General features: G+C 37.9%; 6 protein-coding genes across 7 annotated transcripts in view; 2 read left to right on the forward strand and 4 right to left on the reverse strand.

The window, feature by feature from the left end:
• Positions 1–1,156, reverse strand: part of abhd15a (abhydrolase domain containing 15a) — an 8,333-nt gene extending 7,177 nt beyond the window's left edge. The window contains exon 1 of the mRNA XM_020940383.2: positions 278–1,156. Coding sequence (XP_020796042.1) covers positions 278–775 — 498 coding nt within the window. The 5' untranslated portion in view covers positions 776–1,156. The remainder of the gene's footprint in view (positions 1–277) is intronic.
• Positions 1,157–23,578: 22,422 nt separating this feature from the next.
• Positions 23,579–57,186, forward strand: LOC110174433 (cGMP-inhibited 3',5'-cyclic phosphodiesterase 3A-like). The gene is made up of 15 exons (XM_055148002.1): positions 23,579–24,487; positions 47,172–47,420; positions 48,266–48,411; positions 48,884–48,996; positions 49,066–49,303; positions 49,400–49,473; positions 49,727–49,920; positions 50,026–50,163; positions 50,284–50,395; positions 50,562–50,669; positions 50,977–51,170; positions 51,335–51,538; positions 51,761–51,922; positions 53,383–53,655; positions 54,384–57,186. The coding sequence occupies exons 1-15, from the start codon at positions 23,579–23,581 to the stop codon at positions 54,675–54,677; spliced, it is 3,408 nt and encodes a 1,135-aa protein (XP_055003977.1). The 3' UTR covers positions 54,678–57,186.
• Positions 57,187–66,300: 9,114 nt separating this feature from the next.
• LOC110174233 (solute carrier organic anion transporter family member 1C1-like) lies at positions 66,301–86,609 on the forward strand. The gene is made up of 14 exons (XM_020940297.2): positions 66,301–66,315; positions 70,300–70,441; positions 75,917–76,049; positions 76,974–77,092; positions 77,172–77,318; positions 77,425–77,523; positions 78,538–78,765; positions 79,134–79,298; positions 80,142–80,337; positions 83,270–83,435; positions 83,800–83,972; positions 85,347–85,411; positions 85,528–85,645; positions 86,194–86,609. Exons 2-14 carry the CDS (start codon positions 70,300–70,302, stop codon positions 86,429–86,431), a joined length of 1,989 nt encoding a protein of 662 aa, XP_020795956.2. The 5' UTR covers positions 66,301–66,315; the 3' UTR covers positions 86,432–86,609.
• A 1,305-nt stretch (positions 86,610–87,914) lies between these two features.
• On the reverse strand, positions 87,915–92,856 carry dus4l (dihydrouridine synthase 4-like (S. cerevisiae)). The gene is made up of 14 exons (XM_055166696.1): positions 92,535–92,856; positions 92,345–92,466; positions 92,127–92,244; positions 91,913–92,035; positions 91,471–91,697; positions 91,104–91,368; positions 90,210–90,230; positions 89,997–90,101; positions 89,820–89,920; positions 89,571–89,718; positions 89,314–89,449; positions 89,113–89,215; positions 88,645–88,745; positions 87,915–88,568 (listed from the first exon to the last, which is right to left on the reverse strand). The coding sequence occupies exons 1-14, from the start codon at positions 92,624–92,626 to the stop codon at positions 88,533–88,535; spliced, it is 1,698 nt and encodes a 565-aa protein (XP_055022671.1). The 5' UTR covers positions 92,627–92,856; the 3' UTR covers positions 87,915–88,532.
• A 743-nt stretch (positions 92,857–93,599) lies between these two features.
• On the reverse strand, positions 93,600–95,528 carry rflnb (refilin B). Its single transcript, XM_020940437.2, has 3 exons — positions 94,937–95,528; positions 94,614–94,708; positions 93,600–94,531 (listed from the first exon to the last, which is right to left on the reverse strand). The coding sequence occupies exons 1-3, from the start codon at positions 95,105–95,107 to the stop codon at positions 94,201–94,203; spliced, it is 597 nt and encodes a 198-aa protein (XP_020796096.1). The 5' UTR covers positions 95,108–95,528; the 3' UTR covers positions 93,600–94,200.
• Positions 95,529–95,655: 127 nt separating this feature from the next.
• vps53 (VPS53 subunit of GARP complex) lies at positions 95,656–108,379 on the reverse strand. 2 transcript variants are annotated; one of them, XM_020940375.2, is made up of 22 exons: positions 108,245–108,379; positions 107,876–107,956; positions 106,540–106,589; positions 106,365–106,431; positions 104,715–104,801; positions 104,423–104,538; positions 104,020–104,139; positions 103,688–103,766; positions 103,451–103,594; positions 103,235–103,377; positions 103,018–103,162; positions 101,898–101,996; positions 101,717–101,811; positions 100,809–101,051; positions 100,163–100,310; positions 99,921–100,003; positions 99,771–99,849; positions 99,557–99,705; positions 99,417–99,486; positions 99,186–99,323; positions 96,585–96,689; positions 95,656–96,464 (listed from the first exon to the last, which is right to left on the reverse strand). In XM_020940375.2, the coding sequence occupies exons 1-22, from the start codon at positions 108,329–108,331 to the stop codon at positions 96,297–96,299; spliced, it is 2,496 nt and encodes an 831-aa protein (XP_020796034.1). In that variant the 5' UTR covers positions 108,332–108,379; the 3' UTR covers positions 95,656–96,296. The 2 variants fall into 2 exon arrangements, with proteins under 2 accessions (XP_020796034.1, XP_020796035.1); XM_020940376.2 differs by having other exon boundaries at positions 101,898–101,993; positions 108,245–108,365.
• Positions 108,380–144,179: the final 35,800 nt, after the last annotated feature.

The raw sequence follows: 144,179 nt of genomic DNA on the forward strand, positions 1-144,179 counted from the left end.
TTTCTAAGTTGGTTCATGTGAGGTTATATGTAGTACAATAGATTAAGTTGCAAGTTTTGTAACACTTGCACCATAAAAAAACACTATTATTTTTGTAATAGTTTTGCTTTGTATGTATATTTTCTCTTTATGTACCACAAACTTCACACATTGCTTTTACAGCCCAAACTCACTGTAAAAATAGTAGGACTGGTGGTATTTGTAGCAAAAACAAACTTCCCAGTGTCATATTGTTGCTGTTGCCCTGTGGATATTGACAGTCAGACCGTTCACTCACCTTTTGCACATTTCTCGTAATCCTCCCGAACGAATTGGGCACAATGAGCAGCACTGGGCTGGATGAGTGGCTGGATGTTCTGCGTCTCCTCTGGTATGAGGGCACTGCCCAGTCCAATGCCACCAGCCCCTCGTCACTCAGCTGCAGGTTATCCCGCACGAACTGGACTGCACCGTGGTATGGCCAGCACGCCTCGTACACGCTCTGAAGCACGGCGCTCGCCCTCCAGGTCCAGCCCACACATGGAGAATAGTCACTAAAACTTCTGCAGTGTTTCAGCAGGTAGTTGGCCAGAGCTGATGGTTTGCATATGAACGTCACGGAGTCCTTTTTAACGTCAGGTTTGTTGTGCGTAAAGCTGTCGTTTTTGGTATTCGAGTTCTCCTCCAGCCCCTCTAACAGCGCATCCGTCTGTCCCTCTGTGTAAAAATACGCGGAACCTGGCCAGATGAAGACCACCAGGATCACAATGAACACAACTACAAGACATTCCAGCATTTGCGCTAAATGACAAAGAACTCGGGCAACTTAAGGTGCTCAACAGCCTCGCCAGTTAACCATACATCCCAATCACTTAAAAAAAAACCAAAACGCTTAATGAATATGAGCTTCAGAGCGCACGTGCCTTTCCAAACTCCTGCATTCCCGCTTCTTCCGCATCACAAATATTCAGTTTCCACCTTTGAAAGATGCTGTGCCTTTCCTCTCAATGATCAAAACAGACTGCGCTCCAACGAACGCACCTCTTCGCTCCCAGCTTTGTGATTACCAGAAGAGACTCGCGCGCTCACACCGCTGCTTCTGCTGGCAACGCCTCCCGTATCCAGCCCCAGTCAAAAACAGGTAGTGGGGCGCGCGCGGATCCGTGTGTCTGATATCAGAATGTACGCTGTAGGTCCTTTCAATGAATTATCAGTAAAAGAGTTCCTGTCATTTCTGCCACTTGCGAGAAGAATTTGTGCGCATGGCAGGGGCCGTCGTGAACTATGAATGAACCAAATATTGACATTGTTTTTGGATCTGCTTTGGGGGACATGAGGAGAAAGTTGGCAAATGGCTCATACAAACAGTTCGCACGAAAGCTGAAGTTTGCATGTTGCTATTTGAAAAGGTATATAATTGTAAGGGAGAACGCATTTAATATTAAAATTTATTTAATTTAAAGGGCAAAAGGAGATAATAGAAAATGTAATGTATGGTAAAATCAGGGTTACAGTTAAAAATAGCAGATTCTTCTGATAAATTGATGACTTTTGTGTATTGCAAATATTGATCTATCTTCATCAAATGATTGATAGCTCTCTGTTTACTTTATACAGATCTGAAGAAGTGTGTATTCTGGATCCCAGGCAACACAAATAATGCAAATGGTTTGAAAGTAGATTCTTTGGAAAGGTAGTTCACAGAAAGCTGGCCTATTACTTTTGCAGGCAACGAAACTAAAAACATACAGTGAAATGATGAAGACAGTAAAGCATTATTTGTTGCTATCACACCATTCCTGAAAGTTATAGAGTGGAAAAAGAAACCAAATACAAACTTTTGAAAATTTTGCTTTTGTTATCTCAGGGAATAGACCATTCAGTTTTACAACTTAGTCATTAATGCTGAAGTTAAAACATTAACTCAACTGAGATTCTAATAGATGATTTTAAATGTAATGGGGATCATTGGTAGTACTGCAGTATAGATAAAAAAGGCTGCATGTTATCTTGTGAAAAGGCCAAAGAAAATTCTCAAGTCAAAAATACTATTCTCTGATGCAAATAGGAAAGGTCAATGCTTATAGCGATGACGAAGACTGCAGATAAGAGCTGGACTGGAGATAAGCTGAAGGTTGCGGCGATTTGGGATATCACTGGACACATCGTTCATTGACCCAAGATGGCTCCCGAAACATACCACAGGGTTTGAGTACACAAGCAGATTGGCCATCATTTGCATTTGAAATCATTATTTTTTTTGCTGGATTTAACTAGCTATTTTGGGTTTAAATCAAAACTGGTCCTGCAGACATATTTGTGGCACAGTTAACATAAAATAAATACACACAGCAGTCCTAAAATATACACAGATTACGGTAATAACCTACTTATATCATATCCAGTTCTACTAGTTTTGATCATGAATGATGTTTGTAATTTTTGACTTGCCAGTTCATGTCAGTTGAGTATAGTTGGAGACATTACACAGACATTAGTTGTTATCTTATGAGCTCACACTGTTGGCTTTTATGAGTATCTATTGTATGGCAGTCCCCAGAGCAATCACAATGCTATCAGGTATCTAAAAAGCTCTACAGAGTGGCCATCTGATGCTGCATGTAACATTTTCCACAGCGTGAATAGGAGCATACACCCATAAAACACAGTGCATTAGAGTGTATACCTATAGTGCACATTTCCTCTAATTGTAGCACATCAACCTATACCTTGGAGCATGGAAAGTAATGTCTATCATTTTGACCAGTCAAGAAAGAAACTGGCTTTACTGGCTCCACTCCCAGGGCTACATACTGTACATACACCAGCTGGGAATTGACCACTTGTCTATTATGTTGCTTAGGCAACCAATTATGAGTATGTTTCTGTGAGAAGCAGCATTGAGTGGTATTGAGTACATAGTTGCTGTTATGGTTTACTATGCGTTTCTTGAAAGTTCCATTAACACGACCTCAAAACCAAGCAGTACCAGGCAAATCTCTGTAGAATACATTAAAAAAGTTGTGTAGCAATCCCAGTCTTGTATTTTTTATGAATATTAATTTCCCCATGACATGCAGAAGTAAGAAAGAAGCAGATCTAGATGGGCGTACTGCTGTGTTGGTCTGAAAAAGGACCGTGCTGCTGATATTGCCTTATGTGGCACTGTGGTTTACATGTGTTTGAGGTTTTTCATTTTTATATGTCACCTGACAGGAAGCGGAAATAGAGCAGAATAAATGAGGATGTGGTCATACATTGGTTTTTGCAGTGCAAGAATAGTGGTGATGCAACGGCCTATAGCTGATCTTACCTCTATGGATCGAAGGAGGGCAAAATGTTTCAAACACATAAGTACATAGATAATTTTTGTACAAAATTAGGTAGCGCTAAAGCTGATCCAATCACCTACTGGTTTTGGTTGATCCTATTTTACCCATTTCTGTTTTTATTAGTAATAGTAGTGCAGTATTGGTAGTACTCTCTAACACTGCTACCTTTGAATAATACTACTTGGACTTTATGATTATGTAAAAAAGTGCAAAAGCAGGCACATTGTAAACAACACCAGGAGCAAACACCCCCCCCCCAAAAAAAAAACCAACCCTGAAATATGCACTGAGAAATACAAAAATGACATGCATTTCATGACATGTTTGTACGAGTCTAAACTACATAATTGCACCAACTTGCATACAGCCCTACTACTACTTCCTCGATTGTATTGTTGAGACTATAGTTAATAGGCTACTATGATGTCAAACTATTTATTTTGTACCTTTGTCACAGGAACCCCTTCTGAAGCACACACATCTGTGCAGCCTCACATGTCATCCGTGAGACCTACGTCACTGGGTTGAGATGCAGTGCACTGAGGTCCAGCCTGTCAGTGCCAGCGTATACACAGACTCCATATGTTTGTAATTACAGCTGACTAAATAACACATGTTCTGGTGAAGAGTGAGAGGGTGTGGTGGAAGTGATGTTAAATATTGTCACTGAAATACATAACAGGGAGGAGAGCTTGTACAGAGACAGTACAGGGAGTAGCTAGCATTACTGTATTGAACCTATTGACTGTTGAGCTAAATAACCACAGCTGGTTTGCATCTCAGTGGAGGAGCTTGAACAAATATGATTTAAGATGTTCAGATGGTAGTTTAATTGGTCACAGATCTGATAGGAAATGTATGACTGTCATTAGCCAGATTGATGAGCAATGCTGTATTGTTTTTTTAAGTTTTTTGAGTAACTATCATATTGAGGAACATCATTTTAGTTACTTATTTACTACACATTTTAGTGTCAGTTCATGCTGACTGATGTTGGGCAAGCACAGGTAGTATGTGCCATTGTGAATTTATCTGGTGTTTTTTACAAGCTTCTCTCTGAGTCATGGTTTCTTAAAGCTCAAAAACACTACATCACTATCTAGTGCACCATAAACACACACAATGTTTAAGATATATGCAAGTGTCAGTTGCAAGAAGACTTCAGTGCCTGTTATATACGCTGTCACTTTAACAAAGCCTTTTTCACACTTGGTTAAATGTAATGTGTTGTACAAATTCCAACAGTTAATCACTGGGATTGTTTTTGTTGAACAGCTTGTTTACATTAGCAACCAGATTCAAAATAGTCACGTGATGTTTTTACTGGCAAAGACCAAATATTTCTGAGTGTAAATCGACTTTATGACTCTTTCTTTGAATACATTTTGGAAATCTGTAAATCAAGTTATATTTTTGCCAGTACCTTTAAATAAGTAATATTTTTTGTCGACTAAAAAAAAGTTTATATTAGGTAATATAATGTACATTTTTTAGTCTGTTTTATTTTTTGTACAATGAAAATGCCCTGTTAGTATTTGTTGTGGGCTGCAGTCATCAAAGAGTGTTGTCTGTAGGCGTCTGTATTTTGGCTCAATGTGAGTCTTCTTCTGTCAGCACTCTGACATTCTGCACTTCACAGCACTGTACAGCTCAGCTCAGCAGGGAGGGTCAGACTGGGCCAGCCAGAAACTACAACTATGGTCCTGAAGCACAACTGGATACATTTTAAGATCAGCCTAATAACTAAAGGTGTTGTTTATAGTTTATTGAATGAATAAACTGCTTAAATTGCTGTTTATAGACAAGAAGAGACATAAGACACTGGTGGTCACTTAGGGAAGAAGATGTAAAAACTGAAGGGGCAATAGTTCTACTGCTGCAATAAAGAACGATGAGCTGGAATAGAGAGTAAATTTATATGAATGTCATTGATTTAATTCACAGGATAGACTGAGGTAGGAATTGCAGTGTTCTCAATGAATTTACACTTAAGCTTAATAATAATTCTACTTTTCTGCACATATTTTAGGCACCTTTTGTAGATAGTAATGTGTTCTTTTCTGTTCTCTTGTGCTTACAAAATAGCTGAATAATAACAGAATGAGATCTCAATTTCATCGGCTATTATTAAATTCTTCAGTGTAGGGCTATTAATTATTAAAACACCAATAGCTTTGGTCAAGGTCAAGAACAAAGCTGGCCTCTCCTGATCTGGGTGACAGCTGAAAAACAAACATTCCCAGGACAAACTGTGCTAGCTGTCCCATAGCTTTAGCCTTTCAATGTGTAATCAACAAGATGAAAGGCGTAATAAATGCAACCACTAAAATCCAATTACTAAGCTGCTTTGTTGGGTTTCTTTATGGTTGGACAGACTGGGAGAGTGCTTGTGTGTGCTTAAAGAAATACTGGAAAGTACTGCAACTTCTTTGAAACATTGAAATAAAACAAAATATCAAATTTAAATGTGTTTTTTTTACAGCATTCGGTAGCCTATCCAGTATCTTTTCTTGCAAACATGTCACAGTGTAATGCTACTATGAAGAGGTGGATCCTATCACCTCTACAGCTGTCAAAAAGAAGTTAAAGGGCCCAAAGCTGTTTTAGAGCAATATTGTGGTTTACGTAAAGCATAATATATTTTTAATTTCTCCCTTGTCCTGTGAAAACTATCAAAGACAACACATATACATATATACATATATGTATAGGCTCTAGGGCAACATTGGCTCAGTTAAAACCATGTGAATATCTCGTGCCCAGGGACCTTGAAGGACGTGTTAGTGGACGCGTCATTAACTTCTGTGTTAAGTGAAAAAGCACCTTATGAAGTGAACCTGTATCTTCTGTTACCTCAGGTCAGACCGTTCACAGATGGCACTCTGGAACATTTGCTCCTCATTTTACGTAGTTACTAGAATACTGAGAATGAACTAAAGTTGGACTAATGTGCAAATTGAGTGTATTTTCTTGTTTTCTGCATGTTTTGGGAAAAGTCACATTCAGATTGACAGTGAATATCTTTTCCTTGTTTCTATACTTTCCCCTTTACTGCACTAACAGCTTCAAGTTTCATTTGAGTATCACATTTTCTTTTGTTTCATTATTCAGAGTTTGAACAATGATGATAGTTCGTGTGAGCCTTGAAATAGAAGCGATTGCATTGCAATGGTGAATGTCAGGAAGGAAGTCATACCATGGAGGAATCGTACACAAAAAGTGGCCTTTAAAAGCTACAGACAATAATAGAACACATGGACCAAACCCATCACTGCACTGATAGGATCAAGAACAACAATGCAATAATTAGTGAGTCCAAGAACAGGAGGCTGAAGAATATAAACAATAAGACTGTCCGGTTTGAAGCTTTGAAGAGGACAGAATGTTTGGACCTCCAAATTTAGAACTACTGGACATTACATTTTGTCCTCTATGACAAGCTACATAATTATACAGTTGTACTAGTTATAAGTTGTAACTAGCTCAAAATTGTGCAACTGTTAAAATATCTTTATCAAATTGTCAAAGTTTGAATGACAGTAAATCAAGAAAAAAAGAAGAAAACCAATCACTTGTCGAATCAATATAATGTCATGGAAAAACCACGGAAACCCAAAAAATGTGAACTGAAACCTCAAAAAGATGCAGGCTCCTGTTTCAATTGTGATATTTTTTCTCTTCAGACTAAACTATAAGTGATAAAATAACTGAGCTGGGCGGTCCTACATAGTTTCCATTAAAATATAACTTAATTTGTTCCAAGTTCGTTTGTGAAATGTGTCAGAGAGTATCGACTACATTTTACTGCCCCTTTCAATGATAGTCCAAATGTTTATACACTGACCCTTTCTCCTTTTTATTGTTCCCATTTGTGCAATCATTTATGACTATAAAACCTTCAGCCATGTCATAAACAGTAGGAAAGTAGTAGCAATGAAACTTAGTCCTTTTTTCTGTAAAATAGAACAGCTTATTTGAATTAAGATGTAAATATGTGTGTTCTGGTAAAGCATAGATATGTGGACATAAACTACAAACCTCCCATGTAAACAGAAAAGACACATATGCCCAAATGTGATGGGATTTGGTTGTTTGTATCTGATATGAGTGCAGGGATATTTATGAAAGGGAGTTTTTTCCTATCTCAGTCAGTTGGAAATCTTAGTAACTGGAAATAATTGATTTTAAACAAAAAATGGGTCATGAAATTGTGCATAATGCATGGATCAGAGATATCGCAGAGAGTTTTTGTGTTATTTTAAAGAGCCCTGATTGCTGTAGAAAATATAATCTCATATTTTCTATTAGGAATTCATGACTTGCATTCAATTGTCAGTTTAAAGGAGCATGACTGATTTGTCTCCGGAAGCAAAGGAATGAACAGTGTAACCTCATTGAGACTGCCAGCGTATTGCAGCAAATACAGTGAGTCTGATCGTGTTAACAGAATCTATTTATGAATGTTACAGATGCACAAACACAATGAATCCATGTTAAATTTCATTAAAATGATCCAATTGCCTTTAATCCATCTGAAAGTCTGCAGGAGAAATATTATACTGCATTAAATATGCATCTAGTTTGATTTGTGTATAGTTAAAACAACAGTTATTGCTTTTGTAAATATACATTCTCTTCAACGTTACTGTTATTTGTTGAACTGGATGCTCAAATCATTCCTGTAGTCATGTCATGAGATTGCTATCCTTTGCATCTTTTCAGTGCTCAAAGTGGTGCGGAGAACTATATTCTGCATAATTCATGAGAGAGAAGTATTAAATCTGGATTGCTGGAAAAGTACAATTTGATCTTTTACTTTCAGAGAAGCTTTTTGAATATTCAAGATGAGACTGTCATTTGAGAAGTATTGTTTTTGCTGTCACCTGATACAAATGCATGATGTAACATTAAACTGTTGCCGGAATATGCAGTATTTACAGCAGACTCAACCTCGTTTCATTTTGTGAAATTCAGTTGCAGAGGAGCAGCAGAGTTTCCTGAAAAAGTGCAGACACATAATTAAAAAAGTAAAGCCTTAACATGAAAACAAGGCCTTGGTGTTAGCCTTCATATGTTGTCCTTTTTCATCATCTTCTAATTTAGGAGTGGCAGTTTAACCTATATGCCATATCTCACAAAATAAGATTGCACAATGTACTCCAATTCTGTCTAAAGATGTAGTTTTTATTTACCTGGAAATAGCAGAATTTCTTTGCCATCATCATTGACTAAATCCTAGTATAGTTCAAATCTGTTTTTACAGTACATCAATAAAAATTTTAAAATGTTCTTTTTGCTTTATGCACTCACACCAAATGAAGCCTGAGCCTTGGCAGTGACTGTGTGTGTGTAGTAGTTATAATGCACTGTAAGAGGCAGTCGAACAGACACTAAGAGCTGTATTGGCTGGAGGCAATGTCCCAGACTTCCTCTGCCCCGCTGTGCCCTGCTGTGAGCACTGTGATAAGGGACTCATAGTTAGGCAGGCAGGCATGTGTGAGATGGAGCAGGCCAAGCATGGTAACATGACTTGAAGCTTCTGGAGCTCTTCAGACAGTTGATATCCTCCTTTGTGTTGACAACAATTAAAACTGTATACCTGCATGCACAACTCAATTTATGTAAAATGTAAAAATAAAAAAGCCTATAAAATTATGCCTATACAAACAAAAAATTGTATTGAAGCTTTAAACGACAAAGAGATCCAATCAAGCTAAAGGTAATGGGAATTAACAGCCAACTTGATGCACACAGATGTTTGGTGTTGTTTACTTAGGCAGAACATGGGGAAGCAATAGGGAGCACTTTGTCCTGCCATCAGCGCCTGCCGGAGCTTTTAAGAGCCTGTCTGTGGGGCTGTGTAACTTCATTAGTGTCCCCTGGTGCAGGTGCTTAGACACTCCAGGGAGGGGGCACATCACTACAGCCCAGCGCACAATTACACAGACACGCACACACGCACACGCACAGACACATATTCACACCTCACACCTGTCACTGCAGCCTGGCAAACCTGTGGTGCTCACAGTCTCCCACTGTGTAATCAGCTGCCTATTCAAGCCATTAGACTGTGGTGAATATATACTGTATATATGTATATATATATATATATATATATATATGCATCTGCTCTCTCTAAAAGCTTATATTTTTACATAAATGCAAAAATTATCATAAAAAGTGAGTACTATTACTAGAAACAGTCAACCTAAATCCTTCAATATAATTTTCATTTATCATTTTCATGTTAATTTAGTATCAAATTTGACCTTATTGTAGCTAGACCTATTGTAGTTTCAGTTTCAGAGTCAGTTTTTAGTATTCATATGAATTTTTGATTTTCATTTAGACTTTAATTTGAAATGTTTTGGTCTTATTGTGGGTGTCAGTAAAAGTCTAATGTTTGAGAAAACAAGTGCAGTCAGTGCCACCTTGTCTCCTAAAGATAAGAATGAACACATAGCAAAGTTTCTGAATGGAAATGGAAGTCAGTCCTCTAGCAACATCTAGTGGTCACAACATGATGTTGCATTAGTGTAAGATCTACACAGTATGCAATCTCTCATCCTTATTTATTGTACTCTACATGAAATAACAGCCTAAAATAATTATGAGGTCCCAAGTGTCACAGTATGCTTAGTGTTGCCATTATACTAACATTTAAAACTTGATTTTGATATGAAGGATACCAAGGAAAAGCTGAATCTGATATCACTGTATGGTGATTAAAACAATCCTTATCCTCCAATACAATTTCAAGTAATTTTCAACAATAGAAGGCTTACACTAATTCTGCTACAGACCATTCTAACCAAAACCATTCCAATTATGTTTTAAAAATGCACTATGCAAATTTTCTAGTGTAGGGTGTGTCACCTGCTTTTACAAACATTTGTATTACTGAAAACAACTTAAAACCATATATTTTAATTATTGTCTCAAATATTTTGTTTTAAATTGTTAATCGCTATGACAATTATCCTAATCATTTTGAAACCATAGATAAACAGATAGTGAAGTAGCCTACCTATACATTTGACCAAAAAAAAAAAAATAATAATGTGATGACATCACCACAAAGCCTCCCGATATTTTTGCCATGAAATCTCAGCATGGCAATGAAAACACTTGTGTTCCATTTGCATAAAAAGCATTTGGATGTCTGTCTGGGACTTGCATGTTGTTGTCTTGGGAGTGTTCACTCTCACATGCATCAGTGCAAATGCAAGACTACACTCATGTAAGATGTGGGCACGCCAATGCACCCATCCCAGCACAAGCACACAGCACAAACACAGATGCACTGAAGCACGGCAGGGGAAGTAGGACACTAAATTAGACCAAGTGAGCTCTGACTTTACAGTTAGTTGTTCTGGTATTAACATGGGACTACATCATCTTGCATGAATAGACTGTATGTATTTTGTGATGTGAAGATGTTCAGCAGTCAAGCGTATGAGTACATTTTTATCAGCCAACTAAAGAAAAACATGGTCAATATGTTTGGGGCTGTACAGGCTTGTTGTGTGCTGCTGATGATGAGTGATAACAATTAAAGGTATACATTTATATAGATTGTTGTGACATTAAGGTCATAAACAATTTGTATTTGGTTTGTTTAAGGAAAATACACTGTAATTCATGTCACATGCTTGTCTCCATAGGGGTGTTATTACGTCACTGTAAATGTCCCACTTTCTGGCATTAGACGTATCTGTCTTGCATTTATACAATTACAGGTGTTTTTAAAAAACACATTCTAGACAAACCGGGAGCCTCTCCACAAATGTGACCTGTAACTTTGCCTGGTGATATTACCTTGTCTCCATTGAGATAGATTGGTTTTAATGATATACTGCAAAACAAAAACATCTCCATGTATACACACTATACACATTAATATACAGTGCCCTTTTAATGATAAAATAAGCAACATACTTTACACATCTGTGAGAGAAGAGAATATTTGTCTCATTTTGATTGATATTTTTAATGTTTTCATCACAAGATCTCACAACAAAGGTAGTGCAGCATACATTATTTTATATGTTCATCTTAGCAAGAAGCACTTGAACTGTTCATCTGTATAGACCTGCACACATCCACCTGCAGCTCCCATCTCTGTGCACCATGACTTCATCTGGACCAATCAAAAAACAGCTCACTGCGATGTTTCCTTTTATTGCAGTGAGAAGGACATAATCAGCCTCATAGTCACTGTATGGGAGGGAGCAGAACAGAACACTTGGAGTGCGAATTTGCTAATTGTAACGTCAAACAAGGGAGCAGAGTCACGGCCAAACCCACCAATCAGAGGCGGAGAAATGAGGCCACTTATGACATCACAGAGCTGGCCTGGGATGAGAGAGTGGCCTGCATGAGAGAGCTTTCCAGTGAGTAGCCAGATGGAGTGCTTAAGATACTCCAGTCACAGGCAATACAAAGGACCAGCCCACACATACTATTAACATATTGTGAGAAGCGTAGCTCATACGGATCATGTACGTCACTATGGGCCATATTTAGAGCAGTCACACGCACAGATCAAAATACACTGACTATGGTGAGATTAACTTGATAGTGCATTGAGTTATTAAACAGGTTGGATCTAGCAGTGTGCAAATATTACCAGGATGTTTCAGCACAATAATATGTCTGGATGTCTCAAATCTGCACAGCTTTGTAAATTTTAACTAAACTAGAACTCATCAAAATGTATACCATATTTTAAAGAGTCTTTTTTCTTTATTTCTGTAAATGCAACAAAAAGACACTCAATAGATTTTGTTTTGTTATGTTTTTTTCTAACAGTCACTCAGCTTTGATAGGAGTTAAAGTATAAGGTATAGATTTGTTGTAATGTTGTTGTGTATTCTTGATCCCAGGTAGTTGTGTTGTGTTTACAAGGAAAGAATCAGTGGATTTCTATTCAGGATATGCACACATTTTCTCACTGCTTTCCAAAATGTCTAAAGGTTTACAAATGCCTTTAAAAGACACATTTGTGACAATTACAGTGACAGTTGTTTTATAGTTCTGTTTTTATTGTTCTGTTCAATATCATCCTAGCAAAGTATTTATCAATTTCAGTTTATTTGCATGCAGTCAATCAACTCTTTTACTTTGAACAGGAGTATATTGAAAGCCTCCAATAGGTGCCGCCAAATCTCACTTTATTCACTCCTTTTCTTACTACTTGTAAGTGGTTCTCAAACTTTTCACATCAAGCACCACCTAACAAAATATTTTGCCCTACGAGCGCCCCTAGATCTTAACCAGATCTATAACAGAACTATACTAGGTCTTAACTAGGGCTAAACCAGGTCTAAAACAGGACTACACTTGACTCTAACATGACAAGTCCACGTACCACAGTTTGAGAACCACTACTTTATACCACATATAGCCTCTTTTTCAATCTTATAAACTATAATGACTTTATTATTTTGTGTTATTCTTGCTTGCAATTTTTTCCTACACTTTGTACACATTTTTCTGCCTTTTACATATAAGCACAGCAGCGTTATATCTCCAGAGACCTTGATCCTTTTAATAACCCTGTATGCATGTATGTTATGGTCTGTTTACGCTGTACCTCAAGAACATGTGTGCATACATCATTCATGAATATTGATGGATTTGGGTACACAGTGTTTGTATTTAGGGACATAGGTGCAAAGTAACAATCCTGGTGGAAATGACTGATTGGAGAAATGCTATGTATAGATGAGTGCTGATCAATCCAGGGCCTGTGGGGGAGACTAGACACATCGACAATGGTTATGGCCTTAAATCCAACCCAATACACAGGAGGCTGTCACAGGCTAATCCCTGGAGGCAACATTGACCATTCACCTGTCGTTTGCCTTCTATGTGAGGAGCTACATTTATTTAAACTATTCAAATACACTGCAATGAACCAATGTCAAACATATCAAATAGTTTAAAAAATGCTACTCCAGTGTGCAAAATCATATACAAATGCCTATATCTCTTCAACTATACAATATTCAAATATATTATATTTTTTCCCCTAGATTTAATTTGACAAAACAGATGTTAGCATTGAAGATGGTGAAGAATGAAGAGAGACATCAGCCTTAAAGGTGTACTGTGGTTTCTCTGTTTCATTTCTCACCAGCGACTAGGTCAGGAATCGGAATACACTAGATGGTTTGCAAGAATCCCGGGAGTGCGAGTTCAGGCTCCAGCCAATCAGCGAAGAGCCATACATTCTGTGTTGGCAACGATTCCTGAGATTGAGGATTTAAAGCTGAAACAAAGAGAATGTTTGGTGAATTTTACCAAGTGGAAAGACATTATTGCCCTTGTTCCTACGGGATCTGGGAAAAGCTTAATATACCAGTTACCCCCGTTAGTGGTGCATTACATACGTCATAACCAAATAGCAGCAATTGGTTAAATAAAAAAAAAGTACCTACCTACCACTGAGCAAAGTGAAACGGGTTGATGAATCAGGTTAGCATTAAATCGTTCTACCTTACATTTTTCAATTACAGATGGTTTTATGGTTCAAAAATACCTAGAAAAACAGGCATTCTGATTGTAAGCAGGGTTGTCCTAAATTGGTTTCCATGAAGATAGAAAAGTTTAATATCATACTGTGAAACATTCCAGACGAAGCATCATGGAGATGTTGAAGAAAAGCATTTGACAGACCCTCCACCGGAAAGGTTACACAATGTACCTTTAAAGCACTAGAAAGCTTTACATGATTTTTTTCACGTAATCAAGTAAAGTTTGCATCACTTCAGATGTATTGTAAAAGCAGCTGTCAGGGTCAAAATGAGGCCACTAGGAAGCATGCATCGTGGTTAACACTGTGACAGCTGACTAGTTCTGTTTTTCATGTTTTCAAGACACACAGTGATAAAACATTCAATAATTGGCCAATCCTCCAACTGACAGTAAGGATGGGTCACATATAGCTCTGTGCTGAGGCCAGAGAAGAGCAGCACAGTAGAAACATACAAAACTTGTATCAGTGATGAAGGTTTAAAAACAAAACAAAACAAAACAAAAACATTTGGGACCACTGAAGCTGTTTTTTGACAAACTGTTGCAATTTTTCTAAAGGTACCTCTGGGAATTGTGGGAAATGGATGCCGTCATCGCAGACTAACTTGCTTTTGTTGAGATGTTGCAGAGTTGGAGTGCTGCAGGATGTAGCTAATCACGTTGCTTTATGGGAAAAATCCTTATTTGCCAACAGTTTTATGACATCTCAGTTAACTTGCTTTCTTAAATGTCTCCCAATTCAGACATGTTACTTTTTTAGTTTCCATCTCTCTGCACTTTCACTACTAAACCATTGTGGAGGGTTGTGCTATATAGAAAATGATGTGGACTTTCCATTGTTTCTTATTTTTACAAACTCCTTCAAAAATGCCAGAGCACAGTGGAGACTCTAGGGACCTCGTGTACATTTATCCAGTCCACTTGCTCTGGTTCCCGTGCTGCTGCTGTAGTCCACAGCTCCGTTGGGAAGGTGTGATAAGAAACAGTCTGGAGAGCTGGGAGCGGCAGGAAAGGACAGCTCTGTGGCCTCATTCATTTTATTACAGTGTTTATTTCTAATAATATGCCTTTTAAATGGGATTCAGTTCAAATAGTAAGAAGCAAAACTATAGTGTGAAAAGTAGCAGTGAGGACAAAATTTAACTCACTGTTCCTCAGAGCCATTGTGACTTTCATTGCAGTAAGAGGAGCCATTCATTTATTTTCTAAAAGTGCTACTTTTTGCAATTTCACTCACTCACTGTATTTTTTACAACAAATATGGTGAAATATTAATATAGACAAATGCAGTGGGCATAATGCAGTATCCTCTAATCTCGGATCTTTCAAAACAATAACAACATGTTATGCTAATAGCATTATAGCATTATAGTATACATTTGGGACTAGTATTACTAGGATTACACTTGCTGGCTGCAAATGTATGTCGATCTTAGAATAACAAAGGAATGTTGCTATGTTCTATGGCAAAATAGATAATTTTTTCCATAGCATATAGCTATACAATTATTTAATTATTTCTCTGTGACTTTTACCTGCAGAATTGTTGATGATCCCAACATCTTTCTCCTATTTCAAAAGCTTCTATTTTATAAGCAGAAATACAATTGTTTCGTCGGTAATTAATATATAAAATATAAAATAGCACATTATATTATTACATTGTAAAATACTTTTTGAAAGTTGTTAACATGCAATCCTTTCATTATAATTCAAGGACTGGTTGGTTCTCTTTTTAGATACTTGTGAGTACCCCCTGCGACCCATGCATTGGGAATCACTATGTTAAGTGCATCTTTCTCCTCTCTGTACTTCCTCTGGTTCATTTAAGCACACGAGGAACTAAAAAAGTTCCCAGTGGCTTAGGACTGTTTGGCTCTCGTATGTGTGAATGGCCTTTCTCTGAAAATAAGGCCAATTACATGTGTTTGAGATAGTGCTGTACATTGTGAATCAGCGTGACACCAGTACAATGGTCCAGTAATGGCTTCCCTGCTGCGCACTGAGGCCGTAAGGATAATGACTAAATGGACTGGGACTCCTCTGCTCTGTTCTCCACGCACTCACAGCGAACGGTCCGCACATCTGTGTTGACGCAATATGACTGCTTTATATCCTGCATGCATTTCCCATTCATTTCTCTTAGACTTTTCAGAAAAAACCCCAAAAAGAGTTCAGGATGGAGGCATCTTTGGTGTCCATGAATTGTTCTATTGAAGTCCAATATTTATTTTATAGAAATTAAAACTTTTATTAGAACTGCAAGATTAATCATAAACAAACCAAACATTTTATAGATGCAAATAGCAATGTGCAAAGGCTGCAGTTATTGAAGTATCATAATTTCCTTTACAAACAACAAAATGTCCTGTCTTATTCAGTGCAAAAACTGTAAACCCTGTAGTTGAGGTTGTGATTCTTTAGTATTAGTTTGTCAAACCTCCTGGACACATTTAAAATGTGAAGTTTGAACAGAATCCTCTTACTAAAACAAAAATCACAAATTCAGTTGCAATTGTTTGGCTTGTCAGAAAAAAAAAAGATATTTTCCCCAAATAGTTCAGCCCTAACTCATATAACATACATAACACTTGACTCTAGGGACTGGTGACAAGATCTGGCATAACTCTTTACAGAAGTTGCTGCGATGGACAGGACCTTTCAGTAGAATAATCAGAGTGACAGACAAAGCACAAACCACTGACCCAGAGCTGTTGAGGGTGAGAGAGTGAGAGCGACACAGCAAGAGTTGCAACATGTCTGTCCATGAACTTTCAGTACTACAGGACCCATTACTGCAGTGACAGTCATCCATGTGAAGAGTATTATAATATTGTATTGCACCCATGACATTTTATGATGCAATGTATATTAACCAAATACCCACACACTCACAAAACTAGTGGAAAGAGGAGAGTAGTACATTTCCTGTGTGACTTATGAAAACTATTGAAGCTCTCTGATTGGTTTAGTATAAATCAAATGCTGCATCCAGACAGTTAGTAAGTTAAAGGTGCACTATGTAACATTTCTGGTCTTCCATCTACTTCTCTCTTCTCTCTCCATACCCCATACTGTAGTCGTAGCTGCCCTGGGGTAGACTGACAGAAGCGGGGTTGCCAATCTGTGTCTTGTTGAGTACAAAAAAGAGCTGTGTCTTTGGTACTGTCAGGTTTATATTAGCCTAAACTGAAGATGAATGACTTGGGCATGTTTCTTTTCTTAGCGAGTTGTCAGGTTGTAACAAATGACTGCAATAAAGAAGTGTATGATGGAACTCAGCTCTGCACAAATAAGCATTTCAAAGTGTTTTATGATGGGAAACATGAGACTGGGTGACACTTAAATTTAATATACCGAAGATAAATATGCTGAGTATGGAGACTGTTTGCTAAAAGTTCCCCAATGAGAATCCATGGTCAACAACATAGCATGTACTACAGACAGCTGTACAATGTAACGGCAGGAGCATTTGAACTGGTTGAATTGAAGAGGATATGGCTAGAATAGAACACACTGCAGAATCCTAACCACAACAGTCTCCTGGGAATGGTTTCTATTTTGGTGTAAGAACACTGTCTGCCAATGGATATGAATGAGGCAAATAGAGAAGGAACAGCCAGGCATATTTTATTTCACAATCAACCTGCTTGTCCCCCAATGTCCTTAACAGTTTTTTTCTGTGATTTTGGAGGGTTAGATTTGAAGATACACTATACATCTTTTCTGATTCTGCAGTATGCTATTTAAATAAGCTCCATGGAGACAAGTGAGTGACGCCACCAGGCCAAGTTACAGGTCAGATCTGTGGGAGGCTAGTCCACTAACAATAATATTGCATGATAAAAAATGTTAAAAGATAGTTGGACACAGTTTTTTTTTATTAAAAAATCAAGGTTCCAAAGTATTTTATCAACAAACATCAGCAGTTGAATAAATGCAAGATAGGTTAATGCCATACAGTGGAACATGAAAAGTTCACATGCATATCATATGCAGTTCACCTTTAACCATATGTACCAAATTTAAAATGTGTTCGGCATGGTGCAGGGCTGAGCTTTAGTGAATGGAAAATAAACACAGCTAAAATCCCCCTGTGTTCCTCTGACCTCTGTTCCTCATGTACCCCAATCAATAGGATCCATACAAAGTACCGGTGGCTGCGGCACACAATAGATTTGCCTAAGAGGATTGTCAGAAATTAAAACCTCTGTATTGCAAAGATTGGGATGTGTTCTATAACCTATTTTCTAACCCATATCTATAATTTGTTTGGTTAGGCCCTTGTCTGATTAAATTACTAGATACTAAAATCACTATTGTCATTCTATCATTAAACAATAAAACATAAGTTGGTGATTCAGATTCTGCTATCCTCAGTTTTAATGGCTTTGTTCTTGATGTTGCTTCACTGATGATTGTAGAGGCCATATGGGGAGTTTGGCACCCTTTGCCTCTAAGAGTGAATATGCAATTTTAGTCTGTTATAAATATTATTATACATTAACTCCATGTTTAATGGGGTATGATTTGATTACATCATACTCTTTGCTTTATTTTTGTACAGTGCCACTCAGATTTCTTCCACAAGGTTGTGACACCTTGCTTTGGACAAATGTGGTTTGGCTTGTGACAGCCAAACCACATTTGTCTAAAGCCCTGTTAAATTATGTTGGTTGAACTTTTGCCAGATCACAATACATGACCTAACAGGCAGTAAACCATGGCAGGTGTAACAGAGGTGGGCATGGGGAGCACACAGAGGCTGAGGTAGTGAGGTGTGACAGAGGACAGTGCAGGGGGTCAGAGTTTAGACTTTCAGCTCTGCTCTGAGAGGTTCACACAGGGACAGTTTGGTTCTGTCACATCCAGAGATGATGAGGGCACATGTGAGCTCAGAGCACTTTACTATAGGAGGTGCACGTAACACTATAGTCCCTTCACATGAAATTGCATTAGAAATAGCCATTACACCAGAGACCCTTAGTTTCAGAAACCTGTTTGCATAAACAGTAATCAGTTGTGGAGCCTGGAAATCCTAATTAAAAAAAATCTCTCCCATGTCCTAGTTATGGTCTCTTATTAGCTTATAGCCAATGACATGGTCCTAGCATCATGATGGAAATCTAAATGTTCCAGCTGCAGAACAAGCTGAGAAATCCTCCAGTTGAGAGAACAGCACATATAAGCACATGATGATTTTGGTTTGTTTTGTTTTGTTCTGGTGCTTCACCTTTTGAGTTCCATCCAATCCTTAATGCTGTATTGTGATTGGTCTGAACTACTGGTTAACCGGGCAATCGCAACAGCTATTGCTAGGCCAGATGGATAAGAGTTTGTGAACTCACACAAATATCATGAGAATTTATCTTGCTGGCCAGGTAGCTGTTTACAAGAAGTGTATTTTTTCGGAAATTGCTTTTCAAGACAACATTGTGGTGTGCTTTATATGCAGTCATGGACTCCCTGATGAAGATTGCTTTTGATAGCAGCCATTTTGTGCCTTAAGCCTACACCAATCAAACAATCAGACCACATTAATCCAGTGCCATAAACAATGCATGAACAGTGTGTCTGATGTCTTTGGCTAAGCTGGGATGCTTCTGTTCAGTTGCAGTTGATATATAGTGTCAATATTTTCTTTTTCAATCCAGCCATCTGCTGTAATGTAGCTTTAGAGCACAGGGCAGGGCTTTATTTAGGCACTTGTTTGGTGCACCAATAACAATTAGGGTGCTGTTTTATTATCATTTCAATTGTACTAAAGGTGATGGTTGCAGTACAAAAGTGAAGAATGCTATCTTTTAAAAGAAACTGATGTCAGTAGAAAGATCAATAATGTTTTTAAATATTTTATTTATGTAATGATTTAGATGTTCTCATTATCTTATAAACAAACTCAATAAACTGAAAATAATAATGCAATATCAATTGCACACAACAGAAAAACAAAGAAAAGCTCATTGTGAATTGCAAACAAGTCTAAACAGACCATTAGCATAAGGTTCAAAAGCAAACAGGCACTTGGTGGATGAGACACAAGAGCCTCTCCCTCTCAGTCATTTACACACACCTTTGTCTCTGGCACTGTCTCATCCAAATCATCCACATTTCTGATTTTGTTTGTCCACATGACTTAAACACATGGTCCACACATATGCTAAGTCTTTATTTGAATAATAATATGAAGATAGTTGCAGGCAGAACTCTAGATTTTGATAAGCCTTTTTATTATGTCTTTTTGGCAAAGGAGTACACTGGTGCACTTGTGTAAAAGGTGCAGTATGAAACCTTGTCACCTGCTTGTTTTTTGTTTTGTTATGTTCTGTACTGCATTAAACATATCTGTATCATATGTTTTCAATCACAGGTGTTTTTATTGCTAAAGAATACCTTGGGAAAAATGCTTTCTTACTGTGAGTGGGCTTGCCTCTCCCCTGACCTGAGCAGTACTTGTGTCTGTGTGAAGGAAAAGCAATAACATCCAACAAGCAGGTGACAGACCCCAACAGAAAAGTGACATAGTGCTCCTTTAACGTAAATGCTGATTTGCTGCGGTCTGTCTGTTCAGTCTTTACAACAAGCTCACACCAAAATCATCAGTATTCTCATCTTGTCACAACATAAGGCCATGGACTGTTAAATATTCATAGCCTATTGCTCTTGCTCTACATCACTCCCTGGTATTTTCATAAGAACAGCTCATTTCACATCTCGTGCCCCACAGCGCTCCCACAGTCAACACAGGTTAGCCCGTCTGTTTGGTCAGCTTAGTTTGGCTTTGTGGAGTGCACGGATCTCCAAGCGTGCCTTATCCCGGCGGACAGAGGGTTGTGCCTTAAACACACAGTAGAGAGGGTCAGTCTGGGTGGGATGTGAAGGAAAAGCACAAGACATGATAGGTTCAAGTAAATTGAAGTGGGACCAATGCAGGAGATAACACACTGCATCGTGAATACAAATAAAGGGAAATAATGGAGTTAGAAGTTCAAATTTCCTCAGTATCATTCACCTATCTACAGTACACACGCATTGATACATATAGTACGCCATCGACAATCTGGCATTTGAAATTTTCCACATTGTTTTTTACTATTGGGCTCTCTTGCAATCACAGGCCTGATAAGCAAAGTTTTATTCATGGATTCCTGAAGGGTTAGCAGACATCTTATCACTGCACTGACGTAAGGCTATCCGACTGCCCAGTAAAGACACTCATATGAACAGCATGCAATAATAAGCAAGGCGCCTAAACCCAGGGACTTTTAGTTTTTATTTTCTTTTTATCCCCATACTTACCCAGACCAGTGCAACTAAGAACATTTTATTTTTCAGTGATGTTTAAGAACTATTAATATATAATCAAATCACTTTATATTGAAGGAGAATAGGGATGCCACAAGCGCTTGTGAAATAAAATTGCTACAGTATTATGAGACATAAGGAAAGTAATCTTTTTTTCCCCCCGAGTTTCTTTTGGTCTTGAACAAAAAAGAGGTTACTGCTGGTGAGTTATTGTATATCTCTTGAGAAGTCTTAGCTCAAATAAGCAGTGTTACAATGACAGTGAATACAATTATGTCTCTTGTCTCACCTCGTGGAAGTGTTGTCTCGCCCATCCTTAGAGGTTAGATTTCCGGCATCAGTTACATTCTGAAATACTCTCACTACTTTCTCTTATTTCAAGGTTTATGTGTTTTAGGGGAAAGAACAAAAACTTGAGGGAGGCTGAGGCTGTACCATTTGAGTGCATGGTGCTTGTGGCCTTGACTTACAGTAGTCAGACTTATATATATTCTGTTGTCTCTGGCAGCCAAACCACTGACTCATGACACTGCCTCTGTCCATGTGTATGTGGACAAGATGAATGGTTGTATATGCCACTATACAAAGAGGTAATGGAAAATAGCAATGCTTTTAATGTCTGTAAAAAGAGATCTATCTATCTGGGTGACAGTAACTCTGCTGGGAGCGTTTGTGCACTCATCTGAAGGTTGGTGGTTCGAATCCCACTCTTGACTCTCTGTAAAGCGGTCAGAACCATTGACCAACAGGCTGCAGGTGCAATTCCAGATCTCACAGATGTATACTGTTGTTGTGTTTCCTTGGGCAAGACATTTAACCCACCTCGCCCCATTGTCTGCATACACTGGTGTATGAATGTGTGTGTGAATGGGTGAGTGGTTCCTTAATGTAAACAGCTTTGCCTTCAAGGTGGAAAAACATGATATAAAAATGTGACCATTGAACATGGCCATAAATCAGTTTGTTTTTCCCTTTGCATATGCATAGTTTCTTCTGCCTTTTGCCACAGTCTGCATAAACAACACAACATAATAACAAAATTAAAGCCCCCTGATTCTAATTTCTCTATGGACACTCTCAGAAAAGTTGATACATTTTTTTTATCAAATTGACAAAATTTAGACTTGTCACATTTTGAATGTACATTTCCAAAAGCTGCCGTATTTATGCTCCAATGTATTCATAGCAAGCTTGTGAATGTTCCCATCTCTGAGCAGTAAGCAGAAGTTGACTTGTCACTATAAATATATTGCATAAAAGATGTATAAGAGCATTTGTATAAACAGAACACAGTGATAACCTGACACAAGGCAAACACATGGTGAACATAATGTACAGACAGGTTCACAGACTTTTTTACGCACTTCATAATGATAGATAATATTGTTACAAAGCTTCCTCGGTGCAGTTGGAAGGCTGTGTCTGGACAACTTCTCCAGGGGCAGATGTCAAAGAATGTTATTATCACTGTGTACCCAAGTCAAACATGATTTACAACATGTGAGTGTTCATATGCGCTATGCAACACTGTGGTAGCAAAAGGCTTAAATGTTGAATGCAGGTTGTAAAGCCACCCTGTACTATGTCCTTTCCTAACCCTACTGATGGAAAATGCCCACTGGTCCCTTGTGATGGGATGAGTAAAACATCAGATTTATTTTCTGATTGCACTTGACTGATTGCACTGAGCCCTGTTGTGTAACTCAAACGATTTGTGCTGTAGAGTACCAACTAAAAAGAGGAAGCTCATAAATGGGATCCATCAAACTGGACTACATTGGTTTATAATGTAAGGTTCTGTTATTATAAATCACATTTACTGAAATGAATCCCTGCAGGCATCATGTCATCATGCACTGCACAAGTCTGAGCAAAAGGACAGAAGATAGTGATAATTCAGATTCTATTTATTTGACATTTCATATAGCCTATGCATATGCAAACGTTCAAACACAAGAGGAAATTTATGTCTTGAAGCGTCTATGCTGTTTAGAATAACTTTAGGTAAAACATATGCCTATAGCATAATATCCTGTTGGCCTGCTTAGTGTTTGAAAGGACCAGGACACATTAATTTAAACATTGCTCCCATCCAATGTGAAACTGACTCATCCAGAAACACGGAGAGGAGCTGAAGCGTGACGGAGCGTCCACCGGAGCGGCACAAAGAAGGGCCAGCGTCCAGTGGGAGGGGAGAGGACAGGAGAGCGCGAGGGAGATTATTGACTGCGTGTGTGAAACCCCACAGGTTCTTGATGGTTCTGTGCTTGACACATGAGCTGAAATGTCAGGGAAAAGTTTGCTCGACAAAACTTCAAAAAAAGTTGCCATGAGACACGTTTTAAGCATTATAATGCAGGAGGGATCTGGTTACAGTGTGAAAGTGTTTATTCTTTGAATGGTCAATGCTTGATAAGATAGCCATGGCCTTGGAGGCGGACAGCGACAGAGGTTCTTCAAAAAGCGCACATGAAAAATATCCGCGAGCAGCGCTGGAGCGCAATGTCTACGTGAAGACCTGTGTCACCCCGTTACACCAGGACGCACGCGGTCAGTCGAGGCTCAGACTCGCCGTGACATGGACTTGCTGGGGAGTGTCGTCTGCGCTCTGCGTTGCCTCTGTCTCCGCTCTTCTCGCTCTGCTGCTCACATTGGTCGACTGGGATGCAGACAACAGCAGCAACGGAAATAGCAGCGGCTCCAACTCTCGTGCTCATTTGGCGGCGGGCTGTGCAGTGGAGGTGCTTGTGACTGCGTGGTATCTGCTCTCCCCTGTTTTTACTCTCGTATGTGCCTTCTTTTGGGTCGGACTGTATCTCCTTCGCTGCGGGGTTCTAGTCCGTACCGCCCTGTTCCTCCTCGCAGTGTGTCACTTGGGCGAAGCCACAGCACAGTCACTGCTGCGCGGTGCAGAGGAGCAGCTGTTGTCCCTCCCCGCCACCCTGGTGGTCCTCGGCTGCCTGGGCAGCGGGGCTCTGCTGGTCGTACGCCTGGGACAGGGAGTGTCCCTCCTTGTCTTCATCAGCGTCATCCGGGCCGTGTCCCTGGTGTCTCTGAGCAGGGTGCGGGCCAGCTGGAGACCCTACCTGGCCTATCTGCTGGGGCTGCTGGGGGTTCTGCTTGCGCGGTATGCTGACCGGCTCTTGCCGGCCTCAGGGACCAGCGGGACGGGGTGCTGTGGCTCTGTGACCGAGGCGAAGGAGGAGGACATCCCTGTCTTCAAACGGAGACGGAGGTCCAGCTCCATAGCGGCCTCGGAGATGATCGCTCACAGCCAGAGCAACAGCAAGTCCCACCGCAGGACTTCGCTGCCATGCATTCCACGGGACCAGGTAAGACGCGGGACATTTGCGCTGCTCTCTTTTGTCCTTGTGCTTCACATTCACCACACTGTGGTCTCTCTGCTTATGTGATGGCATTTAGCAGCTCTTTTCTCTCGTCACAATGGATCACCATGGATTACCGTTCGTAACAAGCTTTATTATGGTTTCAACCATTTTAAGTAGGCCAGCGGTGCAAGCCGTATCGAGCTGAACAGTGTTGGATATAGTTTCGATCATATTTGACTTTCAAGCTCTAGAGTGCTGTTTATTTGGTCATCAGCATCTCTGGCTGTCCTCGTGCTGCTGATAAGAGAATGATGCACTTAGCATGCCGAGGTGCTCTGTGCGCGAGAGGACGTACGGGGGGTCACTGTATGTTTGGAAAGCCTCCGCTGTCCCGCGCGTTCTTTGCTCAGACAGCTTTGGGACGGAGCTCACACAACATGTTATTCAAAACTTCACTGAATTTTAGGAACCTTCTCATTTATATTAGAATTCATACATCAACGGGCCTGCTGCTTTTATAGGTAACTCAGTCCCACGTGTGTGAAATAGTTCTGCTGTAGGCCTATTAGAGTTTTAAATAGGCTACAGAAAATCACAGATAATTATTAGCTACCGAATTCTTACTTCTTCGATAGACATAGACGTGAGAATTTAAATTAGATAAACTCTCATGTATAAAACAAGTCAACTGGAGATGAAATAATGAATGATTTTAGCAGAGAACCAGCTGGTTTGTGCCCTCTAGTGACAAAAAGATAAAATAAATTACTGATGACATTGCAACTTGCGGTGGTAACATTAGACTAAAACAGGCAGTGCCTTCCCCTAGTTCATTTAGGTTAGTTACACATTTTTAGAGAATAATACAAAGTACACTAACTGAAACACTGAATGACAGATGTTATCATCATTTATCTGATAGCAAGTGTATTATAGCCTTGTGAATCTTAATGGTGCAAGAAGCTGAATAAATTGGCAACCAACTTCCAATCTGACATAGCCTACTGGTTATGCTGAATGTTTTATATAGTAAAAGTTTTTCTTTGATCAGGTTGATCTTATACATAACACTTATAAACTTAATCACATGCTCAACATCAACATAGAAATGAGGAAAGATGCATCTATTTCAGAGAGTTCCAAGCATTTTGTCACAATGTCACTAAACTTACACAATGTTTATTCCATAGAAAATATGAAGTAGAAACATTCACCTATTTTAAGTTATATCTACTTTTTCTCAATTGAATGATATTCATTTTTAGTCAGGCAACCCTTGTATAATATTATTTTGAAGTAACTGATTGATTGCATACATTACATTACATTACATTACAGTATTTATATATACTACTGTGTGGAGATATCATTCTTTTCAGCCCCAGTGGAGCGATGTGAGAGGGAGAAGGCCTTTGCTGCATTTTGGGTCACACTCAATTCTTTACAGCCATAAATAGCACAGGAAAGCAACAATATTTCAAAGTGTAGTTGTAGCATGTCAGCACTTGAACTTGCACAAATGCAGTAGTTCAGATACCCAGACTCTCACAGTAGTCACATTTATATGAATTTATAACACCATCATCATAAAGGTCCTAAATTGAAATTATTATTATTATTTTGTGAGCTGTTAGCAGTAGTTAACAACTACCTTTTACCTTTTGCTCAGTAGAGATTGGAAATTGTTTTCTGTTTGAGAGAAGAAATCAGCCTAAGAACTCAGCCTAAATATGCAGGATTTGTCTGTTAAACATGTGTGATGAAATAACATTATAACATAGATAAAAAATAGCATAATATGGGCCCTTTAATTAGATAAAATAATGCATGAACCATGACTTTATTCATAATGAACAAATAGTTTATTAAGAATGATTCAATTATTCTTAATATATTTGTTAATCATAAATTAAATCTGTATTTTATTAAGGCTAGTTAAGGTGTAGGTATCATTACAATAAAATAAATGTTATCCATATATATAAAGGCATTTGTATAACATGGAGATTCTGTGTCAGGGAGCAGGGCACCATCCTAAAGGAGAGATAAGTTCTGATCTATTTGAGGGAAGGAAGGCCCATATTCTCTCATTGACGCACATGCATTTCCGTTGAGACACTCGCAACCTGTTCTAGTCGCCTCAGCTATCTCACACACATGCTGGTGAAGCTTATTATAACCTTCAAAAGATAAGTGCCTGGATTGTTTAATATGCAGCCCACATTCTAGTAAAGGCCTTTGCCACTTCTCTACTATAACAGAGAGGTACTAGTCAGTAATAGAAGAAATGAGTTGTATGGCCTGAGTAATATGTGATAATAGTTTGTTTAGTATTTTAAAAATGCACTGTGTAACTTTTCTGTATGGGCTCTCACTTGTCTGTCACAGTGGTGATGTTATGCCACACTTAAATATCAATCCCTATGGAGTCAAACAGGTGATGCTACTGGGCTGAATTTGTGGAGAGGCAAGAATGTTGACAGTAAGAATTCAAGTATATTTTGCAGTAAAAACATCTATAATAATAAATAAAAAAAGCAAATCCTCCTACCAAAGCTACATACTGTAGCTTTAATGGTATGAACTTTTACTCAAATACATTTCTTCCACCACTGGTTTTAATTGTATGGCACAGAAAAGATCTAGAAACAAGCTGATGAAAGTTTATATAATATTTAATCTGGAGTACACTTGGGTGATCAGGCTGTTTACATTAGAGAGGCCTCTGCAGACAGCTCAGTGGAAACACAAGACTCTTCATAATGTTGTATACAAACCCCGCTGCACTTGGCCAGCCTAACCCCAGTCACTGCAGTGATGTAGGTCTATAGCCTGTCCCATACCTTTACCACCATTTTTCACTTTCAATGAAAAGATTACAAAAATATAAAAACCTGGATGCTACTGGCTTGCTGCTGGTCCTCCAATGACTGCATGGAGGTGTGTCCACTCCCCACGTGCCTATCACCTCCAGTGACCCCCTAAAACCCCTAAAACCCTGTACTTGCTATGTGGAAACAAGGTTCAGTTGTCATAAACATGCCTGAAGACAATTTATATGTCATCCATGCATGTTTGAGTAATTTAGCAATCTCTCGCAGGCTCTATTTGAACTCTCCTGATGGTTAACAGTACGGCCGGTTCTGTCCAATACTCAGTCCATAAGCTTATGCCACTATTGCTCCCGAACAACAATTTTTGATAGATATACAAAAGCAGGATGCAAAACAATACAGTACACCTTCACAAACCTGTGATGTGCAGCAGTTTTATTAGCAGAAGTGTGAGTGTGAGGGAGAACAATGGGAGGGGGGACTCAGAGGGTTAAAAAACTCATGTTAATACTTTGTTTTTTGGCCAATACAGTATTTTCAAAACAATAAAGGGTAACATGGTGATGTAAATATATTAATACCCCATAGAAGTGTAATATCCCCTCTTTAAACAACATTTCAGTGCTCTCTTAAACTTTAATGCTCCGGCCAGGATTTTAAAATGTTGCTTTTTACTATGGACTTTGTGATAATGTTCAGTCATTCACAATTTTAATTAGAATTGAAAAATTTGTCAGAAAAAATGCAACAGAAAGCAGAGTGCATTTATATAATTAGGCTGTAGTGTTCTGTGTTGTCATATCAAATACCACATTTGCCACCCAAAACTGTGCTCAGCGGGCATAGACAAACCCCAAAAATATTTCTGAATGGGTTTTCTCATTGACAGAAATATCAAAGCTTAGACAGGCAGGGATGGGCTACGGCCAGTCACAATAGACGATCAAACATCCATTAGGACTGAATGTGAGAGACTGGGTGAAAACAAAAGCTGGAGCAATAGCTTTGTGAGTGTGAGGCAGAAGGGTGAGAGATAGAGAGAGAGAAGGGAGGATAGAGAGGGGAGGGGGGTACAGTCTGCTGCCAAGTACTGCACAAGTGTTGATGGTGAGAGGACAACTATCTGCTCTGCTGTCTCTCATCACACACTAGCCTGGCTCAGATCACATGGTTTATAGAAGCAACACAATCACACAGTTTGGAGGTGATTTTGTACGGTTTAAGTCAGTCATATTAACAAACTGATGAACTAAATTAAATGCACATATGACAAAACACTTCAACACTACAACTTTTCTTGGTTTAGTCCTGTTTTGACCAATGAGCATGAAGTACACTTAACTTAAAGGTGTAACTTTTCTGGTGGAGGGTCCTTCAACTGCTTTTTTTCGTGGAGATGTTATTGCTGGGTCTAGAATGTTTCACAGTATGATATTAAACCTTTCTATCTTCATGGAAACCAATTCAGACCAAGTTACAGGTCAGATTTGTGGAGAGGTGATCCTACTCACAGTCAGAATACCTGCTTTTCTAGATATTTTTGAGCTATTAAACAACTTGTAATTGAATAAATGTAAGGTAGAGATGTTTAATGTCATACTGTGGAACATTCAAAGCAGAGCAATGACATATCCATGGCAACAAGCAAGTGATGGACTCCCAATCAAAAAGTTACACGGTGCACGTGTAACATGTTTTCTTATAAATTGCTTTACAGTACTAAATGACGAAAGTTATGACTCTACCTTGTTCTTAGTTCTCACAAACCCTTAAGCACAACTCTAGTGTTCACAGTTCACATGCAATAGTTCCATTTATAAGGTCAACACATTTTTTTGTGAATACCATGCTCTTCCATATACTTTTTTCACAACCAATCACGTGTACAATGTACAATAGTCATTTCTTTCTTGTTCACAAAGTGCTGTTTTTCAAAATTCTCTATGCTGGTAAAATTACTGTTTTAAAAATGTTGAGTACCTTAATAGTTGTAACTTATTAGCAAGTTCATCTACCAGGTTAAAAGCCATCAAATAAAAGCTACACATAAAACTATTTTATGAGACATATAGAAGAGGGGAGCAAGGAGACAAGAGCCAGCCCAAAAGTGTGTGCTCTAAGGAAAGCATCCACAGAGAGGCTGGAGCTGCAGTAATTTTAACCTGGCCTGGCCACTATGCCTACATACACACATGCGGAGTGGCTGCCCTGCCGCCTGTCCAGGTGAGGTTTGGTGGCTCTGGACAAGGAATGCCTTGATACACAGCTCAATGGTGTGTTTTAGCTCCAAAATATAGAAGGGATTGGAGGAGGGGGGAGGGCATATACAGGGGGCATAGGAGCAGAGGCAGGACCTGTCTGTGGAGGTACAGCCACATATCACTGTGCTTTGGATTACAGCATTCACCAAACTGTAAGCAACTATTCCTTATACTATTTATAATTATATTATTACTTATAGTGTTCTATTCTGCGTATCTGTCATGGGTTAAGAATTTACCAACTGCTATGCTTGATTTGGTTTTGAAGTGGCTGTATATAAACGCACCTTACAGCACTGTCCTAGTTTGTATCATTAAATATATGTTTGGTGAATTGGTGACTCTAAAATCCCCCTCTGCTCCAATAGTCATTTTTGATCCATGTCTCCAAATATTAACTGAAAAAATGTATGACAAATTAGAACTACTACCAATTACTGTCTTCATCTCCATAAGGTCTGTAGCAGAATAAGTTAACCAAATTGATTGTTTCTGTATTGTCCATTAAGCACTCAATCAATCAAAATCAGATTACTCTAAAAAGATAATTTGAATAATGATACACATTACAATGTACTCTTGTACATTGACTTATTTTTATATCAGTGCAAAGTGGCCAAAAATGGGAGCACTTAAACATGTTTACATAAGAAACTTATGAAATTGCACACGTGGAAACTTCAAATATTAATTGAATTATACTGCATATAGTAAGTTGATGTCCACTGCTTGGCTCTTTCAGCACTGGGAGTGAAGTGCATTGAGTCAGATCACATGCTCTTGTCCAGGTGTGAGTGCACGCTGTTCCTCGTGGTTTACACTCAGTCAACAGTCTGCAGTCAGCCTGTTTGTCTTGGACGTCTCCAACCGCCCGGCGATTACCCAATCACATCATCAGGCCTGTAATTGCATCACATACATCTGGTAGTGTTTTTCCCTTCCATTATCCTTTATGACACACACATACACATTGAGTATAGACAATATACTGTGACCATGTCATGACCACACTGCAGGTCAAAGCCGGTGCCTGTGTTTTAAAGGGACAGGATATGTGATTTTTAATTTCATAAACATGATGTAGCTGTGTCCCAGTTATGAGGTAGACATGTAATGTGGACTTACTCTATTACGAAAAACACTGTTTATCTTATAATTTGGTGATTTAGTTTTCAAAAAGATCAAAAAGCAGAATAAGCCTCATATGAGCCTCTCATTTTGATTGCGAGTTTCAATGCTGAAATCCAGTTGGTTTAAACCTAAAAGGACTCTCTCTGATCTGAATCCTCAAAACCTTAATCCCAGCACCTGCAGCCATCATGAGTCAGTGTTAGTGCAGCCTCTGATTGAATTCTGGAGGTTCTGAGCTTTCACATGAGACATGTCCAGTCTGTATGCTTTGCAGAGCAAGATGAATTCTTGTGATATTTGAGTTCACAAACTTGTGAGTTGCTGTCCATATATAACCATATCGATCCTCACGATATTTGAGTTCAGCAGCCGCTGGTTGGCGGAACAATCACAGAGCAGCATTGAGGTTTGGGCAGAAGTCAAAGGTGAAGCTCCTACATGAACCAAAACAAACATGGCAATATCAATTGATGTACTTCAACCTGTTTTTGTGAAAATACAGTATAGACAGTTGTTTGTGAAAAAATGTGCAGATGGTAAGCACTTTGTGCATTTGTGGACAGGGAAGATGTCTGTGCTTTTCTATCAATTGTATGTAAAAAATGTTAGATTTTTCAGATTAAAATTGAAGTATTACATATTCCTTTTGTCAGTCCAAGGTTTAGTTTGTTTTCATACCTGACAGTGTTGAATGCTTTAAGATCCTGTTTGGTCAATTCAGAGTGCCACACATATCAACCTGGCATAAGCCAGGTGAGTGCGTAGTTCATTAAGCAGTGCAAATCTGAAGATTTAAAAATGGGCAAATGCAGCTAGTTTATTTGTAGCTATTCAATGATCGAAGAAAAGGCTATGGACCCAAATAGGCATTGCAGTGAACATATGTCAAAGTCATCATATTCTGTAGGCCTGTGTGTGTGTGTGTGTGTGTGCACGTGTGTGTGCGTGTGTGTGCACAGAGCAGAAAGAGCACAATTCTTTTGCTCAGATGATATTAAAATTGTGGAAAAAGAGGCACAGTTTTTGATGGAGAATCAGGAGCAACACACCCACAAATAGTATATGCAATGTTAAATTTGCACTCATAAGTTAGTACCTGACTTAGTAAATATGCCCCTAAGACTGCTGGCTACATACTGTTCCATTAAGTTCATTCACATTTTAGTGTGCTGATAACTGTAGTGTGATAGTGTCTACTACAAGTGTCTCTGTTATTTTATACCTACTTGCATGAAATTGGAGACAAAAGACATTGGGATATATTGCATTACATTTGAGCTTTAAATGGTCTACTAAAAGCACTATTAGCACTATTGTCTACACTTGAACAGCAGCAGGAAGCAGGAAATCCATTCTTGCTCTCGAACCTAATTTATGACTCATTTGATATAGTAGTTAGAACTCTGCAACTCCAAACTTTTATAAGTTTAACACAGAGGTTTTTATATTTTGCCAACATTTTGAAATTTTGGCCTTAAAAAACAAACAAACAAACAAACAAACAAAAAACAGTTTTTGGCTTACAGACATTCATAGGTCAAGTATTCTTTGGTGTATTTTGTAGTATTGCATTGTATTAAAATAACCTCTTTTATTAGTTCATATAGTGCACATCCAAATTGTCCTACATAGTACAACATTTACATTTATGTAAATGTTACATGTGACATCATTCTGAAATGCTGTCCCACTTCTTTCATGCAGTTTCCTGAGTCCGACTTAGTTTTCCATTGGTGTCTTTAACCTAGTCCAGCCAGGCTGTTTTTGTCTGCCTGTCTTGGTGCGTTCTCATGCACTTCACCCCATTCCCTCCCTGTCCAACTTTCAGAGGACAAATGCCAAAGGCGCTCACATTGTGTCCTTAGCTGCCATCACTCACTGTTACATAAGACACGGCTCCAGTCGCTGTGTGCCTTGGCTGTGTACGTTTCTTGACTTGAATCCTGAGACTCTTTTCATTGGGTTAATAATAATTGTTTAGAATGAACCAGTTTGAACCTCTCATTGTTGACAGTGGATGTGACTGTGAAGCAGTGATGGAAAAAAAGCAACGTGCATTTAATTCATTCTTTTATTCATTCACTCTCTTCAATTTATTAGATGTTACAACTTACTACAGCTTATCCCTGTGGGGGGTTAATCTTAGACAACAGCTAATTGAATTTGATTTTAAAAATATGCTAGAATACAAAATGGTTATCTAATGACAATTATAAAAGTTATTTAAACCTGAGGCCCCCTCCCTAGTACCCATGGCACTGTCCAGTTTAAACTGCAGTGTTTCTAATAAGGTAAGGTGAGATGTCATTATAATTTGAGGAAAACATTTTTGAACAAAAAGCCAAAAGACAAGACCACACACATAGACTGAGATACTTCAATTCAATATTCTTTCTTGCATGTAAATGTAGTGATGGAAGTTGAGTAAATGCAAACCTATAGTATGACATTTTTTGTGTGCATTTAGCCAAAAGCCCACCATAAATCTCAAATAATTTGACAGTAAATAAAAAGTACATTTTAACTTTATATCAGTTATTTACAAACGTGAGCAATGTATGGAAATGATGTTACTTTTTTATTTTTAATGCTTTTGTGCCCATGTTAAGGTTTGTGTCAAGAGTCTTAAAGGGCATCCTTCACCAGGTGCTTAGAGGCTATTCCAGGCCATGTTTGAGAATTCTGTAATAATTGGGTTCATTCTAAAAATGGCTGCGTGTTTTCTCTGAGCAGTGAAGAAGAAGGGAGCGCTTGGTTTTTACATCTGCACACGGAGGAGCTAGCCTAGGGCGTAAATTTGCACTGTACATAATTGTAAATATAACCAATACTTTATGATGCAGAAACATGTTAATCTGACATTTAATCAGTTTGGACTAGTGCAAATTTTACTAAGACTCCTTTAATTCAGTATTCTGGCGCCTCTCTCCCATTGAGCTCATGTGTCCAATCCCATTCACTGCGCTTCTGTGAATAAACCCTTATTAGATTGAGCTGTTTTGGTGCGGTCTATTGCCTGGAGACAAGACTATACCCAGAACTGTTCCTTTGTTGTTTTCTTTCTAGGACCTTCAGTGTTTACAGTGCACCGTCTTATTAAATGCACTATAGCAAGAACATGTAAATTGATTAAACGATTTGGATTTGTTAAAGAGGGAGTGAATATTTTTACAAGGTTGTACTAGTGGGAATGGAGCCCAAAAGTGAAGTGTAGATAAACAATCATAAATAGTGATTTCCTGTGTGGTTTGCTCATGGCCAGATGCCTGAGATCTATAAATAACCTGCAGATTTGTGGGGAATAGTGCATATAGCCTGGATGTAAGAAATGCACATGAAGTATTGCAGTAATATATTAATGAATGCTTTTAAAACTGTGGGACAACTTTATATTTAGTCATTTTTCCAAATATATTTCTTTATGTTACATCTTCTTTCTACAGTACTGACCAAACACATGCTATATGAAAAGTGAAGGTCTACCCCACCTAATGCTCCAGGTTTCCCCAAGTAGGAAGTAGATACCTATAAGTAGTACCTATAAGACTGCAGAAACAACTGAAAAAGATTACCAGATTTAAAAACAAAGATTATTTTAGAGTATTCTTGTATGTTATCTATTTAAGACTTGAGTTTGAATTCTGACTTGCCCAATATTAAACGATGGGCAGTTTAAAAAATTATGATGTCAAAAGAACTCTGCCTCTGCCAATGTATTTAGGAAGGCTTTTGCTTTCTACATTAGACCAGCAAAAGCAGTATGCTTGTAAATGCGTAGATATCTTGACATATTATTTTGCAAGAGCCAAAAAAAAAAAAAAGTCAGTCATTATTCATGAAGCTTAAATGGAAACTCTGTGTCTGTGTCTGTGTCGGGCGTGTATACCACACTTCCCATTAGAGCTCTGTAACCCCTGATGCTGCCTGTGTTAGGGCTGGAGAGTTTGTGGCTGTGACGCATATCCCATTCACAGATAGTATAAGCAGAGATATGACAAGGTGGCATCAGCAGTTAACCTGGCTAACACGACTCCACTTAGGCTTGTTCAAAATGTGAGGCATTACAGAGATGACAGATCAAAAACCAAAAAAAAAAAAAAAAAAGTAACTGTTGTAACTGAGTAATTTGTGATTTTGTGCTTTCTAATGGAATAAAAATAATTCATATATTAAAATAGTTTTGAGATCTTGGGCAGCCACATGTGAATATATGCAAATATATATGTTCACAGTTCCTCCTGCAGTGGGTTTTATAGTGACATAATGCTTGCTTGGCGAATCCAGAATGTTTTCTCTCTGTTTTTATATACAGATTCATATTAGTCTGGTCCCCACGCCCTCCATTGGCTCTCAAGGCCGGTCAAACATGATCGTGCATCACATTTGTTTCAGTGATGCATGTGAAGCAAAGGGGCTCAAGTTTTTCAGTCCTCTGTGATATTTTTTCCTTTATTTTATATGAACGGACCATGCATGTTCCTGATTGGCTAAGCCACTTGTCAATCACACCCATTTGAAAATTGCGCAATTTATCGATGACCAGACTCACATCTTAACTCACATCATAATGTATCGAAGAAGTGTGTATTCTGGATCCCATGTAAACATAATGCACTAATAATAATTACTAAAAATCTAAATTTATTTAGACATGCCCAGTCCGTTTGTAAAGTTCAGTTGAAGAGCATTTGCAAGCTGTCTTCTCCTCTCTCTCCAGCCTATTTTCACTTATTTATAGCTACTATAAACAAGTCATCTTTGTGTGACTGCTGGGAATGCTGTGATGTCAGGCACCTTATATAGTCTCATAATGATAGCAGGACTAACTGTGATTTGATTTGTGAGGGTGTTTATCTGAAGGAAAGAACCTTAATGTTTTTTTGATTTTGCATATTTTATTAGTTATTATTTTATTAGTGTATAAATTCCCCACCTTCCTGGTTAAAGTGCTAATTCATTTGGCAGGGTCTTCACTAAACTGGATGTCCTTCCTGACCAACAAATTAATTACGATACTGCTATTGGTTATTGGTGCTCATATTTAACATTTTGGTGGAGTGGATATCGGCTGAAGCGATATGTACGTTTGGTCTGTAAATTCAGTATGTGTAATAAGATGGTTGGCTGTCCAATGTTTCATAATATTACACTTGCATTTTTACAAAGCTGTTTGTGTTTAAAGGAAATGCTATATCAGTCCCTATACTGGTATCAATTGATACCAGTTGATATTAATGCTGAAGTATCGATATTGGTATTGTAACAGAAAAAGCTGAATTGGTGCATCCCTAAAATTAATATTAAAAACAGCTACACCTTTTTATGGTTTGCAGTCTAAATATATTTTCTGATGAATTAGACTCCTGACTCACTGGTTATCACAAGCAATCATTCATAATATCAAAAGTTCATTTTTCATTCACTTTGCAAATTATTGCATCCATGACCTATCATGTATTCTCTGGCAATGAGTTGCTGAGGCCTTCAAACTATTGTTTTAAGGCCTTTTATAACCATGTTCTCTCATCAGAGTACTATTTCTAAAATTTCACCTATTCGCTATCCCCACCACTTACTGCAATCATTTAAAGGTTCTATACTACACAAAATCTGAGCTTTAAGATGGCATCAAAAACTTATCTGGAGTTGTGTTTTGCTATTATTTTTGTACATATTAGGCTGTCTACATTTCCAAAGCTAGAAATGCTTGTGATGTCATGAAGCACGAGTTATCAAGTTAACAGCTACCTTTTGCCTTTAGCTTAGTAGAGATTTGCAATTCCAGGGCTGAAATTATCCAAATGATTCTAGTGAAGGTGTATGGAATTTAAAAACACAATAGAGCACCTCCTGTATTACCACATGACATGACAAGGTAGAACAGAGTGTTTTCTGTTTGAGAGAAGAACTCATCCTAAATATTGCAGGGTTTGTGTGTTAAACATAAACATAGCATATGAAAAAAGTGAAAATAATGTGTCTTACTGAAGACTGATTATAGATAATACAAGAAGTAGAAGCAGGCCTATAATGCAAAAACAACTTTTCAGAACTTTTAACCGTGTTATAGTTGTTTCCCCTTCTTGTCTCCCCTCTCAGAGTTGTTTTTGGAGTGTTTTGTGCATGTTTGAGTAATCTTTATTTGCTTATTTTCAAGATGCCATCTTGCCGATCCCCGTTTTCACCAGCACCAGCATATGCCTACTGCTCTGTACTTTATTTTCTTAATAGATGTACACATAGGATTCAGATTCAGAAAAAATCTGCTACTTGCTTGCGTGATCTGCAGTTATCCATCGAAGGTGTCGACAGCATCACCACTCTTTTTCGAGATGGTGTTTATGGCGACGTCAGGTCACACTGGGCACTGCAGTTGTTTTATGCAGAACTCAGCTGACTCATTTTATTTATTTTTTTACTGAGTAATTTTAAATCAATGTTATGATTTAAAATATAAACATAATGATTCACAGGTGTCAGAAGATAACTATAGCATCAAGTCTTCTTTAAAGCAGGTGTATAAGATTAGCATGAGCGCTGTGCTAACATGGTTGAGCCTGATGAGGATGATGATGATGATGCCTGCATGCGGGTGAGTCATCGGCCCTCTCTCCTGCCCCTCACACTCAGCACAGGCCACTCTGCCAAATCCATCTGGCAGCCTGGCGCTGTGGAGTGGCTAAACGGTGATTCTGAGGGTCACACTGAATGCAGTCTGTATACAAAACATTATGTCCGCTAGCTTCACGGAACTCACTGCTTGTGGGACACAAAATTGCCTGTGTTTGTGTGTTTTTTTGTTAGATGCGTGTGAATGGTGACAGCCAGTTACAGGCTAGGTTTTGCCAAATGTAAATACTGAGCTTTAGAACCAAATGAGAGTACAGTGATAATGTCTGAATGATTATAGTTCACAATAGATGCTTTTGACATGTCCAAAAATAAATATTTGAGAATTTTGAATATGTAGATGTCTGAACTACAGAGTTAGGAAAGGTTTCAAGGTAGTCATCTGGACAATGGTTTTGAAACTGAGACGTTTTGACTACCATCCAGAAGTCATTGTCAACTGAGAAGCTAATAAGTCCAGACAGAAAATGACTTGAATTGAAAATTACTTTCAAAATGTCTCAGTTTCAAAAAACTTCCAGATGACTGCTGTCCAGACTACCGTTAAAACCATTTCTTCGACAATTAGATGAAGACACAATGGTTTTTAGTTGTCTTCAAAGGACATTATATTACCTAAATAACAAGTCCTTTGCCATTTGTTTATTTATTGAGGAAGGATAGTCAAATTACAATTTCATTTCAATTAATGTAGCAACCCAGCTAAAAAAGATATTTTCTCAGTTGCCAATCAGAAGCTTAGTTCAGTCAGTCAGTTCAGTCTGACTGTGATTGTTCAGTACATTGCTGAAATGATGATGTTTGCTTTTATCCTCTCTCTGTTTGTTACAGAGAGAGGATTCCACCTCTTTTAATTGCATGTTTAACACAATTGAGACGATTAAATGAACATAATGTATTACAAGGACAAGGGCAAAGGTTTGCTTGTTCCTGCTTTGCACATCACAGGCCCTTGAGACTGGCCAGTTCATGTAAACAAAAAGGGCTCCCCCTGCTGGTCGCTCTGCAGGACATTGTGTGATCAGAATCATTTTTAGAGCTGAATGATGTAGCTGTCAAACATTAAGTCTCTCCGAAGGGCTGTTATGGTTCCTCAGGAGGAGTCTATTTGAGCCGTAATGGACAACAGAGCACACCATATAAACGCCAGGCATAATGAATGAGTGTGTGGTTGGCTATAAAAGGCTTCATTGGTGAGAATTACTTCCTGATATTGAAAGTGTTGCTTTCTACTTCAAAGTCAGACACAAAAAATACACTTTTTAATGACTGTGTTTATTGTTTGTTTCTATTTTTTAGATGAACTGCAATCAATCAAATTTAGAGATTGAAATTCAGTCATTTCTAATTGTTAGTGGTATCCTTCGACCAACAAGATATCTACAATCTGTCAGTAAAGCATGTTCAGACTTTTTGAGACGTAAGACATTTGACAGCTTTTTTTAGGTTTATGCTTTTTCTGATTTTGTAATGTTGTTTTCTTAACAAAAACATACATACCTGGAGTTGTGTTTTGTTTCATTCAGTTAAACACACAAACTTTGCATATTTAGGCTTAGCACTTTGACCTTGTGATGTCATGTGGTAATACGGGAAGTGCTTCACTGTGTTTTTAAACTGCCAATCTCTACTGAAGAAACGGTAAAAGGTAGCTGTTAACTTGAGAACTACACTGGATTACATTACAAGGGGAAACAGAGCATTTTGAGCTTTGATGATGTAGACAGACTAATAAACCAAGATTACTCACAACTCTGGGTATGTTTTTGAGGAGGTAACAGCATTCTAATATGACTTAAGTCAGTTTTACGTAGTATAACCCCATTAAATGGCATGATTAAAACTATATTGTTTATGTGAAGGAAATTCGTGCTGAGAGACATTTGTTTAGGACAAAATACAATGGCATAGAAAACTGTGATCAATCAATCTGCGGATAAAAAGGTGATATATTTAAGTCATAATGACTTGACCTATCTGTGCCCCCCTTGTATATCAGTAAACCATGAATGTGCTGTATTAGGCGGATTATCTCATCTGTCAATCAACACACAGTCCGCCTAGGCCATGACAGTCGCTCTGTCAGCTCGTCTTATGTATGACATCAGGAGACTCACTGTGACAGCTCAGCACAGCTCTGGCATCATGCAGCACCACACAGGGCTTGGGACAATTTTGCTCACTAATACATTTATTTTTAATTTTATTTCTATTAAATATTTTATCAGGTAAATCTATTGAGAACACCTTCCCATTTGCAATGATGACCTGGTTAAGAGGCAGCATAAAACAGCACAAGCATTATACAAACTCTCACACGTCAATAATGACATGAAACGGTGAATTGTAACATAAGACAAGGAAACATATGCAGATTAAAGCTATTAAAGTGTTGAGCATGTGCACTGATCACTGATTTTTTTTTTTTCATTTTATATGAATGTAGAATATATGACCTGTTAAAGTGCCTTGACAAAACTTTGGTTCTGTCATAATCCAAAGAATTAAGATTTAAAAGTGCTCATAACAGTTATTTCTTCATTAACTGCACTGAAACAGAGCAAAGGATCATGGTCTATGCAGTTCCCTCTATTTTTTTAGCTGTATTGCTGCACTGCTATAAATATTAATTTAAGTACAGAGACTTATTGTGATATTATTGTAAGACTTTTGACGATACGATTATCACCATATTTTGGTTATCGCTACATCCCTACTGCATTTACACTTGACCCTCAATTAATCCCATTTTAGTCCTAATGTGGATTTGGTTTAGTTCTGGTTTAGCTCTTCAGTATAGAGAAAAAGTTTTGCGAATGCCAAAAATGTTCATGAGAAGTACAAATTTGTTCCTACAAACGTTTCATGAATGAGGCCGAATGTAATCAGTAGGAAAAACTGTCTCCTGCCTCCCCATTTCACAATATGACATCATTATATTGTAGAAACTGAAAAATTATTGATAATGATGAATTATATATTTTTTTAAGTTACAGTTTATTTTTTATTTTATAGCATATCAGCTATCGGCCTTAAATCTCCAGCACAGGCCTACATTTTGTTTTGGTCAATCTGCTGCCTAAGGATACCCCCAAAGCTTTATTTTAACATTTTAATATGAGGAGAAAATTTGAGAAAATGTGATTACACAGCTCTCTTATTAGTGTGCGATAAAAAGAATCTGAGTTTATAGTAAATGTAAATTACATAATTCAAGGAAAATGCTCAAAAGCAGCCCTACACATCAGCCCAAAAAATATCAGCAGAGCTTACTGGCCATCGGCTGCTCTGGATTCAAAACCATGAAAAAAAAAAAAAAGGTTGATCCCTACTCTTCAGTTTCAGTTTTACTCCTGGATTAATGAGGTAAATGTGCAAATTTGAACGCATCTTGAAATGAACCTAACTGAGATTTTCATGGTCAGAATTCTTTCCTACAATGCAAAAATAATCCTCTATTCTTTGTCACATCCTCCTGTCCCCACATTATTTACACCACCTGCTACCTCATTTTTCACCACATGTTGTTCTTATGCTATCCCTGCCCACTGCTCTTTCAGGTCTGTCTCATCCCTGTTGTCTTTTATTAACTCCAAAACTGCTCTACACCAACTCATTTGCCTATATTATCCCCTCCACACAGACATACATTAATATTTCACTTAACAATATTTTCAGTTTTGTCTAAGGCTGGTATTAGGTTTGCAAGATTCATCTCAATTTGAATGGACGCATTTATCTGTAATTTTTGAAGCACCATGATTTCCTGCGTAAACAACAAAATTTCCTGTCTTATTCTGCATGAAAACTGCTAACACTGTAGTTTAGATCGTACAAACATGTTATAAAATATGATTGTTGTATTAGTTCAGTCTCTTTTTCAGTTCTTCTGGACATGTTTAAAATGTGAACTTTGAACATATTCCTTGCAATGCATGTTAGAAAATCTAATTTATATTCCCAAATTGTGCAGCCCTACTTGCTACTGTGAGATGAAGAAATGGCACAAGGCTCATGTTTGTGGAGTTGGAACACGGGGGGAAGAAAGGGGGGGTTGGGATGCTCGTATGTGGTTCAAGCCTGCAGCTGTAAGTGTGACGTGCTCCTCTGCTGTTCCTTATCTGCTGCGTCTGCTCTCTTCTTATTTTTAGATGAGATGATGGAGGGAAAGGAGAGAAGGATGAGGAAAAGGAGGTGAAGGAGGAGATAAGTGCGGGTAGGATCAGCTGTGTAGTGTCAGCAGCATGTCTGACAGTCTGCTTCTGTGTGCTTGTGTCTACAGATGATGGGCCAGCCGGAGTGGGACTACAAGAGAGCGCTGGGCAGATCTCAGGTTAGTAATAAGACATGATTATCTACATAAATAATAACAAAACAATTCTTTAACAACTCACATGACCCAAATGTGCTGTGTTATGATGTTAAAGGTTTTATATTACGCAAAATTGACTCTTGTGTGCTTTATGTTATGTTTAAAGGTTGCTACCTTATCAAAATCATACCTGGAGTTGTGTTTTGTTTCATTCATATATTTCTGAGTAATTCTTTATATTAGTCTGTCTACATCACCAGAGCTTAAAATACTCCACCTTGTGATGTCATGAAGGGATTAAATTCTCCAGATCAATCACAGTGGACCACTTCCTCTATTTCAACATGACATCACAAGGTGGAATAGTGTGTTTTCTGTTTGAGAGAAGAACTCGAAATCATGCCTGGAATTTTCCACAGTATGAAATTAAAATTATGTATCTTGCTTTTTTAAAATAACCTGTATTTTAATATTAGAAAAGTCATTTGAAAACATTTATTCATGCTGTGAAGGGGGTTGTCACAGATCTGACCATGACCAATGCTTGAGCTGGTGACGTCTCAGTGCATATATTGTAGATCAGGGGTCTCCAACCTGTAGCTCAGGAGCGCCCAGTAGCTCTCCACCCACTTCCAAGTAGCTCACCAAGGGATTTCTGAACTATATGTACTGTGCTGAATATCTAAAATTGTATTAATTGCCATTGTAAATGTATAATTTTGATGCCTAACTAAATAAATAAATGGATAATGGTTTATAGTTCATAGGCATCTAACTGAACTCCATCTAAAGCTTGTCGTGGGGCTTAAATGTACAAAATTTCTTGCAAATGCTAAAATGAGTAGCTCTCTGGCATTTTTGTTTGGTAAAAGCTGCTCACTGGAGGAAAAAGGTTGGAGACCCCTGCTGTAGATAAGTTTAATGCCATCTTGTGGAATATTCTTGACAATGCAATAACATTCCCATGGAGAAAAGCAGTGAGGGACCCTTCACCAGAAAAGTTACATTGCGTACCTTTGAACTGAAAGGCAAAGGAGAAATTAATTTCGTCAACTGGACATAAGTTTTGAATAAAGCTCATCCAAGCTGTTTCTTCAGTTCTGAAGATATGAGTCTTTTAGTCACAAATAATGCATTCTGTATAATCCACATGTACCACATGAGGAAAGGCCCTGCATAACCCTATACAATAATACATTAATTGTTACATTTGTCCTCTTGCTCTTGCTCATGGCTTTGGCTAACTGACTAGATCGATACCAGACCCAGTTTCCTGCTGCGGCCTGATAATGGCCCCGATATGCCACTGGTCATCACATATCACCTGGTATCACTGGAAACCCTGGAGTACAACAGAAACCACCACTATTACATACTACTACTGTATTTTATGATACTTGGACTGACTTTGATCTTTGTCCCCGATGTATCTTAGCAACACAATACTTGCGATAGATGCAGGTTGTTCCCTCAGCCCTGAAGCACAAGTGAACATTTGCAATTGGCAGATGCAGATGCGAGGGGCGGGCGAGAGAATAGAGAGAAGATAGGGAGTGAGAGAGAAAGCACAGCACGGGAGATATACAGGGATAGAGGCTGAGAAATTGTCATCCCAGCCTAAGAACGCTTTGGAATAAAACTCAAGCAAACAAGAAGAAACATTCTCAAACATCAATCAATATTTTGGATTTGGTATTGAGGTATAGAATGCAGAGAAGGCACTCAGCAAGTACAATGGGACGTAATCCGGACAGTGCGCATCTTCCAAAGCAGGTGGAGTATTTGCTTAGCTGTTGTGTGTAAACTAACCTGCACCTGGGCTGTGTTGTGATGTGTGCCTGCAAGCTATAGTGTTTAATCTGCAATGATGAGCAGTCTTTAAATAGGACAACTTGGAGTGTTGTCTAAATTGGGCTGAAGTTTTTAGGTCAATTAAGCATGAGAGAGATGGATTTCTATCAGCATGATTCCATACAAAAGAAATTTCAGGTGTTTTGTTTTAAGAAAAAAATTACATTGATTGATATGTTCTGTTCATACTGGTTGCCAAAGATTTAGCTAGTTAGATCATTTGCATTATCTTGGCTGTGTAAGCATGAATAATAATAATAAACTGTTAAATCTCTACTGATTCCGGCATCTTGACAGTCCACAGTGTAGTTTGTGTCAGTTCCAAATCTGGATAAATAAAATAATTTGAATGGCATCCTGCATTATTCATCGTTGTTTATGCAGTTTGTTGCACAATGGTGAAGCATGATTTGCTGTGGCGATGCCCGGAAAGGCCCACAGATATCCAAGTTTGAATCCTTGAAATAAACTTGTATGTGGTGTGCAGTGCTGTTGTGTATTTGACTTGTTTCTGCTCTGTTGACATGAATGTAGTGCATTTACAGTTGTTAGCTTCCACTGTAGCGGAGCTCAGCTGGCCAGCTCCACTGAACTGTTCTTTTTCACTTGAGTGGAGATGGCCTGCCTGTGGACTCAGCAGCCCCCCTGCTCTCTCTGCTCTGTCCATCTCTCTCTCTTGTTTCCTCTTTGTGTCAGTGTCTCTCAGCCCTCACCATCTGCCTTTATGCCTGATCTCCCTAGTCCCTACATAACTCTGGACAGGCTCCCCTGAGACGGAGCTGGGTGCTTGGGGAGAGTGAAGCCTGGGAGGAAGTGAATACTGCAACAATAAAAATGTTAGCCCAAAGTGGTCATATTGTAAGAAATCTGAACAGAAAGAACTCAAAATCTTCAGAATGCGTTAACATCAAAATTAGGAAAACTTGCCAAATCAAAGTGCAACCGGTTTGCTTAAATGACCACTGAAATAGAATGGGAAAAAAACTAAACTGGAAACTATAAATTACATCTAGCAGTATCTTGTGCATTGTTGCATTGTTGAAAAACGATAAAAGGTGTTTAGTGGTGCTCATATGTGGCTGTTACCACTTCTGTATTTCACATCACAGCTAATAATAAATGTCGTGTTTAAGTAATCCATTTGGCGTTAGCATGATGCAAACTCCCCTCTCATCGTGGTGCATGATCTTTCTTTGACATTGTCTTACGGTACAGTGCATTACTTATGGGATAAAAAGCCATCACTGTGTGTATTACCATGAAAGCTGTGGTCCCAGGAGGTATAGCTCCACAGTGCATGCCTCTATGTTCCTCCACTGCACATATGAGTGTGAGTGTGTCCATGGATGATTTGCTCATTGACCATGCTCCCCCTGCTGTCTCTTGTGGGCCTCTGCGCTGCAAGGGATCAATAACCTTCTCCCTGGTCCCTGTACAAATGTGCTCTTTAGCATTATATCAGCTCAAATCATGCATGTACCAAACAAGTAATGTTAAATCAAGGTATGGTTTATAAAAATGTGTATTAATTGAGAAGTTATTTTTATATTTTTGTTTACTTTTCCCTTCAGTGGTTGTCATAGCACATTTTCTGCATTTTTGCACAGTAAACTGGATTTTAGAAATATTCATCACAAACTGCCCATCCAATATATTAACCATCTTTCTTTAATTTATTTTGGGCAGCTGGAAAAACATTATGTGTTCCCTAAAGCTTGATATCATTTTGTAGAGGAACACTTACTAACCAAAGTGTATTCACAGTATAATGTACATGCAATAGAGAACGAAGAGCATGAATATTAGCGCTGCACAAACTTTGAAAAAAATAACAAATTCCAAATTTTCTATAGAATTTTTCTTTTTAGTATTGCAATTACATTTGCGATATATATATTTTACCAATTAGATTTGCAATATGTTTTTAAAAATGCAATTCTGCACATTTTAAACCCATGAGCATTAACATTTAAGAGTACCCTGACATATATAGCAATAGATTCAATTAATTTCTCCATGAATTTCAAAACAAATGGCTTTTGTATAAAAACACATTTTGCAGAAGACATTCTTCTAATTGAAATTGTGATTTAGATTCAGCTGTGATTTATTACAATTAAACAAATAGTTTAAAGGAGTAAAGCAGCAGACTGTGGATGGGTGTCTATCTGTGGCTGACATGAGCTGAACAGAGTCCATTACTGCCAGGTAATGGTTGAATGTCACAATAGCAGGATGTCATAAAGCTCTGGAGTGCTCTAATGGGTTTTGTTCAGGTTGAGGTGACACGCGCACACACCCTTTTCTCACACACGCGCACACACACAGACACACACACATGGCCCCACACACGGACACACACTTTCACAGGAACCTAAATGTGTATGGGCTCAACACTTTCACTTATCACCTCCCAGCCCTGAGCTCGGACATGTTTGAAGAGCTAATATGATCTGTTTAAGGCAAGGAATTAGTAGAATCATCTGTCACTTTATCTGCTGTTATTGAACTTTATGTACCTGTCATCTCCACCGTTTGACTTACAAAAAAGAAAACAACAGATTACTAGGTGGGTTTTGATAATGCATCATGTCTCATTTGCTATGAATTATGTGATTTTTGTTGGGGTGAGACCATTGAAGCTAGAGAAATGTTTTCAAAATAGGAGGCATCAAGTTGACTGGAGATAGGACGTGGCAAAGGCAGAGGTTGTTGCCAGTGAGTAAGTGCATGCTGCAGCCTCAGGGGTGGGACAGATGGGCAAGTGCAGGCTTATAGTGGGCCATCATGTCAGATCATTGAGTGTGTGTGTTGGCACAGCTGAATAGACAAGAAGGATGCATGAAAAGTGCAGTGCTGACCTCACCATATGCTCATGTATTCTTGTTATTGTTCTAAACATGTGATGGTGGGTAACACGCCCCAACACAGGGAGATCATACAGAAATATAATGTAACGTGGAGAGATTGTTCACTCAATTTTACTGTGTTGCAATGAGTTAAAATTGTAGTGGCTAGATTTATTATTGACCTGAAGATGCAAAGCTGTACCATGTAATAGCTGCAGTTGTTAACAGTTAACAATAGCAGGAAGTGTCTTCATAAAATTTGGTTGGATATACTAGCCTGCAGGCAATACATTGCATAGTTCAGTTCACAGTTTTGGCCTCAGTATTTGTTTTTATATTCCTTTTTGTCATTGTTTCACCACTTTTTGCATCTACAGCTTCTCTCTAGGTTTAGCTAATTTTTATAGTATATATCACTTTTATAGTCCAAAGTAAACAAATGAGGGGAAAAAAATCATTCACCACTCTCCACATGTGTGCACAATCTTGTGGTAATTTAATGTTTTAAATAGCATGAAATATTTTCCCATCCCTACAGTATAGAAAAGGTGCAAGTTTATGGTGAAAATGTGCTTGATTGCAGTGAATTCATACATTTAAAATTTTCTTTAGCAAGTTATTGTTGTTGTTTGAAATAAGTATATTGTGTATATTGTTTCAGTTTCAGTTTTCAGCAGAGTATGAAACAGCTGTGGCATCATAGTATTTACAACTGCATTTGTGTGTCTTCTTTAACAGTCTCACACCTACAATGAGGTCCTGGAGATCCTTTCACCTAGGAGCCAGTACTAATGCCCTGTGTGTGTATGTGTCCCTCAGTCGTCTGGCACCAGTGTGGTAGTGGATATCGCTGTGATGGGGGAGGCTCATGGCTTGATTTCAGACCTCCTGGCTGACCCCTCTCTGCCCCCCAACACCTTCAGTTCTCTGAAGGCAGTGAGTAACCTCCTGAGCACACAGATCAACCTGCAGCCCCTGCACCGACCCCGCCTCCCCACCGACCAATCACACGCCTGCTCTGATTCAGAAGAGGGGCCAGAGAAGATCGAAAGACTTGCCATTCCAAAGGTATACAATTACAATTTACTTCTTCTATTTTCTTGATCTTTAGTGTTTCTCACACTGAAGTACTGGTATACTGTCTGTGTCAAAACTGACTGAAATTCAAGGGAACATAAATTAGAAAATATTTTCAACATACACTGGACATATACACATACATAAAAGATATGTAAAAGATATGTTCTTACTTATACAAACCCTACAAGAGCATCCTCCACAATGTATGCAGGCACTTTGGGCAAAAAGCCAGGAACTAAATAAAGCGTGTGATGCAATGCAAGATCGTCCAGCCGAGAAGGCACTAGCACCTTTAACCATGGCTGAATGCACTCAAATCGCCGCTCCATGATGAAACACTTCCTCATTTTGACTCATGCTAATCGGATGTGCATGTGGAATATAAAGCCAGACCATCACATGCATAGAAATTCAAGACAAGAACAGTATATTACAGAATAAACATATTAAGTTAAGTAACAACAAAAAATTATTATTGTTATTACTATTATTAGTGCACGGGTTTACATCATTACATCTATTTAAATTTAAATGCATTTAAATTGCATATTTTTCTAATAATACAAATATTTTATGAATATTTTACTAATAGGAGGAAACATGCCCAGCAGAAAATAATTGGAGATTGTTGTGTCAACATTTTCTAAAATGTGATCCTATGCTGCCCTCTGCTTTCTGCTTTTGCCATGAAATATAATGTCGTAACTCTTGATTGACTAAAAGCAAATTCAAAAATGATTAATTTGTAATTCTTTATACCCACTGACCTCACTGTACAGTGATTCAACATTTTTGTGCTTAAGATTTATAAATGTCTTTTTTGTTTTCCTCAGCGTCTCAGAAGAAGCCTTCCTCCAGGTTTACTACGGAGAATTTCCTCCACCTGGACCACCACCACATCAGCCACAGGACTGCCCACCATCGAGCCCGGCCCAGTCAGGAGAGAGCGCTCAGCCAGCATCAAACACACAACAGAAAGGTAACACACACAGCAAACACACAACAGACAGATAACACACACAGCAAACACACAACAGACAGATAACACACACAGCAAACACACAACAGACAGATAACACACACAGCAAACACACAACAGACAGATAACACACACAGCAAACACACAACAGACAGATAACACACACAGCGAACACACAACAGACAGATAACACACACAGCAAACACACAACAGACAGGTAACACACACAGCAAACACACAACAGACAGATAACACACACAGCAAACACCCAGCAGACAGGTAACAGACACAGCAAACACACACAATATTGTGATATATGTTAATTGACCATTATGAAAATCATTTGATTCAGGAAGTCATTCCATTTGAAACCACACACCGCACACCTTATTAAAATACGATCACCATATGTACTGTAATTTCCCACAGTCCTGGATCATTTAAAATGGTGCATCTCTCCTTTGTAACACAGTGAATCATGGAGCAACTCTGTCATGATGACCATTTCCAAGAGTCGCTCCATGTCTGCCTCCTGTGCCCCCTCCATCACCAACCATCTGTACAGCAAACCACTGGGAAAATCAGGTGAGTGCCAACCACCCTTCAGAAACACATGTCAATATAATACTCTAATGTCAGGTACTTGCCTTTCAGGTTTCCCCTCTTCCAACACCTCACCTCTGGGCACCCCCTGCCCCTCCCCTCCAGTCCAGGGCACTCCGGTCACCAGTCCCACCATCAAAACGTGTTCAGTGCAGCTTCCAGAGCCTGTGGGGCCCCCCGCAGAGCGCCCGCCTGTGGCCCCCAGGATCCAACACCGAGCCTTAACCCACAGTCAGAGCGCGCCAAGCTCCACCACCCCTCACTGGAGACCCCCATCACTCTGCACCAGGTTACACTTTGTACATTATCAAAAGTAAACTCAAACCTTGTTTAAGTTCATTTTTCATGTGGAATCATTTTTAAATTATATGTTTGTCATTTTCAGTTGTGGCAGACCGTATAACAGAATTACCAACGGTGTGGAGCCTGTTGACAAAGTAGACAGAATACCTAATCCAGGTACAATACAAATGGATTAAATGTTTGTTGTCGCTGAGAAATAGCTTACAAACTGTGCCTGATTATGAATGAATCCATGTTTAAAACATATATATATATATATATATATATATATATATATATATATATATATATATATATATATATATATATATATATATATATATATATATATATATATATACTGAACAGAATAATAATAACTGAATACAAATTCTGTACTACTACATAATAAAATACATTTCCCCCCCAGATGAGCGAATAGTAGCATCTTCAGACTATGACAGCACCTATGATAGCACCTATGAGACCAACCACAGTGACAGCAGCGATTTTGCACCCAATGAAGAAGATGGAGAGCCCAAGAAGCAGCCCGAAGGAAAGGACAATTGCCGGCAATGTCCAGCAGAGGGCATTGTACTACGTCCTCTACTGCCATCTCCAGAGGTACTTCATATTGGACATGAGTATGCCTGCCTCACTGTGCGGTGGATGAAGTATAAGTATAATAAGTTGCATCACAGTGATCTAACATGTGCCCCATACCATTAGGATAAAGTCATCCCAGCCCATGAGCGCCCGCTTATGTCAGGACTAGAGCCTTTGATGAGTCAGCTCAACAACTGGAATTTTCCTATTTTCAGTCTGGTTGAAAGGACTAACGGGAAGACCGGCTGCATTCTCAGCCAGGTAAATTCCACTTTAGTACCAAACATATGTTCTACAAGGTAAAATTTAAACATCTCTAAATGTTAATTCTTAAATAAGTTATGCATTTTTTTTGTTTTTTTGTTTTGTTTGTTTTTTCAGGTTTCTTATAAGCTTTTTGAGGAGACAGGCCTGTTTGAAATGTTTAAGATTCCAATTCAAGAGTTTATGAACTATTTCCATGCTCTAGAAAATGGTTACAGGGACATTCCATGTGAGTACTGCCCTCTCGCATGTCATGCTCTCTAACTGCCACAAGGAGGCTGTATAGTTCAATAATGTTATAATCAATGTAACGTGCTCAATTATCTACATAGACCTACATTCACATTTACTTACATGTAATATGATTTTTACAATCCCTTTTTTGTCTCTGTTAGATCACAACAGGATTCATGCAACAGATGTACTGCATGCTGTGTGGTACCTCACCACGCAGCCTGTGCCTGGCCTGCCCACCCCACTCACAGAAAATGGCATTCACTCAGGTATTAACATGATAATATAACTGGATAGTTATATATTGTATACATCTGGTAAGACAGATAAAACAATCTCAATAAACAGGAAGCTTGCAATGCAAACATTTGTATTATAATGCAAGAAGGAAAAAGTACGAAGGACCATAACAGCCATGCTGCACTCTGTGAACACACTTAGTGCCTAGTTTGCTTGTGTGGTGGCTGTAGGTAATTTATTGTATTCTGATGGTGAAATGGTGTTCTCTGCACTAGTACATCAGTGGGAGTCCTGAGGAATGTACTAGAACATGATGATTGTCTATTCTGTTGCCAGACTCAGAGAATGGCATCTGCCATGGTGCAACAGGTTTTCTGAAGTTAAATTCAGAGCTGGAGGAGGGCTATGGCTCCTTAGCTCGTCTGGTCCCCGGCCTGGAGCTCATGGCTTTGTATGTGGCAGCCGCAATGCATGACTATGACCATCCAGGAAGAACCAATGCCTTTCTAGTAGCCACCAGTGCACCCCAGGTAAACACAGTACATTTGAAAGCACACTGAAAAGTTCAGTTTCAAAAATCTATCTAATAAAGCGTAAATGCACTGAACTGCCAGAGACTGGTTATTTTTTACTTAATAATGTGGCCATAATCAGAATGACTATTAAGCAGTAAAATTTATATCCTTTGTTTCAGGCACTTTTGTACAATGATCGCTCAGTTTTAGAAAACCATCATGCAGCCGCCGCCTGGAACCTCTTCATGTCTCAACCTGAATTTAACTTTCTAGCCAATCTTGAACACGTGGAGTTCAAACGCTTCCGCTTCCTCGTCATTGAGGCCATTTTGGCCACTGACCTCAAAAAGCACTTTGATTTCCTTGCAGAATTTAATGCAAAGGTAAACACGAAAATTTAACACACAGTTTTGGGTTGGTGCAATGCTAAAGATATAGTGACCACTTACTAGACGAGGATTTGACATGGACAAGAGTCCAAATCTCACTTAAATCTGTATGACAAATTGATACAAAATGCATTCCTAAAAGTAAAATATTTTATCAACACTTGCACATTTTTTTTATATTATTAATATTTCATTAATTTATATCTCTTTTTTTAGGTTGGAGATGAAGGAGTTTCCAGTATTGATTGGACCAATGAGAATGACCGAATGTTGGTTTGCCAGATGTGCATAAAGATTGCTGATGTCAACGGCCCTCTTAAGAATAAGGATTTACATTTGCAATGGACGGAAGGCATTGTCAACGAATTCTATGAACAAGTATGCTATAAAACTAAACTGTACATTCTTCTCGCATGTGGCCTTGGTTTACTACATAGCAGAGAACTGTGCTTTTGTGATGAAGTATGTGTAAAAAGGCCCTCTTGAACCAAAATAGACAATAATAGCCTCTACTACTGAATTTGTTCATGAACCACTGCAGATGCTTGACAGCAAATCCTACTTTCAGCCTGCTGTGATTGTGATTGGTCAGTTGACTCCGGTGCATGGCAAGACATAAAGATAAAATCTGATTAGCCTGGGAAGTATGATTAGTTCCCTAGCAACAGAAGGTTTTAAGTATAGAGGCGAAAATTGGAGACTTTGGAGTCCGTAATTGGAACCTCACAGGGTCGATTAATAGGCATGAAATAAGATTGAGGAAGTGGAGTTTGTGGTATCTATTTTATGGAAGGCGGTCATAAGCTTTTGTTAGTTCAGAATGTAACATAATAGATGCAAACTGTTTCTTTGACAATTATAAACTCACTTTTGTGAACAGTATGACTCAAATCTTATCATTTTGCCTTGTTTTAGAAGCGCAGCGATTTCTTTAGATAACTTACCACCTCCGATATCCCTTAGCCCACTGTTTTATCCCAACCTTTTATTGAGAATTACGAATGATGTTTCAGCACGCACATCAAGGGCCTGTGTTTTTATTCACTGCATATGACCCAAATATGTCATCTTCTGGACATTGCTCATTTACAGATGGCGATCACATCACTAGATAAGGCCTCCAAGCTCACATATGCACACATGTGCAACCAGCTGCATGCTAACATTAGCCCCGCTTGTATCACTTAATTATTCAAAGCGTAATTCTCATGCATTACGCTGCTTTTGCCGCTGTTACCTATAGATCTACACAACAGCATTGCTTGCACTGGAGCCGGGTTGCCATGGAGATGAGAGCCCTTACCCCAGTGTCCACCTACAGTATAATCACCATGAAAGCCCTGCCATCAGCAAACAATCAACAACATATCACAATGAATGTACCGTATAGCAAAACAGTAGGATTGATTTTTACTTGTGTAGGTACAGGTACAATTTTATTTTTTATTTAATTTTGTTCATTTAATAGATAATGCCCTTCACAAAGAAAAAAAAAATCCTGCAGTGAAATTTAGGATTAGATAGTATTCTCTGTACGATTTCATAATTTTGTTCATCTCACTCCAAAGTAAGACAAATAAACGAAATACACCTTTATACATTTTTAGCACACAAATTCTGAATCTGATTAAATAAGTAAAATAAGTCTAAGATAGTCAAATCTAAACCATGTCTTCTAAAATATCCATTTCCTTTTAAAATAATTAATTGATTTTAACTGATGCAGTATTCATTAACTACAAAAATATAATAGAACAGTATGTCTTTACTTTCTTAGTGGGCCACATAGATCACTTCTATATTTTTTTTAATCTCTGTATAAATGTTGTGATTGTCAGGGTGATGAAGAAGCCAGCCTGGGCCTCCCCATCAGCCCGTTCATGGACCGCTCAGCTCCACAGCTGGCTAAACTGCAGGAGTCCTTCATCACTCACATCGTGGGCCCCCTGTGCTCCTCGTACCACTCTGCTGCGCTCATGCCCGGCCGCTGGGTGGACTCTGCTGAGGAAGAGCCAGAGGATGCCAGTGAACACAGAGACACAGAGGAGGAGGAAGAGGAGGATACAGCTGAAGATGATGTGTCCACCATTTCTGCCACTTCACGTATGTCTGTTACTGATGTGTGTCATTGTAGAGTTATCTATGTATAAATCTAATTTGGAGTTAACAGTTCAACATTATAAATGGTACTTTTATAATCTAGATTTTTTTCAAATTTACACTGAACTAAATTCACTTTTTCCTAATTTCATTTTGTCATTTACCATTTATTTACTGACAGACTTTTATTGGAAAGAGTCATTCATCAGATGAACTGATGAGAGGTCATTTTCCAAGAACACTGGTACAAATCCTGATATTTTATCTCCTGCTAATCTGTGGATTTCAGAATTGATGAAAATAGCAGTGTGTCCATAGCAATTAGCTAGTCAAACACAAACTAAAAACGAAATATTTTGATGACTGGTACTCAAAATGTCACCTATAAACAGGAAGCTGAAACCCATGAATGAGAAAGTACATGGATCTATGTACACTACCAGCTCTGGTCATAATGCACTATATCGTTGGACCAAGATGTTTTGAGAAAAATCGGTGTTCTACAGTTGTGGATACAGGATCATTTTCACCACTGTGCTCATTTGCACCTTGTTCCATCCTTTTTCAGTCCATCGTGTCTTTGGATCAGATACAGAAATACTGAATAGCAGTGGAGCCACTGGTTTGCAAATGCATATTTATTTATGATCTATAAAATAAAAGTAGTATTTTGTAACTTTGTTTGTAACTTTATGCGCTAAAGGTTTATATTTCTCTGTTTTGTTGTCTGCCTAAACAGAAACCAAAAAGGAAAGCCGACGGAAAGTTTTGCCAGATCACGCAGCATTTGTTGGAGAACCATGAGATGTGGAAGCGTGTCATCGCGGCTGAATTCCCGGAGCAAGTCCAAGCTGAAAGTTTGAACTGCCTGGGAAACCCGAACGACGCCATCACAGCCATCCGCGAGGAAGAGGAGGAGCAGGCCAGTAAAGAGGAGGAAGACGAAACCCACTGCCTCCACGACAGGGAACAGGAAGTAGAAATCCTGCAACGATCAGAGACTTCAGGGGAAAAGGAGGAGGAGCCAGAGTGACCTTTGACCTCTCCCAACCAGGAACATTGTCTAAAAAAAGTTTTATTCATTTAAACTCTTGATAAAGGTAGCCAGCACATCACTTTTGACACAACACTGTAGAAGATGTTTTGGGTAATACGTGCCTAATAATAACAGGGTTTGAGGACAGGGACATTGCATATTTAATTAACCTTAAATGCGAGAGGTGCAAAAGATGAAGCGTCAGAAAAGTAGAACTAGCTGTAAAAAATAATGCTTGTTATTTTATTTTCATTGTGTGGATGCGTTCCCTTGCCCACAACTATTTTACTTACTCTTTAATATCCACATGACAAATACAGCATCCCACCCTACCCCCACCCCCTCCTCCCATTACAACCACCTCACCCACTGTACCTACACAATGGGATGAAAGCCTGGAGACTCTAGAAAAAAATAGCCAGTCACAGTTACAAGTCGACTGAAAATGTTTTACTGAGAAAGGGAAGCGTGACAAAGAAACATGCAGCCCCAAGAGCTTTATTCTCACTCAAGGAAAAACATACAAAAGATTGTTTGTCCTTCCTCACGTGTTTCTTTTCCTTATTTTTTCTTAGCCAAGTTCAGCACACTTACTTGCAATATACAGTGCTTGAGGTCACCTAACTCAGGAAGAAAGAGAGCGAGAGAGAGTTTGTACATGCACTTACTTGTCACTAAAGGTTTTAATAACAATATGACACAAAGCTGTATAAAAGTAATTATTTTATCACTGCTAACCAAATGCAAGCAATGCCACATTCACTCTTTACTTTATGATATTTTGTATATTATAAATTGCTTTGTAGTTGTTTTGGTCCTTACATGGTATGGTAGTTTATAGCCTGGTATGTAGGCCAAGTTTGCAGATAGTAATCCAGTAAGCCATAGTGGTTCGGGACAGAATGGATTTACAGCAGTAACATAAAAATGCAATTAGGAAATGCTTTGAAAATGAACTCTTTCCAGTTGACCGTAAGTTCTCATACTTGTCCTTTTAATTCACTTTAAAGGTGCATTGTGTAACTTTTCTGGTGAGGCTTTTCTTAATGGAGATGTTATTGCTTTGTCTGGAATGTTCCACAGTATGGCATTAAACCTTTCTTTCTCCTTCAAGTTACTGGTCAGCTCTGTGGAGAGGCAACCCCGCTCACAGTCAGAAAGCTGTTTGGACCTAGGTCTTCAGTAAAACCACTTTTAATTTAATAAATGTAAGGTAGAGCTGCGTCATACTGTGGAACATTCCAGGCAAACTAATGACACATTTATAGAAACAAGTAAGTGATGGACCCCCAGCCAAAAAGTTCCACAGTACACCTTTAAAAATGAGTCACAGTTCTATTTTTAACTTGCTTTTGTTGTTTTAAACTAGACAGGGATTTGAATGTTGAAAGCATTATAATTCTGCCCTACAAAGGCAGAAAGCAGTAACATCATGTTTGGTCAAAAATGAGTTAATGTAATTTGGGGGGTATTTGAGACCTCCTTTATCATGTGAATAAATATTGTGAAAAATATTGAGTTCAAATAAGGATCAAAGGTCAATTTTGAGCTCAATATTTTTCACATATAAATATTTCTTCATTATAACAACTAGTTGTCAAATTCTGGGAGCCCTGCCTATTATACTTTTGTCTGGACAAAACAGAAACTTTGAAGTCATTTTTCTGAGTTTTGCCTTTCTAGGGCCAAATTGTGACAATTAATTTTTTTAAAGACCAGTTATAACCAAAATTTTAACATGCCTGACAATTGGCATCTACACTCTAGAACCTGCTGCTACTATAGGTGTCATCAACATTTTACAGACAAAACAAACAAACAAACAAACAAAACAAAAAAACATTGTCCAGAAAACCTACAAAATTGAGGCTGCTAGGAGACTATCAAAATGCAAATATACAGCTACTCACAGGCACTTTCTTAAAAAAAAAATGGAGTTCACATATACTGTAGACATTTTTATACAAGAGGAGTTGCTTTGAAATGAAATTGTGATGATCCATCAGACATACATGCTAACTTCTGCCACCCCAGTTAGTAGCCTAATATGTTTTCTTTTTGATTTGCAGAAAGATGTATTAGCAGTTACAGCTGAAGCCGTGAATATGAGAAACAGAGTGTAATGAAGCAACATCTAATTGGAACACTTTACCTTGACTTGTAGCCACTAATAAATCAGCAGGAAGTAGCAATTCTCATGTTCTGATAGTTTTCTTGGTTTAGATATGTAAAATGTATGGAAGGTAATATGTAGCAGGCAGTGGAGCTGCAGAGATAACTCCTACAAAGGCACTTTAGAGATGTGAGGACTGTCATTTGGCTTTGGAAATACAAGGTTTTTGGTTCAGAAGCACTGAGTATATATCAAGCTAGTGAACATTTTGTTAAAATATTCCAATTTGGAACATGTTATTTTATTTCTTTAAATTGTATTGTTTGTGCATGTGTTTATAAGAAAATATTCTTGATCACTTTAGTTTGTAATATCATAACATTTAACATTTAAAGGGCCTATATTAAAGTATTTATTGATCTATGTTATAATGTTGTTTCCTCATCAGACACATCTGAGTTGTGTTTTGTTTCATTCACAAATGTTTAACACACACCCTGCATATTTAGGGTGTGTTTTTCTCAAACAGAAAACTGTGTTCCACCTTTTGATGTCATGTGGTAATACAGAAAGTGCTCTACTGTGTTTTCAAACTCTGTACACCTTCACTGAATCATTTGGATGATCTCAGACCTGGAATTGCCAAACTCTACTGATCTAAAGGTAAAAGGTAGCTATTAACTTGAAAACTACCTTGACATGACATCACAATGTTGAACAGAGCATTTTGAGTTTTTGAGATGTAGACTAATTAGACAAATTTGATTAATAAATAATTAGTGAATGAAACAAAACAATATGGCTTAAAGCTCAAAAGAATCCATTTGGTCTAATATAGGACCTTTAAACATTATTATTATTATTATTATTATTATTATTATATAATTTTATCACCATTGCTTTATTGTGTTCATTTCAGTCAAATGTTAAATTTCAATTACAAATTATTAATCAGAGCCATAGGAAATGTTGCCATAATTGCTCCTTGGAGGCCACATTCAATCACACTAAGAAGGTTGTATTTTTTAACAATGAAATAAAACTCAGTGAAGAGGAGAAACAACATTTAAAACGTTTCAACCTGTCCAGTATTAAATGTTGCACTTTAAACAACCATAGACCCAAACAGAATTATTTTACAGATGCTTTGTAACATTTTCATCTTGGCTGTAGCTGCTGTGACCCAGTTTCCTATTTCAATTGGAGTTTTTAGTGTTAATACTGTTTAAATCCTTGCCTGTATCCATTGCACTGTTCTTAAAATGCCAACTGTGCAAAGGAGGGCTAAACTGTGCTACATTATGCCCTTCACTGCTTACTCTCTACCAGCCAAAGCATGAAGGACTCCAGTTTGTAGCTGTGGATGTGAAAAATGTCTAATACACTTGAACTGTAGTTTTATACTGGGCATACTCAGAGGACATTACATGCTTAGAAAAATGTTCAATGCTTTTAACTGTGACACACAATATTATGATTTCAGTCAACTACATGCAGTGAAGATACAAATTTTGAATTTAAGAGCAAAAAAATATCGAAATAAAAAAAAAAAAAAGTTCAATCAAATCAATTTTAAGATATAATGCTATTATTTTATCCCTTCTTCCATGTTCATGTGGTTTGAACTGGATGTTCTTTCTGTCACAACCAAAATCCTTTACTCAGTTTGGGACCAGCACCGGTAGTAGTAGGTGGATAATTTAATTTTCTTTTCTAAATATTAATATATATTTTCCAAATTCTAATGAAATGATACAAAACCATTACATTTTTGCATTCACTTGTAAGAAGTACGTTAACTGTATAAAATATAATTTTTTTTTTTTTTTTTTATAAAAATAGCTTTTAACTGATAAGCTGCATTTCTTTGAACAATATTCTTGTAGAATACAGTATGTAGCGAGACAGCCGGACTGAGATTTAAAACATTAAGCGAAATGGCAAGTGGTATTTCTTATGCCTTCTGAGTAATCATGGCCTGCTTTGCCTCTTTGTGTAATTGCACTGTAGCAGCAGTCATCTATAGACAACGCCTAATTTTTCGCACTTACAGGAAAAAAGAAAAAAAAACAAAAACATTTTGAAATCTATAATAACTAGTGGGTACCACCTTTTTCTTACCAGTCTGCACATGTGAATGAGCTTGAGCTTTGTGCACTGTAATACCCTCTCACCTCACTGTCCTGATACCAGGCCTGATAAATAATATGCAACTAATGCAAAGAAGTCCCTCACTACTTTATAATGACTGTGCATGTTGCTATTATGTTTTCAATTGTATGTAAACCCAAATTCCTGATCTGTTTTCTTTTTTTGCCACCTCACTAACTGTATACACAGCAATCAAAAGACTTCATACAAGCTGTGATAGACATTGGCTCATATCTGGTAAAGTTATTTATTATTATTTATTATGCTACGGCAGTGCTTGTGTGTGTGAGTTAGAGTCAAAGCCGACCTAAACGCACGGTGAAAACCTGAAACCAGTAAGTACAGTATAGGAATATATGTTCTAATCATTGCATTGCATTTTACAACAAGTCCCAACATTTTTTCCGTACAAACTTGGCCAGTTTTTCACCCTGTGGTCCAAGACAGAAGGTACCACATGCAAAAATACTTGGGAGAATTTTTTTTGCAACATGTTACGTTTCCAAGTACTGCATCCCAAATCTTGACCTTGAATCCTATCTTGTCTGGGGAAATGATTGGATTCATCACATATTGTCATGTGTGTCATTAGGTACTATTTATGTGCTGCTTGACACTTGAGAGAATAGTTTATGACTATACATGTTAAAAACAAGCATTTTATAGGTCCACAGACTACCATATAAGCATTGCATATTTTCTGAGAATGCAATGTCTACAGCCAGTATGAAGACTGCACTCTGAGTTCCATTGTGCAAACCAAAGAAACTTTTCCAACTCTGTGTTTTGCTCTGATCTGAACACATTCTCTTTGTGTCCACTTGGAACATAGATTTATGAAGCCACATCTGGCCGTATTCAGCAGAACGGCCGTCTCTCGGTCCATAAGCGCTACAATGGCACTGAGTCTTCTGTTCTCACCGGAGCCCCTGGAGTTCCTTTGAAGAGTCCAACCAAAACATTCCTTTTTCTATTGTTTGTTGTTAGAACCATTTACAAAAGAGGACTCCTGTGCCATGCCATTTTCACATGTATGTCTTCAGAGTCTATGTATACATTATTTGAATGCTATATTCTTTAGCTTCCCTTGTTTGTCCGGAAGAAAACCAAACAAAAACACCTTTAAAGCAAGACAAACAAGAATGGTGTGTTTGTACCTGTACTATAACAGCTGGCGCTTCAGAGACTTTTCTACTCTCAGTATCTTGCACTTAACACATTGTAGCAATACTACAAGGATGGGGAAATATTGTATGATTCACCAGTATTTAAGTAACATTTGATTTCTTGCTTGTTTTAATTTGTATAAAATACTATATACTGTACAGATTAAAAAGTATAACATAAAACTTTTAGGGAAAAATATTTATTTTTACTGTTTTTGTAATTAAGACACAATACTGTAGCTCCTCTATTGCCAGACATGCTGGAAGTGCCTCTTGATAATGTATAACAGAGTAACTATACAATATAATGGGATTATTAGACCCCGTCACTAGCTGAGCAGTGTTGATGTTGTAATGTGAATATTGTTGAATAATAAGATTTATAAAGGTTGAAAGTGTGTCTGTCTGTTTATTTATCAGTCTGATTAACATGTAATGTGACAATGAATCCCCAGAAAACCGGGCTGAGTGGCGAACACTGTCACCTCATAACAAGAAGGTTCTGGGTTTTGACTCTCAGACCTCCTGGGCATTTCTGTGCTTAGTTTGCATGTTTTTTCCTGTGTTTGGATGGGTTTCCTCTGGTGTCAGAAAATAACAGAGATATTAACACAAAGAAACTCAGAAGGCAGAATTCAGGGTTTTTACTCACGGCAAGGGACAGTGGCGCTGCTACAGCTCCCTTAAACTGCTGAAGAACCACCTTCCAACATCATGTATTTATTGAATCACAGGTTACAAGAATGAATGGGCAGTTACATTTTTCTATCACAGTAAACAACACAGAGAATAAAGGTGTATTGTATGTGTGTGTGTGTGTGTGTGTGTGTGTGTGCCAACTGCTGAGGTGTAAGGAAGGGATGTGCGTAGGGAGGACTGTCCTTGGGGAAGATAACGACTAATGAGAAGTTGGTTTTCCCGTGAGAAATACACTTTGAGGAATACCTTTTGATCAAATAAGACAAAGAATCATCTATACAGCATTTGAAAAACTCTTTAACATCTGGGTACTTGGTTTCCCCCATTAACCCAAAACATGCACAACTGGTAAAGTCCTGCAGTTAAGGTAACCCTGAACAAAAGTAGCTTAAGATCTGGAGATTTGTCCCTGGGCACCACAATGCGCTGCTCTTTACAGTTTTTCTCATGCATCTAATTTCACATTTCCACATTTGTTGTTTGAAATGTCAACAATACAGAATAAATGTATTCACTATAGAACACCTGTATGCTGACGAGAAGATAATGCATTTTCTAATTTGGAGAAATAAATGAAAGTAATTGGGCCTTAGCCTGTGAGTACCACATCCATCCACCCATATTCAGGCTGAATGATGTTTTTCAATGCTGTTGGAAGTAGTTCATCTTGATTTGATGTGGATGAGGTGTTACTGTGAGCGATGCTAGTCAGAGAGCCTTTGAATTCACTTTTACATGCTAGTATAAAATTCTGACAGATATGACATGTTACAGCACTCAATATATTCATCTATACTGATCTCTCCCTCCCCCTGGGTCTTCTATCTCCTCAATAGCAACCTTGGACCTCAGCAGATAATGAGCATTCATGGGAGTCAGCTTGTCATATCGGCACTGACTTTCAAATCATACTATGGAAATGTATTCAATTCTTCACAGCAAACAAATGTACAAACATGCTTTTAGATTATGGTTTTCATTTGAACAACAACCCCAGCTACAGCATGTTTTACGTATGTGTCCATGCAGGTTGTTTGTTGGGAAATTGGGGCAAGTCAAAAAATGTTCTTTAAGCTTCACCGAGGAATGAAATTCCACTTTAAGCTGTTTAGATTTTTAAATATTCTGGCGACTCATTGACTTCTTGAGAGCCCTGTGCACAGTATTAACCTCATGCACAGACTAATGAGTGAGGCAAAAAACTAAGCTTTTAGAACTATGTAACATGATGACAGGCCAGAACCTGAACACAGAGGAGGTGAACAGGAGATGGAGTGAAGACAGAGAGGTGGCTCATGACTCTGCTGCTGTAGTGAAGATTGTGGCAGCAGAAGGACTGACTGGAACAGTGTAACAAAGCTAAAAGCTGATTGGCACAGGGAGAATGAGAGGGTACAGACCAGCTGACCATGAGGGTGGATAAAAGATCCATCCACTGCTTTTTCTGCTTGTAGGGGCCTGGTTTTAGGCCGCCTTAGCAGAGATGCTCATACTTCCCACTCCATTTACGATTCCTCTGTTTCAGTTTTGGATGGGGCCTTGCTATGGAAAGTAGGTCCAACAATAAGATATCAGTGTCATCGAAAAGTGACCACCCTGGAGGGAGGCTACTAATTTTGACCACTGTCCTGGATTTTGTGAGGCTCTTATCTGCCCCTTTGGTCCTTCTGAAAAACCTCCTCCTACGGTCACTGACACACCGTGGTCATATAGGGTTGTTAAGCAGTGCTCTAACCACTGAGCCACTGCTGCCCTAGGTAATCTCAAAATTAGTTGAGGTTTCTGCATATGTATTAATATGCCATTCTATAGAGACTCTTTATATTTCATGGCCAAGATGTCACCATAGCAACAGAGATACATCACTTGTTACATGTTACATGAATAATCCTTTTCTATAGATTTAAACAATGAATACAGAACTACAGACACAAAATAATCAATCAGAAACAGGAATTTTGAGTTTTTCCCTCTCAACTCTGTGCCATAACTGTAATTAACTACATTTCCCCAGACAATATTTTTTTGATGCTCAGACTGTTAGTTGGATGTGACCAGATAAAACACACAACAAATGTTTTACTTATGCATAACTGTAATGACACTGTCGAGCTTTTGGTCTGAGGAAATGGTAAAATCTGTTATGATCTGTTATGCTCCTCGAGTGAATGTGCAAAAGGACTACCGGGTACAGTCTCCCTCCCTCAAACCAGAATACGACTAAAACTATGCTTTGGGTGATATTAAGCGACAGGATAACTTCTCTTAATAAATTTGAAAAACACTATGAACCAATTCTTTCTATTGAAATTCAACAAAATTGTAAACTTTAGTTGGTTGCAATAACATGTAATATCACATTTACCACATTGGAAAAAGTGGACCCTCCACTGTCACCTTGGCACAAGATTGTGGCTTTGAACAACCTTAAGACAGAGAGGAAGAAAAGGATGTAGAGAGAAGAGAAATGATAGAAAAGAGGCGGGAACAGGCAGCGGAGCAGCGGAGAAGGCGTGTGCCACTGACGGCCTCAGATACAGACAAACCTTCCTCCCCAGTGAACGCCTCATCCCTGCCTATCTGCTTCAGAGTGGTCCCGGGTGAGCTGCGTAAGGAGCGTATCACCGGGCTGCGTAACGGCTCACATACATGACACAGGGAGGAGACAGACGTGTTCCATCAGATAAAATTCCTTTTTTGATTGGATTAGTCAGACTGTGAGAGCCTTTTCACCCTGAAGTCGACTGGAAATGAACTCCGGGGATAAATGTCGCCCAAGGTGCTTCTACGTGCGTTGCCATTCACTACAGCAAAAGTCTGACCCAAACAGACTCGAATCAGGATACGCAGCTTTCCCATTGGCTCCCGAGCAGCGCAGTTGAGGTGTATCTGGACCACAGCTTCACGGGACAGGTGAGTGTCATTTTAGAGCATATGCAGCCTTTCTACTTCAGATGCGCTCCCACAACACAGGTGCGTCATAATGAATAGGGAATGAATATATTACTCTGACCGCCCTGAGCCAACTTTTAGGCTTCTTGTCACGAGTGAGTTCAAATTATCTTATACGAACGGGACTTGCTGCTGGGGACATGTGTGTAGTGCAAGATTTACGGCATAATCTTTAAGCAACATTCCTACTTCAGGCTATGTCAAGCCTCAAGGGCTAGCTGCCTCGTTGACATTCCGCACAACCTGCTTACAATGGGAAAACAGATCTTCAAATCTCTTTCAATGTATGCATTTACTGTTCACTAGTTACATTATCATCTTTATATTTGAATAGTTTCACACTAAAAGACTTTTAAGACTTTTCAATATCTTGAATATTGAAGACGTAAGACGTCTAAATAGATGTCTTACTTTACGCACACTTGTTGCTGATTGCTGAACTCAAAACTTCGGGAGTGATGCAAAAGCGCCGCTCAATCCTCTGATTTGCATTCACTCACAAGGATTCTGTTTTGAAAATGTAGGTCAAGCTGCAAGCTCCGATCACTCTACTCGATCCATACTTTAACAAGAATCAAATTCAGAGCAACTAAATCTAAGTTCAGACCAACTAAAACTCAGTGAAGAACAGAAGCCATATCGCCCAGCACCTATTCCTAGGTGTAGGTGTCACAATGTAGAGAAAAGGAAGTATATGTGACAACTTCTCAGTATCATATATGCTTTTATTAACCCAATTAATATATTTACTTTCATTTTTCATATACACAGTATCTATTTTCACATATACAGTATAGACAGGATTTAAAGGAACAGTTCAAATCTACATTTAGGACCTACCACTCCAAAGAGGACTGTTTTAAAACTAAAAATCGTGAGTTCATTCAGAGTGACAAATTAACAGTGATAAAACTGACCTTTCAGACTGTACTATTATTTCTTTATTTCTTTATATCTTTATTTATTTATTATTATTATCTTCTTGCTTTTTCTTTCCAGTGGATGCCTTTGCTACTGTACTCTTGACTCTTGCAAGCTCCTCTCCACAATGGCCTGTGACCCCTTTGGGACTGGATTCTTTTGCTAATTGCCAATTTGGCCTTAATAGCCTCTCTCAACTCTCTCTCTCTCTCTCTCTCTCTCTCTCTCTCTCTCTCTCTCTCTCTCTCTATATATATATATATATATATATATATATATATATATATATATATATATATATATATATATATATATATATATATATATATATATATATATATATATATATATATATATATATATATATATATATATATATATATATATATATATATATATACATATTTGAATACTGTCTAGCTTTCAGTACATCAACCATCCCGTGAGTATTATGGGATGTCATATAATGCGTGATTCAAATGTTTAAACTGTTCAGCTCAATGGAGACTTAAATTCAACCTGGCCACTTTTATGTTCCATTAGAATGCTTACATTTAAGTACATGGTACAATGGTTCTCCTTTGTACTCCTTTGTACTCCTTAACCTTAATATTTATAACCACCCTAGACATGAAGTACCACACTTCTCTTACATATATAACTTATTGTGAAGGTATATTACTCCCTCTGAACTTGACCCATCCTTCAATGCCCCTGGTGAATTTATCTATTTGTGCATGTGGGGGAAATCAGAGTCCCCAGAAGAATGTGCCTTTGTCATGGGTAAAAATATGCAACCTCCACACAGAAAGGCTGGAGTTGGCCCAGGAGTCAAACCTGTGACCTTGTTGCTGTGACGCATGAGTGATAGCCATAACAGAATGGACTCTTTTGCGGATATCCTGCAAAGAAAGGGGTTACGCTTGTTTTAGCAAGGCAAGTCCTGTGTTGTAATTTTGGATGTTCAAGGGAGCTGGATTAATTGAGAAAAAAAAAATATATATATATATAATAATAATAATAAAAAAAAAACAAACAGATACTGTGGTATCTGTGGTACAAATTAAAACGGATCATAACTATTCCGTAATATGCAAATAACATGCCTTGATTGTGATTTCTAGGAACTAAGACTAACCTAGATCAAATTCAGGACAAAATTTTAGTACCATGCTATTGGCCCTTTGAAATGTATGAGAATTCAACATCCAACAATGCTCATGATTATCATGATTATATTATTATAATATGTTATTATTATCAAAAGCATAATGCCCTCTAGCTTGATGCTTGTCCTACACCTGTGAGACATGGTTTTTAAATTCAGGTTACCATTTAATGTTTATGTTGCCAGTGCACACATGATTGTCTGACATCTTCATTTCTGTCTCAGTTGTTGTAGTTGTCCTTGTGCTTGTTCTGAGAATGAAAAGTGGGTCACATGCTTGAATTGTCTCTTTGCAGGGTTGCATGCATCACCACCAAGAAAGTGCCTTGTGTGGGAGCTGTGCAGTTCAGAGACTTGTGGAGGATGGAGGTGGCAGCAGTGGAAGAACATGATGGTGTTCAGGAAAATGGACGCTGCCACACCAAGGCCAAAGCAACGCGCTACACTTCCTGCTCCAGCCTCAAGGTATAGAAGCGAGAGACATTTGTCAGTGGATATAACATACATTTACACCGAAATTTTAGACACAAAGATTATTGAAAAAAAAAAAACCTCAGGAGACACCAGTGACATATTTGTGAAGCTAGTACATATGATCATGTACGTTTATAATTTTTTTTTTCTGTTGAAAGTGACAGCTTTACTTTTCCTCTGCACTGTTTTAGAGAAATGGAGTATTTTCTCTAAGATCACATGCTTGTTTTGTATGTTCGCCTTATTTAGCTGACTAACTGGATAACTCAATTAGCTGCTCTATGGCAGACCTGATCTAAAATAAGGCAAATTAATGTGAGACTAAAGGGTTGAGGGATTAACCTCCAATGTATCTGACAAAGATCTGAAAAGGGCACCTCCCATACAATAACACTGTTAACATTATTGTCCTCTCTGCTTTATTATCAGTTGATAAAGCTAATGTTATTAAGGATTTTAGGCATTAAATGCAATTGTATGCCACATAATGAGTATTAGGTTATGGTTTCCAATCCATACCATAACCAGCATGTCTAACAAAATGGTCTGTGGCATCCACATGTCACCCCTCCTCTCCATAGTTTGTGTGTTTGTGGATTCAGTCTATACTGACATTTCTCTGAGCATTTGTTCTTTCTGTCATTTCTTTAGGCCACTGCCCAATGTGAGTTTGGGTTTTGGAGCAATCCTAAAGATTAGATGCGGAAGTAAAAAGAGCCTAGTTGGATCAAAGACTAGTCATGGGAAGTTCTACATTTTAGGGAGTGTTTTTTGGTAAATGTTCAAAACTTTTAATGTGCTTTAGTGCAACCTTAATTAACCTTACTGTTGCCAGATGGACATGTGTAGTGCCTAGACTCACAATATTGTGAGAATTCTTTATAGTGTGTGAAATTATATTATTTGCCAGTTTAAGGTGAATTCCTCTTCTGATGACTGTTTTGGTTTCATGTTGTCCTGAAGCAAAATAAAATGTTCCCAAATTTAAAATGCATTGACATGAAAGTTGGTCAAATTGAAATGGGATCAGATTGGTGTTGCTTTTACCACATCAAAGTTACATGAGACAATAGTGTTTAAGTATCGTACAATAATACAGACAGCTTAAAATAATGGCAGCACATGCTTTGATTCTTTCTAGGAATTGTTCAGCTCTGTGGCCTACTGGGTGGAACATAGTGTGGCCCTTTGATCTCTAATCCTGTGTATGACTTTCTTAAAATGTCCCCAATTAGAGTTCTTTATTTCTGCACTCACACCTTGTTCACTGTAAGTGGCTATTTTTTAGCCACATGTAAACTGCTTTACTCCCTAGGGCCTTTTTTTTAAAAAAAAAAAAAATTTAATTATTTTTTTTTTTTTACAGTGGAACTGCATTATTCTGTATGCAAGATGATTCAGTATACACAGTACATGCCCACTTTAATTCCTCATTTTGCTTATGGGGTCCAATAATCAGGTCCCCGATAAATCCTTCAATAGTAAAACAACAAACTAAATTAAGATATGTATTAGTATAGGTTAAATAATTAGTTTAGGTTTGGCAATTTGTTATTATGGTTACATTTATGATCAGTCTTCATGAAGCAAGCATAAATCAATGTAATTCCCACAATGCATGGAAGTCTGTTGTGTGTGTATGGTGTAGTGTGTGAGCCCCTCCTGAGAGCACAGGCCTAAGCACCTTATGCAGGTGACATCAATGCACTAACAATGAAACCAGGGCACAGGTCACAAGGAGAGAGCTTTGTGTAAGGTGCACTTTACTGGGCCATGGTTATTTTTAATGACCAGCCATCAGTCATTATTTACGCATGCTTAATTTATCTGGTGATGAGCAGAAGTGGTTTTGTTTGTTTAGGAGTATACTGTATATAGGGTGTCTCTATTCAGTGTTGTAGTCTGTTTTCTCCCTGATTGATTCATGTGTGAAATCTTTTGGTGTTAGATGGTGTTAAGTGCTCACAAATGATAGTTTATTGTTGCTATGTTTGAATTTCTATACTGAAAGCGACAGAGTTTGGGCCAGTGTCCTTAATCAAGTGTTCTTGAGCCTGAGAACTGTGTGAACTGATGAAAAATATTCCAAATGATTTGCCCACCTGTGGCCCTGTTCAGTTACATGTTTGAATGGAATGATCAAGTTTCAAAAAAAAAAAATGTTAAAGTGAACTTCACATAAAAGTAAATCATATGTGTCACTCTTTCTACATGGGCTTTGGTTTGACCATTATATAAATGTGCATAATTCACACTGAATGTCCTTTTTGAGGTACATGTAACAATCGTCTTTGATTACTGAAATGCTAAGCCCCTTCTTACCACCAAATCTGACACTTATGAGTGTGAAGCTTATTGCATCCTGAGCTGGAGGCAGCTGTGAAAATCTTCTATTCTTCCTATAGTTTGTGTTATAACATTGTAAAATGTTATGCTGCTCAGGATTCATCATAATTACACATACGAGGAGTTTGTAGATTGCTTTTACATATTATAATATTCGTCATATTGGTCTTTTTTGATTTGCAATGAGCATAAGCTCCTGCACTGTTCCTGCTTAAACCCTGAGCTAGGGTTGGTCAGGGGCACATAGCTGGAGGATTTGACATGTTTTGCATACATACAAAACACATTCAAACATACAAAAGATTAAACAAATTCTTTCTATATTATTAACATTTTCTTTATGAATACCATAATATGCCATAATCAAATTAGTCACATAGTCAGCTGACTCCTACTCCAAGGTCAAGAGATCAGTGTTTATTATTAGTGCAGCTCGTTGAGTGGTTTCCTTCTCTAAAACCTTCTTTAAAGGTTGCCTCTGTAGATTCATGTACTACATGTTCTTCTGGTTTTAACAATGGTTATGGGTGTTTATTAGTGTAATGTGACTCTCATGTGCTGTAGTTTTATCACGACAGAACTGAATCTCCAGTTCTGCAGAGAAGAAACCGTGTCCAAGGCCACAAACCATAACTTATTTACAAGCCTTCAGCAGCACACACTGACTACATTCAAGTCAATAATGTTTTCTTCCTCACTCTATGCAGTTTCATGGTTAGACCAAGAACATGGGACTTATCTAAAATGTGAAAATGTGATTATTAACAATGATGTTGAAACAGGCCCTTCTTTGGCCACTGTAAAGAGTTAAACTCAGACCCTGGCCAGACCAAGGTTTCCTTTGTGCATGTCACATTCTCTCCCTGATCACGTGGTATTTCAGCACAGTGAAAACATGTATTCTCCAGTCAATACACATGACCAAGGTACTGGCTCAGAGCTACAGGCAGCCCCACTGCTCCTATATACATGCTTAGAATGCATAGACCTTTTCTGCTGTCTGTATAAGCACAAGCAAAACTTCTTTTCTATGTAACTTCCATTTGTGCACCTTTTGTTTTTGGATGATGGATGGTGGTAGAAGTAGGTTAATGAGGGCAATCCACACAATGTATTCAATCTGATGTGACAAACTTGTGTTCATATAGAACACATTGCTGTTCCCATCAAGGGTGGGCAATATGGACTTTTTTTTTTTTTTCTTTTGCAAATATCAGTTCCAAATCTGAATATACTAAAAAGGTGTTTAAATGTGTTTGTTGATGTTTAAGCAAGTGAGCCCCAAAATCCCACAATATAATTTTTTTCATCAGAATTGCTGTTTGGTTGTAATGTGATGTAATGTGATGCTGATAATTATAGTAACTAATATTTGGCTTTGCTTGAAAAAAAAAGCTCAAGTCAGAATACAGGTCATTTATGCACAAGGATTTTCTGAGTTAGAAGATGGTCTACTGTAAAATGTGTGACATTCCTACTCCATACGCACACTTATTTCATTGTTGTCTAGCAAATCTATTTCTGTTTCATGAATAATTCCATTACTTATCAAGACTCTCCACACTTTGAGTGTTTTTATGTTTTTAATCATACTGTATGTTTCCCTCTCTCTCTTTTGTGGGCCCGTAGATGTTCCTTGTAGCTCTGTCTTTTGCCTATTTTGCGAAGGCACTGTCGGGGAGCTACATGAAGAGCACAATAACGCAGCTGGAGAGGCGCTTTGACATCCCCAGTTACCTGATAGGTGTCATTGATGGGAGCTTTGAGATAGGTGAGTACTGCTACCTGTTGCTTTCCAGTCTCCCTTTCTCAGGCCTTTGGAGGGAAAAATGACTTGGGTCACTGAGGTGCTGGAGATCAGAGGGCGGGTTACAAATGACTCATAATTCAGAGCAGGACAAAACAGATGCTATGTTTAGTTATTGATTCATGTGTGTTGTACTGCTAAGATGTTTGAACTGTTACAACTTTTTTCAGTGGTTTTGTCACTAAAGCAAAATTTGGGCTCAAATTCCAAAACTTGTTACTCATTGAACAAACCCTCAGCTCATATTGGCACAACCTTATTTCCATTTTGAAGATTAAATTCTCAAACCAACGGAGCTGATATTAATCTTACAGATCTCTAACTCCCTAGCAGAACACATCTAAAAGTGCGATTGCATTCTCCAGCCTGTATCTTGAAGATGGTTAAATTGAACCTGGCCAGCAAGATGAATTCTCGTGATATTTGTGAGTTCACAAGCTCATAAGAATCCATCTGGCCCTTTACCCGCTGTTGTGATACAGACCGGGCCAACAGTGGTTCAAGCCAATGACAGCGCTATATCGCACGAACCAACCAAAACAAACATGACGACAGGGATGGATGTTCTGTACTTTAGCCTTCTTTAGTAGAAATACTAACTATTTTGTTTTTGAAAAATGTCCAGAGAGAAGCACTTTATACATTTGTTGATGTTCTTGCTTTTACCTCAAATGGATTTAACAAAAGTTTGATTTATTGGCTTGTTCTGCTGTTGTGTCGCTTCGACCAGCTTCAAATATTTGCATGACGTTCCACCTTTTCCCGATTGCTTTCAGCGAGAGCCGTTCCAGATTGATGTTTGGAACTCAGTTCAGAGTGCCTCACATATCAATGTGGAATAAACCAGGTTAGGTCAGATTTAGTTAAATCTGATGATTGTTATTATATTCTGACAAGTAATATAAGTAATAGTTTTGTTACCAGTGTTTAGTTTTTAACTACCACAACATTTAGAATAAGTTTAGAAAATGTGCCAATGCGAGAAAAAAATATTTTTTCTTCTCTGCAGAAGAAGATTCTTCTCTGACATGCAGATGAAGCATAACACTGGAATTTCCCCTTTGTAAGACAAATAAAGGTTCTCTTATCTTACAGTTTTTCTCAGTTGCTTTGACATATTTTTCTGATCAGTGCTGAAACTTTCAAAAGTAGATCAATCTTCAAATTCTTCAGTTACATTTGCAAACGATTAACTTATGACTTTTAAAGTCATTTTCTTGTTTGTTTTTCCAAAGACCAAATGCTTTTGTGCATTATTTCTAGTTATTTTGTATAACTGTCTCCTCTTCATGACACTGTCATTTGCTTTTTGTCAATCTGTTCAAAGTGCTTTATAGAGACTCTCATCTATTTGGACAAATCATTCAAAACAGTTGCCACCAAAATGATGAAACCAATTATTACTGAGACATACAATGGTAAGTGACACACGCTGTGGGCTTATCCAAGGGGCTTATCCTAGAGTGAGGTCTGAAGAAGGTTTAAACTACAGTGAGGTCTTCTGGTCTGGAGAAACTTATCCTACAGTGAGGTTCTCCTCACCAATACAGAATGCATCACAGGTGAGTCATTCACACCAATCAGTTAAAAGTAAAAAGAGTAAAGTGGTGTCAGTAAAATATACTGTAAACAATTACAACCCCTTTTTCATCTTTTACAAATATTTCTAACATGAGCCTTGGCTTGAACATAATCTGAAAGCTTTGTTCCATAAACAGAGTTCTGTGCATTCTGAGAGGATAAAACATGTTCACTGAGAGAAAGACTTCATTTTGTAACATGAACTCAGGATTTTGAGGAGGTTGCAATTAATTTGATGAATTTGATGTTTGTCTGAATTATTTTTAGGAATGCATTTATATCTTTGCAAAAAAAACATTTTGAAAATTGAGAAAAAACTGTATAAATCACTATAATATACATAAAATATAGCCAAATCTGAGTAAATATGATGCAATCAGTATACTATACATCCCTGAGCCTATTCAAATAAGCATATGCCCTCCATGTGGATTGACAACTGTGACAAGAAAACAACACTGAATTAGCATTAGCTACCAAATATTGCAAATTATAAATGCCTGATTATAAAAAAAACAAAAAACATTAACTTGTTGAATGAATTTGCATAATTAGTAGGTCTATACAATAAAAAAGTAACAGTACAGGATACTATATTTTACTACAATGTGAGCTTTTGAATGAAGAGACTTTTATTTAAAACTGAATTAAATATACTTGTTTGATCTTGTATGAGAAAAAATTAAATCTCTTAGTTGCCACAATATAAAGGTCAAAAGAATATGTTGCCATGTTTCTAGGTCACTTACATAGCTGTTTCCCTATGCATCACGGCACATAAATATTACATAGGCAGTATAGATCAAATGCGCTGTGAAAAATGTCATTAAAACATGCCACTTTAGGAGGAAATCCCCCTGTACAACACCACCTGCTTCCTCGTAGGACTGGTGGCAGCCACTCTGCTCTGGGGGTAAAGGTGAGCTCAGTTGGGTCAAGGCTGGTCCACTTCTCTCCAGTTCTCCCTCTCTCCTCTCTCCCTCTCTCCATCTCTCCATCTCTCCATCTCTCCATCTCTCCATCTCTCCATCCCTCCAGTGAACACTGCTTCTTATGTGTGGCCTAGGCAACAAGCGTTTTCTATAGGAGCGTTGCCAGGGTAACATGGAAGAAGAACGGGGCAGTGAGAAGGAGGAGAGGAAGGAGAAAAAAGTGTAAGACATAAAAATAGGGAACACATGGAGGAAGAGGAGAGGGGGTGACTGATAATAGAATACATTTTTAATTTTTTTATTTTCATGATTAAGGTCGTATAGATATATCCTATTGATCTCCCCTCATATACAGTAGACACATGCAGCCTAGAGTCAGACACGTCATTGCTTTACATCATCACTACAATAATAGAAATATGGGACATCACTGCTGTTAGTTTCGTATTTCACAGAATCTTTGGCACAATTCTCAGATTAGAACTGAATTGTTCAAATGCATTCCACAAAACCTTTTCACTCGCTTTGACACATTTCTACATTGAAAACTGACATTTGCAAAACACCTCCCACAGAATCCCATTTAGTTTTCCTAAATCTTATCCCTGCAAAAAGAAGTTTTCCATTCAAAACTGTTCATCCACCAAAAGCCTTAGTCCTGATCTTAGTGACCACACAGAATCACAGTTTTACACTATTACACTTTTAAATTTTTTTAAATTTATGTTTATGTTTACGTTTTAATTTCTATATTGAAAGTGGCAGTGTTATAGCCAATGCCCTTCAGAACTTGAGAATACCACTGGGAAAAAAAAAAAAAAAATCTGAATTCAATCATCATGCATGTTTGTGAATGAGAGCTGTGTCAAGTGTTTTAAGACAGAGCCTGAGAACTGTGTGATCTGATGAGAAATATTCCAAATGATTTTAAAGTCACGCCAATTTTTTTTAAAGTCAAAAGCACAAAGTGTCCTTTTCATAAGATTGTTTTATGTTTTGTTCACAAAGTGTAATTGTTCTCAAATGTTAGAATTGTCTTGTGCTCGAAAGATTTTCAGAGAAGAATTTCAGAAAATGTGCCAAAGCGATAAAAGAACAAAACAAAAACTGTATGCACTCTTTTATTCATGGCAGTGCAGCTCACAAGTTCTTCTACTCCTGTGACCACAGAGAACCACTAGTCCAGTATGCCACTAGAGTGGCACTTTACACAGATGAATTTGGGGCTGGAAGAAACGCTTTTTTGTCTAAAATATTACAGCTATTCCCACTTACTTTGGCACATTTTGCTGCTCAGAAATGAAAAGAAGTAATACCTTCATATTTCAAAGTGCTAGTGCATGAAATGAAATGCATACATGAAATCCAATGCACTTTAACCAGCCTGACAATCCAAATTTTATTTGTAAGAAACAGCAGACAAAGTAAACTAATCTGAAACAATTCACCACAGTATTTGCTGTATAAAAACATACATTGACACAAATTGACTTAATGTTGCACAGTCGTTTTAGCACATTTTGTGTTGTTGTGAATGTATTGTTTGATTTTCCAGCACACCAAATTCATAAGTGTAAAGCGTGACCACCACTGTCAGACTGCTTCTGGGACACAGAAATACACATGTTCAAAGTCTGAGAGTTTGGGGGTGGATGGTGAAACTAGCTTTTGGGAGATGTCTGATCACTTTTGAATACTGAATAGCATTTTGCTTCAATAGGAAGCAATGCAATTAGGAAAAATATAATTCTTTGTAGGATTTTGAGCTAGCTTTTGCAAATATAAATTTTCAATAGAGGAATAGGTCAAAACAATTGAAAAAAAAGTAATTTTCAGGTTGAACAATACTTTATTTATTTATGTCCAGAAAAATGTCCCAAATCAACTGGGACAAACTGTAAAACACTTAAACCATATGTTATGGTAAGGTAAGGACCTCATTTTCCTTTGTGTAAATCTATTTTCTGCTTTGACCTTCAATTAAAGAGTGCCCAGTGCCCAGGACTCTAACCCTGGTCAGAATAATCCCACTGTCCATATTTATATATTAGATCAAGAGATAAGTGAGACTTTCGTTGAGAGTCAGTGTATTTAAATGTTCAACTTAAGGTGTATACATTTAGTCTTATGGTGCACACATGGTCTGTGGTTAAAAGCTCAAAATAGCTGCTTTAGCGTCTCAGGGGATCAGACTACTGCATGAGTGAGGGGCATGTGTCTGGGAAAAGTCAGACTCAGGGAACAAGCCAAAATACACTTGCTCTTATGTTTGGTTGTGTTATTTCTTTGTCAACAGTTTGACAAATAAATATAAAACAATATAATTGCACATGTAAATACAGCCCTGCCTATTATGGTGACTACAATATATTAACCTTTAGCTCACCAAAATGACATGATCTAATCTCTCAGGTCGCTTTTGCCCCTGCAGCATAATACTCTGTTTACATACAGTTTACATTCTCCTCACGTGATGTGACACGAGCTGTTTGGAATAACTGTTTGTATCTTGTGGCTAATGAAAATGTGTTGGAGCTGTTGTATCTGTTATTTGAATGAAATTTTGAACTGCAGGAATTTAAAAGTGAACTTAGTGGAAGATCTGACATCTGTTTTCTCCATGCTGATTTTATTGTTTTGCCTGGAACATTCCTCAATATGCAAATGCAGCTTTTTTGACTCTCAAATTTGACCTGGTAGTGTCACCGGTTTGTCTCCATTTCTCTGTATAAAACCATACTGCTTCTTCCGAAATGAAGAAGCAGCTTGGATGAGCTGCAAAACATATTAAGCCAAAAAACTTTTGTCCTGTTGACAAATTCCATTTCTCCTTCGCCATAGGAATATCTAAATATTGATGGTGTTTTATTCATATTTTTGTGAATATTGAATTTGTGCACTTAACGCTTTTTTTTTGTCCTACTAGGTAACTTGTTGGTGATAGCATTTGTCAGTTACTTTGGAGCCAAGCTCCACCGGCCAAAGATCATCGCGATGGGCTGTGTGCTCATGTCCATGGGCACCTTCATCATTGCACTGCCACACTTCATCATCGGCCGGTGAGTGGCAGGTCTAAGGCATATGATCTGATGCACACTAATGCACACAACAAAACCTGCTGTTATATTTACCATGGGGTTGTAAAATGCTTTCAACACATTCAAGTTTATAAGAGGACAATCTAACTCTTACAAATAAATTCAAACCTATCACAAGAGACCCTATCAAGAGTAGCAGCCACAGTTACTACCAACCTAATAAACCAATACATGTACAGAATTTTAAAATAGCAAGGCAAGAAACAAAGAAAATAATTAACATTCCTAATTTGCAACACCTCCCATTGTGTATAATGTATAGATTGCTTAGGCCCTAAAAGTAGAAAGAGTGCAGGTGAGGCTAAGCATGCAACCTACTCCCCATAAATTACAGCATACAGGTGGTGGTTTACCTTTTCTCTTTGTTTCTCAAATCAGTTCACTAAACAGAGTGAGGCCCCCTTATCATCAGAAAATATCCTAGGAATATTATCCTGTATCAGACAAATCGTCCTGCACCATTGCATTAAAATAAAATTTCAATTCAAGTTCAACAAAATTGAACTGAAGATTAATTTCTACTAGTGTTTATTTTATTGGTGTAGTAGTTTCCATCAAAAACTTGATGGCCAAACAAAGTTGTTCCTGTGTATTGTTTGCTGGTGATTCCACTTTTTGTCCAAAAGACAGATACACGAGTTCAGTGTGTGTAAAATGCTCTGTGTTTGAGGCTGTCTGGATGTAACAGTGTTGTACGGAGTTGAATAACTAGTATCTGAAAGAATGAACTTAAATTCTGTAACTGTTCTCCCTTAAGTTGAACAGAGTGCTCTGATTGGTTCAGAGAAAAACGTTTCTGTTCCATATCTAGTCCTTTACTAAGACAGCCGTTGTTTAACTGATTAGCTGTTGTTGAACTCGCTCCACTTGTTTTGGCTCCTGTAGTTATGAATTTGAGACATCAGTGCGGTGGCTGGCTAACTCCACACGTAACCCTGCTCCATGTGCACTGGGCTCAGCAGAAACAGCCCAGGGTAGACAGATACCAGACGTGCCACATAAAGGTTTGTGTGGCCTACATTTGCCTTTATATTCATACATCATTTGACTGGCATTTGTAGCTGTGCTTACTGTTGTGCACAGGATGTGAAGGAGAGTCCAACCTGTCCATGTGGATCTATGTGCTGCTGGGAAACGTACTCCGTGGAATTGGAGAGACACCCATCCAGCCTTTGGGCATCTCATATATAGATGACTTTGCCACTGAGGAGAATGCTGCATTGTATGTCGGTAAGGAATTAGAATCGAGATAGATAGATATTGTAACTAATGGAATTTATGTTTGTGTGCATTTGCTAAAACCTATGGTTCCAATGGTGTGTTTGTGAAATCACAGGCTGTGTACAGACCATTTCAGTGGTTGGCCCAGTCTTTGGCTACCTCTTAGGTTCCCTTTGTGCCAAAATCTATGTGGACATTGGATTCGTAAAAATGGGTGAGTACAAACGTAGGAGCTAAGGCATATGGGCTTATTAATAATGAGGAAACCTAGGGCTGCGCAATATGATGTTAAAAATTGAATAGTTATCTCATCCTTTTGATGATGTAAAATGTTGTTGTTTTGTCAGATCGTGATTCAGTATTTCTTTATTTACTGCAGCTCTAAACTCAAAAACAGACATTTTTCTTACCCCCTCCTCCTATAGGCTCTGAGTGAATGACATGTATTTCAGCAGGAAATGGCATATCACACACCCTTAACTTGTGACAGTTCTCTTAGTTGCATGCTTAACTCATTTTAGTTTGGTTTGATAGAGTATATAATTAAAGAGAAGTCCATGAAAACAAACAAGAAGACATTTTGACATTATTTACTATAAATAAATTGTGTGGTTCAGTTCACAATTTTGGAATCACAACTTTTGGAACTACAGCTTCTCAAGAGGTGCAACCCAACAGTGTAACACTTCATTCATTCAAGAAAATGTAAACATTGCGATGAAAGGCATGGCCAAATAGATGACGTTTAGGAGCTGTCTTCTCCTAGGGGCTATGACACAAACCACTATAGTCCCTGGGAGATGTAAATGGGAGTGCAGTTAGGTCTTCTGGGCTGAATTTATGCTAGCTCCATTTTTCCTCATGTGTGCACAGTCTCATGAAAATATTCTCTTGCACGATCATCTGTAGTAAATATTATGGAAAAACAACAAAACAACAATGGACAGAGGATGTAGCAAGAGGTGATACATAAAGGATCCTCATTTGGAAATAGTACTCCAAAGGGATTTCATAGTGATATGGTTATATTATATGAATAGGGATAGTCATGGTTTTTAAGAAAATATGTAACATGAAAAATACACAGTGCCTCCAAACAGTAGTAGCTGACTGAAGTAGTGGACTTGTTAGGATTGGGATGTTCAATGTGCTGTTTGTCTCCATCTTCTCACCATAAGGTTTGAATAGTGTCTTAACAGTATCTTGATCATGTGTCTTGTCACCACAGAGAGCATCACCATCACTCCAGCAGATGCCCGCTGGGTGGGGGCCTGGTGGCTTGGATACCTCATTGCAGGTGTAATAACCCTCCTGTCTGCCATTCCCTTCTGGTTTTTACCCCGCTCCCTGCCTGTGTCTGAGGGACGCAGTCCAGAGAAGTGCCCCCCAGAAAAAAACAGCTTCATTAAGAAATATCAAGCAGAAGAACATAGCAGTTTTATAGAAATGGCCAAAGGTGAGACAAAAACAGTTTATGCAGAGGTCTTTTTTATGAGGACAAGTTATTTTGTGGACATTGTTCTTTCATTGACTTCATTCATATTTTATACCTTAAATGTGACAGTCAAAATTATACTTTTTGATTGCCATACATTATGCAGCTTGTGTTTTGGAAATGCATTTTGAAACTACTCTATATATAATCTACAAAGTGCACCCAGAGCCCTAGGGTCCCTGTTGTGTTGCACTATGAGAATTCAGAGACCTGTTTATTCATTCAGAAATGCAAACATCATGTTAACAGAAAAATATGTGACGCACTCTGCTGCAGCTGCACTCCATGCACTCCACTGTGACCGTTATATTTCCGTTATATTTCCCCAGACTTCATCCCGACCCTGCGCACGCTGCTGGGACACCCTGTCTATTTGATTTACCTGTGCGTGACAATCATTCAACTGAACTCCCTCATTGGTATGGTCACCTACAAACCCAAATACATCGAACAGCATTTCAGGCAGTCTGCATCAAAGGCCAACTTCCTAATGGGTATGAATGAGACTATAAATATCTTTCTGTATTGCATACATTATTTTGTGCAATAGCATATGAGTGTGTTTTGGCTGAGAAAGGGGGTCTTTGTACAGCATACAATATGTGATGTCGGCCATCAAAAAGGGGTTACTCACTCAAGTGGAGCACAAGCAAAGGCTAGCGCTAGTGCTTTGTGAATGTGTAAAGAGCTTTTCATCTCAAATAAAATATGTAATAATTTAAAGTTGGAAACATGAGATGAAAGTATCTTCATACACATGTCTCATCAAGGGAGAGGCTGCTGACCAAACTGGCTGCATATGAAAGAGAATGCAGTATTAGAGAGCAGTGCTAATGACATGGGTTTAGATAAAAGAGTTAGCTCCACACAGACGTCAGTGAACTGCAGAGGTCCAATACATGCTTCATTTGTTCTTCAGAGTTTAAATCAAAATGAATGAAGTGCTACTACATCTGGACAATACCAAACTAAAAAAATAAAAAGAGAGAGAGATTTAATGTAAATGTATTAATGTATAAATAGAGTCATGTGAACTTTCTCTGATCTGACACTATGGGATGCAACCCTCTCACCCTTTTGTAGTATGGTGTAATGTATATTTTGATTTATTTGGGTATAAACATTAAAAACATTTATGGGTTAAATACAGATTTTGCAAAGGGTATTGTATTGACTGTATTATATAGATTTTTTTCAATTTCAGAAACAGCAATGCTAGATTTTCATGTTCTCGTTTAAACTCTTTATTCCTCTTGAGCATCATGAGTTTTGAACTGTTGATGGTTGAAAAAAAAATAAAAAAAATAAAAAAAATAAATAAGTACATTGTGTTGCAGGCGTGATCAACATCCCTGCTGTGGCTCTGGGCATGTTCTCTGGAGGTCTGCTCATGAAGAGGCTCAAGCTCAACATCATGGGAGCAGCGCGTTTTGCTTTCATCACCTCCCTGATTGGCTACATCCTCTCACTCTTCTTCTTCGCTATGAGCTGTGAGAACGCCAGGGTTGCCGGGGTTACACTGCCATATAACAGGTGAGTCACCGCACTCAACTGTTATCCACAAATGACTGTGTTCTTAAGGCGGGGTGAAGGGATAAGATTGGGAATGAGATCAGGTTAAGACGGAAAAAAGGGACAATATATAAACATGAATATAAATGAAATATTGCAATCCAATTTTGGCAAGAAAGGACCTAAAATGTCAAGGCTAAAGATGCATAGTTATTTAAAATGTTATATTACAACTAGAAAAGCACTCAGAGAGGGCAGACCTCCACCAAGGACTACCCCCATTTTTTATATAAATTGTGATAAAATCAGTCTTCTGGATCAGCCTTTGGAATATGAAAGAGAATCCCATTGTCCATCCCTGAGTCAAATTTCATGGGGTTTGGTCAATAATTAACCGAGATATTGAGAAACAAAATTTTTGGCCCCATTTACCACAATGTTAACTAAAATTTCAAAGTGATCCAGAATCCAGGATTTCTTCCGGATCACCCCCAAAATTAAATCAGTTCTTCCTTTTCACATTTCCAATAAATCCTGAAGATTTCATCAAAATCGGTCCATAACTTTTTGAGTTATGTTGCTAACAGACAAACAAACAAACAAACAAACAGACAAACGCCGGCAAAAACATAACCTCCTTGGCGGAGGTAATAATTCCGATCTAGTTGTGTGTTGTTTCATTCACACATATTTAACACACAAACCCTGCATATTTATTTTTTTTAGGTTTCTTTCTCTCAAACAGAAAATGCTCTGCTACCTTGTGATACCATCTCTACAGAACTAAACATTAAATTAAGCTGTTAAGATGTTAAAAAACTTTTCATGACATCATACAAGAACAAAGCATTTGTGCTTTGAAGATGTACACAGACTAATAATAAAAGATTACTCAAACATTTGAATGTGTGAAAGAAAACACAAATGAAATTTTGAGTAATATAGGATCTAAAATAATTAGTATTACTATGAATTTGTGTCAGTGTTATGCAATTTAGGGCTAGGGGGCAGACTACGACTACACAGTTTAGTGGCAACAGAAGATTTGTTCTTTAAGGAGCCGAGGTATGAGTGAATAGACACAGCAGACAGAATTTTGAAGCTTTGTGTTATGTGTATTGATTATGAGAGGTAAATTAAATTATAAACAAAAAAATAAATAAACACAAACATTCAAGTTCCAATTTGGAAATAAGTCCTTTAACAAAAAAACGTTTGTCAGGATAATATCCACAGATTGAGAATTGCAATTTGTATAATCCACAGTTTGAAAAGTGGCGGGGGGTTAAAAAAAAAAAAAAAAAAGAAACAGTTTGTCCCACAGCACAGTTATTTAGCTCGATGTCTGGTAGGTTGTTGAGTTGAAATTTGTCAATTGTCCATTGAAAGTTGATTCCATCCATAAAAAAAAAAAAAAAAAAAAAAACTGACCTAGAAGGCCAAATACACAAATGAATATCAAACTAAAACATTTTTTAAAACAAAAGTAACAGTTACAAGGTCTAAACTAACCAAATATAAATTGAATGTATGCAGAAACATACAAGCATCAAATATAAGTGAATAGTCCATATTCAAATAATTATCATATTCAAAATACCAGTCTCAGTAAATTAATCATTAATCAAAATACACAATAATTACATTTAGTCAGTGGTCAATGACCCACAAGTTCAGTAAGGTTACAACACATCAAGGCTAACCATTTCATTATCAAAAATATAATTACACATTAAATTAAATAAGTGCACTAAAACTGTTTCCATAATCAAGAAGTTATCAAACATGCCTAAGCAGAGGTCGATATCAACTCAAAATATTGCGTAGTATCAATTTATTAAAGTCAAATGCGTAGCTACACTTAATTCAATAATAAATAAACTCGACCGGAGTTTGAGGAAAGACTGGAAAATGTACTAAAACTGCACAATATAAATAACATCACAGAAAACAAAGTTAGAGACTAAATAAATGTATCTGTTGCCTACATTTCGGCTTTCTTCTATAAAATAAAAATAATGTACCTTTGATATATATATATATATATATATATATATATATATATATATATATATATATATATATATATATATATATATATATATATATATATATATATATATATATATATATATATATGGTAAAATGTATATGGAGGCGCTATGGCAATCACAAAGGAAAGCTTTAACAATTTTAACCAATTTAACACTCACCTAGATATGAAGGTTGTGAGATACAAAGTTTAAAGTTTGAAGTGTTTGTTTAACGACACCAGACCATGCCACAGCTACAGGGAGCGGAGGAGGAGGTGATGCTGTGACCCCGTAACTTAAAGGAAGTGGGGGAAATCAGGGCAGAGCTGAAACTGACCTGCTATAATAAAAGTGGTTCAGATTTTTAGATTTCCTTCCCCCTGACTCATCATTAGTATGTATGTAGCTATCTGCTTATATTCACTTATTTTATAATGTGAAGGCACATGTGTCTGTGTGAGGTGAACAGGAAAGTGACTCTTCACCCCAGCTGTGCCCTGAATACATCTGAAGCAGGTCAGAATGAATTAATAAAGTTCACAAGACAAAGCTCATGAGAGAAGTAGTGCTTCTTTAACTTTATTAAATATACAATTATTTAAGTCCTGTCACGGTGGACTAGCAAGTGGCATAGACACGTAACACACAAACACATAAACTAAAATAAAGCAAGAATAAAACTTAAGTTGTATGAGGCTGAGTTTGAGCTTTATGGTGTGACTGACATGATAAGCATAATTACATCACCAGTACAACTGTTAGGTCTGTGTGTCTCTCCTGTACTACCTGTGACTGAAGTAAATATAAGTATATATATGTAAATATATCGTGTACATCTGCATGTTAGTTCAATAATGCAAACTTACAGATGCATTTTAACAAGGCTTTAATGAACCTTCTCTCTGCTTTTGTGACTGCAGTGAGGATGGCTTATCCTATGACAAACACTCAGTCTTTGAGAGCTGTAACCTGGGCTGTTCATGCTCGCCCAGTGAGTGGGACCCGGTCTGTGGGGACAATGGTGTCACATACGTGTCTGCCTGTCTGGCCGGCTGCACCAGCTCTATGGGCACAGGGAAAAGCACAGTAAGTTCACAAAAGAGTCAAATGTAAAGTAGAATGAAAAATATACCTCGACTGCAAGACATTGCTTATGTGGAAAATGTGCTGAATTGGGTTATTATGAACTGTAAATCATTAAACACTATTTATCATAAAAATGCTTGAAATGCAAGACTGAATAGACCAATAACCTACTGTATAAGTCTAACATGACATTAGCCTGTAACATAAGCCTGTAACCCACTCTAAAAAGGTCATGTAGATTTCCTGTACAATTTTCATATTTTTTGTGTATTTACTGTATGTGTATATTGATATGTATGTTGACAGCACATGAGTGTGTCCCACTTACATGGTCCTATGTGTGTGCCTGTGCATGTGTCTCTAGGTCTTCTCTAACTGTAGCTGTGTTGGTGTGGCTGGTAACTTTACAGCCAGTGCAGGTCCGTGCTCAGACAAGGACGACTGTGACCGCATGTTCCCCTATTTCCTGGCTCTGTCTGTCATCACGTCCTTCATCATCTCCTTGGGCGGCACACCCGGCTACATGCTGCTCATCAGGTCAGGTTTGCACCACCGTCAGGAACATATACTATACATGTAAATGGACATAGCTAACCACCGCCACGTCCCAAATAGAGAGTAAGCATTTGGGTGCTTCCAGCTCCATCAACTCCAACTGACTTAAAAAATGTCGCCCTTCTCTCTGTAACTGCTGCAGTGAGCCTCGTCATTTTGGTCTTAAACTGTTCATATTAACCCACTCTATATGATCCTGATGTGTTTATTTCGCTATTTTGTCTATAAATAAATTCCTATTCCTAATATGAAACTCGGCTCCAAATTCACTCCTGCTGGCCTTGTGAGCTTCATTTAACTGGAGTCGAATGCTATGGGTGACTTCACACTCCTTTAGTCCACATATTTATACAGTCTATGATCAGGAGTGTACAGGGAATTATTGTTTTGGAACAAAAATTATGACAAACACAACCCACTCAGTCCTCACTTAGTATTCAAGTTAGAGCTAGTTACAATCAAGTTTTTTTTCCTGGTGCTCAAGCAGAGACCCACTGTGCTCCCCAGCAATAAAAACCCACAGTAATCCTGAACAGTTATGAGAAAATACAACAGAACATACAACAACATACAGATTGCATTTTGAAAAACAGTATTCTTTTGATTGCTGGAAAAACATTTTTATCAGAGTGGATGACTGCCTCTCCTTCATCCCATTTCATCCCATTTTTTCATTATTATGCATACATTTTGAGGTAATATCACTCAGGTTTGTCATAGTTTGTTACCTGCTTGCTCTTCCAATCTCTTCCAGTGTTTTACGATTGATAAAAACAAAAATCCTATGACGCATGGTGCAGTTACTATTATCTACTAACTTAATTTGATGTGTTCACCCTACACCAGACCTTGAGTGTAGAGTATAATGTAATACAGGGCATTGATATAAGTCACTTCCACAAGAGGATTAACGTTCTTTAGGCTGCTGTCTTGATCTTTTATGATGCGCACAGGATTTCTGTGAAGTCACATCAGATTGAAGCTGTTAGACACAGACTTCTCCTCACGTCTAACTGGCCCTCAGCCATTCCCAGCATTTTTGAAGCACATATGAACAGCAGCTTTGTCAATCCAAATGTTGAGCCAGATCATCTGATGCTTGCAGATTTAACTACTCTAATATGTTTCTAATTGGTAAGACATGCTAGATTGACCACTCACATCCTTAGGCAAATCTGTCTACACTACTTATAAATTAGGTCATTCATTCTGCCACACTGTTCTCTGAAATGTCTGTGTGAAATGCTAAATCTCTTTAGCTAATTTTGGCAATACATTTTTAACGAATTGATAAAGGACAAATATTTTTAGTAATTAAATTTTTATTTAACAAATTAATGTATTTTGCTCTGGCAGATGCATTAAACCACAGCTGAAGTCCTTGGCTTTGGGTTTCCATGCTATGGCAACACGAACACTTGGTGAGTATGCTGTGGTAATACAAATTTTTTTGTATTATGTTATTAAAATGGTAGCAGTTTAACACATTGGTAGCCTGTATCCCCTGATGTGATTGTGACCAGTCCTCTGTTTGTAGCAGGGATACCAGCCCCTATTTACTTTGGAGCCATCATTGATACAACATGTCTTAAATGGGGCCAGAAGAGGTGTGGAGGAATCGGAGCATGTCGAATATATAATACCACAGCATACAGGTAGTTGGGAGCTTACGTATATTCCTCTTTTCGTATAAGAAATTTGTGTAAAATGTTCAGTGTTCATGTGCACCAACCAGTCAACAAGGCACTTTCTCTGGATAGCTTGAAAACCACATTGTAGTCTGTATACAATTTATTTGCATATTTCAGCTCTATGCAAAACCACACAACTGGAATGATAATGGCACTCTTCATGGCAACTACCAAAACAAGTAGCATGTTTCTGAAAAAAAAATATTGCAAAAAGAAAGTGTAGCAGTGCTAGCATTAGTGGTAATGTTAATAGTACTAATAGCAAGAATTGTTTGGTGGAAACATTAGGAAGAACATTGTACTTTTTAGTGGTACTCCAACAATCTGGTACAAAATGTATGTACCAGAATGTTGGAGTACCACTTTACCTCATTATGAGCATCCATTTGAGATGCATAATCCATTAGTGATATTTTGTGCTTCTTTACCACTTCACCGAAAATAGACCCATTTACCATTTCTTCACCATTCTCTTGAAAACCCATTTAATGCCATGTGCATGTCTCTTACAGAATAGCATACTTGGGCCTGACCCTGAGTCTGCGCACCATCTCTTTTGTCATCTGCATCCCTGGCTTCATACTGCTCAGCCGACAGCTCAAACATGAAGAGAGGAACGCCCTCCATAGCGCTGTCACCAATGGTGGGGCTGAACTCGAAGCACTGAGGAAGGAAGAGTTAGTGATCTCCAATTCAGAACCGTCACAGCGGATATCGGACAACGGCACAGACAGAGAGACACGGCTGTGAAAAATGTGGACCTCTTTTCTTCATGAACAAAAACAGTGTACAAAGGAATAACAAAAATGCACACCCACACGAATAAGTTGCAGGGAATTATACGTCACTCTCAATATCTGATAATATAAAACATAGGTTCTATATTTGTACTGGATTTGTGAAGGCTTTATAAGAATTTATGACAGAAATTAATGCTTATGAAATATTTCTTGAATGTATATATGCTTTTATTTTTTCATCAATAAGTAAAAGGTTTTATTTTCCACTTTAGATGATGGAGCAGGAGTTTTGATGGGACTTATGTTTTGTGTAGACTACTGCAGGACAAAGAAAGTTTTCATTCTTGGCACCAGCATCTACTAAACTGCCTCTCAATTCTTTGTGTTATTATTTATGTTATATACTATTTTATTAAGACAACTTTTTTCTTCTTGGTATGTTCCCATAACACCTGAAAAGTGACCTTATAACATGGAGGCGCATGTATTGAAACATAAAAGGTGAACAGAAATAAAGCTAGAAAGGGTGAGGAAACAGTATGACCACTGAGTACACAATATATTTTATGCCAGTGGGGCCGCTAGTGTTTTTAAAGAAAGTCTAAATGTTTTGTGAAAAATGGTTGGTGTGATATTAGTGCCTCTTTCACTCAACACTTACCTCTCTACTATATAATGCACTGTCTGTAATGCCAACAGAACAGAGCAAACAAGTTGGAAAAAAGTTGTCTTTTTATTTAAATTCATAGCCTAAAAATTGTGCATCTTTGAAGAAGTTTTGTTAAGCCATGTGACTGAGTGTAATATAGTTTTTTCTGTAGGGGTTTTGGTAAGTTATTTACAGTGTCTTTTTTGTGTTCATTATCTGACAGTAGCGCATGTTAAATTGTACTTGATCCCAATTTGGTAGACCAAAAACAGCACTTACGTCAGATCGTAAAGTCCTACATTGAAATGCCCTCTATGTATATTTTCAGCAGCACACAAGTGTTAAGGTCGTTCAGTGCTCTACAGGTTGAGAGTAGCCGTGTCACCAGCCATACTTGTTGGTTCTCTTTTGTACTGAGTTTGATGTATTAGTGTTTCAAAGTTCCACTGTGCCAAATCTACAGAATATAGATATTCTGGTCTGTAGCCTCCTCAGGTAGTGCTCATGAAGAGCTCCACACAAAATCAAACTTTTATGAAAGTACAACTAATAAGAGGACAGTTTACATAGCCTTCTGCCTACGTATATTGTGAGGTAGGTTTAAGCTCTGTATGTTGTGTTATCTTTAAATCAGGTTTGGTGTCATACACAAGTATGTTCAGAAAAATGCAAGAAAATGGTCTAATCTCATAAATTAATGGCACTGACATGCATAAATAAGAATGTACATACTTTTCCCTTATTATTTTTGTAAAAAAATAAAATATAGGATTGATGTTACATAAAATAAATATTTTAATATGCAATTAATTCCTTCTCCTTATTATAAAGAAGACTAAATACAAAACAATCAAGGAATCTTTATTGTACAAAATGTGTGCAAAAGCAAAGGCACTGCAACTCTTAAAAAAAAAAAAAAAGCATAAAGACTATGTTTTAAAATTCTAAAAAAAAGAAAAGAAAAAAAAGCGCGCCAGAAATCCGTATGACTATGACATTCAGTTGTTTTGTCTTTTTCTACAAATTTTCAAAATAAAACACCTGTCTATGACTGAACTATTCTGAATAAAAAGTCTGTTTGGGGAATGTAAAATCATTAATTTCACATAGAATCTTACACAACTTGAACATAAAACTGAACAAAACCAATAATCTTCTTAACACAACAACACAGTATGCTTACATGTCTGCACAGTGCACACACATCACTGCAGACATGAGAGAATTGGTTTTATACTGGCAAAAAATCTAGTATCTTTAAACATTAGACTGCCTAAAGATATACAGCATACGCAATCTATTCCACACAGTAAGAGTAGAGTTACCTTCACAAGCTATTCATTGTACTAGCACATTCTGAAATGCACTGTGGAGTTCTTCACAAACCCGAATAAACCAAAGTATTTCTAAAATCAAATGGTTAGGTGTCTGGCTTACTATCTTGTTACTGGTCTTGCACTTGTTAGTCAGACTTCTTGTCTCCAGCATGTTCACGATTCTGACATAAATAAATAGTAATAGAAAAATTAAATGAGAAAAGACAATAGGTGACAGATAACAGACATTTATGTTACCTGGAGCTCCTGGTGTTCTTTCAGCAGTCGGTCGTACTCCCGGGCAAGACCCTCCATTTGCTTCTTCATCACATCAGCCTCACTGTGAGACTTTGTCAATGCTGAAAAACACGAGTAGATGTAACTAACACACAATTACACTGGCTAACAACATGTACAGCATCTGGACAGTTTATGAATGATTTTTGAGAAGAATGATTTAACAAAATAAGGTTTAACTTACCGTGTATCTACATGTTAGCAAATTGCCACGTCAATGAGGAAGAATAAAAACCTCACCATGACAAATCAAAATGCATTTTGGAGGGTTGGACTAGGGTATACATACATACATTTACACTTCTTTCTACTCCTTTTGAGGACAAATTAACTGCTGCATCATAATGCATAGCGAAACTTGCATGTTGCTCAAAAAGACAAATGAAATGAGAAACAACAACAACAACAACAAACCATTACAATACTCACTTTCATCAGATGCCTTCAATTCGTCTTTGAGTTTCTTCACTTCTTCACGCAACAACTCCATTCCTTCTGCTGTAGCTTGGTCACCTTTTCCTTCCATTAGAGACTAAGAAAGCAAACAACAGTACTAGTCTTATTACATGTTATAAAAAAACTAATCAAGAAGTTATTTTTACTCTTGTTTTAGCGTATTGTCTGCCCTACTTGCTTTAGCCGCTCATTGTCCTCCATGTATTTCTTAGCAGCCTGGTTGGCTCCATCAGCCTGTGCCTGGAGAGCAGCTGTAGTATCAGACATTGATGCCAGTTGGCTTATCATGGTGATCACACGCTTCATCACCCTACAGAAATCACACCAGTCAGATGGAGGCCGGTTGGAAAGAGGACACAGTGCGTTTTCAAAACCTCAGTTGGTAAATTGTGAGACAAACAATGAGTGAGTCATTGGGATTAAATACTTACAGCCACAGAAAGACAGCAAAGCCAGATATGTAGAGGTTCCGCTGTGCTCTGAAGAGCTTCATGTGGAGGTGGTCATACATGTTTGGTTGTAGCTTAGCATTTGTACCCACATCTTTGGCCGAATATTTTCTCACCTCCCGGACAGCATCTATCAAGACCAAAAAAAAAAGGAGAAGAAAAAAACATTACGGTGCATATAATAACAATTCAATTTAGGTTTGTATTGTGTGCAACAACAAATCGTCCCACCTAGGAACAGAACAATGAGGATGATAATCATGGTAAGAAAGACTTTATTCCAAAATCTTGACACATAGCTCCATATTCTCAAATGGAAAATGCTCCTCCACCTGAAGGCACAGAAAAAAGAAGACACAGTTAGATCAATGTAAAATGCCAATATCACTAACATAACTGTGACCATACCTCTTTGGTGAGATGAAGGGTATACAGAGGATGAGCAGAGTACCCATTTCTGCATACAGGAAGAGTGCCACAGCAGTCCATTGGAGTGTCATGATAATAAGATGTCTGCAAAAAAAGAGCATGAGTGATTCAGTCAATACCTGTACAGTAATTTGGGTTGTCCGGGCTTGGGTGGAGCGCATTGGTATTCTGGAGCAGTGTACACAGGTGCACCCTGTAAAACTAGAATTTTCACTACACCCAGAGTGAACAAAATTGTCAGTTGTGACTTATACATTTACTTTTAAAGTAAAGGAAAAATAGATAAAGTGACCTAACCTGTATGTTATGTTCCACGACTACTTTGTATGTTAGAATCACACAGTCTGTGGTTCGAATGAAAAACAAAATCAATTGTGTATAATACAGGAAAGGTTGATATCAGAAATCTGTCATCTTGCTCTAAGTCACCGCTTTCGTAACTAGAAGGGCTATTTGCCACTTAAATGGTAAAAACACTAATGAAATTACAGTATACTGGCATTATCTGACATCTTAACTTACCACTAATAACAGATAGAGCAAACAGCAACACGACTGCAGATAAGAGGCAAGAAACTTTTACTTCCGTATCAGGTTTGACACCCGCGTAAAACAACCGCAACTTCCGTCCTTCAAAATAAGAGCTTCTGATTTTGGATTCTGGGTTTGTTATGCTACATCTTAGACGGTGTGTATTTAACTCGTTTCTGAAGAAAGTACAAAGTTTTTGCTTAAGATGTAGTAAGTAACCTTTCAGATCCAGCCGGGTCAGCCATCAGCTTGTCTATATTTGCCTGAGTTTTGCCTTTCCATAAATATGTCCTGCTTGTCTCCATGGAGATAGATATAGCAATAGACAAGTAGATTGGCTTTCAGTCTTATTGTGGGACATCCCAGGCAAAACAATAACATCTATACTAAAATAAGCAGGTGGCGCAACCTCCACCAGGAAATGTGCACAGTACAATGTGACATTTTCTAATTTCTTAAAATAAATGGAAATCCATACATGCAGAGGAATTGGTGTAAAATAAATTTATTACACAATAAAAAAACATAATTTTAAAAGCTCATAATGTATATTACTATGTTGTATAATCCTGTTCGGTTCCGTATGTTTTTTGCAAGTAGTCTATGACTGCAGAGGTACTGTAAAGAGAGTTGAAAACTTTTCGTTCTGGCTGGGAGGTCACTCTCTCCAGCATGTAGATCAGATGTTGGTGGAAACAGGTGAATGGTGTACCATGTTCAATAGCAAGATCTACCCAGTCCCATATGCACTGCAAAGGCGTGTCCTCATAACCGGCAAACATGGCAGGATTTGCAAGCAACCCTCGTGCAGACATCACTCCTATATTTCATGAATGAGACAAAAAGAGAAACACATATTGAACATTTACCATATTCAATTATTTTGGTAAAAGTGTAATTCAGTTCCTATTAAGTACTGTACCATCTACACCAGTGAGTTTATGTGTAGCTTCCACATCCCGTAGGAACTTTATGTCCCCATTAGCGATCACAGGAATGTTGACACTGTCTTTGATTGTCTTTATAGCTTCGTAGTGAACAGGCTGGTGTCGTTCTTGGGCTGTTCGGCCGTGAACTGTTATCCAGGACACACCTGCAGATTCTGCTTTCTGGCACAAATCCACAGTTTTCCTGATATCGTTATGAATTCTAAAAAAAAAAGTTGGACATGGTAATTATAGTGTCCTACATTTTCCATTCTAGTACTGCATTCTGTAAGTGCACAGTTCTTATAAAAAATTACAAATATTTGCTTTGCAAAGCTTACATGTTACAGATATATAAACTTTAAATGACAGCCTCTTTAGGTAAAAGATAAATAGCACTAGCTGATTCATTACTTTAATGCAATAATATAGTTTTACCTTATTTTAATGGATACTGAGTAGTTTGGATTGTCTACTTGATTTTTGACAGTTCTAACCATGTCATTCACTAGTTCTGGTTTGTTGATAAGACATGCCCCATAACCAGATGACATGGCCCATCTAAAAAAGAAAAAAAAACAACAAAAACATACATTTAAACTCATAGGGATCCATATATTGAGCTTATATTATAATGAAACCATTTTTGAACCTTTGAGGGCAGCCACAATTTAGATCAACTCCATCTGAGAATGGGGCTACCACGCAGGCCGCATCCGCTAGGGTCTGGGCATCATTTGCAGCAAATTGCACAATCAGTGGTCTATCACCTTTACAATGAGGAAGAGCACAATTTCTGTCATACTGCTATTTATAGTTTTCAATAAATAAATGTCTAAATAAAATATAATGATCATTCACATTGCTCACCTTTACTAGTTGTGAATTCACTGTCTCGAGCCTTTTCAGACCTCATAAAATCGGCAGCAACTATCATCGGAGTGAAACAGATATCACAGTTGTATTTCCTCACCAAAGACCTGAAGGCTAATCTGAGAACACAATACACACTACATAAGAACTGAAAAAACACAAGTAACGACATAGTAATAATACTTACTTTGAATATCTAACCATGGGAGCGCATATTTTCAAGACATTTCCAGTTTCAAACATTTCCATCACGTTGGTATTTGCATTGAAAGTTTTCATTCTAGCACAGCTGATTTGTTGTTAGCCAGTAGAGTGCACTGTGCAGCAGCGAGTTCAGACCCGACACTTCCAGTCGATTTGCCGTTTAATATCAATAGTCTGACTGACTTTAAATGAATAAAGTCTGTATAGCTATGAGTCTGACAGTACCATAATAATGTTCATGCCCTGTTTTTCCATGAATGTTTTCCATGTGTTTTTCGTTCAATAGCCAACACAAGCCTAGTGCACATGCGCCGTAGCCCTTTGACTTTTTACGTCACAATATAGTCGCTACCGTCAAATCAACATTTTTAAACAAATGTTTTTATTTTTTTTTTTATTAATTGTCACGATTGAAGATAAATGTGTTAAACTCTCAGAAATATCTACATAAGAATATTGCAGCACTCAGCTAGTTTGAGTGTTGCATTTACGTGTTTTGAGAAATCGGACAATTTACTCTCTACAAGTCTATATTGATTGTATAAAGATTTTTATTCTTTACATTTTATGTTTTGGGCATGCATTTGTGTTACGTTTAGCTTAACTACTTACTACTTTTTGTGAAATACAATTTATGCCACTATATATGGGTCATACTAACTAAGCGTGAATCTAAAATAATTTTATTGTAGCCTACTTCAAGGGCATTATACTTTCTATGGTCTTATGCGGGTTGGAGTAAACAGTAAACGGTTAACACCTACATAGCTGGTCACTTCACCCAACAAAGAATAGCCTAATTTTGTGTTTTCCTTAATATTTTACCTGCCTAAATTAAATAATCATAGGGTAAATGGTTGACACATTTTAAGTTCAAACAACGTAGCCTGTTAATTGCACTATGCGTGTGCTTCTAAAATCGTAATGATCTGGCTAAAGATGCAGATTCGGCAATGTATACCTCCAGGGGGCGCCATATCTTAAAGCAGCCTCATTTACTTAGGCCTTCGAGATGGCCTCACCAAATCAAGGTTGCACAAATGATGACTTAGGATAAAATTATTACTTTATTTAAAACCATAAAACTTGGTAACATTAATAAAAACATCTAAAATTGAAGATGAGAATAAATATTATCCAGCATTCCATTCACACAAAGTAAAAACATGTAAAATTGGCCTTCATCAAAACAGTAGACCTACGGTCTATTTGTACATCCTACATTAAGCTTACACTTGAATAGAAAGGTGTTGACTTGAATCACAAACCTTGCTTAAATAGACTAAAGAAAAACTTAAACCTGTGTACACATGAAAGTTGTGCAGAACTCATATCACCCGGTGACAGAAAAAAAACACGTGAAGCACTGATGTTTTGTTTGTGCATACATTATGTGGACAACATTGCCAAGTGACACCTCAAATGACACAGCTGTTGCCCTTACTTTAGCCCAATGATGCATCAACATTTAAAAACTAAACAACACAATATAAACTTTGTGATATAAAATACTGTAAAATATAACTTTTTTGCAAGGATATTTGAATCAAAACAGGATCTATCAAAGTGTAAAAACAAAGTGTAAAAACACAGCAGGTCAATGTGTATATGTATAGCCTATATAGCAGTGGTTTCTTGTACTCAGCCCATCACCTCTTCACTGTGTGGGCTTCCTGTCTGTGGCCTGACGCCTCGAGCTCCACACTAGAGATGAAATGCCTGACCAGGCGGTGGCAGTCGTAGCTCAGCTCAGTGGTATACATTACACTGGTTTTCTTGGGGTAGATGATCGCTGTGCTGCTGAATTGGTGAGGCCGGTGTCGCGGCTCAAACTCCAGCTGTGTCTTGTAATGACGCCAGGTACTGTGAGGCATGGCCACAATGGTCTGTCGACAGTGCTCCAGCTCCTGACCCCAAGGCCGCAGGGTCACATTCTGGATGAAGTGACGGTCTGAGTCATAACTCATACATGAGGTGTATCTGTGAACATAAGAACATTGGTTTGTCTATGGAGCCATATCAGTAAGACACAAGGCATTCTTATTGCAGCTTTTCCACCAACCTCATCTCCTTTGCAGGTAAGGGGCTGAGAGATACACCTTCTCCATATGACAAAGGCTGTAGTTGTGGTAATGGACGAGTAGGCAAGGATGGAGCCTAAAACAGTTTAATTAGTAGGCCAAATAGTTTCAAATAAGTGAGAAGTGGGCATAGATTCATTGCACAACATGATATGCTATAGCCAATTCATTAAAACCTTATTAAAATTAGTCAAGTGAAATCAGTCACAGTGAAGTAGTGAGTTTAGCACTGACTGTAAGCTACTATAGCATGTGTGACTGGAGTTATCATACAGGCTACTCTTCTGTATAGTCTGTGAGTTACCAGAGAAGATTTTCCCTCCTCCTTGTCTGCTGGTCCAGGGAGCCAGGCGCTGGGACTTGGACTGGGCGGTAAACCCGAATCCGGACTATCGAGTCCTCGGTCTGCTCTGCAGCAGCTCATATCCAGTGGATCTCCTCCAGAAACATTTGGCAAGTTCAGTCTGCCGACCATCTCTGGTAGGCTACAACGTTGCTCAATGCCAACAGGGTTTCAAAACAGGCACTTCCAGTTTCTTAGTGATGTTGTTGCGATGCCTTGGGCAGTTTGCAATAACTCACTGTTCCCAGCTCAAATACAGTCCAGTGCGATCGTTGAATGAAACACAACAGCAGCAGTCCTCTGCTGCACAAGACTGCCGCGGCAGTATGCTACCGTGACGTGAACAAAGATCTTTACGTGTGGCTCAAATGTGGGGGAGCGCTACTACCCGCGGCTGCTCTTCAAACTCATTTTCCCTCAAAGAGGCCCTCGGAGCCACAAACATGGAATAGGACCGCCTTTCAAGCCTGAAACTCAATCCTGATTGGAGGACAATAGACTAGCAAGGGGCTGTTGAAACCACATGGGCTTGTAGGTTTCCCACTACATGCAGGACAAATAATTCCTGCATGTTTTTCTTTACAAATTAAAGGCTATGGTTAATATAATATAATTAATCTTAATGCAAGAGCGATTAAAAAAACAAAAACAAAACAAAGGAAATCAATAAATAACCTGCATTTAATTAGAGAAAACATTTATTTATGGTTTTAAAACAGGCTAAAACAGCTAAAGCATTATTAATTTAATAATTTAAAACATATTAAATAGACTGTTCATAGATTTCCTTCACTGATGAAACCAACAATTACATTGGTAATAGGTTATGAGAAGGCAAAAATTAATTTTTAGATTTTAGAGAAGACATTAACAGGAAAACACTAAACCACATGCCAATATAGTTCGAGAAAGAGGTGCATTTTTATATGTTATATGTTGATATTAATTTCATTTTTCCAAACTTGAAATAAAACCTTAAAATGATTTGCTTACCACTCTAACTCATTAAAGGCAGAAATCCTGTAATCATGTCAAACTTTCTGAAACTGTTCAGATTTGTCAAATCTGCTTGTGTTCCAGTAAGAGCAGGCACACTGTTGCAACACTGTTGCAAAGTTCAGGCTTTTAGTGTTGAAAAATTGAAGGTGGGATATGTAATACAGTATGCAACAACAACAGTAACAGTAATGGGGAAGTATATTTTTCTTCCATTAGGAGTTTAGTTATAGCGACAAACAATTTCTTTTTTTTTAATATTCTACAGAGCATGGAAAATAAAAGTCTTTGAGGTGAAAACTTGAATTACAGCTGCAGCGTGTGGTCACAGTCTTTTCTTGATGAGTTTCTCCAGTCGGCGGATACGAGAAGACTCCTGCTCTGGGGTGGGGGTGCTGAACAGTGAGGGCCCTGTGTCTGCCCCTGATGGAGGTGTGGGGAGTCTCTGTCTGAACAACTCCAGCATACTGCTCTGTTCACTGCGCTTCAAACCCTGTGCACAAACACATGAGCAATAAAAGTGACACCTGCTTGTGAAGTTAGACAAGGACACCGTAATGCCACTAAACAAGGGAAAAACATGAAAAAAAATTGACTCAAAAAAGCAAGAGACCTTCATGTCCAAGATCTTCTGGAATGTTTCAGGGTTCCCATCAGCCAAGAGCTTGATGTAGTTATCCACAAACACCACTGAAGGTTCGTGTGGCGCCATTACCACCTAGAAAACATGGACATTATGAAGTACAAAGTTATGAACACATCTTCATTTTGTGCACCACACTACAGCCCCTTATTATTAACAGGGATGGGACAAGATCTTGTGCCACAAGATCTCACGAGACAAAATTGCCACAAAACTGTGCACACATGAGGAAAATTATCTTGTGAGATTTTTCTCCATGTGTTTTTAGATTTGACAAAAAAGGGCTTAAGTGGTGAGTCACATTTCCTAAGAAGCTTTAGAGAAAAAAAAACAGCGGTGCAATGACTGCAAAATATTAAATAAAAAAAATAAAAAAATGGTAAAGATAAAATTGTGCTACACAATAAAAAAAAAGATGTTAAAATCTCATCTTGTCTCATTCTCGTGGACCCAATCTTGTGTCTCATCTCATCTCATGGAAATTGTGTCTTGTCCCACCTCAAATTATTAATATACAGAGCATGCCATTAGTAATATATACAACGTCAAATTTCAGCATTATCTTACAATGAATACTTTGGTGTTAATGTGAATTCACTCATTTAACAACAGAAACACATGGATGGAAAACGTGGAACCAAAAGGCCTTCTTGCTGCCTCTACAGACAAACACATGGCTGACAGACCTACACCACCCATTTCACAAAGAAGGAATACCAGCTCTTTAAGCATTTTCCTATTCTATTTTAAAAACGCAATCAAAGCTCACAAACACGTTGAATATTGTCCTTGTTGTCCTGGTTGACATAAAAGTGGGTACCGTGTAAGGACAAATGGGCAGCATAGGAAGCAGGCATGGGAAGTGTGGATTGTGTGGAATTCTTTGCTTTCTTACAGGCCTGCTGACTGAGTGATTTACTTAGCAACTGTCCTGGAGCTGAGCCAAGGAAAGGCCTTTGGGGACCTCGTAAAAGGCGAAGGGGGAGCGGGTCTTTAAGAATGAAAATGGGAAATAGAGAGGGAATACGTGTCAAAATAGGGAGGGGCAATTAAGCCAAACAAGGGCAGACACAGGGAACAAGATAACAGGATGGATACAGATTAAAGTATTGTGGGATTAAAAGATGTCACAGATATCAGAGCAGCCACATCACTTTTAATTTCTTCAAACAGTTCTGTCAATATTACAGAACACATTTTCATACATTTAACAGAAAGACGTGGGCTAAACCCTAAAGGAATATATGTTCCTGTTCTTGTAATGAGCACTGCACTTTATAAGTGCAGATGAATGGAAATACTTATAAGTCAGCGGTTTTATCCCAGTAGAAAAGTTAAAAAGGAAAATTAAATGTATAAATAAAACAAAACAAAACAAAAAAACATTAGGCCACAAACACTGGCCGACTTTGTGCTGCAGTTTTTAGTAACTTTGTTTTGCAGTTTTAAGTCACAGCTCTCAACGAGTGGCAGCACCCACTGGCTGTTTCAAGACCAATTTTACGACAGACAGGAAACATTCAGGGGAGAATGAAGCACTCTGGGAAATCAAGGGACATGCAAACATGCACTGTGTGGTTTTGTTTACACATTTCTTTACTCCCAAGAGACTGTTGATTAGGGAGGGAGAGGTAGCTGCTACATACCAGTGTTCTATAGGGCCAGAGGTTATTCTGGACCAAGGACAGTTTTAAGCCTGTGCCTTTATCATTTAATCTACTCATAACATGATCTAATAAGTGCTTGGATAAATGTTTGGGGCAGGGGGATCAGGGGGTGCATGGATATAGTCAAAGACCTCCCCACTGGCTCCGGGTCAGCCCCATACTGTGTAAATAAATGCATGTGTGTGCCATATTAACTTGCACTAATTAAACCAATGAACACAGGCTCCATTTGCTCCATTTACTCCCTATCTCATGCAAGTTAGGTTTGTTTATGGAAACATCCTCATAAAGTGCTATTGAGAAGTGAGAAGGGCTAAAGAGACAATTAAAGAGTTCTTCAGACTAAAATAAACCATGAGGAGAAAATCTGCTCAACTCAAGATATTTATCTCTGGCTCTGCAGTCTGACCACAAACATAATACAGAGATCATTCTTCTCACTATTGTTTCATATTAGACTAGCGCCTCATTGCTTGGAAAAGGCAGTTGGTGGAAGATTGTGCCAAGATATTTTTGGTCATGTATTAGACAAGTACCAAGGTCAAAAGATCTTTTAACATCACTTTTAAATGGCAATAGAGAAATAAAGAGAGCCCCTTCAAACACATACCAACATTTTGTAGTATCTGTAGTTTGAAACCTTAAAAGGCACCAGACTGGGGTTGTGGTTGTAAAAGCAGCCAGCAAAGTACCCACACAAGTTAAATGTCATAAAAAACCTCAAGTATTCCATAAAGTTAGAGTGACTGTGATAATATGTTTAGGTTAAAGTAAATCTACCTTTCAGTAGGAAAACTTTTCTTTGAGAACAAAGTTTACATTTTTCCAGAATCTATTGTGCTCAAGTGCTCCAAGTATCAACAGACCTGATATACCCCCTTTAAATCCTTTCTGTGGTGCTCACCTTAAGGATCATCTCAGCCCTTGTCATTCCTTTCACTACTATCTTTGTGTAACTGGCAGGGGCCTTACGGAGCACCTGTGACCCTATGGAAGGAAGATCTAACAGCACTGTCTTCAGTGAGTGGGTGTCCAGAAGGAGCTTAAATACACAGAACAAAACAATTAACAACAAAAAGTGACCATACTTTGCTAATGTTATTCACAAATGTAAGTGAATAAATAAACTGTTTACCTGTTCAGCCCCCACCATGCTGATAGGCTTACATCTGAAGAGGTGGTTGATGAATTTGGGAATGAAAGAGCTAATGGAGAAATGTATTAATCATCATTACATAGCAAACACCATAGGAAGCTGTTTGTGTGAGGACTTACTTGGTAAATTTAATGCAGAATTGAGTGAAGTACTTGCGCGTGGACGCAAGGTTGTCTCTGATGATGGGCACGTTCTGTTTAATGTGCATGATGATGGATGTTACGTAAGGACTCTGGTCTCCTACGTGCTCCACACTTTGCCATGGCATCTAGGAAGATTTTTATTTTTGCAACTTTAAAATGTATTTAAAAAAAAAACAATGAATCAACTTACTTTGCTCATAGCAGTAAGTGCAGGATCACAGGCAGCATCAAGATCTTGAACCAGTAGTTGAATACTGTTTGAGATGACACTAACAAAACAACAAGTATATTAGGAAGTACAAAAAGTATTATAGTCTTAGCTAATAGCATGCTATCTTACGTGCTGAATGTGTCCATTTCACCAGTCAAATTAATCCTCTCCACAAGAGGCTTGTCTACCTTCTCCTTGAGTTTCTCCTCCAGCTAGAACATACATTGTAATTAGTTGTTAATGTACAATATTATTTCTAAACATTAATGAAATGCCACAACTTTGCAAAAACACACACAAAACAAAACACATAAACACAAATAAAACAAATAAACACAGGTCAAACATAATATGTCATTTCTGGTGCTTGCCTGTTGTGTTGTGGCCAAGCAGTACTCTGCTGTACTAAGGATGCTACAAATTAGACAAAGCTCGTCTACAGTGAATTTTGCCGTCTCTGACCCTTCCTTCTCTTTCAGCAGACTGGTGATAGTCAGACCCCCACTGTTGCTATTGGACCTGTAGACAGACAATTGAAGATTTCAAATACAACTTACCATGCTATCAAATAACAAGGAAATCAAAAACAAATTTGAAAAGATGCTGTGACTGAAGCAATAATAAATGAATGCCATAACAAAGACAATGTGGCAAAGGAACAACATAGCTTGAATTCTTTTCGAGGGTATCGTCAAAAAGCTCCATAAAAATTAACCAAACATAAAATTGGAGAGGAATGGACTCATAGCAGTGGATACATTGAAGTGTGTGAAACGTTTGAGTAAGGCTTTGACTATGGAAGAGATTTCTGAGTAAAAGCATTTGTGTAATTATAATTAAGCTCTAAACAAAAGGCCAAACACCACAAAAGTGGGTGCTTGAAAATTGTGCATTTGGGCTTTGGGTGAAGTTGTAATTGTCATTTTTATCTTGTATTGTTTTAATCATGTGGACATATAGTATCTATTCATGATATCAGTGATAGTTGACTTTACAACGTTGTGTGTCTAAACTTACTTAGGCAGGTTGCCTGACAAAATTTTCCAAGCATATTCTCTTAGATATTTTTGAAAGATGGTTGTTAAGGCAATCATTGGCTCCCCGGTGCTGAGCTGGGAGCACTGAACCATGCACTTCTTGTAATAGACAAAGAGGTCGGCACAGCTAGGCAGCACAGCTCCACCTTCCTCTGTCCCCGCTTTGGGTGGGCCCTGTGCTCGGAAGTCTGCTACAAAACGGTCGATAAGTTCACCCAGATTCCTGTATAAACACACATGTTTGTTTAGTGCATTGTTCAGAAGCATGAATAAATAAACTAAAGATGCATTGAAATACTAAATATAAGGTAAAGAGAGATGACAATCTGAAAAGGAGGCGTTATAAAGAAGAAATATCACTACTAAGGCTACACTGGGTGGATGTACAGAGCTGCAGTTTGTGTGGACCAATTCTAATAGAGCTGAAACAAGCAGGCCACTGTTCTCACTGTTATGTCCCACTGCTTTGGCCCAGGCCCCTGCTCTTTGGACTTTACAATGCTCCTGTAAATGAATAGTGGGTCACTGCTTTCTTTGAGCAGACAAACAGGATGGCTTAAAGAAAAGTCGAGAGGAAAGGGTTGTACATAAGCTTTGCACTTATTCATCCTATGTTTTATGTCAGGTGTTATCATGATAGGTAAAAGTGGGACAGGAAAGAGCTAAGAAAGAGGTAAAAGAAGTCACAAGAAGAAATGTGGTACACACCCACACACATACACAATAGAAGAGAAAGAGATAGAACACAAGTTAGAACTGATGACAAATCAATAGTTTTAACTTTTGGTCAAATTATCAAATGTAATAATATTAGTAACTGACTAATCATAGAAAACAGGATGTTTTCCAGGTAAATTTCTGTTGTGTTGAGCGGTGGTTGTTGCCTACTTGTCTTGAGACTCTATGTAGACATAGAGGTGAGGTTCAAAGCACTTGGACACGATGCCATGGAAAGGATTGTCTGGTGCTTTAGGCTTCCGGGGCTGGAAGGTCAGAAAAATGTCTTACAATCAACACTTTGCATTATCTTCTATCTTAATGAATGATATGGTTTGAGAAGGTTGCTCACCCTAGAAAGATCATCATCCTTCTCTCCGCCCACATCTTCACCTGGCTCATCCTCTAGGAAGGGGTTAGTGGGGTCAAGAGGGCTTTCTGGTCTTTTCTGCTGTAACAGAATTTAAGCATATATTGTTTTCAATTGTGTATTAATAAAACCTAATCTTATTGGACCTTGCCATACACTTAACAATACACAACTATATTCAGATTTAACTTCTCAGGTTGAACAAAAGCCAAGTACTGTATTTTCCGGGCTATTAGGCGCTCTAGATTATAAAGCGCACTGTCATTAAATGGTCTATTTTTGAACTTTTTTCACAAATAAACCGCACCGGACAAAACACAACAGTTAGATGGGTCAGTCGGACTTTGTTTGGTACGTTCACTGTGACTCTGGGCTTTGTTCAATTGTGGCGTGTAGGGAGGGTGCTGTCTGGGACCGTTAGATTGTTGGCATGTTTACAGTGACTCAGTTGTTCAGTTGTGGCTAGAAGTGGCACATTACACTCGCTTTTTCGGTTCGTTCCTCCGTTCCATTCCTCGTCCGCGTGGAGTGATGAGTGTGGCTGTGGGTGTGTTTCACTGCGTGGTCGCTGTCTGCTTCGCGCATGTTTGCGGCTTTGTAGTTTACTGAAGTCGTGCTGGGACACCTGAGTGGATTCGTGTATAGGGCGCTCTGGATTGCGAGGCACACAGTCAATTTTTGATGAGGTTGGAGGCTTAAGAGCGTGCCTAATAGCCCGGAAAATATGGTAATATGTTACTTATATAGTAGACCTTCAGTCAAAGATTTCATTCATTTCATAGATTTTGTTATTCCCACAGAATACATTGTGTCAAGGCAGATCACTGTGCAGCATCAGTATCTAAGAATAAGGCTGATGTCACACAGTGGAGTATTTTGTTGCTTTTTACCCTACTTCACTTTGCACACATGTGATGTGGGTTTGTGAGATCTAAAACGTTAGAGCTGCAGGTAACAGTTTAAATGCCCATTTCTTTCATGTTTAAAAATCAGGTAATCCAGCTTTAACTAATACATAATATGACTTAAAATGATCAGCTTTGATATATACGTCTGTCGCAATAGTACATTGCATATTAGTCATTTTGTGCATGGGTCTTACCCCAGGTGTAGTATCAGTCAATGTGCATCCAGTGAAGCGTTTGGCCAGCAGACCCTCAAAGTTTGTAGTCCTCTGAATGGCAAAAAGTAGCAGCTTCACTTCAATTTCCTTTGCTCGAGTTCTCATAACTTTGGCCAGCTCCACTCTAGAAAAAAAAAAATTGTTAACTAGGACTTCTGAATTGAATTACTTTCTCATAAACAGTAGTTTTATTTACCGTGTGATATGGCAAAATTCTACAGCTATACGTTCAGTCATACACCACTCCTCAGGAAACATACGACCATACTTTTCTTCATAGTCTACAAGCTGACGCTTGATCCAAGCATAACGCCGATCAATCTTGTCAAGCCAGGCAACCTGAGGAACAGAGCCATTACTTTCACAGTACAAGTTACACCAAATATAGATGTGGATATATGGGAGAACTCACATCTTGGTTTTCCTGAAAAAGAACTAAGTACTCAGATAGGTGCTGTCGGATGAACTTTTTAATAATTTCCTGTTTAATGCGTGGGTCTAAAACATTAGCCACCAGACAGGCATCCCGAAGTACATTACTGGGTCCTCCTGGTCTCTGTTAGAATGTGTGGTTACAAGAAGAAACATAGCATTAAGTGCATAGTTAAGTACAGTTTCCCAACATAAAACACAGACAGCTCTCTATTACCTTGGAGCCTTGGGAGGGAAATGCTTCCTCAAAATCAGCCAGTATCTGTGTTCCCAGTTCACTTTGTGCTGCTTTTACTCTAAAAAGTAGAGCAGTGTTACAGGGGAAAAATTTATTGTATTTTACAACTGTTTAGTTTAGTTTGTTTTGTCACATAAACATGCATATGGTACAATATGTAGAGAAATTCTTATGTACCTTCCAGCAGAATAAATAACACATGCAACTATTAGAGAAAATAGAAAATTTCACTTACTGTGAATATGTAATTAGGTGAATCTAAACAGATTCTAAAATATAATATTTTTTTTAGATACTGAACCTTTGTGTACCTTTCTGACAGCTGCCTGATCTGTGGAATCCCCATGTATTTTTGGAAATGTTCAAGAACATTCACCACTCCCTGTAGCAGATTGGCCACCTCTCCATACTGCCTCTTTCTGGTCATTGCTCTGAAAAAGAAAAATGCCATAAATTATATTACCTTGTAATGTAAATTAAGTAAAATTTCGAAGACAGATGAAGACAGCTTTCTTATGTAGCTATAGCAGCTGTGTAAGTACTCTAAGCTAATATAAATGTGTGCACATAAACAGAAAAGATTCATCAGTAAAAAAAATAGCCCTAATCAGTCAAAATATATAATATTCAAAGTGTAGGTAATAGTATGTACAGAATATAATCTCAGGATGGTTAATCTTATGATCATGTGCCCTTAAGAAGAAATGTACTGACTCTAGGGAGTCCACGCCCCCTGCCAACATATGCAGGTGATTGAGCGTGGTAATGGATGTAGTGAGGTGCCGCTTGGCATGGTCCAGCTGCTTTATGTCCCTTGTTATCTCTTTGACCTGAACAGGAAGGAGAAAAAAATCAGAGGAGACAAGACAATAGAGGGAAAAACACACCCAATAATTAAGAGCAATCAATACTGGAAAAAAAAAAGAAATACAGGAGCTTGTACTACATAGCTACTAGACACAGACTGTATATAATAGCACATAATAAGTAACATGTGTATATATACCATTTGTTCAGACTTCTCTGCCTTGTCTTTGATGTCTTTGATTTTTCCAAATAGCTGTTGAATGGCTATCTGTGCCTCCTCCAATGCCTGCGCCAAAAAGCAAGAGACAGACACAATTTCACATATAGTTACTAACACAGAAACTTAAGAATCCATGGTATATTTTAGATTTTATAAAACAATACTGTAAATTGTACTCTTAGGAACAAAATGCTATTTAGTATGGCAAGGCTAAGAAGAACTCGATGAAGCTAAACCATATTCACTGTTCCACACTAATGCTCACTTTATATTAGACAGTGATTAGCAAAACATTTTTCTTTGAAGAGGAAAAAACCCTAAATGTCATTGACAAGAGGAAGGGAGTGGCAAATGCAACCCAAGCTTCCAGTGTTGCTAATGTCACTAGTGCATTGAGTGCAGCAGGTCACTGTGGGCTGCATTCACATGCTCATTTCCTGTACTTGGCCTTGAAGGAAAGCTTAGAAGGACCACTGCCCAGGCGCCTCCATGCCCAAGATCTTATCTGTTTTCACACAAACTTTAAGCACACACATACCAGGTCTTTTAATACTCACTTTGATGATATTATATTAAAAGTACAGAATGGCATCAAACATACATATAATTAAAATATATTAGCTACATTTCATGTATTGTAATAGCCACAGCAAACTGTTACTATGAAGACTAGAGATTTGTGGAAGCCTGAAGCACCAGCTATTCCAGGTTTGCACTAGGGCTAAACAAGGTCATAAACACCACAAGGAAGTACACAACTGCTATACTAGTTCTAAACAGAGACCAACCCAAAGAATGACTAAATTTGGATTAAAATTTACTCAGAGATGTTTGAACAGCAGAGCAATCCGTATACCACAAAAAGAAGCTTGCATACCGCAGTTTGAGGACCACTAGCTTAGAGGTTCTCAAATTATAACAAAAGCCAGATATCTGATTTCTATGGATATTTCCTTATGTCTCCAGTGTTTCCACATGAGATCTGAAAATCTTTACTGTTGTATTGTTCTGCCACCGTTTTCTGAAACACCTCTCCATCTTTCCATCTGCACGAAGAATTTTCCCTTACAAAAGTTGGCATAGATCTGTGGGGCTGGAAAAACAAACTGAAATGATTGTGTACTGTGTAACTCTATTAGTCAGGAGGGGATTGGGAACATTTTTGCATGCTACCAAACAGTAGCAGACCAGGCCAGGCACGGTGACAGGAACACACGACAAATAGTCGGAAAACACACACTTTTCTATGTAATCGCAATGTTCCGTTTGAAGCACCATTTTTGACAGAGAAGGAAAATGGACAAAACCAACATGCCAACATTTTCCCTATCATAAAACCACAAAATGAAAAATACATGAAATCCAAGAAATCCTATTATTTGTGTACAGGAATCCATTTCCCAGACATGTTTTCCGTAAAGAGCTGCAGTTTAAGCATGGTCTGGAACTGAGTCATCCTGTCCTTTTCCATAGAAGCCGTATGGAGGGAAAAGACCGCACTTGGGAAAGGAACATGCTTGTCTGAGTTGGGGGCAATTATTGGAAGCAGTCTCTACTATAAAACTCTGAATAATACAACATGTGGCTAGTGCTAATATAGAATTCTCAATGAAGCGGAATTTAGGTCACCTGTCTACCATCCTGGCCGACATTGGTTTGTCCTCTGACCACCGTCCTGATGTTGTCGTCCAAGCGTCTGCAAAAATCAACACAGAACAGAATAAGGTAAAAAATATCAATATTTTATAACAAATAATAATTAGGCAAATAAAATACAAATTTGTACATTAATACACATACATACCTAATTTTGAGGCGTATCTTGTTGACAACATCATCAATGTTGGCTAAAGACTAAAAAAAAAAATCAAAAACAAAAGCAATATTATATTAAAACTTTTCATGGAGAGTTCAAGAGGGATGCTTAATTTTCATAGGAAAAAGTCTACTGCATTACAATGTAGTAAACCCAGTCCTGCAGAGGCAGTCAAAACAACTTAATTTTGGCTTTTAGTATTTATTTCCCAAACATAAACAAGACTTACTTTTAACAACATACTTTTAATGGGCATTTGACACAAAAAATTAGCATCTGAACTCCAAACTACATTGCTTTACATGACATATGATTGGCTATAGGGACCACTTGATTAAAAAGATCAAATCAGATAACTGACAATTAGAAATAACTGAATCAATCTCGATTAATTGCACAGTCCTAAATAGGTTCGTTTGAAAATACACTCCTACGCTAAAAGTACAGCCTTATACCGACCCCTAGTGGAGATAACAAATTCATACAGTTCTGTATTTATTTTCAATTTCCCTTTTCAGATGAAAATCTCGAGTTTTAACTCAAGCAATTTACAGGTTTGGGACAAAGTGTTTCACTGACCACTGGCTAAAATATTTGTAATAAACATTATATAGACAGTATATAGATTGTAAACAGCTAAACATACATGAGTAAAAGACATCTAATGAAAAAATAAAAATATTTATATATATATATAATATATATAATATATATATATATATATATATATATATATATATATATATAAATATATATATATATATATAATATATATATATATATATATAATATATATATATATATATATATATATATATATATATATATATATATATATATATATATATATATATATATATATATATATATATATATATATATATATATATATATATATATAATATATATATATATATATATATATATATATATATATATATATATATATATATATATATATATTGAGCCTGGAAAGTAAAGGCATCAGTGGTGCCTGTGGTGATCGGAGCACTCGGGGCTGTAACCCCCAAACTGGAAGAGTGGCTACAACAGATACCGGGAAAAACAACGGACATCTCATCCAGAAAAGTGCAGTATGGGAACAGCAAAGATACTGCGCAGAACTCTCAAGCTCCCAGGCCTCTGGTAGAGGACCCGAGCTCAATGAGGGTGAGAGAGACCTACCACCGTGGAAGGTGAGAAACACATTTTTTTATATATATATATATATATATATATATATATATATATATATATATATATATATATATATAATATATATATATATATATATATATATATTATATATCTTGAAGAGGTTTACCTGCTCTGTGGGGAACAGTGTATTGATGTATTCCACAGCATTGAAATCTGCTCTGTCCAGTGGGTCCTGGCTGGGGAAAACCTAACACAGACACAATCAAGATACAAGATACTTGAATTAAATACAAGGACATTGGAATAACAGCACTGGTACCGCGTTGTCCTAGCGAAATTAAGCATGCAGTTATTTTTAAACCAGGCAATGTAAAGGCACAGTAAGACTATAATAAAGAGCTACTGGATATTATATCTTGCATAGCCAACAATTCGCCGTATGGTAGCACGATAGCTAACAGCTTGTACAAGATCAACACTGCAGCCACGAAAAAAACAAACAACAAAAATGACATATCAAAGGACTTGTGAATACCTGCTCGATCGCAAGTTGCACTTCAGGGGTAAGGTGCAAAATAGCTTCTAAATCTTCTGCTAATTCAAATTCTTCCTCCTCCATCATTGCTGTCAACAAAACCAAAAACCCAAACTACTTCCTGGCGAGATGGCTTACGGCTTGCGTGATGACGTTGAAGGAAGATTCTTCAAAGTCGTAGGAATTTTTGTAATCGTTAAAAAAAATAACACATTGTGAAGAACTGTGAAAAGATGACAATGCAATATATTTCCAAACCATGTTCATATGGCTTTGGAAATATATTGTTCATCTCTGCACGAACGACAATTAAAATGGACCTCACTATACTGTACATCCATGTTCTAATCTCTGATAGGGAGATCGAAGAGAAGGAACAGTAGCACCATCTGCTGTTGCAAAATATCAACAGGCAGTTTACCTATAATGTGAATAAATGTGCATTTTGAATCTGAATCTGTAATCACTTATATGCAACATGCAACAACAACATGCCTAATAGACCAACAACAATCTCTCTTTCTCTCTCTCTCTCTCTGTATATGTATATATATTTACTGCTTCCTGACAAAGCTGTCAGACTTGAAACTTGAAAAAAGTAGGCCTGTTGTAAAAACAAACCTGTAATTAAGGGAATCTAATGTGATGCACAAGTGTGAAAAAGGCTCAAGTGAAGGTTAATGAAAGGACTTGAATTAATGGGGCCTTAAGGGGCAGAGAAAGCACTGCATGTACCTGTACTACTACAGAGATGCAATTTCCTCTGAGCTGTGTCTGTTGAAGTATTTTTATTTTATTTTATTTTTTAGAAAATATTGATAAAAGCAGGTGGGGGATAAATGTGTGCTTAGCATCAGTCTAAATGCCAGGCTGCAGAAGTACTAGCTATGTAAATGCCAGTGGAGAAAATATATAAAAACAACAAAAACAAACAAACAATTATATAATGTATGTTGCATTCTCTAAGGAGTAAGCTACATATTCAGCAGCTATAATTAACAACAAACATATCCAACTGCTCAATGAACAAAACATTCACTTCATGAACCCTTCTCACAGCAAAGTGACAACATCATGCAAGAAAAAAGGTTATGCTTTTAAATCATGTGTATAAAGTATTCTTTTCTCTCTGACATCAGCGGAAATCATTTTGCTTCATTTTACCAAACCTTTGACAGCACAATCCATTCCCGGGCTCAATAGACCTTTGGGGGATTTCATAGAAAACAGGAGATGCCTCACTGACAGCATCCAAACAGCTTCTCTGACCACTTCAACATGATGGCCATGCAGGTTGGTAAAAACAGAAAAACAACATGAAACAGCCAAAATGGATGTGCAGAACACACCAGGCACAGATCCAAAGCTGGCACCAATACAGTGTCTGCACATCTGTCGCTCCTCAGGCAACATGCAGCCAGTTCACTGTCAGATTGTATTTGTACATGTGTGCTTTCAAAAAACTTGCAATACATATAGAAAAAAAAAGAATAATAAAATAATGCATTCAGTTATAGTGGCTAGGTGTATCTAGGTAGTTTCATTCTTTCAGGATATCTCCTATTAAGAGTTAAACATGCATCTTTACAGGACCAAAGAACCTTTCACCCTGAATATCCCAACTCAAATAATTAACTTGATTTTAAAATCTACTATTCCTGCACGTTGGTCAGAGAGGAAGACGATAAGGTGCCATACTTTAAGGCACTTTTCATGGTTAAATGCTATAGTGATCACACCTCTGTTGCAAAGGAAACATCATGACTACAATGCATTGTTTCTCAACTGGAAGTTGTCTGCAAAATAGGCCTACTGTAACCTATAGTTTACAATGTAATAAAACCATGGTACATTCATTTTTGAGTAGTACTGTTAAGTTTAATTTTGTAAAATTTTCTTTTATGAGCTTTTAACCACTTAAAACAGTGTTCCCTCATCATTATACTTATCCAGAGTTGTATTTTAATTGATAGATTTACGCATGTCTCAGAAATCCTGCATTATCCTAAATTCAAGTCTTGGGTGCTCAAATCTTTTTGGTTCTGTCCCCTGATCTTCACCCACATGCCAGCAGTTTTTCAATGATAAACACTAACATGAAAATCAACAGTCAAATCCCCTCTGAAGTGGGTGGGGCTTCTAATTTCTGCAGTTTTTAAAAGAAAATCAATGGGCCTGTTTCTTGATGTTTTAAATCAATATTCCAGTTTACTATGTACAAAGTTTAAAATGATTACCAACATATTATTTTACATGACTAAAAAAACACCTCTTCTTTGACCTTTACCTGCACTGAGCTCTCTGGAACACTTCTTGCGTGTATTGTGCGCATGCCTTCGATGAACACATGTATGTCCATAGAGCCCATGTGGAAGAACCTGAGCAGGAGGGTGTGTGTTGGGCAGATGGTGCGTTTAATAACCTTGCTGGCTGCGTGGCTGCCTGTGGGGCTGGCATGCCAAAGACGGGGGAGCGACCTTGTTTTCCATGGCCACACAGAGCGACCTGTTACCACCGGGAGAGTGTGTGTGTGTGCGTGTGTGTGTGTGTGTGTGAAAGTGGGAGGGGGGGTTGTTGTGTGTGTGTATGTTGTGTATATGTTGTGTGTGTGTTGCATCACCTTATTAAAAGTCAAAGAGGGAAAAAAAACATCTTCACTTTCACGTGTGAGCAGAGGCTGGCTTTGGAGTGTCCACCATATGGCAGACAGACTTATTTATTTATATAAGAATCTATTTTCAGTTCTCATGCACATATATGTCAGGCTTAAAGATCTGGATACCAACTGTGAATTTATGACATCTACAGCTACCATCATTTACACACACATTAACATATTCCACATGGGTCAAGTGTCTTGCCCACTGGCACAGGAGAAAAGCAACATTGAAACTGTTACATTTAAATGTACATCTAACTTTTCTGGGTCCACTGTCTGCAGATCTTTGTGCTTTGCTGAGAATGTTCCACAATCCAGCATTTTATTCATGTTTATATTTGCAGCGAGTAAGGGTCACCACTCAAACCTGTAATGTACCCTGATGTCATCAACTTTTCTTACTTCTCAACTTACTTCTCTCCAAGGAGATATATAAGTTTAATGCCAAAGTGTGGAACATTCTAGCTGAAGAAATAACATCTCCCTAGAGACAATAAGATGGCAGGTCACTCAACACATCTTGCATAATGGATTTAGTATTGGAAAACTCAGCAGCCATTACAAGCTATTTCCCTCTTCACAAAAATAAATACATATTTATAAATCATACATTTCTCATAGAAGACATCCACATTATATTAAATGAAAACACTAAACACTAGACTTCACTCCTGGCTGTATGAAGAGGCAACTAGATATTTGTTCCAGATGATAAACCTGATACGATTAGAAGCAAAGCCAATTTTACATTTGACTCCAGACCCCTAACAAAATGTATTCCTGTTTCATTATACCAGAAATAAGTTTGGTCATTCTCTCTCCTTCATCTTCTTGCTATATACATTTCATTGCCTGTCCATGCATCTCAATTGCCAAGTGTAAGAGTATATTTTAGCTGGAGATTTTGCACAGCGTAGTAAATTAGAGCTCAGTAATGTTCCAATTTCAGTCAGTTCTTCAATCTTATTTTGGGTTTCTGTCAGCAGCATCAACAACCTAATTATATGCATCTTTCAAACTGTCTCTTTTGCTTTGTCATGCTGTCGGATTCTGTTCTCCATCGCCTGATTTACTATTTTGGAGTTTTGAGACTTCAACTTCGTTCTAATGTTTTCACTAGGACAACTGAAGTGCATTAAAAAGTATATATGGTATAGTACAGTAGTTTTAAGGGATAATTTTGCAAGAAAATGTGATATAAGAAAGGATAAAGAATTAAAAAGGAATGTGTCTTATTAAGTTCTGAAATGAAGAGGTAGAGTGTCCTGTCCTGTGACCCATTTCTGTCAAGAGAAGCTTTTTGCTTTTTTCTACCCAGGAATTAGGGTGAAAAGGTAATTCAAGAATATAAACTGACACTCAAAAATAAAAATAAATAAAATAAATAAATAAATTAAATAAATTAAAATTAAAATGTTTCAGTGCAGTCTCCAAATTCCTCTGACCTTGTAAACATTTGGTTTCCTTAAGCCAATAAGTTTTAAGCGGATGGTAAAATAGTTTCCTACAGTAAAAGTTTGGACTAAATAAAGTTTTGTTTATGCTGGAGGCACATTTGTCCATCTACTCCATTTATAAATCTGTTTCTCTTAAACTCAAAGAGCATTAAACATATGCATCTCTTAGAAGGACTCTGAATATTCTATATATAAGTGAATGTATACCCAAAGGCATGCAAACATCAACAACAGGAGCAGGAATTGCACCACAAACTGTGCTGTGTGGGCGACTTACTGAGTCTAATCAGATTTACAAAAAATATCACCAGTTTAGCTCCGTTACTAAAAGTTTAATTCCTTCTAGTATGTGCAAAAGCAGACAAATGTTATCAGGTTTATTTGGAAGGTTTTCTGTTTAAGTGTCAGTAAGGAGGTTGTACTAATTACATTTACTCAAGTACATTAACTATTTATTTTCTTTTCAGTAATATATTTTATTTGAATAACAGTTTTAGTTACTCTTCCCACTTTAAGTTTATAATGTTTAAATTAATTGAAATTTAAACTTCATGTTCACCAACTTGTTTGTGCTTGTGAAAACCGGAAACATTTGCTTGCCTGGCAAATCAAGATGATATCTCTGATTGATATAAGTCGCCCTCCATCATGTCTCCAAACCAGGTCAAACTTGATCGTCCAATCAGATTTGTCTTTTTTTTTCCAGTGCCACTTGTGAAGTGAAGGAGCTCATTGGTCACATATCATTTATAAATAAAATTAAATTTATCTCATCAACAGAGTTTAGTACTTTGCTCATTAATTCTGCAGAAATTAGCAATGTCTTTTCAGTTCCCTGTGATATTTATTTATTTTATTTTTGATACAATGGACAATGCGTGCCCCGACTGGCTAATCCATCTGTCAGTCACACCATTTACCGGCGACCAGACTCCCATCTTTGTAAAGTATTGGAGTGTGTATTCTGAATCTCAGGCAAAACATTTGCAGCTTTAAGGTTAAAACAGTGTGTGCTACGCCCAGTGGCTACTGCAGTTTCAAGTACTATGTGACATCACACAGGAGTACAAACATGTGGATACCTGTTTGACCAATCACACTGCTCATTATCTCCAGACCTGCCCCTCCTCAACTCTCTCCCCTTTAATCCTCCCTTTAATCAGATATGTTACAATCACTCTTACTTGACCATTAGTTTCCCCACATACTTACTTGCAATTGAGTTATGTTCACTATTTCTACATGAATAGGCCTAATATCATTTTGAAGTAACATCACTCTTGAGTAAAAACTTCATGATTGTCAAAATGACTTAAAGCAACATTAAAAGAACCTTTAAAACCTCCTCATTCACCTTGCCATTGATTTAAGAAAACATTAGGCCATGATTTACCGGCTTGCAACAATTCCTCCCATTATTGTCCAAAAGTTAATTACTTTTCACAGACTGCCTAAATCCATAACTTCCATTATCTCTTTAATATACTGGAGGTACTTTGTTTTGTTGTGCCAGTAGCTTTCCATGTATCTTGTTTCTTTTGGAGTTAATCTTAGCAACGTGAACATGCTAAACAGCGCTGTTAACGCCAGCACGAACAACAGGCAGCCCAATGTCAAACTGGCAGCGGATTATCCTGAGCCTGGAACCTCATGATAATGATATACGCACTCCGACCTGCAGAGGGAGTACGTGCACGGCATACGGCGCATGTGCATGTGAGTGATTGAGACTGTGCGTGAGGTGATTAAGATAGGCTATTGCTATTTCCCCAGCCCCAGAATGATTTCCCATTGTGTGAAAACCTCTTTATTTCAGGCTCTTTTATTAAATCACATGGAGACAAGGAGCGGGGTGACTGCATATAGGAACAAGCTGGTTAGAATGAAAGAAAGATAGTGGGTAGAAAAGAATGACAGAAATGTAAAAAAAAAAAAAAAAAAGAAAAAGGAAAAGTGAAATGTAGACATGAAGGCAGGGGTTTGTTTGTTGTTCATGGAGTCTGCAGGGTGGCACAATTTAAGCGCTTGATAAAAAACCCTGGCTCACAGTCAGTTACCCCATAGTCCCGCACCAGTCTGGGAACTATGCTGTGCTCATTGTTCACTCAAACTGGCAACAGATGTAAAAAAAAACAAAACACAAAAAATAAAACAAAAACCTGGCAACAAATAAAACCAAAACACTGACCTTGAATGGATAAAAGCGTGTTTTAAAGCTAAATGTTTCACTACTTTTTAGGGTTTTCAACAGTTGAAAAGAAATTGCTGAAAAGTTGAAACTAAATATTTTCACTGAAATAACCCTGAACCGTGACCAACAGGAGCCAGTACACAAACAAAAACCTTTGATTCCTAAAGAGATTCTTTCAACAGTAATCCCAGAGTGAGTGTCGTACCCCCTAAACACAAAGAGATACTGGAAATAAAGTTGTCTGTCATAATATAATCAGGGGACACAAAGTTTGTAAATGTACTGTAGTGAGGGTCACACTGTAGATACAAAACTTCAATTGCAAATGGCTACAGCTCAGTTATTTCCTACCTACTTAAGTTAATAATGTTCTCTTAAATACTGAAATACTTAAAGGTGTACTGCACAACTTTTCTGGTAGAGGCTCAGGGTGCACTCACTAGGACTTTAGAATCGTGCCCAAGCACAGATCGCCCCTAAAGTGTTTGTCCAGTGTGAGTGCAATCAAACTGTGCTCAGATGGGACTTTGGCCCAATTGGTGGAGATGGGCCAAAGCACGGCACGGTTGCTCATGTACACGTGCACACACAACTTTACTATACGAGCCCTGTCAGGTGCACTGATGTTACTCAAACGAGGAAAACAGTGAATAAAATCTGCTCCAAAACACACAGCAAACCCGCACTTACTTTCAATAAGGACTGTGACAGAAGTTTAGCTGCCTCTCGTTTTTGGCTATCATCACTGCTCCATGGTGTTTTTATATCCATATATCAGCCTCACTATTCAATAGATATTTCTGCCTCTGGACTTTTTTTTCCCTGCAAAAAGCGTTAGCACATGTAAACAAACAGCACCGTGTGATGACATCATCTGGCCGTGGCCCAATTCGGATGTGTAAGCGTGAGTGTGGGCCACAAAACTCTATGCAGTCGTGTTTGAGCACAGCACAGATCTAAAGTCCCAGTGTGAGTGCACCTGCAGTCACCTGTTGTCTCCATGGAGATGTTATTGCTTTATCTATAAGGTGCCACAGTAGAGATTAAACCTATCTATCTTGAGTTAGGCAACTATAGGATACATTATAGGTCAGATCTGTGGAGAGGCAACACTATTCATAGAGAGAATTATTGTATTATTGAGAAATAGAAACACTTATAATGAAAAATGCTAAATAGATGTGTTTAATGTCATACCATGGAACATTACAGGCAAAGCAATCAACATCTCAGCATCAAGCAGGTGACACCTTTAAGGCTAAATCTCATTACATCCCTGGTGTCCCAGTTACCTTTAAGGCAGAGGGGTAGGGGAAAGTGGTAGGGCTATATTATACCCCTCCAAATGAAGATTTTTCAGAGGCATACTCCAAACGCAGGGGTATGAGCAATTTCCCAGAATGCCTTGTAAATCACCGGCAAGATGGCTGCTACCATGACCGCAGAGACCGAAGAAGTTCACAAATTGTAGACGGCATGTTGGATTTCTGGCAAAAGCTGGTTGCGTCTGCAACAATCTATGTGATTGTTGAAGGGGTGTCCCAATTCTTTACTTTCAACCCCTATCCCTTGTTGCTCAGTTTCAAGGGGCAAGGGGTAGGAGAAGGAGTAGAGGTAGAAATTAAAAATGGGATTGGCTTTGAGAATCAGCAGGCTCAGGTAGACAAAACCTGAGCCTGAGACAAAAAAAACAAAACAAAACAAAACACCACTTGCTAAACTGTGAACTGTAATATGATGGACAGCAGTGTTTTTTTCTCATCGCGTTTACAGTCAGGGGTCATATTTCCAGTATTAAGTCCCACCCACTTTTTCTAAATGCTACTAAACCCCACTTTCTTCGTGCGAGTCCAATTAATTTCAATGGAGAATTTGAGAAAGGTTTTACCATTCAAATATGATATAAAGTAGGTTGAGTTGTGTAAAATGTGCAGTGTTAATGTGCACCAACCACCACCAAGTCAACATTGTACTGGTTCTCTGTAGTGCTTTAAAATGGCTTTGTAGCCCGTACTGTATAGAACTTTTTTTGCGAATGGCGTCACCTTTCAGAATAAAGGTGAGTAGTCTATGGCAGAAATCAGCACTGCAGTTTTCAACCAGTCTTGTTTAAACTTGTTTCAAATCACTATTGTTATTTTTATTATTTGTAAAAAAAAACAAAAAAAAACAAGACTGATCTTTCAGTGTCATAGATTGTAATTAGCACACAAAATCATGATATGTCTTTTTAAAGTATGCTGGATATTACTACTTTTCATGTATGTAGCTGCTCCTCCATGCATATTAATAGGGAGTGTCTCATTAGGGCAGGTTATTTGGCCCCAGAGTTAATTGTGTCCTTTCTCTTCCTAATAAGGTCAACGCCATTTCCTCCTGCGTTCACTTCAAAACTCCTCTTGATCTTCTTTCTTGTATTTCAAGGCTGTTTTCCACTTCTGCATTGTCACATTCTTGCCTAATCATCATTCTCTATCCAAAGTCTTGTCTAATTAAAAGGTCTTATACTGACTCTGTGACTGTGAGCTTTAAGCCATATTACAATGGTGTCACTTCCTCAAAAATATACCTGGAGTAATGCTTTCTTTCATTCACACATGTTTGAGGAATCCTTTATAATTATTACTCAAAATGCTCTATTCCAACATAAGTCATAAAGCAGTAGTTGTCAAGTTAACAGGTACTTTTTGTAACCTTTAATTTAATAGAGATCGACAATTTAAAGGCTGAAATTATTTAAATATTTCTAGGTAAGGTGTATGGAGTTTAAAAACACAGAGGAGAACTTCCTACCACATGACATCACAAGGTGGATGTTTGAGAGCAGGACTCAGCCTAAACATGCAGGGTTTGTGTTTTAAACATGTGTGAATGAAACAAAACACAACTCCAGGTATGTTTGTGATGAGGAAACAGCACTGTAACACAAGTCAGAAAATAGTGTAATAGCGGGCTCCCACTGACCCCATTTAAATCGATTTTTGAGGTGGCGCTACTGAGATGTCTTTCAATATTTTTTCTTTGGGTTTTCACTCAAAATTAGAGCTAATTGAGTTTAAATTTTTGATACCAGTCACAGATATGCCCATTCTTGTTTACTACTTGGCTTTTGTAGTTTCCAATGTTCTGAATGTGGCTTGAATTCATTCCTCACCTACATCCCATATATGCTGTTACAAAAGTACACTGTGTGACTTATTAATAGGCTTGTTTGTTGAGGCCTAACTCTGTTTAAAATAAAAAGGTTCATGGTTAAAAATGTAGTCCACACTTTAGATTGGGGAACTGCAGGACTTCATAAACTTTATAGTGATAAATTAATGCTTTATTATTCCTTATTAATGCCTTATTTACTTTATTATGGAAGCTTATTTTACAGCATTGTAAATAAATAAAAAAGAGAGAGCAAAAGATTTGAGGATAAATGGAATAGTTAATACAGTTTGTACATTATAGTTGAATATGGGCAAATATCTCCAGTAACCAGTAAATTAAATTGTTTGTACCAGTAGTCTTACTGGCCTCTCCCCTTCTCCAAGTCAAATCAATATATGTTACTGTAGATGCTCCATCGATTGACCCCATGTAAAAAAAAATAAATAAATAAAATCTCTCTGTGCCCTCTAAAAGTTTTATTTACAAAAACTCACAAAAGAAAATCTTTTTGCTGTGGAGAAATTACAGAGAACTTATTTGTAATGGGGAACAATCAGACAAAGTCTCTTTAATAAAAATGATTAAAAATGTTTAATTTATTCATGTTTTAACTTCTTGGGTTCTTTTTAAAGACAATACAGTAAAGTGTGTTTACCTTGTTGACATGTTTCAGGTGCTAGATGCAAGCCATCTTCAGAACTGTCACCGGTGTTGGTGTTGACGTGTCATATATCAGCTGTTGTTACTTCCTGTAGGCGTGGTCAGCCCGATGGACCTGGCAGGTCGCTCAGACTGACCACGCCTCCCGTTGCCCGATGTTCTCTGGAGGAGGGTGTCCCAGGTGTGTGAAAGGAGGAATGCGCCGTCATTATGGTTAATGCTGTCTGTGCCTCGTTTCCTGATTTCAATGGCCTCCTTGATCCAGAGTTTGAACTTGTTGTTTTCTGATCCAATGATCCGAGCCCTGTCCCAGTCTATAATGTGGTTGTTCCTTTTACAGTGGTCTGATATGGCGGATTTTAGGTTTTTCTGTTCTGCTTTATCTTTTTGTGTTCTGGTGAGTCTCCCTGATGTTTCCTTTTCACATTCCTTTTGGTGTTCCTTTTTTCAAATGTGGAATGCCCGGCCTGTTTCCCCTATGTATGATTTATTGCATGATTTGCATTGGATTTCGTAGATGGTGTTGCATTTTTGTTCTTGTGGGATTTTATCTTTGGGGTTTATGAGCTGTTGGCGGAGTTTTGTGTATGGTTTGACTACAGTGCTTATGTTGTGTTTTTTCATGGCTCTCTGGATGGGTTCAGTTATTCCTCTAATGTATGGTAGTGTGATTGTGTTCTTATGGTCCTGCTGCCCTCTGTTGGCTTGTTGTGTTTTTTCTGGGGTTTGTTGGTTTTATTGATGACTTGTTGTCTGCCGTTGTTTATGGCCCAGCTGGGATACTGACATTGTTTGAGTGCTTGTATGATGTGCCTCTCCTCCTCTTCCGTGTCGGCATGGTCTGTGATGAGTGTGACCCATTCAAATAGTGTTCTTACTACTGAAAGTAACCACTGACAGTTCTGAAGTTGGCTCGCTGTTTTGCAAGGGGAGGGCTGAGCAGGGAGGGGCTGTGCGGTGGGTGTATGGGGAATGCTGCAGAGAACGTCCTGGTTACGTAGGCTTATGGGCAGAGCCTCAAACAAAACATGTGGTCTCGTAAAACCAAAAGAGTTTGAATAGTGTCCCTGAGAGATCGCAATATCACTCAAACATGTATGAATGATTAAAAAATAAAAAATCTAAAATAAAAAAAAAAACAAAAAACACCAGCATAGCTGTATTTTGTATATAACATGATGGCACATCACACCAAAATGTTGCACAAGCTATTTATGATAAACAATGAATGAGGACAGCCTCTGGTCTGATAAACTTTTAAATAGAAAATCTACAGTCATCACTGGATATAGGTGTCAAAATTTGAGACTACTGTGTTCATTTAAAATTCCCCATATCATTTGGGGACCCAGTGGAATCATTTTGCAACCTGAACGTCTCATCCACCAGGCTCAGAACCATTTGCCTAATGTAATGTAAATCAGCTAAAACACCAAGACACTGAATCAAGTATCAAACTAAAATGTCACAGGACAATAGTCATGCCATAAATAGTGGTCGGTGGAGCCAGTGCACTCTGTGTTACGATCCAGCTCTGTTAGGGACAGGGAAGTAACAAAAATAAAATCAAGATGTAAAATGGAATAAATTAAATAATGTTTAATTAACAGGAATGTAAAGGTAAATTAACAAAACAGACTAAAATATACAGAAAATAACCTAAACTAAGAGACAAAACAACAGACAACGAGTTTTGTACCACATAAGGGGTCACGCAGGCTTACACAATAACGAGTGGTAAGACTAAGGGACACACACGAAACCAAAACACAAGTTCCCCAAATTAAACCACATGAGCCCACAAACAGAATAGAGTGACCGAATAAAAAAAAAAGGCACAAAACAGAACTAAACTATACATACAAACAAACACAAAATTTCATAATGACCACCAAGGCCAGCAGCCCTGATCAGGTGCAGGCAATCTTCTTAAATAGGGGGAGGTGGCTGCAGGTGAGGTGGGCGTAGACATGCCCCGCCAGTCACAATCCAGGGCTCCCACAGCAGCAATAAAGGTGTGTCAGCAAAATTATTTAGAACACACAAAACTAATTACAATCTAAGGCCTGGGGCCATAACACTCTGGGACACACATAATGAACTAAACCACTGCAATGAGTTTGTTTATTATTTGGTGATTTTTTTTATTTTTATTTTTTAAATAAAGTATGGGCCATATAGAGGACTGTTTGGTTAATTTGTTAATGTTAAAAGTATTACTGATCCATTCATTTTGTTCAATAAAACCTTAACACCCTGATTTGATAATTGGGGACGTGAGCTTTCTGAACTGCAGTGAATCAGCATCACAAAATACTTAAAGAGATTACTCAAAAACTTGTTATTAAATGTAGTTTGAATAAACACAAAATCAACATTTATGATGTCTAGTTGCTCCACTGATGGTAATGTAATGGTGGTAATGATGGTAATGGTAAACTGAAATGGTAAACTGTAATTATGTATCAGTTATAGTCCAGATAAAAAGGCAGGAGAAGAAATCGTTTAACACCACAATAACATCTTTTGAATAAAACATGATGATGCATCACACCAAAATGTTGCACAAGCTGTTTAATGTACAGGTATAGGTTGTATTCTGGTGCTGGGCCGCAGGTTCTGAGGGGCCTCAAGTCCTGGCAGGGTCTTGAGTCCTAGAAGGGCCTCAAGTCCTGGAAATGTCTCAAGTCCTGGCATGGCCTCAAGTCCAAAGATTTGCTAGAGTCCTGGAAGGGTCGGAATTTTAGGGATCAGCTTGAGTCCTGGGGTTCTTGAATTCTAAAACAATTTTAAGTCCTGAAAGAGTCTTGAGTCCTGGGAGGGTCTTGAGTCCTGGGATCTCTCAGAGTCCTGGGATCTTCCCAAGTCCTGGCATCTTCCCAGGTCCTGGGATCTCCTCAAGTCCTGGAATCTCTTCAAGCCCTGGGATCTCCTCAAGTCTTGGGGTTTCCTCAATTCCTGGGATCTCCTCCTTGACAGGAGCAGAATGAGTGAGCTCCACAGGCTGTGGGTCACACAGGACTTCACAGGAGATTACCTCAGGGAGGACAGTCTCTGTGAGCTGGTCTGAAGTGACACTGAGTGTGGCTGCATGTGCACTGGGTTCCTCTTTTGGTTTCTCTGAGGCTTTTAGAAAGATGTTCTTAGGAGGAGGAAGAACAAGGGTAGCAGACTCCAGGTGTGTGCTGGGGTCTTCTCCTCCTCGGTTTCAGAAGGGAAGAGAGTACAGATCTCTTCTACCATCAGGTCAGTAATGACAAGCTCCTCCAGTTCTTCATGAGAAAACATTTGAGGGTTCTTGCCATGATCTTCAGAATCTTTTGGTCCTGCATGTAGTCAGAGATATGCACTCTCTGGAAAATGTTTCCTAGAGATTCACTTACATCGTTCAGCACATGATGAGTCAGTTGTCCCATCAACACAAGTTGGGACGTTCAGAACCGTGGTTGTTGCAGTTTGCTCAGTAGCCAGTAGAGTGTAGTAAAGGACACTGCCACTACAACCATGTTTCAAACAGACAGAAGTGAAGGGAAAACAGGATTATTTTGAGATAATGCAAAACTATTTAATTATACTTCTGACATGCAATGATTTTAGATTTTATTGGGCAACCACCGCTTGCCTTGATTGCCCTGACTGCATGCCACTGATATGGGCCTTTTAATACCTTCATCATATATTACTTTATATAGGTATGTTGCAGGCAATTCTATATGAGTTGAATCTAAACAACCAGTGTTTTACCTTTGAAGTGAAAATGATTGATATCTTATATTGACAGATGAGATGTAAACATGTATGAGGTGGAAGTGAAACACACAGCATGTTGAGTGCAGTGCAAACCTCAGATGAAATTGAATTGCAGGCCAAGAATCAAATCTAAAAAAAAAAAAATATATATATATATATATATATATAATAATAACACGCACATTCGGATCAAATGTATGTTTCTAAATGGAAACATAGTACAAACTCTGTATAAATCCTGCTTAGGAATGCAGAAGCAGGTATGATGAGATGGTCAGACAGAGAATAACAGGAAAGAAAAGAAAAAAATAAATAAACAAAAAATGATTATTAGATATGCTGGGGTTTGCAGGATATGTAAAGAATAGTTTTTTAGAGCCTTGAATTTTATGGGATCAAGGGATTAATGGTGTTTTATTTTGTTCACACATCTGTTATGCACAAATCCTTCTTCTCTCAAACAGAAAATGCTTGGTTTCATCTTGTGATGTCACTTGTTAATACAGGAAGTGCTCCACTATGTTACACCTGTCCATACACCTTTACTAGAATCATTTTGATAATTTCAACCCTGGAATTGCAAGTCTACTGAATTAAAGGTAAAAGGAGCTATTAACTTGAAAACTACAGCTTCATGACATCACAAGATGGATTAGAGCATGCTGAGCTTTGGAGATGTAAACAGATTAATAATGCAGAAATACTGCATTATGTGTGAATGAAACAAAACACAACTCCAGGTATATTTTTTATGAGCGAACAATATTCTGACATGGCTTAAAGCCCACAAGAGTAAAATAGATTTTGTATAATCATATACAAAACAACAGTACAAAACAAATTCTTTATAACCAACACTTTAAATAACAAGTTGAAAAAAGTGAAAAAAGTATAACTATAACTTTTTAAATGTATAATCAATTCACCATTATCTAATGATCTTTTGGAACCACCCTGCTCCTCATTAGCAGACAGTAAAACCCTACAGGTAGAACAGTTGAATAGAAACAGGTTTCAGTTGTACTGTAACAACAGCTCATAGTGCATTGGTGCGTGTGAATGCAACTACTGGCAGAATCTCCCTACACTTAATGAGTAAATGGTGAACATCTGCATGGACAGATGGCCAATCACAAGTAAACAAACACACACATACTCTATTCCAGCTCAGGTTCTAGTGGTCAGGTGAAGAAATACAACTCAGCATGTTCTCAAACTCTTACATAAATGTTGGTAACCTTTCACAACTTTCTCCATACAAAGAGCACTCTTTTAGATGACTTACAAAGAAAAGTTTCTCTAATTAGTTTCAATCAATTCCCAGCTCTCATTGTGTTGCTGTGTTATATTTTACATAGTATTACAGTTTGCAGCATTTATTCACTCCACTGTTACACTTAGTTATTGGTTTATTTTTACATGTACATATATATTTTTAAAATTATGCCTTTGACACCAGTCTCTTGCTATTTCTGCTCCTTATTTAGAATGTATAATACCGTTTCTCTTTATTTGGACAGCATATTATAATAACAATTTCCCTTGTGGATCAATAAAGCTTGTCTAAGTCTTGTTTGGTTGTCACTATATAGTGTCTATGACTATTCTACTAGTATATAGTAAATGGCATATGAACATAATATTACTTTCATATACCAGATACATCGAATCACAAAACTTGTAGCTTGTGGGCAGACATTTCTACTAAGTTTATTCATTGGTGTAGAATGTTATGCTAAGCAATTGAATGTTGAACACATTGGGTTTCTCCAGCTATAACACAAAAAGCTATTTTCCACATTTGGAGAGTGCAGAAAAGCACTCCTCAAACCCAAATGTCCTCTGGGAATTGGATAAAAAGAGGAAAAGCAGAAATGTAGTTTCCAGAATGAATGGCCTTGAAGGAGTAATAAGAAAAGGGCCAATTGAGTAGGTGGCTTGTTCTTATAGTTACTATTTACCACCTCAGAGCAAGGCTAAAGCTATTTCAATTTAATAATGTCTCAGTGATGTTTGTCTTTAAATCATTTGTGGCTACAGTCTTCCCCAGAGAGATATACACCGCCAGTGAAAAGTTTGGACATACTTTTTCATTTATGTTTCTTCTTTATTTCCATCATTATTTAGACTGTAGATTCTCATTGATGGCATCAAAACTATGAATAGACACATATGGAATGTAGTAAACAAAAATTAACTCAAAATGGCTCAAAACTTCAATCCACTAAAAAAAGCCACCCCTTTGATCATTGCTTTGGACAGTGGCATAGTTGCTCAGTCAGAGAAAACCAAGGGTTTGCAGTGCTGTCAACAAAGTAAAGGGTGGAGACTCTGAGGAAATTTTGTTTAAAATACATATTTAAAAATATACAGTTGAGTTATTTAACTTTTTTCTTTTCTACATAATTATGTAATAATGTAAAAAGGAAAAAAAAAAAAAAACACTGAATGAGAGCATGTGTCCAAACCTTTGACTCGTAGGTGTATATACGTAAGGTATATATAATATTATACACATTATATGACTCAATGAGTGATTTGAGTTTTTTGTTAAGTTTACTTTACTTGGTCTGTTTCCATCACAATGCCACAACACATGACAGCTTTTATCACATTTATCACATTTTCACAGCATTGACACAATCCAGGTGGAATCCTATCTACAGGATCGCTGCTTTCTTCACACATTCACCAAAGCTTGTGGAGCTGCATGTTGAACTTTAAATGTCATAGCTGAATTTGTCATTGTGTGCACTTCCCATCACTCCTAAGATAAGAGCTGAGCATTATCGGGCTAGTCAAAGGAAGTCTCACTGCAGTACCACAGTGAGCCTTCAGCATGTTAGTAAGTCAAATATTGTCCTTTAGATGTTTATCGCTTTGATTTCTTATATGTATTCATAAGAAAAAAAAAAAAAAAAAAATATATATATATATATACACACACACACACACACACACACACACACACACACGCACACACACACACACACACACACACACACACACACACACACACACACACACACACACACACACACATGGTCCAATCTAAATGCACTGGACGAAACTAGAGAACTAGAGTCCTCAAAGAGGTAAATATATTTTCTATTATCTGTCATATGTCTGTGTTCCACCCATAGACTGTATATAAAAATGTGAACTAAGCTGAAGAATGGAATGATTTATGGACAAAATTGCTAAATAAAAACCTCAGGCTGTAGAGTGGGTTAATACAAAAGTGAGGAGCCTTACAGCAGCCTTTACAGAGAGAGGAGCGGTGTTTTTTTTTTTATACAAAGTGAAGTGGAGTCTGAGTTGATCGAGCCGGAAGCACGTCCATGGTCACTTCCTATTTAAACGTGGTGGCTAGCAGGTTAGCTATGTATCCATCTATATATACAAGTTCCAGCTTACTTGGCAGATGTAACCTGTGATCTTATGCTGATATCATCATCTTATCAATATCATCTCATCATCATTTTTTTGCACTCTCAAACACACACAGTCATAACTAAGGGAAGAATGGGTGCTTAACTGGATGTCAGGGTCTTTTGAAACGATGATTCGTTATAAAGCTCTAAAGTCTAAATGGTAATATTATTTGTAAATACAGACATATTTTAGATAAATGAATCTTTTATTTTATTTCACACATTCAGCAAAACACAAACAAAAGACTGCACTGTCGTAAACCCTTTATGTTTTACGACTCTTTCTCAGAAGAAAACTTATGTCACGAGCTGTACGTCTTATTCGATATCGGGGCATCAGATGGAACGTGAACTGCTTTTAAGGCAGAGCTGAAGGTTAGACTTGTTGTTTAGAGTAGTTCTTTATCTCCCCTATAAATATGAGTGCTGGAGAGATGTATGGAGACATTTTAACTGTGCTTTTGTGTGAGCAGAGCTATATAGTACTTCTGCTGGCGACTGGGACTGTGCTGAGGCAGGACTTTTGATAGTGCTCTCCAGGTCAGGGAGATGTGTTGTGAGAATTTGTTATAAACTCAATATATTCTCCCTGTTTAGGATGATGATGCACTCTACAAGAACTGTACTGTCATTCTATAAATCTACTATAGTAACATGCACTTAGGTGCAGTAATATCGATGATGGAAAACATTCTGCTCCACCTTGTGATGTCATGTGGTAATATAAAAAAACTCCACTTCGTTTTAAACTCCATGCATCTTTTCTAGAATTGTTTGGATAATTTCAGCACTAGTATTTCCAATCTGAAAAGGTAGATGATAACATGAAAACTACTGCTTCTTGGCATCCCAAGGTGGAAAAGTGGATTTTGAGTTTTGAGATGTAGACAGACTAATAATGAAGGGTTACTCAAACATGGGTTAATGACACATCAGCCCATGTAGTCCCAATTTGATATTAAAATGTATGAATGTTTTTGCTCACTGACTGAACCATTTAAGCCTGAACTCAAAGACTGCTGCTTTGATTCTAGCATGTTTTAGTTTCTACAATCCACGTATCCAGTTAGTCTGTCTGTCTACTCTTGTGAATTGCATTCTTGCTGCCAACAACTGTTTGGCGCTCTCCTCTCTCTCCCTGTCATTATTCACTTCACCTCTTGTTCTGTCAGCTGATCCATTCCCTCTAGACATGGAGTTGTTGTTTGAAAGAAATTATTTTGGAAAACACACAATGTGGCCTCCCAATACAGCCAAAAGCTCAGAAGCTCCACACAAAATGCTTATCCAACATAATCACACACATGAAGTGAGACACTTACTGAGATAGATGTGAGATGTAAGATTTAACAGAAGGTTACATAAGGTAAAAAAGTGTAAAATTAGCCTTAATTATATTTTTTGCATTAGTCTATCAAAATCTTATTTTTGGATTTTGGTAAATTTTCCAGTTAAATATTCCATTAATGACTCCTTTCTGCTAGATGATACAAAATCATATTTGTCTGTTCATATATCCATAGAAATGTATGTATTTACAGTAAACCAGGTATTTATACTATGAATATATATTTTTTCCATCAGTAAATTCTTGTGGAACTCTGCTTCAACTCTGCTTCAAATTCGCCCCTATACGTGCTAGCCTTGTGAGCTTCATTTGACTGGAGCTGAACACAATGGGTAGTGTCACACTCCCTTAGCCCACTTCTTTATACAGTCTGTGTTTTACACATAAGACTTGTATTTACTGAAGAACGGTATTACCATTTTCAATTTCAATCACCAGCATATGTACACTAGAGGGCACTTGTGTCAAATGAGACTCTGAGGCTGTTGTCTTTACAGAATTTTAACTCAAACAGTGAGGAGTAAAATAACACCTTTTGTGATACACCGAGGGCTCCCAAACATAATCTACCAGTAAAGAATTGTCACCTCCAAATAACAACACCCAGACCTGTGTTTTGACTGTCAGTTTCACACTTAGGAGCAGGTGTAAGGGACAGATCTGCAGCAGTTCGTGCATCCCTTAAAGACACATACACGTAGAATGATGAGATGAAAAGAGATAGTCTATGTGAAGTGTCTAGTCCAGTAGTATTTCCCATAGGTTTAAATACTATTGCTTTATTCTGTTCTATTCACTCTATTCAAGAAACCGCAGTCCAGCTTGAAAGCTGCGCTATATAACTTTTCTGGTGGAGGGGTTGTCATCTGCTTGTCTCCATAGAGAAGTTGTTGCTTGGTTTGGAATATCTTACTGTGAGTGGGCTTGCCTTTACACAGATCTGACATGTAACTTGGCCCTATGGTGTCACCTTCTGTCTCCGTAGAGATAAATAAGTATAATGCCATAATGTGGAACATTCCAGGCAATATTTCCATAGAAAGAAGCTGGTAGAAATATGCACTATATTACTACCAGCTTTTTTCTAATCTTTTTAACCTTTAAAATCTTCTGTGAAATTTCTCTGTATGTATTTTTCAACTGGCCTTATTATGTCACTTTCAAAGCACTGTAGCTCAAAGTGTTGATTCTGCGCACATTTCAAGCAATTGTAGAACACCTAGTCCTCTAATGTACACTTTGTAATGCAGTCAACCATGTTGTCACATACACTTTGTGGTTGCATCACTCTACCCTAGTGGGCCCATTGTTGCCCATATGTCTAATCTATAATGCAGTTGTGCATGTGCATGTCATATTCACTTGCTGTATAGAGTGTAATAGCAGTCAGATAGTGTAAGACTCACTTGCCATTATATTACATTGGAATACAATGTTTATATTCCATACCTCCAGTATCATCACCTTAAAGGGACTATATGTAATTTTGTTTTATAAAAGCTATTCTTTGGGTCAAAATGAGACTGCTGTCAGAAAGTGCTCTATTTCCATCCTAGCTGTTGTTAACATTACTGTGGCAGTGAAATTCTTCCCTGACCCCTAAAAGTTTATGAGAAATAAATATAAAGCTTGGATTGTGTTATGAAAGGAATAACTTTGAACTGCTGCAAACAGTTTATAATGACTGTTTTTCACGTTTTTAAGACAAAACTCAAGCCTACGGCGCCTTTAAGCCCATCAGTGTGGGAAGGAGTTGATGATGATTAAACCACATTACCTGTCTGCAGATGTAATGTCTCCTTACAAAAGCAGACTTGTCATCATTTGTTGATTTACTCAAAGTTGTGTTTTCTTTGATGTCTATAAGCTAAAATGTCTCTGAACTATCACACCTTTCTTGTCAGAAAACAGCTCAGTTCAAAGAAAGAAACACAAGTCAGATTTTGGCACCAAGAAAATAACAGATAAAGACCCACTTCCTCCTAATCTAGTTCACACAATCTAAAGAGGCTGATGTTTTTGGGAACAAGAAGATCTACTCTCTGTCATGGTTCAGCATCATTGTGTCAGTGCTTGGCTTTTGCACAACTCTTCATGGCCCTGTCCCAACATTTAGATTAGAAAGATTAGGCAACGGTTTTGACAGTTTTAATGAAATCTGATAAGTGGATATGCTATGCTATGCTTCTTTTCTGTTCCAAAATGTTCTAGGAAAATTGGAACAAGAATTGAACAACAGAAGTACAGAAATACATTTGGTGACAAAGGTAAACCATGTCTCATTAAAATTATTCATTTTACCAAGATTTGAAGCTTTCTAAATAGATTATGCAATCACAGCGTCAGAGTGTTCATATAGGCTTTTATTTAAAGGTTTTTCCTTTCTTTTTCTAAAGGAGACGTCACTGTGAATGAGTCACATGGTGATTTGGCAGGTGTTTACATAAGATGACCTTTCTGTCACAACCAGCTCCTGTGACTATAGGAATGTTTGTGAAGCCTCCTGCCTGGGGACACTCCAGTTATTGACTGAACACCTAACTTACCACATGTGCTGTGCTGCTTATAGGCCCAATATAGTTTAATAATCCCATGTTTATTCATAGACAAATTGGATTTCTGTGCTGCACTGTTGCCAGCTCAGACTTGGTTTACCTGGCATATGTCATCAGAGGTATAATATTCCCTACAATTGAAGCGTAGCAAGACTGGACTGGATAGCAATGAACAGTACTATCACAATGTCTCCAGGACTTGGGTCCCTTAATGATGGTTAATACAGTTTAATTTAGTCTTTATTTGAAGGGACAATCTACAGAGACATTAAGATCATAAAAACAGAGATATTTCCCACCAGATTAAAGCTAAACTGCTAGTTTCCATCTGCAGTCCCTCAAATACCTTTTCCTGTGTTAAAAATCCAGTATAATGCCTCTCACAACTTCTACAACACTCTACAACACTTACTATTTCAGAAAAGATTGAACAACAGGTTTTGTTCATTTGTCATGTAATCAAACTTGCAAAAACACACATTCTGTATTTTTATTTTTTTTTTATCATTTTTGAGGACACTGCATTGATTTACCTTCATTATCATAACCATAGTCACTACTTGCCTAACCTTAAAGTAACCCAAGTTTAACTAATATCTGGACTTTAAATAACGTTGTAGGTCTAATAATACAGGATTTATAGATTTTTGTCCCCACAGTGTGATGTTTATAACTGTGCTTCTTAATGTCAGCTCCATTTTGTACTAACAAAAAATGTATCCCTTGCACATAATAATGTAGATGTGTCTAACTCCAGCAGATGTCCAGAGGTTGTGTTTGGAGTAAACCATAAGAAAGTGCAGTGTGTGGGTGTATTTCTACCTGTTTTTATCTCATCTGACCACAGGCATTTTCTTTCATTGCCTCCCACTTACATTTAATTGAGTAGCAGCCTTGCTTCTACACCTCTTATTCTGGCTCTATCCATCATCTTTCTCCAATTCTCTCGTTTTCATGTTAGAGACATGATAATCCCCTCTTTCCATCAGTTCTCCCAGCTGTCCCTCTTCCATCCATCTCTTCTCCTCTATATTACAGTCAGAAATCCCCTGTCGCTTTCTTAATTAAAATCCATAAATTTGACCAGTGGTGTTCTCTGAGATTAGTGTTGCAGTTTCAAAATAAGTGCTAGTGGGTTGTGTCCGATGTTCAGACCTGAAAATATAGTTTGAATAAGAATAATAAAGAATAATTGTTTTGCATCCAAACAGGGCCATTTTAATTAACTAGAAGTACTAATGACATTTTTAGATGATAAATTAATACAGAGATCTTGATGCAAATGCAACAATGATAAAGGCAAACCAAATTATATGGAAATTATACAAAATTATACAAAATTATTACGGAAAGCTACGCAGGTGCACTGTGTAGCTTTTCTGGTGGAGGGTCCACTACCTGCTTGTTTCCATTTAGATGTTATTGCTTTATCTGGAATGTTCCATGGTGTGATATTAAACGTCTTCATCTAGCATTTATTCATTATGGGTGTGTCTATTGCTCATAAATACATGAATTATTTTGTGAATAGGGGCACCTCTCCACAGATTACAGAACTGTAATGTGGCATAGTGGTGTAACCTGCTTGTCTCCATTGTTACAGGTTTAATCCAGACTGTGGAACATTCTATACAAAGCAATAACATTTCCATGGAGACCCTCTTCTAGAAATGTTACGCAGTGCACCTTTAAATACTATATCCTTACCTTTATAGAAATACAATGATTTTCTTGTGGGAAGTGATAAGTTTGCTACTTTTTTTTAGACTTTTATATGTTTTTTTCAAATTAGTGGGATTCAGTCAAATTTAATCAAATTTTAGTTTCTTCCCACATTTAGAACAGCATATGTTGAATTGCCCACAATGTTCTGAGAAGAACAAGAATCTTGTATACATGGAGAAAACAGTCAAAGAACAGCAACAGAAACTCTCCTTAATGTGCTCTATATCAGCCATGCCTCTGAGCCGGTGTTTCCAGTTCACACAGGTCAACATAAATCTTGTCTGGGACAGAAAATATGATCTGAAGTGGCCAGGAAGACTAGCAGGTATTGACGCTTTATCTGTCCGTCAGCAAAATGTCATGGCCACAGACAATTTAATGGACTGACCCTTGTTGTGTTGACTTTTATTTCAGCAAAGTCAGAACTATACCTGCATGTTAGAAAATTGCCTAATACTCCTGCACAATAGATGACAAAAGAGGTCGAGAAAAAGCGTTTGAAAGCAGTCATTTTTAAAATTTACCCACACAGCCCATGTATTGTCCCATATAGCAGTATCAAAGTTATAGCACAAAAAGGCACAGTTATGTCATTTCTAAATCACTTTGAATTGTCTAGGATGAATCTTCTTTGGCTCTTGACCTTCTTGCATAATGGGATCTGATGTCTGGACTAGAGGACTGATATTTCCAAAGGTGTGCCTCTGGGTCCAGTTTTGGAGCTAATCCCTTTCCCCTTTTATACCATTCTCTGCATGACACCCTATCACTTATGTTGACACAGACATCAGTTGTGATTCCTCAAGTGGGGTGGCAGTGGCTCAGTGCATGCTTTCATTGTGTCACTGGGTAAGTGACTTCGCCCTCCTTACTGATGTATTAAAGGGCCCATATAATGTTATTCTCTGATCTGTGTTACAGTGTTGTTTCCTCATCAAAAACATGCATATTTAGACTGAGGTTTTCTCTCAAACAGAAAACACTTTGTGCCACCTTGGAATGTCATGTGGTAATACAGGAAGTAGCGGTTTCTCTAGAATCACTTGGATCATTTCAGCCCTGAAATTTCCAGTCTAGGAAAGGTAAAAGGTAGCTGAAAAGTACCACTTGATGACACATGGTGGAGCATTTCAAACTTTGGAGATGCAGACAGACTAATAATGTAGGATTACTCAAACATGTGTGAATGAAATAAAACACAACTCCAAATATGTTTTTGAGGAGGTAACAATGTTGTAACATGGCTCAAAATAGTCAATTCAGAGTATTATTGGTATCTATCAGCTGTTAACATCCTTTAATTCACTGGACAGTATTTTAATTGGTATCCTTGTTATGCTGTTTTTGTTGGCCAGTGGTCCAATAATCAATAAACAAAAGACAACAAATAACATTATCTGTTACTTTAAATGTACCAATAATCAGGCTGACTTGACTGATGTAACTCTAATGCTCTGGCCTGTAATGCATAGTGATCACAGCAGATGGGACGCTGAAAAGAAAGAACAAAGCCAACCCATATCTTGCTGAAGTGTGCCATTTTGGAGTATGATTTAGAAACATAAGGAAATTAGTCTCTTGGCTACAACGAGGGAATTAAAGTTGATTAGCGACTGCTTCTTTTGGCCCTCAAATGGAAATACAAATAGACAGTATGTCAAAGAATGTCAAGAGAAGACGACAGCACAAAAACACATCCATCTGGAGTCACTCGTGCTAATTTCTGTCATTCTAAACAAATACTTCATGAGAATGAACCAACAGATGTGATGCGAAACGAGATTTGCAGTTTTTCTTTCCACTGCGGCAAGAAATTGTAGAAAAATTTTGAACATGAAAAGCCATTGCTCAACCAAGGTCATGGCCGCAGATAATATGCCAGCTAATGAGACCGCCCCCACACATTCAGTGGTGTTTGAATAGAATCTGACAGCTCCAATGACTTCAGGGAGCAAGGTAAATAAATACAGAGCTAGATTTGGCACATTGATCTGCAGAGGAAAAGACGTTTCTCCAATCATCAAAGTGCAACCTATTTACCAAAATGAGATGCCATTTCACACACATTATGACTCTGCATGACTTGCTTAGAGATGAAAAATATCGCAGTTGCAACCAGCAGATTTATGTGCTCATCTCCAAACGCTATGACTGTGATGATAAAGTCAGAGGCGCTGTGGTGACAGGAGCATGAAAAGGCAGGAGCTTCAGGGCAAGTTTTGTACTTTCAGAGTTTAACACCAGGTGAGGAAATCCTTCAATAGAGACAGTTTGCTTTATGCTGGTGCCATTTACTCCCGACAAGAAGGGAATATAAAGCCAAACCTTAGCTCAAGGGCTGGTATCAAACAACAGTCACACAGGCTATGCTTTACAGTCCTTATGAAATCATTTTGTTGGAACAGTGAAAAAATGTATATTGCATGACCTGAAACTTCACTGTACCTACAAAATTGCACTGTTAATGTAGCATCCCCTAAGGAAACACAATACCCAGACACAGGAAGATGTAAACCAATATGTGTGGGGTGAGTGGACTGTATTGTAAATGTATTTACTGCTCCAAAAATATTTGGCATACAGCTTTAGAGCAATTAGCCACTGCGTCACTGGCCTTGACCTTTGTGAATTCACTGGGGCATATACTATCTTGTCCCATTGTCCCCTTTTCTTAGCACTTCTTTTCTGTCTTCTGAGAGTATCTTAGTATTGTGTGATGCTGATCCAGCCTGCTAAAACTGAAGAGGATTCTTAAAACACTTTTGCAAAATTGGTTTCAAAATTAATGATGAAACTCCAATGTGGCTGTGTCTCTGAAGAGTCCAATGGGGAGTGTCCCAGGAGCCCAGGGACATCTTGAAGGTTTGTGTCTAACAGTTAACTTAAGCCTCCTGTCAGCTTTTTGATAAGCAATAATACACTGACTTCTTATATAGTTCCTCTTCTTCTGTCCCTCGCTCCCTCTTTCTGGTGTGCCAGACACCATTTTTCTTCCAGCTTTGATGTGTCTCTGCTTCGCTCCTCCATCCTGTCCTTTATTCTAATCCACTTAGTCGCCCCTCTCCTCTGTCTCACTCCTCTGGCCCTCCCTTGTTTCTGACAGTCCTCTCTTTCCTGAGAAAAATCAGGTCAAACTTTGTAAATCAAGAAACTGCCTCCTCACAACCATCTACCTATCATAGCTGTGTCATGTTTTCTAATTGGATCCTGATTGTCACTTTTGCCAGTCTGCTGGTTTGGGCGGTGCTACCACTATACTGACAATACTAGGAACTTACTAAATTTTCACTAAATACAGGGACCTTTACCTTTATTTAACCGCCTGTTATACCAGCCGCTGTGTATTGTGGTGGGTATTTGACCAATGCAGTGCAGGTTCATGTGAGTTCTTGCAATAATACAGAAGTACTCATTTGCACCGCTCCAGACTGCTGTTGTGTCCCAAAAAAGCAGACTTGTGGATTGTTTCAGCAGTTTCATGCCTCTCCTGGACAGTTCTCCCAGGTCAACGTAACAGCATGTATTGATTTAAAGATTTTGGAACTCTTGGTGGACCTGTGCAGAACCCAGCAGCAGCAGAGCTTGCTTCATGTAGGACATACTTATACATCATGAACATGAAATATTTTTATAGATTAAGTACAGTACTCACAGTAGCCTATATGATTTTATGAGACACTATAGAAACTAATTGCTCAAAGTGCAGAAATAAACAAACAAAACCCTGGAATATATCAAACAACACCCAGATAACACTGAATATCCACCATACCATTCCAAATACTTCTCCAACTGGAAAAGCTTAAGGAGTGACAACTTTCTACAAGAAATACGAAGTAGAACATGTTTGAAAGCAGCGGGGGAGGTATACAGAGAGACAGACAAGCTTTGGCGCGAAGGCTTGGCACACCGTCATGGAGGTGTACAAATACCGCGACTGCTGGGTGGGCAGATACAAACAAATCTAGCCAGGCAAACTTTGAAATGAAAAAAAAACAACAAAACAAAAAAAAACAAAAAACTAAACAAAACAATGTACGTATACACACTCACACACATACACACACACACATATTCAAAAAGACACAATACAGACACACAACCTGAGTGAGAGAGAGGTGGAGGTGGGGGACTGGAGGGTCTGATTTGGTTGCTCCACTTTGCCTCCAGTGCTTACCCAGGCATGCCAGGCAGAGTGCCATCAGGAAACATGGAGGAGCAGCACGGAAAGTGAAAGTGCTCTTACCCGGGCGCACACTAAACACAGTGAGCAGAAGAGAAGGGGGGGGCTGACATCTGTTACTGGCTGGAGTTCAAGCAGATCTACTTACAACATGATAAGACATAATTCATATGGTTGTGAGGGGTTTATGTAGTTTAACAATGTGGTTACAGAGGTAACCAAATGGAAGCAAATAATATCAATAATATCAATATTATTCATATTATTTGCTTCCATTTTCAGCTACAATAATAAAAAAAACACACATAATGACTTTGGTGGTGGTGGTGTGGAGATTTTTTGCCCAAAATGCATGGTGTTAAACCTATATATCACACATCCCCACAAATCTAATTAGGCCCAGAGAAGTCAAATGCTTGTCTTGAGATAGATAAGTTTAATACCACAGTGTGGAACATTCCACACATCTCCATGGAAACAGGCAGATGGCAAACTCTCCACCAGGAAAGTTAAAAAATATAGCTTTGGAATAGTTATCATGGAATACAATATGACATTATATTGAGCCTTGATACTGCTGTTATGTTATAGTGATAATATCACCTTAAAATTATTTAGATTTTAATGCTGTGACTAAATAGCAAAGCTACCTGCTCTATTTAGGACATGCTCTTATGTACTGGTACATATCCCTAACCAAACTTCTCGAAATGTAATTTAATGATCAAAAAAGGTATAGTTGAGAATGTTATATATATTAAATAAATTAAATAAATAAATAAATAAATAAAATAATAATAAATAATCACAAATAATAAATACCAATCATATATAATTATATAATATATATATATAATATATATATATATATATATATATATATATATATATATATATATATATATATATATATATATATATATATATATATATATATATATATATATATATATTTATATAGTTTATATAACATTCTCAACTATACGTTTCTTCCACACATCACTGTCTCGGTTACTTACTTGAGCAATATGAGAGGAGATACGGTCTTCTGGCTTCTTTTCTAATATTGCTCTATTTCAGAGAGTACTGCTCGCTGGATCCCTGTGTAATTTAGGTGTGAACTCCTACATTTGCAGCTCTCTCAAATTTCCTCTCCTCCTCTTGCTCTCTTTACCCCCCTCTGGCTGCAAAAATGATCCAACTTAAAAAAAAAAAAAAATCAAAAGTGTGACATTTAAATGAGAAAGAGCAGAGAGGCAACAGAGGCAGACAGGAGATATAAAAAGACATGAAGGTAATGATATTTTTATACCCATATACCCATACAGGATAAGTGACCCATACCAACATGGTTAATCATGCATCTTTAGGTAGGAGACAGGTCTAAATGAATGTAATTTAAAGAGGGTGAGATATCATGTTACATGTACTAGTGTAACTTGTTTTTTAAGATAGAAGTAGAGTGACCAGGTGCCCACATTAACTAAAGCCACATTATGTAACTTTCTGGAGATGTCACATGCATGATTCATGGAAAAACAAAGTTAAAACCATGCTTCAGAGTATTCTCCTTGGAGTTATGTTTTATCTTTGCTGTGAAAGATAATAGTAAACAACAACAATAACAACAACAACAACAACAACAACATTTCCATGGTTTCTGTAGATGCAAACTGCCCCAAAATACCCCAAAATACCCAAATATTAGATGATATTATGATATGTACATAATGAAGTGTCTGCTAGACCATGTTTCACTATTCTTTTTAGAGTGAACGAAAGTGTGCATTGGAAAGCATAAAAGAACTCTTTAGATATTAACCTGAAGCAAAACTGTCATCTCAGAGTATTATATAGTGTGATGAACCAGGCTCTTAACAAGTGTCTGATATATAAAATGTTCCATTAGAAGTTTTTTAAACAAATATAATATTCCCATTTACAAGAGAAAAACTTCAATGCAGTGGACTTAAAACTTCAAACTGGACTCCAGCAACTCTCAGCCTAAATAAAGATGTAGCTCTGTGATTTCCTCTTACTTCCTCATCAGTGACTAAACCGCAGCCTGGTTATCTACGCACTATTCCTTCTCTCTATAACATTCAAATATCTCCCCTCCACACAGTGTCCTGGGAATCAAATTGAAAGCTGTACCTCCACTGTACCTCTATATCAGCACCCTGCCATATGGTGCTTTTGAGCTCTTTCCCACTGTTCTGTCCAGAGGAGGACCAGGATGTACCCTCCAACCTAGTCACAATGGACACAAACTTTAAGTCATTTGGACTGGGCTCAAAGCTATGGCCTTCCCTGATACAGTCATCTATAACTAATGATCCTTATATGGGTTTGTGAACATATATTTTATGTTGTAGGCAGATAACATAAACACACCACACAAGAAATCTCACTCAAATGGCATACTGCACTATATTCTAATTACTGACAACACGCGTATGATTGTGTAAACAGGAAATTTTGATTAATGTTTTGTTCCACTTCAAATGTTGATTAGAATAAAGTAGTTCATGAGAGTGGCGGTGCAAAACAAAGGAAGTTGTGGAGTTTTTCATTTGGCAAAACATGTTTCTTTGTTCTTTTGAAAATATCACAGCACAGAAAAATAATGTTTTTTATTTTTTATTATTTAACCTTTGTTTTATCAGGAAATCTATTTTTCGAGGGAGACTGGGCCAGGACACTTTGGCAGACAGTAAAAACATCAAATATGAACACAATAGTCAAAAATATCTAAAATATCCAGCTCAACATAAGGCTTCTGTGGAACACGCTATCATAGTGTAAGGATAACCTGAATCAATCCAAATACATAGACAGTCAGAAAATCCCCAGCATCAGCAGCAAAAACTCATTTGTATCCATATTTTTCTTTCTTTTATCCACAATGAGAAATGGCTGTGAACAAGGTTTAATAATAAAACAGAAAAGTATAAATAAATGATGCCTTTTGGCCTGATGAAAGAATGATTTGTGAGAGACATAGCTGACACCAGGAGAGAGACAGGAAATGTATACTGTATTTGTCATGCGATCTACAGAATATCATTCAAAAAAAGTCAACAGCCACATTTATGTCTTTGAAAATGATAATTTGCGTTGTGAGGTCACCATAAAGCTACCATCTGTAATAAGACTGGCTGACTCACCTCTGTTGTATTCTCACATATCACCACTAGATGCTATCTACATACTTCTCTCTGACAGTGTACCAGCTTTGGCCTGACAGAAGAAAACCAGAGAGCACAGAGGAACCTGAACAAATGGTAAGGGGTATTTGATTAAAAAAGGCTAATAAATCTACAGATTTTAGCTTTAATTAGCCTATTTAAATTTTTTAAAATTTATTTCTAGTTTAAGATTGGCTTAGTAACAACTTTATTAATGAGGTATGAGTGTATTCCCATGCCAGGTCTCATTGATTCTATCCTTTGTAAAGAAAAAAAAAAAAAAAGGAGAGAACTTGCAGAGCTATCCATTACTTATAACTTGTGTTAGTGTTGAGGGGAGAGAGCATTTTCAGATCAACGCAGCGTACACCCACTGTGGCCTCATACTTTTACAACTTGTTCTTTGCTCCACAGGAAACGTTTTGCCTGAGGGAGACCAGACACACCATCCTCCATTGCACAGCCCACTGCAGTGCACCCCCTCCTCCCACAAATATGGTCAGGTGAGTTCAGGTGAAAACAACACGAGACCTTAACTGGCCTTTAGAAGTGTAGATTTGACTGCTTTGGAGTTCTGACATAAACATCTGATTTATGGATCTTAGGGGGTCCTCTGGGCTATGGGCCAGCACGCTCATGACACAAAAGCAATGTAGTTTAGTAATAGCACTTGGGTCAACAGGAGACCGGCAGTTTGTGGTGTGTGAAGTGAATGCAAGAGAACAGCCAATATGCCATCAAAAGCTCAGTACTGAGTTTCAGATGACATCACAACTTTATAGACCTATAATGTAGAGATGGGGCAGCTACAGTGTTTATGTTCCAGTTATTATTATTTTGCAATATTGTATGTTCAAAGTTATCACAAATGCATTGATGTTTTGGGTATTTCATATAAAAGTAATAGGACTATCTGTCATATGTTAGCACAGCTACAACTGCTACACAATGTCTAGAAAGATGTCAGTCCCCATCAATTCAGAGAGACCTAGGATCCATAGCTAAAGAAAGTTGAATTTTAAGTCATTTATTAGTTTATTTTGTTTTGTTTTAGAGTGAATGCGTTTCACCTCTCATCATCAGAACTCAAGAAGCTACTTCTGTACTTTAAGAAAAAAACAAAAACCCCAAACAAACAAAAAAACATTGTCCAGTTCAACCTTGTTTTAATACAGAATGTTCCTAATGGAAGAATATTGTGTTGAAAACCCACAAAAGTTTGTCTAAAATACGTCCTGTACTAACACTTGCTTCCTTTTGCTGACTTGCTTTCCGGTCCCTTGATACATGAGATCAAAGCACACAGTGAGCATTAGTGAGCAATATCGACTATCTCAGCAGATGGGCTGCACCAGACGTCAGACTTTTACATATTCTATAAACTTTACTTTCATGCCCAGAATACTTATTTCTGTACTGCAGTGACAACATCCACAAACAAAGGGGGGGCTTGTGTCATTAAACAGGCATAGGATATAGGTACAGACATACTGGAAATTATGCAGGTGACAAGGCACATGCCCACAAAAGGAGATCCATTGCCATTACATGCTACAAACAATAAGTACCCATGAGCTCATGCACCCCAGCTAGGCTAAACACACAGGGCTATCAGTAAGACACTCAACTGCCTACGCAGCCTGCACACCCTCTGTAGCCACTGGACTTGATGCCTTCACACAGGGGCAGCATTAGGTGAAGCATCTTTTTCATGTCTCAGGCTGTGGCCCACCGTCTGACATCAGAGGCAGGGGCAGTCAGGTAGGGAGTGGAAACGCTAAAGATCGCCAAGTGATGTTTTATATGCATTCACATGAGATTACCAACCTCACACCACTACATCCTTATAATTTTTCTTTATTAAGCTGTGTGTTGTTGCTGCATAATAACCAGTAAGTTCATTGTTTGTACGCTCCAAGATAAATAACTGGTCTAATTATTTATCAAATACTCTCGACTGAACACTGCTGTCTTTCATTTGCTTCTTGTTTCAGTTTGTATCTGAATAATGAGCGAGAAAATAACCTGGGTGTGATTGTTGTAGTTTCAAAATATCACAAATTAGTTAACAAATAATTACAGTGATTCATGAAGAATCTCGTCAAACATGAAAATAATAATTGAGGGTAATTTTTCTTTCTTAAAACTGGGCATAACTCCTTGCAATTGAGAGATATTGAGGGTGACATATCATAATCTGACAGCAAAATTGCAACATTTTGCAATTTCCGCATTAATAAAACTTACATCTGCAGGTAAAGGCACTGGCAACTCAGTTTATTTGTGATTATACTGCTTTTTTTTTTTTTTTACCGTAAAAGCACAGGCATACAGTTCCTTTAACCCTATAATTTAAATATATGATAATATAAATATATATTTACTAAAAATAAATACACTAATATAAAATACTTTATAAACCCCATATTAAGTGTTTGATGTGCATAAAAAATTCAGAACAGCCAGAGCAATCACCTGTTATTCATACCTTAAAAATGGCCTCAGTCATCGCCTGTTTAGAGTGGCAATTTCTTCTTTTCACTGTTTGCAATCAGTGGCCTTCACACACAGGCACACAGTTGTTTTTCAACCTGCCAGTCTGCCTTGAGCCTGAATATGGCTGAACTAAAGAACATGTTCTGTGTGGGATGCATTTAAAGAGACAGTCTAGGGTAGATGTTAGACTCCTTGCCTCTTTGATATCAAAAAACTTTTTGAAATTGAGTGTGACCTGTACCTTGAGCATAGCAAAAGGCTGTGTGAAAATAAATGAGGTTTTAATGTCAGGGAGTTTTTGATCATCAAAGTCACTTCAGGGTTCTTTAAACCAAATTATATTACACCTTATCACATGGCAAAGATACTTTTATTTAGACTGTGATGAAGAATCCTATTATTGTCTTCTCTTTGTGACCGCTGGCAGCCATTCTATGCATCTTTTTCTGTCCTTCAGAGAGAGGACAAACATCTATCAGGACACAGAGTCTCATGCTTTATTACACAACCAGTGTTATTATACAGTGCCATTGGCACCGTTTCTGCAAATTAATGTTTGATTTATTCAGGGTCATGTTGTCTGTTGGACAATGAGCCAGCTACATAATGTCCTCATGAATATATCCAGTGGAGTTTAACAGTCCAATAGTCCTAATTCTTAAAACCTATCTCTGTTTAAAGATGCAACTGGGGAAGATCCAATGCCTTCTTCTCTCCATGGCACTGTCTGCGCTTTATACAGTGTGCAATAATAATTGTGCATCTCCATGGAAGCAAGTATGCACCATAGACACTGTATATTATTAGCAGCTGCAGGTCAGTACTTAAGCTAGGGAGTGTCCAAACAGTACTCGTAGAGAGACCATGCACATCTGATAATCAGCATGATGGGTCCAAAGGTAAAACAGTACAGTTTATATGCACATAATTCCAAACTATTGAAAAACATTCTGAATCTCCACTCTGGGAGCTCTGGCTCCTAAAGGCCTCAATGAAGACTTGGATCTAAGGCCCTTTGTGTGACTTCTTTAAATATCATCACCTCAGTCTGTGGCTGTTCATGTTCATCTCCAATAATAACTATAATTAAATTTTTTTTGTATATAAACTGTAAATATATTTGCTTGAGATTACAACTATTTGATGGAACCCTAACTGCTGTTTTATATTTAATTTGTATTCACAATCTTCCTGGTTGGTCAGGTGATGACCTGTGCTTGTATATAACAGCTGTGAAGCTGAATCCTTCATGTCTGAAGAAGTCATATTATATAGTGTCATACTGTAAAAAAAGGTCCAAAGTACTGCAATAGGGATGTGGTTTTTTTTCTTTTCTATAAACTTCACAAATGGCCACATATTCAAATATATTCAGAGTGGAGGGCCACAGAGGGTAGTCAATACAGTGAGTCACTGAGATAGGCATATATACTGCCTGAATGATGTAAGCAGGTTATGAATAAACAAGGTTTAAAGTCTGATCACAGAAAGACCCCATGCAGTTCAGGAATCAAACCCAAAGACATTCTCACTGTGAGGTAAGTGTGGTAACTGTAACACCACCAAGGACCTGGGTTTTAATAAAACCTTGTTCCTTACCTCTCCACTGGCGTGAGGACAGAGCACACATAAACAGAAGGCAGCTTTCATGCTTTGAGAGGCGTTGATAATTGGAGCTGAAATGAGCTTGTCTTCATTACTGACAGTGCTGGCAAAAAAGATTTATCTCCATACAGTCATGTAGGCCTCTGCGAATGTGAATGCTGTTAATAGCTGTCTTTAACGTCAAAGAGAGAGTGCACGCCTGGAGGAAAATCTTCTTCCTTTCCCTGTTTGAAACCTTTAAATATACATGATGCACCCATGTGAAGAAATGCTGTTAAATAAAGGCATTGGACATAGTTACAGTTATTTCACACAGCAAACTGGATTTTCCATTTGCAGTTTGAAGCCAGGGAGTAACCAATGGTGTGGCAGTAACATTGAGAGGTTCTGTTTGTGTCATGCCAACAGCATTGCATTTGGAAAGATGCACTTAAGAAAAGAATAAGCTACCCAGACACTTTTCTGGCAACTTTGTAAACACATTAGCAAATGTTTATGTTGTTCCTAAGTTCACTTATTTTTTTTTTTAGCCAGACTAAACCTGCGAACAAAACAAAAGAGTACTCCTTGTTGTAAAATGAGAGCACCACTTGTGCCACCAAATAAATAGAAGTTAATCTTTGCTCAGTGGTCCAGACTCCAGAGTTACTTCACATGCTCTTAATGCATTCCTAGCATTGTAATTATTCACCATAATGAGTTTATAGGTATGTTTCACAACTTTCAGAGCTCAGAGCAGAGTTTTACCATTATGATAATGTGAACAACAAGAAGGAGCGTACCTATGTTCTCTCAGCTCTGTGTTTTCACTGTCTTGTTTTCTCACATTTAAAGATAGTCTTCGAAGTAAATCCATAACCACTGCTCTCACCCAGGTCTTAACCTTAACCATAATCTCAACTGGGCCCTAACCTTAACCCTCAAACCCAGCAAACAAGGGAATATAGAGCTGTGGGAATATTTTCTAAAAAATTAGGGAAAATAGAACAGCAGGAACTTAGAGCTGACCAAAAGACTAGCTTGCACCAATCTCACTTTCTGGTTTGCAGTTGATAAAAATGCTTTAGATGGTGACAGCACAGTTGTCCCTAAGTTCTGCTTTTATGACTTGAACAAAATGTATTTTACTTTTTTACATAAAAAAGTCAGTCTATGGGTGGCTGAATAATAACTCAACGCCCAGTGCCTAAACTTGGCTCTTGCACTTTTCGATTATTATCCTTGACTTTAAATCTGGTAGCTGCCACCTGAGGAAAAAGCAAAACAGAGAACAAACCAGTGATGTGGAAACACTTCTCCAACCCAAGCACATCTGAGATTTCACAAATACTGGCAAGCTGAGGTAGGCAAATCAAGAGGCAAGACACATGCATAGACAAGCTCAAACCATCTGCCCTGTGCCAACAGTGCAGTGGATATGTGGTAGAAAGTGATCCAGAAATGTGTCAGGAATGTACACATGCTTCTAAACTTAGTAACGTCAAGTGTTATTTTGCCACTGATGCTGTTCAGAAAGTGTGACATATGA

The sequence above is a fragment of the Boleophthalmus pectinirostris genome, unplaced genomic scaffold (genome assembly GCF_026225935.1).
Source record: "Boleophthalmus pectinirostris isolate CB_2022bp ecotype Guang Dong unplaced genomic scaffold, ASM2622593v1 HiC_scaffold_9, whole genome shotgun sequence".
In the NCBI taxonomy this organism is placed as follows: Eukaryota; Metazoa; Chordata; class Actinopteri; order Gobiiformes; family Gobiidae; genus Boleophthalmus; species Boleophthalmus pectinirostris.

What these genes read in the sequence shown, in the direction of transcription:
- LOC110174433 (XM_055148002.1), top strand. Translation starts at nt 23,579, where the DNA reads ATGGCCTTGGAGGCGGACAGCGACAGAGGTTCTTCAAAAAGCGCACAT. An exon ending in CCCCCATCACTCTGCACCAG is followed by an intron (nt 49,304 to 49,399) that starts GTTACACTTTGT and finishes TGTCATTTTCAG; the next exon opens with TTGTGGCAGACCGTATAACA. An exon ending in AGACAGAATACCTAATCCAG is followed by an intron (nt 49,474 to 49,726) that starts GTACAATACAAA and finishes TTTCCCCCCCAG; the next exon opens with ATGAGCGAATAGTAGCATCT.
- LOC110174233 (XM_020940297.2), top strand. Translation starts at nt 70,300, where the DNA reads ATGTTCCTTGTAGCTCTGTCTTTTGCCTATTTTGCGAAGGCACTGTCG. An exon ending in ACCAGACGTGCCACATAAAG is followed by an intron (nt 77,093 to 77,171) that starts GTTTGTGTGGCC and finishes TGTTGTGCACAG; the next exon opens with GATGTGAAGGAGAGTCCAAC. An exon ending in TATGGCAACACGAACACTTG is followed by an intron (nt 85,412 to 85,527) that starts GTGAGTATGCTG and finishes CTCTGTTTGTAG; the next exon opens with CAGGGATACCAGCCCCTATT.
- dus4l (XM_055166696.1), bottom strand. Translation starts at nt 92,626, where the DNA reads ATGAAAACTTTCAATGCAAATACCAACGTGATGGAAATGTTTGAAACT. An exon ending in TAAACTCACTGGTGTAGATG is followed by an intron (nt 91,369 to 91,470) that starts GTACAGTACTTA and finishes CATGAAATATAG; the next exon opens with GAGTGATGTCTGCACGAGGG. An exon ending in GAACAGGATTATACAACATA is followed by an intron (nt 90,231 to 91,103) that starts GTAATATACATT and finishes CTCTGGGTGTAG; the next exon opens with TGAAAATTCTAGTTTTACAG.
- vps53 (XM_020940375.2), bottom strand. Translation starts at nt 108,331, where the DNA reads ATGATGGAGGAGGAAGAATTTGAATTAGCAGAAGATTTAGAAGCTATT. An exon ending in TCGGCCAGGATGGTAGACAG is followed by an intron (nt 104,802 to 106,364) that starts GTGACCTAAATT and finishes TTTTTGGCGCAG; the next exon opens with GCATTGGAGGAGGCACAGAT. An exon ending in CAGAGAAGTCTGAACAAATG is followed by an intron (nt 104,539 to 104,714) that starts GTATATATACAC and finishes CTTCCTGTTCAG; the next exon opens with GTCAAAGAGATAACAAGGGA.
- rflnb (XM_020940437.2), bottom strand. Translation starts at nt 95,107, where the DNA reads ATGGTCGGCAGACTGAACTTGCCAAATGTTTCTGGAGGAGATCCACTG. An exon ending in AGGAGGGAAAATCTTCTCTG is followed by an intron (nt 94,709 to 94,936) that starts GTAACTCACAGA and finishes AAACTGTTTTAG; the next exon opens with GCTCCATCCTTGCCTACTCG. An exon ending in TTACCTGCAAAGGAGATGAG is followed by an intron (nt 94,532 to 94,613) that starts GTTGGTGGAAAA and finishes TTATGTTCACAG; the next exon opens with ATACACCTCATGTATGAGTT.